Raw genomic sequence first — 144,179 nt, forward strand, 5'->3', positions numbered from 1 at the left:
GTCACTTCAGGGATTCCTGGTGCTGGTGAAGATGCAGGGCTCCACAGCAGGGCTGGCCTCTGAAGGTTTAAGGCAGGCTCTAGGCAGCAAAGCAGTGCTTCCAGGTACAACAGCAGTATGGCAAAATGCACAGCAGGTCACAACAGCAGGCAGTCCTCGGAGAATCCTTCCGCAGGTCCAGAGGTGAACTGAGGAGTAGCTCTGAGAGCCCTATTTTTATACTCTGGTGCCCTGCTCCTAGAAGTTGGGAGACGTTTCTAGAAAGGTTATTTGAAGTTCCAAGAGTTTCCTGCCTCCCCTGGCTCCTATTTGGCTGAACTGCCAATATAGGGTTATTAAGCCTATTGTGTGTTGGCACAGCATAGACTATTCAGATGAAAGTGGGGCTATGCTAATCTTCACCCCCATCAAGTGAGTAAATTGCCTGTTCAGGCTTTGCTGATCCCATTATTGTGTGACTATCTGGAAGAAATTCACAAAGTCCTAGCTGTCAATTACACCCAGTCATGTGACCTAAGACACACTGCAGGTACAGGGGGCTAAGAGCAGGAACATGCCTACTTTCAAAAAGTGGCATTTTCAAACTTGTTTTGATAAATTTGACTTTACTGTTAAAGACGGTTTGTCATTGCAAGTTAATAGATACCAAATATGACTTAGATACCCCCTCTGATTTAGGAAATACTGCTTTTTGAATATAATAAGGAATCCCCAATATTATCCTATAGGAGGGGTTGGCTTCACTGTAGAGAAAAACGAATTTGGGAGTTTTTCAACATTAGGACATAAAAAACTTAAAATCACATGTCCTAACATTTAATTAGCAACACAAAAGGATGTGCCACTGGTTTCAAGCTAGCCTGGCTGATGAAGGGTGATACCCTGAAACCAGTCCTAGGATGTTTGTTTCCGGTCCAGGGAGGACCTGGCCTGGCAGTTAGGCTAGACTGTTCCCATGAGGGTCAAGACTGATTTGCATATGGCAGGGTCCAAACTGGGGTGGCATGGTGAGCAAAAGAACGATGGATTAAACCCAGATATGTGGCTGGGGGTGAGTGTTTGCATTGTTCAGCACTCTGTCCATCATCCTTTTGTGTTGTTAACATTTAATTACACAGCACCCTGCCCTATGGGCTACCTGGGGCCTACCTTAGCGGTGATTTATACATAGAAAAGAGGAGTTTAAGGCTTGGCAAGGGATTTTTAATGCCAAGTCAACATGGCAGTGGGACACAGGATTCAGTGACAACGCATTGCCTCAATGCCCTTCGCTGCTTAGTCTTCGATGCTCCCTCACCATTGCGCAGCTCCTAACCGACGCATTGCCTACATCTCAATTGACAGCAACACATCTCCTCCTCCGTTCTACACATCGAGTCTTTGATATTGACGCTCCCTCCACCCAAGCCACTTTTTCAGCGGGCTCTGTGTGGGTCCCATAGCCGGCCTGCCCTCCATTGCGGTCGGCCTGAACTGTGGATTTACCCCGGTTTGGCGCGGTCTCAAGCAAATCCTGCATGTTTGACTTCTAAACACAACTTTTTGATTTATTCTTCTAAAATTCATTACTCCAGTTTTACTTATTGGGCATTTGTTGTTTTGTCTTGTTTTATTGATAAAAATATAATCTATTTTTCTAACCCTGTGTGGAGTATTTTTGTGGTATTTTCATTGTGTTACCCTGTGAGTGTGTTGCACATAAACTTTACACATTGCCTCTTTGGATGAGCCTGATTGCTCTGTGCCAAGCTACCAGTGTTTAAGAGCAGGTTATCTTTTAGTATTTATCTACCTTACTCAGACTAGAGTGGTGGTTCCTTCTTGGACAAGGTGCATACCTCTGCCAGTCAGAAACCCCAGTTCTAACAATGCCCTTGTGGGCTAATGACCATGTTATTTGTGTGCCCCCTTCTTACTCCTTGTCTCTCCACTGTAATTAAACCAAATACAACTTGCAAATGATGTGGCTAAAACTCTCTAACAGAAAACGAGACTAATCTGAGTCATCCCTCGCCTATTGTTTCTGGAACAATGTCTGACCAATAAGATGTTTTCTGACCCATTGTTAGCTCTTGACGCTAATCATTCAAGTGTACATATAACCTTCTTCCATATTCAGTCCTGATGGGGTCTTGCTGTCAAAGTTAAAAAATTAAATAGACTCAATCCTTCTCAGTTGTTTTTCTTCATTGCCTCTTCAAATACTTCTAGGAATGGGATCAATCACAAGGGACTTCCATTTTTTGTCATTGTTATCATGTTTCTCAGCAAAGTAGCGAGCCCCTGGGTTTGCCCTATGCTTATTTTTTATTGCTCTGACATACTGCAAAACTCTCTTGTGAACCTGTTGAATTGTGCTACCCACATATTGTAGCCCACATAGAAAAACAATCCTTAAACTGCATAATCTGTTCTGCAGTTATAGGCTCCACAAAGTTTTTGCAGTTCTATACTGAATGGTCTATTGTAATGAGTTTTGTTAGCTCCATACTGACATGTTTTGCATTTACTGCGCTTTCGAAATCCTTGGCTTTCCTTCAATGAATTTTCATTAACACTAGTTTCTTGGCTACTTATTAGCAGCTCATCATGCATTGATCTTGCTCTTCTGAATGTGAACCCTAGTTTGTGTGACAACAGCAAACCTATTACACGGTCATTGGTTACCAAATTTTTTTACCATTATTTTTCTGATGGCTCCTTCCTCTGCACTTCATGTGGTAACACATCTAAACTGTAATGACTTTCCTCCCTTTTGTGTTTTCCTTTTCGAAACAACACCACTTCCCTATTGCTCTACTTGCTTTTTCAATTATTTCTTGTATTTCTTGTACCATGTTCCGTTTATATTCCCTTTCTAGAAAACGTGAAGCCATTTTGGCCCTCATTCTGACCCTGGCGGTGTGTCACCGCCAGGGCAGAGGGCAGAAGAAGCACCGCCAACAGGCTGGCGATGCTTCCGGGGCATTCTGACCGCGGCAGTAAAGCCGCGGTCAGAAAAGGGGAACCGGCGGTTTCCCGCCGGTTTTCCCCTGCCCCAGGGAATCCTCCATGGCGGCGCTGATGGGGATTCCGACCCCCTTCCCGCCAGCCTGGTTCTGGCGGTTTTCACCGCCAGAACCAGGCTGGCGGGAACGGGTGTCGTGGGGCCCCTGGGGGCCCCTGCAGTGCCCATGCCACTGGCATGGGCACTGCAGGGGCCCCCTAACAGGGCCCCAACAAGATTTTCAGTGTCTGCATAGCAGACACTGAAAATCGCGACGGGTGCAACTGCACCCGTCGCACCCCAGCAAATCCGCCGGCTCCATTCGGAGCCGGCTTCATCTTTGCTGGGGCTTTCCCGCTGAAGATCGCCCGCCGGCCCAGCGGGAAAGTCAAAATGCTCCCCGCGGTCATTTGATCGCGGGGCGGTGTTTGGGCGGTTTCTGCCCGGCGGGCGGCGCCCGCCGGGGTCGGAATGACCCCCTTTGTGCCTTGTTAAATTCTTTATAGTCACTACAATTTCTTCACCTTCTAGATGCTTTGCCATACATTATATTGGATATCAGACTTCTAGGATGAAAGATACTTGTGTGTAAAATTGTGTTGCCGGCTGTTGGTTTTCTAAACAACTTAGTCTCCATTTTTTGTTATTTACATATACAATTAAATCTAGGAACTCTACTTCTGTATTGTTTATGGAGCTAGTAAAATATAAGTTCAGCTTGTTACAATTAAATTTTATCACAAATTGTCAAGTTCTTTCTTCCAACCACCCCTTCTATATTACAAAGAGGCTATCTATATCTAGCTCACAAGATAACATGTTCATTCCTATCATCCTCAAAATCGACCTGGAGCACCTGCTCAGCCCAACAGCTAATTTGCAAATTTGTATAGCTGGGGACGAAGCAGGCGCTCATAGCCGCGCCTCTCAGTTGTTTGCATACCACATGGTTGAATAAGAAATAGTTGTTTTCAGGGCACCGTTTACACATTTTAATCAGTAATCTGGGTGTGCTTCCACAATGCAAGAGGTCTTGCACTTATAAAACGTTCCATAGCCTGTACCACATCATCATGGTTTATACTTGTGTACAACTAGGTCATGTCCATCAACATTAATAGATTCCCCTTCTCTCTTGGGATATCAAATATCCTCTTTAAAACGTCCCCAGTGTCTTGCACACCGGATGGCAATGTTTTTATATAATTCTTCAAAAAAATCTATAGATTTATAAGTATTCTCAAACAGACTATCAATTGCAGAAACAGTTGGTCATTCTAGGAGGTTTGTTGTGTATTTATGAATTTGGGGAATTTATTTGACAATTGCCATTTTGAGATAGAGATAGTCCTTCCATACAAATATGTGTTCCACTTATGATAACAAACCTTGATTTCTCCATTCTAGAAATTCAATATTATAGTCTTTCTTGACTCCATTTGCTTCATGGTTCGTAGCTTTCATGTAGCGCTTGTCATCATTTGGCTGTTTATATGCTTCTTCCAGATACAAATTGAGTGGCCACAGCGCAATATTGCCTCCTTTATCTGAGTTCCTGACTATGCATTGCTTCTTTAATTTCTTTATCAGGTTGTTGTAAGCTTTCTTTGATCATTATTTTTTTGATGCAGTTTGTTTCTCAAGCTCTGCAGATTTTTGATTAACTGTGTTACCAATTCCACATACACTTCTAACCCTTCCCTCTGCAATATCAGAACTAATGTTGAGTTTGGTTTAACCCCTTGTAAGTGTCGGGCAGCTCCAAGCTGTCTGACGCCATGATGCTCGTGTGTGCAGGATGGGTCCGAGCCATCTTCACACACAAGACAAAAAAAAACCTCTGGTGCGGGCACCAGAGGGATTTCTTGCTCCTATAAACAGCCTCGGGAGCTGGAAAAGAGCTTCCTCAGCACCCAAGGCTATTTTTAGGTTTTTAGTAAAATGATGACCAACGTGCATGGCTCAGGGCTATCACAGCCCCTCGAGCATTGATGCAGACGGGAAAGATATCATTGGAAAAGGGAGAATCTCCCCTTCCCAATGGTACCTTTTCCAACTAGACACCAGTTAGGGGGAAGCCGCCCCTTGGGGAAGGGCTTTTGCTTCCCCTTAGTATTTTTTTGGTGTAATTAAGTCTTTCTTCCCCCAAAATGCCCCCCAGAAAGCCCACTAGGCACCTAGGACTATTTTTTGTTATTAGTATAGGGGTGGAGGCTGCCAAGTATGGGCATGGCAATGCCCCCACCCACCAAAAAAATAGGGACAGTCTTTCTGCCCCCCTTTGGGGGCATATGCTGGCAATAGCCACCCCCCCCCCCAGGTGTGGCAGAAAGCCCACTAGGCACAAGGGACTACTTTTTTAATTATTGTAGGTGTGGGGGCTGCCCAGTAATGCTCCCACCCACCAAAAAACAGGAAGTCTTTCTGTCTCCCCTTCTGGGGCAGATGGAGGCAATAGCCCCGATTTGCTTCCCTAGAGGGGCTGAAAGTCCACTAGGCATCAGGGATTATTTCTTTTAGAAATGTCTAGGGTTGGGAGCTGCCCAGAATAGAGGTGGCAATGCCCCACCCCCCAAAAATGGGCACAGTCTTTCTGCCCCCCATGGAGTGATTACCCCCTATCTGCCCCTGGGGACAGAAAGCCCACTAAAGACCAGGGTATCATTTTTTTTTTTTTAAAGAGTGGTGGGTGCTGCCCACCATGGGCATGCCCCATCCCACCTGAAGGGGGTAACAGTCTTTCTTCCCGCCTTGGGAGATGGGGTAAATACCCCTAGTTCAGCCCCTCGGGGCAGACAACCCACTAAATGCAAAGGAATAGAGGGGTGGGGGTTGCCATCACCATGGGCATGGTTATGCTCCCACAATGCTGAAGGGGGCAACAGTCCTTCTGCTCTCCCTTCAGGCTAAAGTAGCTCATCCCAATGGCAAGCAAGAGGATATTTGACTCTTTTGAGTGCTGATTCTACATAAGGGCCAGCAGAGCTTGGCTAACTCCCAATATCATCCCTCTTGCAATGGTGAACGACTGCACTTTTTGGGACTGGGTAGGCTGCTACCTGGAAAAGCCTACCAGACCCAGTCACTTCTGAAAAGTAGACACCTGGGGGAGGGCAGGGTGGTGTGCTTCACATGCACCCCACTCCATTTTCTTACCCGCAATGCCCTGCAAAGCTCCAACTTTGCCTGAAGCCACACTTTTTCCTTATATTTCTGTGTTTGGAAACTTCTGGAATCTGCAGGAATCCACAAAATTCCTACCACCCACTATTGCCCCACCCGTGCTGATAAAAACTGTGCCCCACTTTTGTGGCTGGGCCTAATGTCAGCAACAGGAACAGAGTCAACCGAGGTCAATAAGAGTCTCCCATAGTCTTTGGTTAAGTCTGTTCCTTTCGCTGCACTAGGCCCAGCCACACAAACGAGGAAGTGTTTTTATTAGCATAGATGGGGCAATGCTGGGTGGTAGGAATTTTATGGATTCCTACAGATTCCAGAAGTTTCCATCACGGACATGTAAGGACAATTTGTGATTTCAGGAAAGGTTTGAGGTTTGCAGGACATTGTGGGTAAAAAAAAAAACTAATAGGATCCATGCAAGTCACATCATCCTGGTTTAAAAAAAATCTACAGGTTGGCTAGGTTTCCCTAGGTGCCTGCTGAGTTAGGGTTCAAAAACTAGAGCTACCCACATCGGGAAAAGAGGGTCATTTTTCAGCTGGAAAATGTGCTGCATACATATGTTGTGTTTTGGGCAGTTTCCTGTCACGGGCACTAGATTTAGGAAGTTTATGGCTCCCCACAGTTTCCAGAACATTCTGCCACAGAAATGTGCGGAAAATCTGTTTTTGTAGTCAAAGTGTGAGGTTTGCATTGGCTTTTGGGTACAAAACACTTGGTTTGAGCCTCTCAAGTCAGCTCACCATGGATACCCCTAGGTTTATAGTTTTCATAAATTTACAGGTTGACTAGGTTTCCCTAGGTGCCAGGTGAGCTAAGGTCCTAAATCTACAGCTACCCCCATCAGAAAAAGAGGGTCAGTTTCCAGTGGAAAAATGTGGTCATCGTGTTATGTTTTGGGCCGTTTCCAGTCATGGGCACTAGGTCTAGCCACACAAATAAGGTACCATTTTTATTGGGAGATTTGAGGGAATGTCAGGTGGAAGGACGTTTGTGGCTCCCAACAGATTCCAGAACCTTCCATCACAGAAATGTGATTTTTAGTCCAAGTGTGAAGTTTGCAAGGGATTCTGGGTAACAAAACGTGGTGAGAACCATGCAAGTCAGCCCACCCTAAAAACTCCTAGGTGTCTAGTTTTCAAATATGTACAGGTTGGCTAGGTTTCTCTAAGTGCCGGCTGAGCTAAGTTCCAAAATCTAGAGCTAGCCACATTAGGAAAAAGGGTCAGTTTTTGGTGGAAAAATGTGAGGCATCCATGTTGTGTTTTGGTCTGTTTCCTGTTGTGGGCTATAGGCCTAACCACACAAGTGAGGTACCATGTTTATTAGGAGACTTGTGGGAGCATAGAATAGTAGAATATTTGTTATTATCAATTGGATTTTGCTGCATTTGGGCCTTTCAAGTGTAAGCCAGTGTTTAAGAAAAATGACATTGTGAAAAATACCTTCCAAATCATACGAAAGTTTGGGTAGTCACAAATTCAGAGATATGGAAATAACAACTACTCCTAAACTCTACATCTTGTGCCAGTTTTAGAAATACATATGTTTCCTATTTTTCACTCCGCTTATTTCGCTATAAGAATATGTCTATACTTGGTACTCAATGAAAAAACATTTTAGCTCAAGTTGTGGGCTCTAGGTACCTTTGGTTCTTGAAGAACCTACAAGCCTGATATATCCCTACAACCAGAAGGGTCTAGAAAACATATTGGTATATTGCTTTTGTCAATTGGTCATTGTGACAAAAGTTACAGATCTAAATATTGTCACAAGCGCTCATTTTTTCCTACTCATTTTTAATATTTCTTTATTTCAACAGTTACTTTCCTTGAGAAAACCTTGAGGGGTCCTCACATATTACCCCCTTCTGAATTCAGAATATTGCCTACCTTTCAGAAATGTAGCTTTTCCGGATCACTCATGGATTTCACATTGGTTTCCACCATAAACTGGAATTAGGTTAAGCGCATAAAAAATAGGGAAAATAGTCTACCTTTTATAAACGTGTTACAACTGTGGTACAAAATATATTTTTTTATTCAGGTCTGCATGTTCCTGAGAACTGGGAAGATGGTACCTTTAGTACAGCAAACCATTTGTGGATGCTACGTTTAGGGGAAAAACAGACACTTTTACCTGGAGCACGTTTTCCCTATTTTTCTCCAAAAACTCAAAATATTGCTATATTTTGCCCATTTTCTCAGTCCCCTCCAGAGGAACCTACAAACCATGGGCACCTTTAGAATACCCATGATGTTGGGAAAGAAGGACACATATTTGGCTTGGATAGCTTATGTGGACAAAACCTTATGGAGGCCTAACCGTGAACTACCCCAAATAGCCACAAAAAAAAAGTTTAGTGCTGGGGGAAAGGCCTAGCAGCGAAAGAATGGTTAATACACTTCTAATTTCATTGTTTTTATCACTTCCTGTTCTGTTGTTTCTTCCTGCATACCTTGTACTTCATTCTCTAATTCCTTCAATTCAATCATTAATTTCATATTAGAAAATCAAAAATCTCCACACCTCGAGAAACAAACAGCATAAAAAATTCAATGATCAACAATCAACAATATGACTTCCTCACCATAGGTATAAACCTCTACCTGTGGAGTTGTTCCACCTAACCATTCTTTAGTAAGCACCAAATGATAAGGTATTTGTGGAATAATGCTTTAATCATACAACAGCCCAAGTGATTAATTTGGATGATCAGCTCTTTGCAGTTGGCTTCAGTACCCAATTTTGTAGAAGCCTTTCTATCACGACAAAGGACTGTGTGCTATTTTGAAAGACAATGACAATATCCAACACTGTAACAAATACACTGAAGGTTCAAGAACCCATTGCAACATTATCAAGATCAATTATTATCTTCTTCGTTTACAAACCAGGCTGTCTACAATTTGAGAACCCTGTTTGGGTGGACTGGTCTGAGCACCTCCTTAGTTTGTTCAGCATTTGCTCACAAACAACATACATCAATTGCCAACCCAAGCACCAAACATTTGAGTGGATCTCAAACACATTCATTTGCCATTGTTTTCCTTAAATGTCACCATCCAACACCCAATAACACAACACAATGTCTTTCATGACTGAAATTGCTTCTCTGACCCTTATCAAACCTAATATATATATATATATATATATATATATATATATATATATATATATATATATATATATATATATATATATTTCTTAAGTAGAAAGGGAAAGCTCTGGTAGAGGAGAAGAGGAGAAGAGAAGAAAGATCAGGTACTCAACAACATGGTTCTCCATAGAATTAAACTCTAAACAGAAAGACCTATTTGCTGTTAAAGACAAACTTCAATCAACTTCTGTCTCCTGAGGAGGGACTAAAAAGCAACAGTAGATTAGCAAAGAATATGTACATGAAAACTCAGAAGGGCTCTTGCTCAAAGACTCGGTGATTTATATAAACTCATAATCTCTGCTTAAATGCTTAAGAATTGCGGTGGACCCATTGCCTTTCTTTTCAAGCCTGTTTTTCAGAGCATTGGACCACTAGAGTTGACATCTTTGATGCCTCATTGCCAAGTAGATTTTACCAAAGGCCTGAAAACTGGCCACATCACTTTCTCCTGCAGAAAGCCACAGTGGAATGAATGAGCCCAGCACCTAGCACCCCTGCATACAAATATCTTTCCTTGATACTGCTTAATGATGGACCTAATTCTTAAACACAGTTGGACCTCTGCACCCACAATTTTCTAAAATCCCATTGGTGCAGATTTCCGATTGTTTAGCATCCTCAAATCGTACTCCTGCCAACCTACACCAGTCAGATCCATTTAGGCATAGCTGTAGGAAAAAGTGCATTTTCCCTGCAAAATTTTTGCTCCCAAGAAGAAACGCTGTGAACAACTACCCTGTCGACTTTGTGGCTTGAAAAGGTATTTGCTCCTGTTCTTGACAGATGTAAATTTCAACTATTTCTATTGTGGAAAGAGTCAGACAATATTTTGTGAACACGCACATAGATGAACATTTTAGATAATCACAAACTTCCAGGGGATTCTTATCTTGAAACACCCGCTTCCAGCCCACAAGAAGAGATTAACTCACTTCCATGTGAGTAAAACGTTTTACAAGTGAGAAACTGACTTCTGTGCAATACATAAGTCATTTTGCACTTCTAAAAAGGGCTATTTGCATGTCTACAGCAGAATTACACACAGACCTAGCTTTCTGAATGTGACTGTTCATGTCTAAAGTATCTTAAATGCTTTCATCTAAAATAGCCATCGTCAAAAATGTGGAAGACGTTATCTACAACCTGGAGAATGAACAAAATGAACCCTTACACTCGTAGGTGTCTCTGTAGTATTCACTGATATATATCCTCCCACTCTCCTGAGCATCCCAAGAGTTTGAATGACCATCAGTACGACCTGGCTCAAATAATACTTCTCCCTCTGAAATACTGACCTCAGAATCAGGTCATGATACAGTTCTCCACATGGATCCTATTTCAATGCCTTATAGTACGCTCAAAGGCTGCATTTTACCTATGGTGCTCCTTGGCTCCTACATTGAACTGCTAGAGGTTCTTATCGGAAACATTCAAATGATACCCAACTACATCTTAAAGTCTCTGAAGAAGTCTATGAAAAACGAGATGTTGCTCACCGCTTCCAATGTATGCCCGATATCCAGGACAGGATGCACCACCACTATTTAAAACTGAACCCCCATAAAACTGAATTTCTTCACCTAAATCCTTCACCACCTCCCTTTCCCATTCAGAACTGACTGGAAGACTCCTTGCAAATGGGAAGTATCCCTTACAATTGCATTCTATGGAAAATCGTTGGGCATCATACTAGACGGCAAACTCCGCCTGAACCCCCATATTGAAAAGAAACTAAAATGTGCAATATGATCTATAGCTGCTGACCAAAAAGTCCAAAATAAATCCTGTGGACAGGGGTGCAGACTATGCTGTTCAAAGTAATTACATACTCCCTATTTGTCTACACAACATATAATTACCAGATTGCCCTTGGGCATGATTTCGCTTCATCTTATCACCCTGGTTCTGATCTCAATTCTCTTACTCTCCATTGAAGTTCATTTCATCTTCAGTATGACCTGTCTGATGTACAAAGTTATCCATTTTAAACCCCGTTGTACTTGGCAACAAGATAGTCATCAAAGGTGATTGCATCTTTAATATGATCCCCCTGACGTTCAGTGGAGTCTACTGTAACACCCCCATTTTATTATGCAACAAGATTTAATTTCGGGCGACTAGTTTAACCTTTGTAGAAAAGGCACATTTGTCAGAAAATCCTGAGCTTCAGGAATGCTCCAACCTTCAACCATTCCTTTTAAGGAGTTGTGCCTAAAATCAAATGCTCTCTCCCATCGTTCCTAGTCTCATTCAGCAAAGACATGAACATTTTCCTGCTTTAAAAATTTCTCGTGTGCAAGCAGAAACCATTCTAGTTTCTGCCTTAGTCCACTGAAGGGCATTTATTAGGATAGGAGCCGTACTCTCTCCAGGTTGTCCTTGTACACGATCCCTCTTATAGGATTCCTTGGCACTGATGACTCCTTTCTCATCTGCATTTCCTGTGGCAGCAGTAGTTGTCGGTTCTGACCTAGGAGTACCTAAGAGGTCCAGACAGCCTGTGTATTTGCATCTGTTCCCTTATAGCAGCTGACTAATATGTTTTCCGATACTTCACAATCGTCAGTATATTTCCCATTCCAGAAACAACAGGCTATCCTCCTCTGTGGCCTGTTTGAGACTTATATGTACCAATTTTAGTATTTTGGGTGGAGTGTGCTATTTCAAGGGAGACTATGAAAATTTGTAAAGATGGGATGGGGAATTAATGCAGTTTCTGATGAAATCTAAAGGAGCTATTATTTGCGCATGTGAGTAAGCCGCTCAAGTTCAGATTTCATGTACTGACGGTGTTGAAAATAGTCTTTGCGAGGATGGCGTATGTTACATACTATTTCGACACTGGGGCAGGGAGGGGGGCGTGTAGGTTGGATTTTCAGATGGGTCGTGCTATATATCTATTGTTACTGTTCATGAATTCCATGCCTCTCCTTCTTCATTGTCTTTTTTCAACAGTGCAGATCTGTCCCAGTATCAAAGAAGGTAGAGTGCAGATGTGAAACAGCTGGATGTGTACGTTAGTGACGTGCAGGTACGGTTGTGGGGAAAAGAGGGGATGCGGTGAGGGCAGCTCTTGCAGAGAAAAGCATCACTGATCCCTATCTGATCATTTTCCTAAAAATGAAACGTTAACAAGTTGGGGCAACCCCATCATCTGTGTAATTCCACCAAAGTCAACAACAGCAACTAGTCTGAAGGCAACATGGATCACTGAGCTAAGCGCTTGCTCCCAACAGCTGTGTTATGCGCATGTCATCATTTCAAACCCCACAAAAACTAGCTCAGCCTTTCAGCTTTTTGAGGGTAATAAAATGAGCACTTTTAAACTGGAAATCATTGACAACCTGTTAATATATCTGAACTGACTGTGTAACGTTTGGAAAACGTCCATGCCATAACGTATTGTTAGACGATATATTATGAGTTTGGATCACAGAAGATAATCTATGAACATTTTATCAAACATTTTGACTTTAGCACAGTCCCACAACATAGGTTCAAAATTGTCAGTAGCACTTTGTGATGTCCAATAAATTATCATTTCTATTTCCAAAAATGTACATTTTCTCAGGAGTTCAGTGCATATACAATAAGAGTTTATGTTGAATTCTCGTTATACTGGGAACTCAGGGTTTTGCAGTGTTTGAGTCCTTTTAGTTCAAGCTTTCTATCTGTAAAGGTTTATATTGCGTGTTGATGAGAGGTCATAATTAAATCTGACTTTTGTATTTTACATATGGTGTTTTGCACGTTTTATGTGTAGGAAACAGTTTGGAATATAATAATGAGGTCTTAATTTTAATTGATGTTTTCGTTTTGATAAAAGTGTAATGTGTTGTGTCTATGGTCATCAAGGTTATGGAGGAATTAGAGTAACCCAAGTAAGGAGTGTCTATAGTGCAAACATTTAAATACATACAGTCCACACAAGAATTTCTACTGCTCTCCCTTTTCTATCTTGTTTCTCTAATTATCAACATATACAACATGCTATCAGTTAAAATGTTTGGACCCTTGTACTACATCATATTTGGGGCACGAACAATCTGATGACAAAAAGTGTTCAATAAAAACAAATACACTTGCCACAGTCAGACATTTTCAATGCAGTTGTTTAGACTGTTCAGTATAGATGCCCCTCTTGCTGCTTGGTGGCCTAGCGCTGTGCTAGATAACTCACTTTGGGCCTGATGTCAATGATGAGTTAGTGGTTCAAGGCTAAAGATTGCAGAGATTATCAAGAATGAAAAGGTTGGCAATACTAATGTATGCCAACAATAGCAGGACTACATTTTGACCAAAAATGAAACTCTCTATGTGGATGGATTACTATTCATTCTGTCCAAAATCACCCTTAAAGAAAAACATCCTATTGAAAGAATAAACAGAACTATTCCATAACAATCAGAGGTTCTCTTCAAATTATTGAACAATTTCCACATATACAGATGTCAGATTTACAATTTCCATCACGGTTTTGCATTTGCAACAGACCTATTGTTTCATCTTACACTGCTGCGGAAAAAAATCAAAGCAAATTTACAAAAAAAAAAAATCAGTTCTCCAAACGTGGCCAGGCTAAACCTGGGTAAGGGTTTTAACCCAGAAGCACAAAGTATCACTCATACACAAGCTAAAGCGTAAACACTCGACGGAAAGGTGCAGTATTAGACAGGGTTTTCTTTCCCATCCATTTTTATGTCACATTTGGGTAATAAGCTGCCGGTCCTTTTCTGTGGTTTGTTTCCATGAACTCATCCCTTTTCGAAGACCATGTTGGGCCATGTCCCTGCCTGTTCACTGATCTAAGCTTTTGGTCACTTTCAGGAAAATAAACCCAGAAGACCATATATGAACCCATCCTTCAAGTGTGAATGTGAAGTGCACTGTTAAAGGGTCTAGTCACAAAGATGTTTGGATTTTGTAATGTAGTATTCTGACAGTACTCTTTTATGTACTCTTACATGCATTTGAGAAATGTCCCCAAAGAATCTAAAATGGGGATTAAATAGTAATATATATACAATTTGTACATACAGAAACAACTGTGCCCTCTTTGTGCTTTTGCTAATAGAAAGCTTGAGGTTTTTGGGATGATTCAGAAAGGTGTATAACAGCATGTAAAAGAGTACTCCTGTAGTAGTACTTCCTGTACTCATAAATGCTCTTCTGAATCAGCCCCTATGACCCCCCTCATGCCTTATGCATGCGTTGCTTCGATTTGGTCTGGGGCAAAGTTGTCAACTTTAGGAGGAGACCTCGGTTCAAATCTTGGCCTTTGCACACGAAAACTTAGGCAACTCAGTTCATTTCCCTTTTTCCTCACTTGCTATATGCCAAAATTTGGGAGCGCTTATAAAGAGTCTCCCCGGTAAAACCCTGTGTGGAAGTATACATATTCACATGTATTTCCATTCCTGGATGCATATTCTTCTCTGTGTGTGTCAACCCTTTCCTACCCCAATTTCAACTGTAAACCAACAAAAATAGATAAGTTAAAAGAAATGGGCCACACTGTGCACTGACATAACGGTTTAAAAGGCGATGTCAAGTGGCAATGTAATTTCTTGTTTATTTATTTATAATAGATAGATATATTTGTGAAAAATTGCATTCCATCGTAAATGCAAAACTAGAAACACATATTTTGCACCAGCTAACACAACCAGACCACAACAGGATAGGGGATATCCTAGCCGCCATCATTTCAAGCTAATTTATTTTGAACTGGAAGAAGGTTCTCTTAGGGAATGTGTTCCCTCAACAAATGGCAAAATCTGGACCGGAAATTGATGAAGACCGCTCATGTTGGACAAGAAGTACATACGCCACTCCATAAAAACTCCATAGGGCAGATAGGCCAAACACCTCGGGTAGGTAGGCTAGTTCGAGGTTGAGATGCAGGCGTGAAATCTACAACTGTGTTGCACACCGCTAACAAGGGCTGAGGGACCGAGTAAAACGTTTATTTTTATTTAAAAAAAAAAACTAATTAACACGCTCATACAGCTCGTATTTTAAGTTTTCTCAAATTATGCAGACAAGCCATAACAACGATACAGGTCACATTCATATATGAAAAAGTACTAGAAAATCAACCTCATTATAACATTACAATTAATAATACAGATAGTTATTATAGTATTACAAATTTTTTAAATAGCGTTAACAGTTATACCAATGTAAAAAGTGATGGAATTATCAGCAGTAGTAATAATAATAGTAGAAGAATCAGTAGTACTACTACTGATAATAATTAAATAATTACAGAAGGAGCCATCACCCTGATCAAAATTCATTCTAACCATGCAAAAATCTTTCATAAAGTACAAAGGCCGGCACACGTTTCCATAAACACACCGCTACGTTTGGCGTTGGGGCAGAAAACGCCTATAGGGGGTGTTCTGCCACCATCACTGTATCTTCTTTTGCCACGTCCCTCCTCCACCACCCATCTGCCAGGCCCTGTGGTTACAGCGACTCTTGGGTGTCCCAGATGGAAGCATGCACGCAAGTTCACCTCGGTGACCCCTCAGGGGCCGCACACCTCAACAGGTGGCTATTGCATTCCCAGTGCACCAGGCGGACGTGCCAGGTGCATTCCTGCACCGCAGTGGGTGTACCCTCTAGCGTACCCTCTGCACCCCACCCTCTAGCTTCCCTCTTACCTGCCTCGCCGCCCTCGCTTCTCGCCGAGCCTCCACCGGCCCCTAGGCTAGCAGGCCCCCCGCCATCCGGGGCTTTGCGTTTCTTCGACATCTGGCCTGTGTGTAGGGGAGAGCCGCAGCAGGGAGCTTTTATTTCCCTGCCCGTGGAAAGAGTGCGCGGGGCCGGATGGGGAGGGCTCTCCGCGCTGAAGAGGAGCGAGAGCGGGGCACTCGGGAGTGACAGCGGAGGCCGGGGCTACAGTGGGGAAAGCCTCACGAGCTCAATTCCATCAGTGGCTCTCGGCGCGTCTGGCGCGTGGTCCTCCCCTTCTGCCTCGCGCCCAGAGTGCGGGACACTGGGATCAGGTGCACGGGGACGGGCGGAGTCCAGCTGAGCGCGAGGTGGCTGCGGTTTGTTGCCGACTTTGGGACTCCCTGTTCGTAAAATGAATGAAAGGGCGGTAAACTCTGGTAGGGAGTGCGGAACTAATTAAGAGAGAACAATGAGAGCGTTGATAGAAGGGAGAGCCCTACGTGAGGGAGGAAAGTAGGAGCAGGGGGAGAGGGAGGTGGAAAGAGGATGGAAAGCAGAGAGAATGAAGGGTGGGTGGAAGGTGAGTGTGTTGGAGGGAAGTGGAGTGTGCGAAAGGGGTGGTAATTGAGGGGGAGGGAGAAGACAGCGAGAGGGTGGGTAGGGGAAAGAAGGAGGAGGGTATAGAAGTGAGAGGGGTACAATGAAGTAGAGAGGGTGGTGCACAGCTGAGAAAGGAAGATGGGTGGGTTAAAGGAGGGTGGGGAAGGAAAGTGGGGAGAATAAGGGAAGAGGTACGGACGTGGCGAAAGAGCAGAGAGCAGAGAGAGAGAAGGGGTGGATGGAGAGAGCATGAGGAAATGAGAGGAGAGTAGGGAACTGGCCAGAGAGGAGGGTGGAAGTGGAGAGAGGGAGAGTATCAACACAGAGGAGTACAAAGAGGGAGGGGAGCGGAGAGAGACTGGTGGGAAAGCGGTGAGAAGAGATAGTGGTTGGGAGGGAGCGCAGCATTGTTTAACTGGAGAGAGACTGATACGGAGAGAAGTGATTTGGAAGTAGAGATGTGTGTGGGGATGTAGAAAAGGAGGTAGGGGGGTGGCGTGAGGATGGGGATAAGGGTACATTTAGAGAAGTGGAAAGAAGGAGTACATAGAGGGGCTATAAAGAGTGGGAGGTGGAGAGAGGGGTGATGGTGGGGTTAGGAAATGCAGTGGAAAGGGATAGGAGAGATATGGTAGAGAGAGAAAGGGCAGTGGGGTAAAGGTAGTAGAGGATAGTGAGTGGAGAGAGAAGAGGAAAGTGAAGCGAGGACAGAAAAGATGAGCGGAGGGAAACAAATTCAGAGCCAGAACGTGAAGTGAGATGTAGAAATGGATGGGAATATAACGAGGTGTCATAGACAGCGCGGGAGAAATTGACGAGTGAGGGAATGGATTGAAAGGAGAGGATAATGAGAACGTAGACTGATCGCTGGGATGGGTTGGTCGGCGGGAGCGGGGGGAGAGAGGGAGGAAGAAAGGGGAAAGTAGAACAGAATTTGATGAGAGAAAGCAGAGAGAATTTTTTTTGCGAAGGCTCTGTACAGATCCATCTCCTGCTTTACTTTGCACGTCCAGTAGGGGGCGCCAGAGGGTGGGATCGCGCACTCTCTCCTGGGTAGCTCCATCCTCGATGGACAGCCTTACAACAGGAAGCTTTCCCTGCTAGGGCATAGCTATCACTAATTGAGCAGGTGCGGTGACAACGGAGCCCAGGCGCCAAATGGTCCGTTGCACCCCAACTGGAGCTATCGTTTACTACCTACTTGGTAGCTAAGGGGTCGAATTTCTTAGGTTGCAATAGGGCATATGCCACCCATTCATACGCTCGCCTTCCTTGAGAACCAGCCTCTCTCGGGACGACATACCCGAACACTGTCCGTGCCAGTGGCGCCCGCGACACCGTGTGTCGCCTGTGACCTGGAGAGTTGAATATTTTAAATCACTCAGAAATGTAAGAGCGATGCCAGAGTGGGAGGCGAGACGTCTGCAGCAGTCTCGGGGTGGCGGCTGATTTCCCGCTCAGAGCCCCCCATACGTCATCGGCACCCTCACATGGGGTTAACGAGGCGACCTCTGTGTCCCTATTCTTCCAACAAGCCCTTCTTCCTTGAGGTGCCAGGTCAATCTGTGCACTTCCACCTCATTATGAACGCTCTGCTTATAAAAGAGAAATTGTGTTTTCTAAAAATCTACAATTTGTTGTGTCGTTCTCAGAAGTTGCACCTTAAAAAGCTGTATGTGAGAAATCACCCCACATACTGCAGCTCCCATCGCCGGTGCGAGGGGCAACGGATGCGAGAAGATGAGCGGATGCTGCTCGGTACTGCTGGAACGGGGCACTAGAAGTACAGGTAGACGGGATGTGGGAGGGGCAGGACCTCGGACCGTACGACCCAACTGCAAAAATACACACGACTAGACAGCCCAGCACTTTGCCTAAAACATGAAAAAATACCAACACTGACTCTCCATCGGGGGAAACACCAGTGGTATTACAACAGAAAGGAGAAACAAAAGCCACACACCCACGCCACCACAGAAGCACAATACTTGTGATGTACTAGTGCTGCCTGCGTGTGAATACTGCTACCCCTTTCCTAGGAGTTGAGGTAGCCCGTCGCTAGACACAGAAGGAAAAGAGAGTTGGAAGTACCTGCCGGGTCGTCTTGTCCTCCCCCGCGGAGCCTCGAACAGAGAGGGTAGTTGCAGCCTCAGCCTCCCCAGCAGCAGGCTTGGTCATCCCGCGAGCACGTGGGTGTGATGGTGCTGTGCATTCACACTTAGTGAGTGTGGTCTGGACGGGAGACTTGCTTGTGAACGTCTGTAAGTTGTGGTGGCTTCGTGCAGCGATGTGTGAGGTATCTCTCTGTATGTCTATGTGGGTATAATTCATGAGGGTGTTTGTCTATATTGTGTGTTGTCTGAACATGTTATCGTAGCTGTTATTTGTGCTGTCTTTATAGGAGGGTATTGTGTATACCTTGTATTATGCTTGTGTTTTTGCATGTTGTAGGTATGTGTTTTCAGTTTGTGTTAATTGTGTAAGTGTGCCTATGTGTCCCTAGGTGTGTACATGCAAGTGTTAGGAGTGGTGCTTCGTGGGTGATATGTGCATGATATATTTATAAAGAACATGGTTTTGTGGGTGTATTGTGCGGTCTGGGTGATCTGTGCAGGTGTGTCTGCTGTGTTTGTACGTGTGGTGTGTATGCTGTTTGCCTATCACGTGTGTCTTGAATGTATCTGTATGTGTTTTATATGTGTGCTGTCTGTCAGTGTGTGTTGAATCATATTGCCTGTGTCGGTGTGTGCTCTTTTGCCTGTGTCAGTGTGTGTAAGTTGTGTCATTTGTGCCGGGTTTGTATGTGGTGTAATTAGTGTGTTAGTGTGAGGAAATGTGTGATTTGTTTGTGTCTTTATGCATGTGTTGTCAGTGTCACGGTGATAGTTTGTGTGCTCTGTTGTGTTGTATGTGTTGTCCGTGTCCTTGTAAGTGTTGTGTTGTCTGACAGTGTGTGTGAGCTGTTATGCTGCTTGTGTCGGCGTGTGCGGTGTCGTGTTGTCTGTCTCAATGAGCTGTGTTATGTTGTCGGTCAGTGTGTGCGTGAAAGCATGTGCGCGCTGTTATCTGTGTTAGTAAGTGCATTAGCGGTGTTGTGTTGACTGTGTCAACGTGTGCGCGCGCAGTGTAGAGTGCTCGGCTGCAGTGAGTGCGTGCTGTGTTATCCCTGTCAGCGTGTGTCTGCTATGTTGTCGGCGTCGGTGTGTGCACGCACAGAGCCCGTCTGCTGGCTGGAAGTTAAGGAGTTTTCCTGCCAGGAGGGGGCTGATTGCCTGGACACCTCTCGCAGCCAGCAGGAGGCTCTGACGTCAATGGCTGCTCTGCTCCGGCAGCGCGCGGATTCATTGCAGTGATAAAGAGGGCGCACAGACTCGGGTTCGCTGCCTGCAGTAGCCCTTTATTAATAGACCTGGAGGCAGAGCACGCTGTGCAAAGACCGAGGGGCAGCGTTTGAAAGCAGACAGGGATCCGATAGTGTGCAAATCAGCTTCTAATGCACAACTACCAGAACCATCGTAGTGACTTTATAATCCCTCCTGGATTCGAGCACCCCCGCTTCTAATCCAACTAGAACAAATAGCTATCTTTGTAGGCCTTGGCGTCCGGAGTTCTCCGCCGAAAGACGTCACATTTGGATTTGGTTCAAACTCAAAAGCTCCTGGCTCGAGACAAAATTACAATGACGTATTTTCCCTATTACATTTGCACATTTTATGACACGCTTTTATGTTGATTTCTTCTACAACAGCAGCAAATAAGACAGTGCTTTCTGTGGGTGAATGCTAGACATTGGCAGAATGCACCATCAGCAGCAAAGTTCATATCCCTAACTAGGCCCGTTGGCCGATCGCCTTCCCGCAGGTATGACATGGCTTTTGGATGCAGAATTAGAGAGGTCTTACTTTGTAAACGTGGCACTTACTAGCTCTGTGCCCCATGTCCTCGTCTCATTAATTTTTTTAAAAAAATACCCGGTCACTCTGTCCGTTGGACCGAAATTGTAATTGTATTTGTATAGCACTTACTACCCCTGATGAGGCATTGAAGCACTTTATGGCATGTAGCAGGCTACTGTGGAACCCAAGGATAGTGGTTAACACAGTGGTTATTAGTCTTGTGGTCTCCGGAAATCATTCAATGCATTTATTTACGTTTCTTTGAGGTAGATTAATTAGATTGTGTGTCGTCATTATACTAACAGAACCCATAAATACACATATGCAGAACACCCAAGTGACTTTAATGAAACAAGACGAAATCCAAAATAGGATGGAACTCGGAAAGCCCATGCCAACAGTCTTCCCATCACCCTCCAGGGCTTCAAGCCTATAATTTTGAATAGACGTTTGAGAAGAGGACCATGGAACAGCCCTGTAAATTTCAGCCAAGGGAACGCTCTTTACCTCTGGCCCAGAATCCCCTAGACTGCTACCCTGAATCCATTCCAGAAGGGGAACCCCAGCCACTGAATAGGCTAAAGCTTCTTTTAACCAAATCCATCAAGTGATAGTCATGAACAAGACTTTTCTTTTCTGGCCTTTTGTGCCAAAAGTAATAAACAAACGGTCTGCCTGACGAAAGGGACAGCACCTGTCTACATAAATCAACCAGACCCTCAACATCTAAAGCATGCAAAAACAGATAAGACTCCCGTGTCCTAGCAAAAGCACATGCAACCTTTGGAAGACAAGAAGGGTCAGGCAGTAGGATCACACCCTCCACTTGTTCATGGGGAGGGAAGCTAATCCCCTATCTGATGAACTGAAGTGATTGTTGCCATAAAAGCTATCTTCATAGCCAGGATGTTGGAGACTAGTTTCGTGTGTGGTGGATACCTATGGTACTTACACCTTATACCAGGTCCAGGTATCCCTTATTAGTGTAGTGTAGTCAGTGTCTTGAAGCCAGGCTCCCTAAAGGTAGCTGTGGATGAGCAGCCAGGGCTTATCTAGGAGACATGCAAAGCTCATGCAATACCACTGTAGTCACACTTAGTACTTACACACATAAAAGAAAACACTCCGTGTTACAAAAATAAAGGTACTTTATTTTGGTGACACAAATACGATAGAGGCTATACTCCCTTAGGAGGTAAGTAATACACAAATTATGTACACTAGTATGTATAAATAAGCATAAAAACAGTTAGAAAACAGTGCAATTTGTGAAAATCACAATAGAAAGAAATAGGCCTGGGGGGGCACAAACCATATACTAAAACAATGGAATTCAAAAGTCGGTCCCCCACCTAGGTAAGTGTAATGTGTAGAGGGGAGCTGGGAGTACTAGGAAAGCTCAAAGGTAAGTACCACAACCCATCCCAGCAACAAGGAAAGCAGGAGTAAATCACTGTAAATTCCCCTGATCATACACATAGAAGAGAAGAAGAATTGTGCAAAACCCAGAAGAGACTGCAATACACCAACAGTGGATTCCTGGACAAGAGGACCGGTGGAAGAAGTGGACCAAGTCCACGAAGCACAGCAGAGTCCAGGGAGGGCAGGAGCCCCTACCCACCAGGATGAAGGTGCAAGAAGTGAACTACCGGTGAAGAAGAAGAGTCCGCACTGCACCCAAGAAGACGAAGTCGGGTTCCTGGAGGATGCAGGTGATGTCCCCCGCCAGAAGGAGGATTGCAGTCAGGTTTGCGTCTTCGGGTTCCACCAACAAGCCTTGGCACATGCAAAACTTGCAGTTAGCGGAAAGTGGAGCTGCCGGTGACCAGGAAAGACCAGGTGGACTGTACCCAGAGGCGGAAGTCAGAGGGGGCCCTCACCGACACAGAGAGCCCACAGAAGCCCAGGCAGCACCCACAGGAGTCCCACAGGATGGGGACAGGATAGTTGCAGAAGAGGCCCATGCAGCACTACGAGAAAGGCTCCTACGCTACCGAAGAACCACTCAAGGAGCTGTGTGTCACAGGAAGGAGTGCCTGGGTCTGAAGCTTCAAGATGCCTGAAGATCTTGTGGAAAGAATGTCAACAAGCTTTGGCAGCTACAATGGACGGAGTGCACGGGTGTAGTATCCTGCATGAGCAGGCAAGGGCTTACCTCCACCCACTTTGGACAGCTGGAAGAAAGGACCGTCAGGACCACTTCAGTCCACCACCCATGATGCAGGATCCACGCAGTTGAGCAGGAGAGGGGATCCACGCAGCCGGTCGTCATCGCAGTTGGTGCCTGTAGAAGCAGAGGAGTGACTCCTCAACCCCAAGGGAGATTTCTTCTTCCTTCAGATGCAGGCTGACGATGGCCTGTCCCCAGAGGATGCATGACCGGGGGAATGTTGCAGTTGCTGGAAGGAACCAGAGATACAATGTTGCAGGCGGCGTCTTGCTTCTTTTTTTGCAGCTTATAGGGTCCTGAAGAGTCCAGATGCAGTTTCTTCGGTCAGAAGTCGAAGTGGAGGTTGCAGAGGATTCCTGCTGGAGTCTTGCAATCCGAATTTTAGGAAAAACCCAAGAGAGAGACCCTAAATACCCCTGAAAGTAGGGATTGGTTACCTAGCTGAGTGACCACCTATCAGGAGGGGGCTCTGACGTCACCTGCTGGCACTGGCCACTCAGATGCTCCCAGAGTTCCCTACCAGCCTTTAATCCAAGATGGCAAAACCCAGAGACCCTCTGGAGGAGCACTGAGCAGGAGTGGTCACTCCTCTTTCCTTTGTCCAGTTTCGTGCCAGAGCAGGGACTGGGGGTCCCTGAATCGGTGTAGTCTGGTTTATGCAAGAAGTGCACCAAATGTGCCCTTCAAGGCATTGTCAGTGGCTCGGGGAGGCTACCCCTCCCAAGCCTGTAACACCCATTTCCAAAGGGAGAGGGTGCAACACCCCTCTCCCAAAGGAAATCCTTTGTTCTGCCTTCTTGGGCTCGAGCTTCTCAAGCAACAGAAGATCAGAAACCTGCCTGGAAGATGACTGCAGCTGTGGCTGCCTGGAAAACCTCAGAAGGCTGTAATGGCAATACTGGGGATCCTCTAAGGAGCCCCAGAGTGCATGGAATCATACAACCAATGCTTGTAAAAGAATTGAGGTATGATTCCAACATGTTTGATACCAAACATGCCTACATTCGGAGTTACCATTATGTAGCTGGACATAGGAGTTGATTACTATCACTATCATCCTGTACTGCATGATTACTTAAATTCAATTCAATTTTATTTATTTATGTTTTGGAACTCGATTGAGGTCCACATAAAAATAAACAATAAAACAATACTTTTGTCTCTACCACTCTTTTCGCCTAAAATCTAGTAGAACTTGTTTAACATTTATTCAATAAAAAGTTCTATGCAAGAGTTCAGCAATACTTTTCTCTGACTTATAGATGCACACTACTTTGCTCCTATGAAGGAATGTAAAAGAATAGAATGGTGCAAATGCACACATCTGTGCAGTACTTTTGTCTCTACCACTCTTTACACCTAAAATCTAGTAGAACATGTCTAAAATGTATACAATAAAAAGTTCTATGAAATTGCTCAGCAATACTTTTCCCGGACTCATAGTTGCACACAACATTGCTCCTGTGAATGAATACAAAAGATAAAATGGTGCAAATGCGCGCATCAGTGCAATTAGAAAATCGTTAGGTGCGAGATTGTTAGACAATTTAAGCTCTTTACCATCCATATTTAACCAAAAAGTGCCGAGTGCAGAAATACAAGTGGAGCAGTTTAAATGGAACAATGGCATATGATATATACATACACAGACAGGCTAGAACATTTCCCATCTGCCCATATTACTGCAAATGTAGACATGTGCACAGATTGAAGTATTCATAGACCAAGCCCAATTCTTTCTTATGTGCAACTTACTAAAGTGCTTCGCTACATAAGCCACGTATGAATCATGGACTTACAAACGAATGAAAACGTCAAATGCCTTGTTCAACCTCACCACAGAACCCCTCATTTTTTTTAAAACACATTTATTATTGTTGCAATTTTTCAAACATCTTCCTATTTCACTTGTTATGCGATACAGAACAGTTTTGTAACATTTTATAACATTTTTATACTGTAAATTGTGTCGTTTTATTGCCTGTTCCAACTTTTAACCGTTTAACATTTCTACTTAACTTTTATCTACTAACTGGTCATCCGTTCTAATTATACATGGGGTTTTTGGTTACCAGGTTACAAATTTTTACTATTGCTCTAGTCTTTACAGCTTTGTAGTTTCTAGTCTTTTGGGGGTTATGCCGTTTCTATTTCCTTTGTGTGTTTTTCTACCCATCTTCTTCCTTACTCATTGTCTCGAATGTTTCCATTAGTGCAACCCAATCTGGGGCTTCCGGGCATTCTCTCATTCCAGTGTTGTCTTCTCGTCTAAGTGCCGCTCCCTCTGCTCTTCCCCATTCCATCACCTCTGCTCTCCATTGAATTATTGCGGGGGCTGTGGTAGCTTTCCAGCGTCTTGTTAAGAGGCGTTTCGCTAATAACAGTGCCAGATTTATCAGTCTAAGTAGTGTTTTCTTTTTCTTTAAGCATGTGAGCATACCAAGCATGCACACCTCTACTGTGTATTGGATGGTATTACCAGTTATTTTGCCTAGTATGGCAGTTACTCCTTTCCAATATGCCGCTATATCAGGGCAGTTCCAAAGCATGTGTAAGAGGTCAGCGTCTCCCTTTCCACATCTGGGACATGCTGAGGATGTCCCCGGGTATAAGATATGTAGTGTATGTGGTGTGAGGTATGCTCTATGCAGTATGGCAAATTGAATAAATTTGAATCTCATATTGCGGGATATTTGTCTTGGGTATTTTAGTATGGTGGACCAATCTTCTTCGGATAGTTCTTTATCTATGTCTGTTTCCCATTGAAGCTTAAGCGCCAATAGAGGGTATAATTAGTGTGTTCTGACTCCTCTATATAGCCATTTTATTAAGTGCCTACCCTGCCCTACAGTGTATATAGTGCATACAAGGTCGTGTGTGGGAGGCTCCTTGTTGTCTATGGTCCAGTGTTTCTTGACGTAGTGTGTAATACTAGCATGGAGAAGAAAGCATGAGGGGGACAGACCATATTCATATATATAGTCTGTGTGGGTAAGCAATCGCTGGTCTTTAAATAGCGTACCAACTGTGTTTATACCCTCCTGTGCCCAGCTTTGTAGTGTGTTGTAGGTTAAGGTACCTGCTGTAATTGGTAGACCCAGCAACGGTATGTTGGGGGAGTAAGGAAGTATGTCAGAAGTGTATTTTAGCGATAACCTCCAATATTGCAAGGCCACCCTCAGCAGAAGCGGAATGTTTTCGGGGGTCTGGCCCCCGGGGCACAGTAGGGCATGTATGCTGCCCTTGTCGAACATTAGCTGGGTATATTCTATTTCCTGGAGATTGCGACAGGCTATCCAATATGCCAACTACTGAAGTTGACTCGCTAAGCAATATGCTTTAAAATCTGGTGCACCAATACCTCCCTGGTCTACGGACATCTGCAGTTTGAGCAAGCTTATCCGACGTCTACCCCTTCCCCATATCAGATCTAGTAACATCGAGTTGAGTGTTTTGAAGTAGGTTTCCGGTACCCTTACTGGTAAATTTGCGAAATAATATAAGAGGCGGGGTAGAATTACCATTTTGGCTAGGGCTAGTCTGCCCGCTATCGATATTGCAGTGTGATCCAAAATTGGACCTGTGGTCTAAGTGCAGACATGGCTCTCTTCAGGTTCCCTTCCATATCTGGTTACCTAAATATCGGAATGTGTTTGTGGCCTTTTGTAATTGTTGCTCACCAAATGGTATTGTATTATCATCATCCGATCCATAGAAGGCGAATGCTATAGATTTGTTAAAATTAATAGCCAGCCCTGACAGTGGTGCGAACCTTTGGAAAATAAATGCTATTGTATCGTGGGGTTGTTGAAGGTTTTTGATATATAATATAATATCATCTGCATATAATGAGACTGCATGTTTTGTATTTTCTATGTCTATTCCCCATGATCCACTATCTTGTCTCAGTAGTTGTGCCAGGGGTTCTATTGCCAGGACAAACAGTGAGGGGGATAAAGGGAACCCCTGCCTAGTGCCTCTTCTTACCTGGTAGGAGTCAGAGATATTCTGTCCTGTGCGTGCTCTTGCCGTTGGTTCGGCATACAAGAGACGGACCCACTTTGTATAGTCCGGGGGAACCCTAAATTTTTCCAACACTGCCAGCATATAGTCCCAGTGCAGAGAGTCAAAGGCCTGACGCAAATCTAGTGAGAGACACCCCGCATGGGGAAATCCCCTCCTTGCCGCGTCCATTACATGGTAAAAGCGGCGTATATTGAGGGAGGTGCTTCAGGATGGGACGAAGCCGCATTGATCTGTGTGGATCAGGCCACTGATATAGCCAAGAAGTCTCTGCGCTAGTATTTTTGCTAATATCTTATACTCCGAATTCAGTAAGGATAGTGGTCTATAGGATGAAATATCAGTTGCATCTTTACCCGGTTTCAGAAGGGAAGTCACTATTGCCTGTTTGGCAGTATCTGGGAGATGTCCTAATGTCAGTGAGGCTTGGTATAGTCGCTCCAGGTGTGGGACAAGCTGCGCACTGTATAAAGAGTAAAACTCGGATGGAAGACCATCCGAGCCCGGTGCCTTATTACGTGCCATGCCCTTGATAGTTTCTCGTATCTCTCCTTGTGTTATTTGGGCGCTTAGTTTCTCTCTAGCCCCCTCATATAGGCAAATGACAGAATCTATTGCCCAATCCCATATGGGATATGGGTATAATAAGGTGCATTATTATATCAATATCACCTAATTATCTTATCTCAAATAGCACCCAATGCCTGTTTACTTATAGATCAATAAACCTGCTTTTCAGCACAAGTACTTTGAATAAATATAAGAAACATTTGGAAAAATTAAAAATTCTAAAACAAAATGGTTCATTAGGTGGATCATACAAGGCTCGAAGGAACTCTGATACAGACAACAAAGAGTAATGAAGGCAAATTGGTTTTAGCCATTTACGCCGGAATGTGGCAAGAGATGGGCAGACAAATAAGACGTGGATTAGATCTTGGGTTTCGGCAAGGCAAAAGTTGCACTCTTTGGCTGTACCATGCCATTTCGCCAGTAGCGTATTCAAAGGAAGCAAACCCTGGTGAAGCAGCAGCCAGAAACACCTAACTCTGTGTGGAATGTTCCATGTAATATAGGGTTGTGTTTTTGTTATTGGTAGGGTATTTTCTAAATTCCTAAAATAACTTTTATTTTTTGCAACTTTCAAGGTCTAGCTGATAACTCAATGCGCACGTTGCCTGCTTCAGGTTAACTTTCAAGTACAATGGAGATAGTTCCAGGACCAGGTTTCAATCCAGTTCCAACATTTCAAGAGCATTAGAAAAGTTCTTACAAAAGGAGTATTTAGCCTTTCTCTTTTCTGGGAAGAGTTATTTCCTTAGTACAGATCTTATAGTGTTATCCTCACTCCTTATAAGTGAAGCGGGCAAACAAATAATGCCTGCTAATCCTTCAACGTATGCACTTCGGAGCCCCATTTCCAGTCTTAAGGCCGCCACTGAAACAGCCGTGTTAACAGAAAGAGTTTTCGAAGGATTTTCACCCTCCGACTGATTCAGGAACCTCCATTCGGAAATATCAATGAATTCCACTCCATACAAAAGGGATGCAGGAATTTTGACTCAATATACTGATAGGAGATGTGAAAAGTGTCTTCTCCCTGTAGCTGTGTATAGGGCCCCTAGACCTCTTGCCTGACAGTCCGCCTTCAATTTATTGGAGGCGTGGTGAGCAGCATCACTAAGGTTCCCGCAAACTATTTTCCCTAAAAAGGGATATGATTTCACACTATTTCCAATTTTTGCGTTCCCAATGACAAGTGGAAATTGGGATAAGTCATCTTTTTTTTCCCCAGGAGGCAGAGAACCTTACTTTTTGAGGTGTTGATCTTCTGGAAGTGGGATTCAGAGTATTTTGATAGAAGCTGAAGACGATTCTGTAGACCTTTAGGGGTTAAATCAAAAATTATAATGTCATCTGCGTATAGCAGACAACATAATGGGTACCCACCTAATTGCGGGGGAAATCCCTTGCTCTAAGTCAGGGAAGAAGGGAGATCTGAGATGTATAAGGAGAAAAGCAAGGGCGCCAGTAGGCAACCTTGCTTTAGCCCATTCAAAGTGGATATCTTATGGGATAGACCTTTATCACCCCGAGAAGAATTCTACACCAAGTATTAGAGTGGAGAGCTATAACTAACTCTAGAAGGAGTAGGTGCATCCCCATGCTGGCCAACTTTTTCCATAATAGATCTCTGTCCACTTTATCGAAGGCAGTGGAAAAATCAATCAAGGTGGCATAAACCACCCCCCCTCTCAGTTTCACATATTTTTCTGAGATAACTTGTAGCACGGCAATGTTGTCCAGGGTACTGTGATTACATCTAAATCTGAATTGTTCCAGTGGAATGATGTTATTCTCCTCTGTCCAAAAAGTGAGTCTGGAAAACAGACATTTGGGCGAAAATTTTACCAATTGCGTCCAAGAGGGCGATCTGCCGATAGTTGGCAGGACAGTTTCGGTCACCCTTTTTACATAAGGGTACAATGATACTACCGACCGATGAGGAAGGAATGCTTCTGGAGAGGCAGCATCTTCTGAAGACCACATATAAGATCTTACTCCAAGAGCTAATGTCTTGTTTTAATACCAAAATGGGGAGTTCATCAGGTCCCATTGGAGTAGAGAAACGCATAGAACGGATGCCAAAATCGATCTCTTTAATTGAGGGAGGACTAAGAGAATGTGACCCCTTACTTTCATGGGTCCGGAATGGTTCAGCCCCACTTGAGGCCTACAGGAGGGTGATAAATTTCAGCTATGGCGACAGGTGATGGACGTACTCTAGGCTTGCAACCATCACCCACCAGTGCCCAAAAACGCCTTGCCTGACCCTTGACTGCTGCTTCCCGGAGATGGATCCAGAGCCTATCCCCAGATTCTTTTACGAGGTGGGCCGTCAGGTGCCTCTTTCTCCTTTTTAACAGAGCAACCCTGGATTTTCTTTCCCCAGAGTAAACTAAATACTGGGACCTGACCAAGTTATTTATTTCCCTGTTTAGATCAAGCAGCGGGGGATTCTTCTCCAGGCAATTTTTAACTCTCCAGGAGAAGATTTAACTAACAGCTGCTTCATAAATTTGGAAACATTTTGGAATTCCATTCCCTCCCAACTTATCAGGTCAGCAACCACAGATACTAACATTGCCGATACGCCTGCAATCCTTTTAGAATTCCACTGTGTCCTCCCTGTCTTATCATCAAAACTCTGAGTAAACCCACTAGACTTCCAGGATTCCATCAGTGGTACGTTTGTTTCTAGAATAATGAAAAGCAAATTATGGTCGCTATAGGGGGTATTTACAATCCTAAAATCTTCTAGTAGATAGTAGGAAGAATAACCAAGCACTAAACAATCTAAGATTGCCCTTCCCCCCAAAGATATATATGTAAAAGAAGCGGGAGAATCAGAAGAAGGTCTACCATTGGCAATAATGCAATCGTTTTTCTTAAGGAGCTGAGGAGAAGTTTTCCTCTTTTGTTAGTTTTTATTGAGGTGGGGGAAACGCTAGCTGGAATTCAAAGTGCAGATTCTCTCTCCGCATCACGCCTTTGGCATAAGGCATGGTTGGATATTTTGCAATTTAGATCTCCCACTAATACTATGAATGGGGGGAACTCACTGTCTAGGGCATCCTCAAGATAGGCAAAAACCTTCTGTAACAAAGAATCATAGGCTGCCTCAGGAGGAACATAAGCATTAATTGTTAGCAATAGAGTAGGGTCTCGCACAGTATTATGCAATTGAAAGTTAATCTAAATAGTTTACTGGGATCTTTATAACAGGTATAATCCCATTTAAGTGTATTGGACAGTAGGCAGGCTACCCCCCTCTAGCGTGCCCCCTTCGAGACGTAGAAGCCTTACAATCAATAACAAAATAATCATCCTATAATAGATCTGTGTCTGACCAAGTTTCCTGAAGGCAGATTAAATTAGGGTTTAACGAGCTAAGGTAGGATATATTTTCCCTGCTAAATGTGACCCCTGCTGCTTTCCAGGAAATAATTTTTAAACCTATGTTAGGAAGAGGGTTGGGGCGGGAACCTGGGCCCCCTCACTTGAGTTAGGGCACCAGGGAGCCAACTCCACTCGTCCACACCATTAGTGACTAATTGCTTGGGTGCAGATCGTAATTCTCGCAGTAGCACCTGCCTATCCTTCCCTATTAGGGAGACTTAAAGAGCCTGTAGATCTATTCTTGATCTAAACAGTGTGTGTTCAGTACATTTAAAATGCTCAGTGGGTATGGGACTATTAAAGGCCTGATTTGTTACCTTATCCCTATGGGAAATAGTGTGAGACAAAAAAGGTACAACATCAATCCCACAACACTGAAAAAAGTCTGCTTGTGAAAGGACTAAGTTGTCCAAATGCATAGAGCGGAAGGTGATCCTAGCCCTAAGTCCTTTATTAGAAACCAATAGGGAAACTAAGTCAATGTTGTGGCTTGAAATGTGTTTCAATGAACTAGACTCTGAAAAACATCTTAACAAAGTAGAACTATTTAGGGTTAGGTCTCCATCAAAGATAGCCAAGAAGTCTACTATGTAGGTATCCACGTTATGACCTACTGAGGGAGCTCCTTCCCCAGCTGAAGAGACGTTGATGTCATTAAGGCCGACCACCAGCCTCGAAGGCAAAAAAGGCATAGCTGATGGATTCAAGGCTGGTGGAATTTCCAAGAGGTGAGTGGGAGATGAATCAGTTTTACACTCCCTTCTAGACTCCCTGCTGGAAACACTAGGCCATAGTGGTGGGAGCGGAAGAAAGTACTTCATGGATTAGCTCCGTATGAATTTGCGGAGAAATTATCACCTCAGGAAAGAGTTCTTTCCTTCTACCTTTCTTATTGATCCGTCAATATGATTATTTCAATCTTTTAGTTCTTTTCCCACCTTTAACATTGTCTCCCTTCTTATTTCCTTCTTCCATGGACGATGCAGAGGGTGATTCCATGGGACCAGTCTTTTGGTTAGAGGTTTTTTCAAAAATTGAGAATACCTTAAGAGTGGATTGATTGGGCTTTGCTAATTGCTTGGGCTTCAACGTTGGAGTATCAAAAATAAATCAGATAAAATCTACAGGGCTGTCCAGCAGTGATTTTGCCTCACTGGGGCATTGAGTTTTACCAGCTTGCGTACTCACAGCCACGCTCGAGCGCACCCTCAGAGGCTCCCTAGGGGTCGCACTAGGGGGCCTCTGATCTTTTAATGGCTGCAGGGGGACAGCACTATTCCGTGGAAGGTCTAGAATCAAGTTCCCCTTTTTATCTTTAGTCAGTTCCATTAAAATGCTGTCACAGAGTCAAGGATGCAACCTGAGCCGCCTACAAGTTTCTCCAGGAGCTTTAAGATTGAAGCGAGAAAGTTTTCCAGGCTAAACAATGAGGCTGAAAGCCTAACCTCTGGTTCAGGAGGTTTAATGGGTTGGATACCACTTACTTCTAGAGCTGGTGTAGCTGACAAATGAGAGTGGGAGTATAACGAATCTTGTAGATAGGGGGTACTATTAAACAGCTACAAGCCAGTTGACGGCGGTATACACTTAGGTGGTCATTTTGACCCTGGCGGTACTAGACCGCCAGGGCTAAAATGACGGAAGCACCGCCAACAGGCTGGCGGTGCTTCCTGGCCTATTTCGACTGTGGCGTGATATTAGGGAGACTTAAGGAGCCTGTAGACCGCGGCGTGATAATCCGCCTGAGCAGCGCTGCTAGCAGTGCTGCCCAGGGGATTACGAGTCCCCGACCGCCAGCCTTTTTCTGGTGGTCTGAATCGCCAGGAAAAGGCTGGCGGTACGGGGAGTCGTGGGGCCCCTGGGGGCCCCTGCACTGCCCATGCCACTGGCAAGGGCAGTGCAGGGGCCCCCTGACAGGGCCCCATGCGGCTTTTCACTGTCTGCTATGCAGACAGTGAAAAGCGCGACTGGTGCAACTGCACCCGTCGCACGGCCGCAACACCGCCGGCTCCATTTGGAGCCGGCTCCCATGTTGCGGCCCACATCCCCGCTGGGCCGGCGGGCGGAAACTTGGTTTCCGCCTGCCGGCCCAGCGGCGATGTCCAAATGGACTCTGCGGGAGTGCGGCCGCATTGGTGGCCGCCTGGAAGTTGTAATGACCCCCTTAGTCCCGGAGTCACCGGGGGGAGGAGGGAAATCATTGGCTTGAAAGCCATATCTCTGACATCTAAATCCAGATCTGGCAGCGTAAAGTCTTGAAGCCCAATGGCTGCGGACGCTGTTGATAGGAGGGAACCCCTTCCTGGGAGCTTTTAAGCACTATGGGCCTGATTACAACTTTGGAGGAGGTGTTAATCCGTCCGTAAAGTGACGGATATACCACCAGCCGTATTACGAGTCCATTATATCCTATGAAACTCGTAATACGGCTGGTGGTATATCCGTCACATTTGGGACGGATTAACACCTCCTCCAAAGTTGTAATCAGGCCCTATGTCTGCTAGTGGGAATGGGCTGACTGACCGGACAGATGTGGAGGATGGGGAGGGACGAAGTTGTGACCCGGACAAACTCAGAGAGATCCGAGGACGTTGGATATTCTCTGCCATCTCCACAGAGGGCACAGAGTCACCCTGTTCCAAATCCTTGACTCCTCTTTTCTGGCTTTCTTCTGCATGATAAAACGTCCTTGAAGACTCCCTTATAGACTCCCTTGGAGGTCTTCTAGGTGGCTCTGTATCAGAAGTTGTATTGGGGGGGCTACTCCGTTTGCATCCTGGAATGGAGTTTTCTCTATTCCCCAGAATGTAAATAATTGCTTATGCGTCTGGCCCTTCAGCCCTGTTTTGGGCCCCTACAAGCCCTGCTGAAACTGTGTGTCTCTGACCCCTGCTCCATCACTGACCTCCAAGGGTCTTTGCAGCACTTTGGTCCCTGCCACTGCTGTTTCTGGACTCCTGATCTTTTTGGATCCCAGCTCCTGGGATGCCGCTCTTTTGCAGCCGCAAATCACCACCCCAGATGTTGGCCGCGCTTCGGCCCCTAACTCCGCTCCCTTGACAGGCCAGTGGAAGAAGCGTTGCGCTGCTGACCGACAAGACTCCCCTAACTCCACAGGCCCCTCACTTACAGTTCAAGGCCGTTGGCGTTGTCGCTGAGGCCACGGCTGTAGCCGCCTCCCTCTACCTCACTCCAGCTTCCTCACGGTACCTCATGGTACCCAGATCCTCGCAGGGTGGGCCTCCACTTCGGCCTTCCCAGCACAACACAACGGGGGGCGCACTGGCCGCACTTCCGCCTCGGCCTCCAGCCTGGCGAATTCAGGGATCCGGGGAGCTCTGCTCTCGGTACCCTGGGCCTCCACTTTGGCCTCCACTTCGGCGCAACACAGCGCAGATGCACGAGCTGCACCTTCGCCTCGGCTCGACAAAGCGAGGATTTCGAGGAGCTAAGCTCTCAGCGTCTCCGTCCGCACCCACTGGTGCTCACAGGAGGCTGTTTCTGGGTTGGAGATCAATTTCCGAATCTTGTCCCATCACCAATGGGCATTACTCATTCGCAGTTCAGTGAATTTACTTTGCCTTGATTCTGTCCGCGGGTTTCTCCGTTCTGATTTCTTCAACAAAAGCTTTGGCTGTAGGCTCACCTGTGATTGTAGCCCCAGTACAAGGCAGATGCAGCGGATGTGTCGGTGCAGGCTTTAGAGCTGAGGATTCTGCACAAGGGGCAGATATTTTACAAGATAAAGGCTTAGATATTATATTTAAAATATATAAACTAGAGGGAAAGTCTGGGCTCTGTCACTTCACTTAAAATCATTACAAGAGTACACAGAATAAATAGAAAAGATAAATATGTATAAAGTGCAGCCCAGAAGGCGATCATCCCCCTAAAGATTCATAAAAGTGTCTTATTACTGAGGGTAAAATGCCTAAATGCATGCCATTGCAGGGGCTAGCTGAATAAAGGGTTAAAATTAAGACCCATGGATACATGTTCAAGCTTGAGGAGAAATTATAATATCACAGTATTGTAGTCAGTTTAAAAAAAACAGTTTATAGCTAAAAGAAAGTCTGAATCTGCATTAAGTGGTGAGTCAATTTTGCTTAGAGCTGCGTAATAAACTTCCCAAATTTGGCCATATCAGCTGGTTCCTTTATAGCAAATATCAATGATCTTGCATCGATTTAGGATCTTATACTGTAGCGGAGAAAAAGAGGTCTTAATAAAGTGCGTTGTGCATTCATCAGTGCCAGGCAGCAGCACAATAGATGGATGAAAGTCTCAGATTTATATTTGCAGAGCCTGCAACCATTTATGTTATTGAGGGAGTTTCATTTTGGATTTAGATCCTTTGCCTTTAGGCCAAGCAGTCTTGCAAAAGCGATTTGAGTCACGCAGGCTTTCCTGATGGTGCAAGTAAGGTATACTGTGGTACCAAATGCTGTGAGGTGTTTGAATAAGAGGCCGCCAGCGCTTCTTTCATGGGAGTATTACTCAATCTTTCCAGGTCACTTGCACGGGAAAGCATCTTTATCTCTCTTCCCAGCACAGATTTGATTGAAATATGTGACTGTGTCAATTTGATCAGTACTGCTTTGTCGATTTGGAGTTTGTTGAAAGCTACTGTTAGATATTGTTACCAGGGGTTAATTTTTGTTTCAAAGATGTGACGAAGAGCTGATTTCAAGGTGTTAGGAGGCGCCATGACTATCCTGTGAAAGTATTTCAGGAAGGCCCCCATCGAAGCCCAGTGCTGTCCCTTCAGTCCAAATTCCAGCCTTATCAGATGGTTACTTATATATTGTGGCAGCTTGAACACTCTTTTGGAGATTTTGACATGGAGCTTTTCTATCAAGCCCGTGGATTGGCAGGGAAAGGCTTCATGACCATAGATCAGTGCTGGAAGGAAAGTGGCTTTAAGATTTTGGAGTATTAATCTTGCTGAAGGACTTTCGATTCAGTTATTTAACTGGCATAATCCAATTGTGATCTGTAGTCAGCCTTTGCCTTCAGGTGATGAAGGTGGGCTTAGGACGTTCCCTTGGCTGACGGACGGACGCTCAGATAGTTGTAAACATCTGTGGTGCTAATGATAAGTGATCCCAGCTTCCAACGTGAGTGCTGATGTTTCGATGGCCCACCAAATATTATAACTTTAGTTTTGGAAGCATTCACTTTCATTTTTTTGCCATATTGTAGCTGTGCAGGGCTGTTTGTGCTTTTTGTAGGCCAATTTTGGAGTAGTCCAGCTGATCTATATCATCCGCGTATCGCAGCAAGGTGACTTTTAGATTTCCAATTTTTCATAGAATCAGGTTTGCTTGTCTTAGCGCCTGTGACATATCTGCTGTGTAGAGATTGAATAGTAGCGGTGCTAGAACGCATCCTTGTTTTAACCTGTTGGTAGTGGGAATCTCCTTTCTGACAGTGGAGTTCAACAGCTTGACCCTAACTCAGTTGGATGTGTACACTAGGGTTATTGCCCTTAAAAGCTTATTTGGGAAGTCCCAGTTTTTTAGCGTACTCCATAGTAGGTTCCTGTCCACTGCATCAAATGCTGCAGAATAGTCCACAAAGCAAGCGAAAAGTGGTAGTGACTTTGGCAACGGCCTCATGAGCCAAAAAAGAAAGGGCTACGATGCTGTCTGTGGTCACGGAATTCACCCTAAAGGTGGTTTTATTTAGTGGCACTATCTCCTTTGCTTCAGCCCAGCTTTGTAGTTCTTCCAAAAGGATTGAGGCAAAACCTTTTGCTTCAATATCCAAGAGTGTGATAAGACAACAATTAGCTGGATTTTGCCTGTCCCCCTTTTTATAAAGTGGGTGCAGTATGGAGCCTCTCCAACTCAAAGGTACTTCCTGGGATTCAAGACAGGAGCGGCACAGTGCTGAGATGATTGGTGCCCAGAGCTTTAGATCTTCCTTGAAAGTATATGCAGGGATTCCGTTGGGGCCGGAGGCCTCAGGTGACCTCATTCTATGCACAGTGGTGGAAATTTCACCTGGAGAGGGGGCAAGACTCGTGATCAGTTCAGGTTCCTATATATACAGATCTGCCCTTAGTTGTTCCGAGGAGTGTGAGTCAACTGCGTATAATTTGTTAATGTGTTTTATCCATGTAGCTTCGTTTATCACATTGGTTAATTGATCGCTCTGGCCCATCTTGTTTTTAACGTATCTCCATAGTTCATCATGGTTATGTTTTCTTATCAGGGAATAGATATGAGCAGACTCCTCTTACGCTTGTTGGCGTTTTAAGGACCAGATCAGCTGCTTATGTTGTTTTGTGTATGTTCGTAATTTTAGTGCTAGCTATTTTTTTGTTGAAGGGTCCTTTGTTTTGGTTTGTGATCTTCACAGTCTGCCAAGATTCAACTTGCTTTCCTTTATGGAATGATGAGGAAGGGCTTTTGTGAGACGCTGTGGGGGGATGTTAGTGGTCCTGCTTGTTGTAAAAGACTGTAGGTAATGTCTGGCCATTTGGTTAGAAGTGTTTCGCTCGTCTGTGACAACAGGATCGGGCTGTTGAAATTTGACCAGGAGTTATATGCTTGAGAGGCCTTTGGTTCCCCTTTTATTCATCTAATTATGTGTGATTCTTCTTCTCCCTGTGAAATTCCTGTTGATTTATGTGTTTCCAAACACCTTAGGTACATCACGAAGCTTGCTATGAGTGGAAGGTGATCACTGGCATTTAGTTGTAAGATTTCAAAAGATGCCAGACAATTAAAGCTTTCTCTGAGGTGAAGATGTAGTCTAGGGTGCTCTTGCCCTGGAAAGTTTTTGGAAACGTTGTGCAGAGGAGCTTGCTTTTTGAAAATGCTGAATAGAGATGAGGCCGTGTTTGCTATGGAAACGTTGGAGTTGTTGGGTAACCAAGCATATCGGGTGTCCCAGTCTGCTTTTGTTCCTAGAAATCTGAGACTGAAGGCTCCACAGATTATGATGTTATAACCTATGTGATCGCAGAATACTCTGTCCAAGGTATCGACTAGTTGTGCCATACTTTTAGCTCTTATTTGGCCGACAAATGTTAAAGTAGAGATTGACTATAAGAGATTTTAACGTGTGGCCTTTTGGTGTAGAGATTTCCAATCTTATTACTTGTAGCATTTGATTGTGTGTGGGAACTATGCTGACTTTGAAGTCTAGGTTAACATTTAAATAAATCGAGAGGCCACCAGAAGGTCTCCTGAAAATATTTCTTTTCGTTGATGGTTGTTGTATTTCATGGAAACCTGGAATAGCCAGTGGGAAGGCTGGCCAGGTTTCTTGTAGGCAAAATATATCAGCGCTTTTTAGAAGCTGTTGAGCTGCATTGTGTTGTAGGAGTCTTTTCAGGCCTGTGACATTCCAGGAGATGATTGTCAAGTGATGATTACTACTCTCAGATTGGCTGTTGTTGTTAGGCATATTGCTGAGTTGTTCTGTTAGAAGAGATGGTGCTCCAGTTTGTGCGGTTTTTGTTCCCATGATCAAAAGACACCTTTCTAATGCTGCCCGTTGAAGTTGGATAAGTACAGGATATGGAGAGTTTGGTGACGTACCCCTTTTAGAATACTACGAGTGCTTGATTTTTTAAGGGGATCGGAATATTTGGGTTGGCCCATCACCTCTGCCTTTATGCCCCATTCCCCAAGGAGCCGTTTGTTTATCAATACCCTTTCCGCAGATGGAGCAGATATGCTAATTCAAGAAATTTCTAATGATTAATGTGTGTTTATTCATGAGAAAAATGTGTAGAGAAATTAATATTGGGAAATAACATGTGTAAGCAAAAATGTGCCCACGGGAAGTGGTCACCATATGAATTGACTAGATGCTAAATAATGAGAAACTCCATGTAAAATATATTAATATATCATAGCTGGATGTATAACCTATGTTTTGTGTTAATTCACATTCTTAACTTAGGCGGATTAAAGGCCTGGTTTCACTGGGCCTTGCCTGCTTACAACGTGAAGACTCGACAAGGCTTGCGAGGACTGGAAACCGGAGTTGAAATGGCTCTGCTAGAACATTCTGCAATGTACCAGCGGACAGGAGATGATGAAGTCAATTTGATACAATTATGTATAGTGTAGGCTAAATGTACTTTCCCAGGACTTGAACAATAGAGGCACTGACTAAAGACTATGGGGGTCATTCTGACCTTGGCGGTCCATGACCGCCATGGCGGAGTGCGGCCGAAGCACCGCCAACAGGCTGGCGGTGCTTCCTGGGCGATTCTGACCGCGGCGGTAAAGCCGCGGTCGGAAAAGGGGAGCCGGCGGTTTCCCGCCGGTTTCCCGCTGGCCCAGGGAATCCGCCATGGCGGCGCTGCTTGCAGCACCGCCATGGGGATTCCGAGCGCCTTCCCGCCAGCCTGTTTCTGGCGGTGTCCACCGCCAGAACCAGGATGGCGGGAACGGGTGCCGTGGGGCCCCTGGGGGCCCCTGCACTGCCCATGCCACTGGCATGGGCAGTGCAGGGGCCCCCTAACAGGGCCCCACAAAGATTTTCACTGTCTGCTGTGCAGACAGTGAAAATCGCGACGGGTGCCACTGCACCCGTCGCACCCCTTCAACTCCGCCGGCTCCATTCCGAGCCGGCTTCATTGTTGAAGGGGCTTTCCCGCTGCGCTGGCCGGCGGTCTTCTGGCGGTCGCCCGCCGGCCCAGCGGGAAAGCCGGAATGGCTGTCGCGGTCTTTCGGCGGGAACCGCTTGGCGGGCGGCGACCGCCGACCGCCGCGGTCAGAATGACCGCCTATGTATGCAACAATTTTGTTACCTGAAGAGCCGGATTATGTTCTCATCACCAGAAGGACCAATAAAATTTATGGAACCTGAAGCCTAAGCAGAAATAGAGATTTGGTAAATAAAAACTATAGGTTAGAGTCATAACTTCTGATGAGGTTGACCAATTAGCAATTAGTGAGACGGACTGGGAGCCCATAATAAAAATTCATGACAAAGGGAGCAAAATCAGAATGGAGAGGAGAAAGTCGATGACGTCAGGAGACGCTGTCCGAAGTGCTGATAATTGGGCTTACACTCTGTGAGCCTGATACTTTGCTGACCACTGATGACCTGGGGACGAAGACTGACTCGTTGCTGATCCATCCTGGATAGGTAGCTATGTAAATGTGACTGACAAAATTTTGTGCCTTTTCTTCTAGGTGCCAACTGCACTGTTTCTGAATAGATTTTTCCAAATTAATATTTTATCTAAATTGTTTTCGCATGAAGACCCACATGCTGATGCTAATCTTGGTTAGGTAGGCTGACAGGAGGAGATGTTGACGGTGACAATTGACTGACGAATTTGCATTGCTGAATTACTCCATTAATGTTGATAAATGCTGACTTATGATTTGCATTGTTACTTATGATTCTTTTGGATAATAATGTTTTCTTGATGATCAATAAAGATTTGATTAATACAGGCAAATAAAGATTGGATCAGAATTGTAATCAATAGGGAATACAAATTATTAACCTTTTCCATTGAGTGATGGTTATTTCTGATTATTAGGGTTTTTCATTATTGGTTTCTTCAGTGTTGATATTGATTTATTGATGTTGATTATTGGTTCAGTAATCACTGCATGACTAAGTTTACACCACTGACAGGAACGCAGTCAGATCTTACACCAGTAATGAATCAGGCAATGGGGGTAACACTCACACAAGGTGCAAGTGCTGGAGCAGCTCCAGATGCAATATCGCTACCGATTACTGTTGGTCCAGCGGTACCCTTATTTGCACAAAAGAAGTCAGAGGCAGGAGAACAGAATGAAATGTCACGGAGTCTTGTAAGGAGGGGGTGAGCGATCCTGTGCAGCTAATGTCATCTGCAGGACAAACTTTCAATGGGTCTAGACCTCTAATTGATCTTAGTCCACTTGCAATGCTTCCAGATGCAGTAAGCGGCCCGAATGCGAGCCAGAGTCTGAGACTTCTGACCCCGCAAGCTTCAGGTTCAGTGGTACAACAGTTATCAGTGCTGAATGCAAATAACATCTCATTACACGGATTGCCAGCTCAGCAATTAAGCAAATGGTTAGACAGCCTAAACACTCCTCAGAATGCATCTAAGGGCGAAGATCAGATAAGTCGAGTGAGGTTAAATATAGAGGCTACCGAATTAGTCGAGGGAACAATGGGTTTGAACAGATTAGAATCGTACACACAAGAAGAGTTGCAGTATTTATTCCCAAAGATCACAAAAGAGGTGAGTAAAATACACCAGAAGCTTGCAGAATTAGCAGAAAAACATGACATTGACATTGAAAAGATGAAGCATTTGAAACGCAGCTACAGATTAGATTTTGAAGGAAAGGATTTCAAACACATGAGATCAGTAGGAATGAAAGCACACCTGAGAGAACTGCTACAGAGTGCACAGATCTGGGGAGCATTAGAGAAGTGGGAAGGTAGATGGACGAAGAAAAAAGATAAACAGAAACAAGATTCTCAAGAAGGGGCGGAAGGTGTTGATTAACGGGAATCAGTAATGAGGTAAATTCCAGGGGGGCAATTTGTTCATGTCCCGTGGCACAGGACTGACATATTATCTTTTACAAATGATTATCCAAAATTGAGAGAGAAGCCAGTCGAATGGTATCAACAGACAGAGAGATTTGTGAAACTTTCCAAATGTTTATGGGAAGACTTGAACACGCTATTGGAGATAGTGGTACCAGCTGACTTGTGGGTTGACTGAAAGAGAGCAGTAGACTGGCCAACGAGTGAACCAGAGAGGAACAAGGTAACAGGTGCACCTTCACCTGAGGTAATGAAAAATTATTATAAGGTGATTGAGTTCCTGAAGACAAGGAGTTTTCCAAAAAACGTGACTGGCAGCAGATTGATAGAACAGTCCAAGAGTCTAAAGAATCCATACATACTTACTATGAGAGATTGTTGAAAGCCTTCAAAGAGTACTGTGGTAAGGAAGCAATCGAGCCGAAAGACATGTTGCATTTTGTGTTCAGGCTTGTCGAAGGTCTAAGACCAGAAGTGGGACAGATGATTAAGAATCATTTGATTTGCTGGCAGGCAAAACCAATTGATGAGGTGTTGCAATATGCAAAATACCTTAGTGACGAGATTGAGTTAAAGCAAAAGAAACTGAAAGAAAAGGCAATGTTGATGCAAATTAAGGCAGCTCAAACAGGAGCGCAGGGAGCTTTAGTACCGCCGATGCCGCCGCAACAGAGAGCTGTCATGTTTCATCCTCAAGTGAGGGGCAGAGGACGTGGGATGGATATGATGCGTGGATCAGATTTAGGAACTGTGGTTGTTCAGAATGACATGCAAGGTATGAAAAGGATGTTACCGTGTCATTTGTGCGGAAACGTGGGACACTGGAAGCGGGAGTGTCCATTGATGGTGCAGGATGGTGTGGTTCAGCAAGGCGACATCAGTACATTTCAAACTGTGAAAGTCCTGAGAATGAAGGGATTTGTTCCTAATGCTCAGAATCAAGGGCAACGTTTCCTACCAGTGCAGCAAATGCAAGTGCCACGTTCACAATTTGCTCCATTACCACCAGCACAGCATCAGGTTCCCATGGTACCTAGACAGCAAATGCAAATACCTCAAGCCCAATGGAACAGCAACAAGTGATGCTTACTCAGCAGGTCACAGGTCAAAGACAAGACAATAGTAATAACACAGTACACTAGTTTCCATTTCACAATGAGGATGAAATAAACGAAGAATGGATGAGTGATAGTTCGGATGAAGGAGCCTGTATGCTTGCCGCTTCCCTAGAAGTAGATCAGAGAGGGCCTTTTGTAAAGGGAAAGGTGATGGGTTACAAGGTCTCATTCTTGGTTGATACGGGAGCTACACGCTCTACAGTAAGAAGCACAGAAGTTCCAAATGTGCCTCTTTCAGGCAGAACAGTGCAAGTTGTGGGAGTGGAAAACAGACAGTTGACAAATCCAATCACGGAACCAGTGCTGGTTGAAATTGGAAACTATTTGGGTATGCATAGACTTGTGGTGTGTGATTCGAGTCCCGTATCCTTATTGCGTAGAGACCTACTTTGCAAGACCAAATGTTCCATTAACTGTTCAGACACAGGGATAGAAGTCCAGATCAATAGTGATGATGAAGAAGAGGAGGCATCTGCAATGATAGTCAACAATGCCTATGAAGAATACCCATTGACTGAATTTTTCCCAATGTTTACTGTGAAGGAATTGCATGCAGATTTGCAGGGAACTGTGAAAGTCTGGGACCTGACAGGAAAAGAAGTAGGTCTGATTAAGGGAGTGGAGCCGATTAAAATCACTTTGAAGCCAAATGCAGTATTCCCGCAGCTTCCACAGTATAGCATGGCGCAGGATGTTTTGATGAAAGTGGCACAAATAATTGGAGACTTTCTAAAACAAGGAGTTTTGAAAGAAGTGCTGAGCAGCCCATGTAATTCACCAATAATGGGTTTGAAAAAGACATGTGGGAAAGTACGATTTGTTTAGGATTTGCGGAAAGTGAATGACATAGTGGTTAAATGCTGTCTGATTGTGCCCAATCCAGCAGTGATACTGTTTCAGATTCCTTGCGATGCGGAGTAGTTCACAGTGGTAGATTTGTCACAAGCTTTCTTTTCTGTGCCACTTCATGAGGATAGTCAGTTTCTTTTTAGTTTCAAATTCCTAGACAGAGTCTACAGCTGGTAAATGCTTCCACAAGGGTGTACAGAGTCACCATCCCTGTTTAATCAGATCCTGAAAAAGAATCTGGAGTCGTTGGAATTGCCATGCCAATCAACTCTTGTGCAGTACATTGATGATATGTTGATTGCATCCAAAACAAGGGACGAGTGTGAGCATGACTCGATTGCCCTGTTGAATAATTTGGGAGAATTTGGACATAAAGTCTCACCTGTGAAATTACAGTATTGTCAAAAGTCAGTAAAATATCTGGGATATCAGATTGAAAAAGGGTTGAGAAGAATTTCCAGAGAAAGGATCACTATGATTCTGCAAAGAAGTACCCCGACTTCACAAAAAGATGTCAGAATGTTTCTGGGAATGGTGGGGTACTGTAGACAGTGGATCCCAAATTTTGCCGAAATTGCCAAACTCTTACAGCAGCTGACACATAAGGAAGTTACGGCCCCTATTACCCTAGATGAAGACCAGATGAAAGCTTTTACCGAATTGAGAGAGAGTTTGTGCAGAGCTCCAGTGTTGGGAATGCCTGATTACACAAAGCTTTTCACATTGTTTTGTCATGAACGTGATGCTTGTTCTTTGACTGTTTTGACACACGAACATGGAGGTGCTTATCGCCCAGTAGCTTATTTTTCAGCTACCTTGGACCCGGTTGCAGCAGCTTTACCAGGTTGTCTGCGCCCAGTAGTCGTGGTTGGTCAAAGTCTTTCCCAATGTGAAGGGGTAGTGATGGGATACCCTTTGACGGTAATGGTGCCACATTCTGTTGAAATTTTACTGACAAGGACGAAAACACAGTATTTGACGGGAGCAAGACTGACAAGGTATGAGACGAGCATACTGGGTACTCCAAATGTAACATTGAAAAGATGTACAGTACTGAATCCGGCAACATTACTTCCAAGTGATACTGTTGAAATTGACGAAGAGGAAGATATTGAGCACGATTGTCTTGAAGTAACTGAACTGTGTATAAAACCAAGGCCTGATATTAGAGACACAAGTTTAGAAGAAAATGACCAAATTGTTTTTGTTGATGGTTCATGTCTCAGAGATGGAACAGACACATTGAGAGCAAGATATGCTGTGTGTACAATTACAGGCACATTAGAAGCTTCATGGCTTCTAGGTGTGTATTCTACACAGGTGGCAGAACTAGTAGCTCATACCAGAGCTTGCTATGTCTCTGCGAGGTTAAGAGTCACAATCTACACTGATAGTCAATATGGATTTGGAACTGTTCATGATTTTAGCCAATTGTGGTCGCAGCGAGGTTTTATGAACTCCAGTGAAAAATGGTGACCGGATAAAAGTGTTGTTGTACGCAATTCAGTTACCTGAAGAAATTGCTGTGGTGAATTGCAGTGCACACCAAAAGACACAGGATTACATTTCTCTAGGAAATTGATATGCAGATCAAGTCGCAAGGTTTTGCTCATTGAACTGTATATCATTTAAGGATAAGTGGGAACTAATGCCTGAGGAAGAAACAAATTGTGCAAATGTTGCTTTAAAAATAATTGACACCTTAGGAGAATTAAAAACGTTGCAGGAAAATGCGGACAAGGAAGAGAAAATGCTTTGGTTAAAGTTCAAGTGTGTCCAAAGACCAGATGAGATTTGGGTTTCTGAGGAGGGTCAGATGGTACTGCCAAACAGTTTATTGATTCATATGGCCAGGTACTACCATGGCCAGGCACACATTGGAAGAGATGCCATGGTTAGATTGTTCAAAGTTGATTGGTTCAATCCAAAATTCAGACAAGCAGCAGAGGCTGTATGCCACAGATGTGTAATATGTCAGCAACTAAATGTGGGGAAAGGGACAGTGGTGAATTTGAGCCACATTGGAAGAGCAGGAGGACCATTCAGCATAATGCAGTTGGATTTCATTGAAATGCCTGCGTGTGGTGGACTGAAGTATGTGTTGGTGATTGTGTGTGTGTTTACTCATTGGATTGAAGCATACCCCACACGTAGGAATGACAGCCTTACAGTTGCAAAGTTGTTGCTTAGAGAGTTAATACCCCGGTTCGGATTTCCGATCTCTTTAGAATCAGATAGGGGAACACACTTCAATACCAAAGTGATCAAGCTCTTATGTGCAGCATTTAATATTGAGCAGAAACTCCTTTGCAATTACCGTTCAGAAGCATCAGGACTTGTAGAGCAAATGAATGATACGTTGAAATCAAGAATTGCCAAAATGTGTGCTGCAACAAACCTGAAATGGCCAGATGCATTACCTTTGGTGTTGATGTCAATGCGAAATATACCTGACAGAAAGACAGGACTGTCACCACATGAGATTCTCATGGACAGAGCAGTGAGACTGCCAGCAGTTCCAGCAAATGCTCTTGTCAATATTACAGATGATATGGTGTTGGACTACTGCAAAGGTCAGGCTGATGTGGTTCGATCGTTCTCTCAGCAGGTGCAGGCCGTTACCCTGCCACCCATCCATGACCCTGGTCACAACCTAAGACCTGGAGATTGGGTCGTCATCAAAAAGCACGTTTGAAAGACTTGCCTAGAGCTGCGTTTGGAATGGGCCATACCAGGTGGTGCTGACAACCACAACAGCTGTGAAGTGTGCTGGACTACCTAACTGGATACATGTGAGCCATACCAAGAGAGTGGTGAGTCCACAAGATCATGAAGAAGTGTTGTTGAGAGCACCAACGGCAGCAAAACAAGTGACTCCTCCTGAGCCAGAGCAAGTCAAGCCTGAAGTTGACCCAGAGCTGGTGGAAGATGGGTCAATTACCCCAGTAAGAGACGAAGGTGCAGGAGTACAAGAGGGGAAGCAAGAGTCTAACCCCACAGAAACAACTGGAGAACCAAGCATAGGAGAGGTTCTCCCAGAAGTTGACAGTGCAGAAGCACAAGCAGATCTAGTGCCAGATCAAGGGGGAAAAAGAGTTGAGACGGATCAAAGCCAAAGTGATCCAACTCCTCCTGAACCCATTGCAGGTCCGTCTAGAGGAAACACCATAGATAGAGGAAAAGAGAAGAGTCCAATCTTAGAGAGATTACTGACAGAAGGCACAAGGAAAGGAGACAATTTGCCTGAATCGCAAATAGGCAGGAAGAAGGAATTGGTCATAAATGAGCCAACAGAGGAAGAAGTAAATACTACAAGAAAAGACTAACTAAGTGAAGGAGAACTAGGTGTAGAACGAAGGTTGAAAAGAAAGAGAATAGCAAGTCGAAGATACGCAGGTCCTGAGTGGGCATATGCAGCAACAAGTGAATTGCAAAACGAGTCCATGTCCTTTTGCTTTGACAGAGAAGTTCCGAATCAGTATTTTGATGCAACCTAAAGGGAATCAATAGACTGAGTTGTTGAGCTAACCTAAAGAAAATCTGAAAGGAAACTGTTGAAATAAACCCAGAGAAAGACATTACTAACCTGATATGACATTTGAAACCTGAATATGACAAGCTGCTAACCGATTTTGACAAAGGAAGAAAGGGGTTCCTGTGTATGAAACTGAATTGTGAGAAAGAAACATATTTTTGATTTTTCAATTATTTTATTTTCTGTTGCACCTTATCTAAGAGTTATTTCTGCTTTCTAATTCTTTACAGGTCATGGCTGAATTAAATGATAGCGTTAGGAATCTTAGGTACTGTAGATATTTGAGTGTTGGAGTGGCAATTATGTGTGGATTCATTTTTATAATAATGATTGTGGGTATGTCTATTCATGAGATGAAGGAAGCTGCTATTACTCCTGTTCCTTAGACTACCACACTAACAGCTTTAGAGAGGTTCAAGCTAGATGAAAAATATTTGCATGATTATACTAATGCAAGAGGAGAGCTTTCTTCTAATGTTTTCTATCGATTGTTGAATGAGTATGTGGAAACAATGGATGCAAGGAATTGTCTTGTGTGTACGCAAATTCCTTCCTCTGTGGAAGAAGGGGTTACGTACCATAGTCTGCCCATAATTTAAGGCATAACATGTAGTTTGCTACTAACCAGATTCTATAACCAAGAATAAATTAAATATTTCTACTCTAATCACAACTTGGTGTTTTCTTTTGTGCCTATTATTAGATAGTTGAGTAAAATAGCTAAGGAGCATGATATAGTGTTGGTTAGAGGATTCTTTGAGCCAACACTAACTTTTGGCACTGCTTATGCTCATCGTAGTAATCTGATCTGCTTATTAACTCCGATGGAAAAGAGCTTTATAGGGCATACTGATGATAGAAGGAAGGCATTAAAGGAGAAATTAGAAAAAGGGCTAGAGAAAAGAACTTAGAAAAATAACTATGCTTACACTGCTATTAAAACACAAGGGAGATTAGCCTTAGATGCATTACACGTGGGAAAGCTTTGTGTATATAGGGCAAAATCAAACACTGACACTTTGTGTGTGAGAACGAGTGAATGTAGGCGTGTGTTTTTGTTTCAGAGTAAATGGACTTTTATGCTGAATAGTGCGGACCCTGTGATTCCTGGGATTTATTATATTTGTGGACTTAATGCTTATTACCGTCTTCCTAGAGGATGGTATGGGACATGCTATTTAGGGATAGTTTTTCCTAATATGTATCAGGTAGATGATTCATAGAAAATACCAAAAGTGACTGAATTACATCATGTGTGACAGAGGAAAGAAACCGCCTCTGCAATTGTAGGAGATATTTTTGGGGCAATAATTCCTTCTGTAGGAGTTATTTTGAATCCAAACAAGATACAAAAATTGTCTACTATTGTGGGTTATATGCTGACAAACTTTACAGGGGCAATACTCCTGTTAAATACTGAATTGGCTGCGGATAGAGCTATGATGCTTCAAAATAGGCTTGCTTTAGACATAATTTTAGAGAAAGACAGCGGAGTCTGTAAAATGATTAATGCTAGGCATTGTTGCTCATTTATACCTGAGAGCGATAAAGAGATAAGAGACTGACTTACTAATTTAACTAATTCAAGCAAGGATTTGAAAGAATTGAAGGAACCAGGAGTTTGGGAGAAGGTTGGAAATGGATTTGTCTCTGTGGGAAATTGGTTTAGTAAAATTTGGACTGGGGTATTATGGAAAATTGTCCAGGGAATATTAATTGTGATTGTTTCTATATTAGGATTATAGGGTACATGTAAATTGTGGCAAAAGGTAAAATTAAAGAGGGGTAAGAATGATCAGAGGAGGGAAGACCCACCCAGGAGATGAATTTATAGGGAAAATTCAAGAAGAAGACAAAATACATCTGAAACCAATTTGTGAAGTGTTGACAAGAAAGGTGTGATGACATATTAGTCATCAGAGGAGGGGCTGATGAAGCAGATATGTTAATTAGAGAAATTTCTAATGATTAATGTGTGTTTATTAATGAGAAAAATGTGTAGAGAAATTAATATTGGGAAATAACGTGTGTAAGCAAAAATGTGCCCACGGGGAGTGGTCACCGTGTATATTAACCAGATGCTAAATAATTAGAAACTCCATGTAAAATGTATTAATATATCATAGCTGGATGTTTAACCTATGTTTTGTGTTAATTCGCATTCTTAACTTAGCCGGATTAAAGGCCTGGTTTCACTGGGCCTTGCCTGCTTACAACGTGAAGACTTGACAAGGTTTGTGAGGACTGGAAACCGTAGTGAAGGACCTTGAGCTGTGCAGAGTTGAAATGGCTCTGATTGAACATTCTGCAATGTACCAGCGGACAGTAGATGATGAAGTCAATTTGATACAATTATGTGTAGTGTAGGCTAAATGTACTTTCCCAGGACTTGAACAATAGAGGCACTAACTAAAGACTATGTATGCAACAATTTTGTTACCTGAAGAGCCGGATGATGTTCTCATCACCGGAAGGACCAATGAAATTTATGGAACCTGAAGCCTAAGCAGAAATAGAGAGTTGGTAAATAAAAACTATAGGTTAGAGTCATAACTTCCGACGAGATTGACCAATTAGTGGGACGGACTGGGAGACCCTAATAAAAAGTCATGACAAAGGGAGCAAAATCAGAACGGAGAGGAGAAAGTTGATGGCGTCAGGAGACGCTGTCAAAAATGCTGATAATTGGGCTTACACTCTGTGAGCCTGATACTTTGCTGACCACTGATGACCTGGGGACGAAGACTGACTCGTTGCTGATCCATCCTGGATAGGTAGCTATGAAAATGCGACTGACAAAATTTTGTGCCTTTTCTTCTTGGTGCCAACTGTGCTGTTTCTGAATAGGTTTTCCTCTCTTAAATAGATTTTTCCAAATTAATGTTTTATCTAAATTTTTTCGCATGATGACCCACATGCTGATGCTAATCTTAGTTAGGTAGGCTGACAGGAGGAGACGTGGACGGTGACAATTGACTGACGAATTTGCATTGCTGAATTACTCCATTAATGTTGATAATTGCTGACTTCTGATTTGCATTGTTGCTTATGATTCTTTTGGAGAATAATGTTTTCTTGATGATCTATAAAGATTTGATTAATAAAGGCAAATAAAGATTGGATTAGAATTGTAATCAATAGGGAATAAAAATTCGTAACCTTTTCCGTTGAGTGATGGTTATTTCTGATTATTACAGATTTTCATTCTTGGTTTCTTGAGTGTTGATATTGATTTATTGATGTTGATTAATGGTTCAGTAATCACTGCATGACTAGGATACTCCATGCGATTCAAAAGGCTCATCGACCTATACGCTTCCCCTTGTAAGTTTACTTACTAAGGACCAGGCGCGTTAGCACCGCCAATGCTGGAGAGCTTAGAGTCATTCTCGTAACTTCACGATGACTGCTGTGTTCAGATAGCACCTTAAATGCTACTCTTTTGATATCATCAGTATTTATATTGATTGACTCTGGTAATGCCTTGAACAGACTTAGCAGGTTTGATCGTTTCAAAATATCGTGATTACCTTCGGAGCAATATTAGGGTGTAAGGACTAGCTCGTCATTGGATAAGCTGTTCCTCAGTTCTTTTGCCCCTTGGGTATCTTCATCAATATCTTTTGTTGCTCTCAGTTTATTCCCGCTTATGGTGTCGAATTGTGGCGCCCCTTGGTGATTGATACATTAGCTCGGGCATTTCCTGGCTCTAATGCAGAAGGATCACCCCTGCAGGGTTAGCCAATTTGATGTCTGATGTAATTTTCGCTGAAGTTGATGTTAGGGGGCCCCAAGACTCATTTGATTTTGTACTTGTAGTGCCGTGAGTGCCATGAGGACAAGCTTGGGCCCGTGGCTGTGTAGGTTGATAGGCTACTAATTGGGAATCTTTGTACTTGTGCTATTGTTGTTATGTGCACCGGCTTGAGCCGGTAGCAGTGCTTGTTGATTGTCCAATGATTGCGGAGCTTTCTGATTTTCTTGGATTTGTATCTATCTTCCTGCAATTGAAAATAGACTTTGTGCTTGGTTCATCGTGAGATGCCACGTATGTTTCATTCTTTGCAATGCCTGTAGTGTATCCTTGTTTGTTTTGTTCTTTGCTTTTTTAGCCTCTTTTTAGCTCTCTTTGGGAGCGTCCGGTTACTGGTCTAATGATGATGAGATTGGTTTCTGTTTTTATAAAAAAGTCCAAAACCAACCTTTGAGCGGTTCCTCTGGCTCACTTCCATGGTTTTGTTGCTGCTTTCATTTTGTCCTTATTGGGCGTGGTTGATCGTGATTGTGTACTGGGCAAGTGGCTGTCCTTCCAATGAGATTTTTGGGTTGTTCCCTCTGATGTGGTCTCAACGTGACAAATGGTCCCTGAGGCGTACAGGGCTGTGAGCTGATGATGTGTGGACGTAAGCTCCCCTGGCTCACCCCGTCATTTTCCTTGATTGTGGTTTGATAATATTCTTCGCCGCTGCGAGCTGGGGGTTCGTCTGTTCCTGGAGTGCCTTGCTACTGCTTTAACTCGTCGACGGAAAGACAGTAAATTTGAGATATTCCAAGTGACCAAATGCAGATTTAATTATTTTAACTGAGTAAGTCGCTGGCTTAAACTCTTTGTAGAGCCCTTAACCTTGCGCAGGTTGGGCATTGTTATATTGTATTGCTGTATCAGGCCTAAGAGTTTGGAGGCCTGTGTCTGAGCCCTACAGACGAAGAAATGACAAGATGAGATGATAACGAAATATAATTAAAGATGAGATTAAGGTGTGCTGGAGGCAAAGGCAGAGAGGCTTGATGAAAGCGATGCATTCTCCACAAGTTTGGCATTGACTGAGGACTCTTTAGCGGGGACTTCGAGCAAGGCCTTCCACCCTCCTGCAAGCTGCACCCAGCACTAGCCGGGCCACTTCCGCGGGACTCCGGGGCACGCAATTAGCAGAGACTGTTTACAGCCTCCGCTCTCTGCCCTTCAAGATCCTCCCTCGGACTCACTCACACCCTCACTTACCTCCGCCTCCAGTCTGTATGGCTCATCTCTTCTCGGCCCTGCACCCTTCTGCTGGCCAGTTGATGCCTATAGGGAGCCTCTGGGGTGCCTGGAGGAGCCTGGCGGATGTCAGAGGGATGCCGGTGTGGGCAGAGGTGTTGGGCTTGGGGTCCGGCGTCCTGAGTGGCTATGTCCACGTATCAGGGCCCGGAGGAGACACTCACAGCTTCATCCTCGTCTTTCGCTGTGGCTCGGGTCTCAGGTCGGAGCGGGTCTGGGTTTGCTGAAACCCCCAGTATCGGCCCGGACCCCTGAGCAGGCTAGGACTAAAGGCGGGCCGGAGATCCAAGACCCTCCACGCATCCTTTGTGTGCTCCAGATGCTGCGTGTGACCATGCCTCTGCGCTCTACGCTAGAATTGACAAGCTGGACATAGGTATCGACCTATGTCCAGTACATGGATAAAGTGGTGTCTCCACACTCATGAAATCTGGGAAAAAGGGCCTGGAGCTTGTGGGGACACCTCTGCTGCTTCTCTAGCCAGATGTCTATTAGCTAATTGTTTACTCCACAAGCAGATTATCTGTTTTGAGAAATATTTGGATTGGTTCTTGCCAAAATTGAAGCAATCCCTTTACTTAAGGTTTAGATGGTGAGTCTTCCCAACAAAAGTCTTTATTTCCCTGTTTGAAGGGAAGCCAAAGAAGAACATTGTCTGTGATTGTGCCATGGGGGAAGAGATTCTAAAATGCACTTTATATTATTCCAAGCCAACTACACCCAGGCATGGAGGTGCTGGCTACTCCCAATAGTGGGTTAAAAGGTTCACATTTAAAGGAAAAGATCCACGGATTAATTACTGAGGAGGAATTTGTTGTAATTTTAATGTCTTGATTCTTATGAGCAGTGTTGGAAATGGCCCTTTTTGCAGGGTTATGTCTAAACTTTTCGCCACCTTCTTCCTATTTTTTCTGATTTGTTTTTGCTGGTTTATTGTCTCTGCGCACTTTACCATTGCTTATCAGTGCTAAAGTGCAAGTGTTCCCTATGTAAATTGTATTGGTGACTGGTTTATCCATGATTGGCATATTTCATTTACTGGTTAGTCCCTAGTAAAGTGCACCGGGGTGCCCAAGGCCTTTAAATCAAATGCTACTAGTTTGGCCTGCAGCACTGATTGTGCCACCCACATGGGTAGCCCTGTGAACATGTCTCAGACCTGCCACTGCAGTGTCGGTGTGTGCAGTTTTAAACTGCCAATTCGACCTGGCAAGCGTACCCATTTGTCAGGCCTAAACCTTCCCTTTTTATACATGTACGGCACCCATAAGGTCGGCCCTCGGTAGCCCCATGGGCAGGGTGCAGTGAATGTTAAAGGTTGGACACGTACTGATGTGGTCTCCATGTCCTAACAGTGAAATACTGCCAAATTTGGTTTTCACTGTGGCAAGTCCTATATCACAGCTTAACATGGGGGCTGCCTTTAAATAATCCTAAAGTGCAGTTTTCCTTTGAGGGCAGATTGAAATGTAGAGTGTGGGGTCCCTGAACTCACAATTTAAAAATACACCTTTTGGTAAAGTTGTTTTTTTTAATTGTCTGTTTGAAAATGCCACATATAGAAAGTGGCCATTTTCTTGCTTAAGCCATTCTGTGCCTCTGCCTTCTTGAGTATTCCATGTCTGGGTCAGAATGACAGCTGGGCTGTTGTGAATTCCCTCTAGACAGTGACACAAAGGGAGCTGGGGTGTAGCCTGCATATCCTGATGGGCCATCTGGGCTACAGTGGAGGGAGGAGTGGTCACTTACACCTAAAAGGGCTATGCCTGCCCTCACACAATGCAGTTTCCAGCCCCCCTGGTGTGTGTCTGGGGCCTGGCCTGGGCAAGGCAGGATCTGGTCAACAACAGATACTTTCCTAAGACGTTTGCCTACTTCAAAGGCCAAAAGGGGTTTAAGTAGTGGACCCAAAATCCCAGACTTTAAAAATCTTTCTGGATCAATAGGAACCTCTGCCAAGGAAAAGAGCTGATGAGCTGGAGGAGGAGTTCTGCCCCTTTGCTGTGTGTGCTGTGCTGGTTTGGCCTGCATTTGCTGCTTCTGCCTTAAAAGAGAGCAAAGGGTGAACTTTGCTCTGTATCCTGCTTGAGAGAGTTCTCCAAGGGCTTGGAGTAGAGCTTGCCTCCTGTTGGAAGTCTCAGGGATACAAAAGACTTCAGTTTCACCAGCCTGCAGCACTGGAAACTGTGTGTTCTGCGCTGTTCAAGAAGAGAAACCACTGCGATGCCGTCAACGACATCGCTGGCCTGCACCGTGACCTGCCGAAGCCACACAGAGCCGCACCGCCCCACTTCACACCACAACCCTGGTCTCACCAACACCGCCAACTGACACCACCACGGAGCCGCTGCTTGCACCGTGACTGGTGGGCCCGCACTCCGTCATTGCCTTGCTCACACCACAGCCTGTGCATCCCGACGCTGCTGCTCCTGCTGGCACTGGTGCCACTGCCTGCACCATGGCCTGTGGACACTGCTCGTGAGGTACACAAAGCACTGTCCAGTCCCGCACCGCAGCCCTGGTCCACCGACACCAGCACCATCTAGTCCAGAGTTGTCACCAGGCGACCGGTGGACACCGCATGGAGCCCGTCCTGCTCCACACCGCAGACTTGGGCCTACCGATGACAGAGCTTCAGCAATGACGCTGTCTGCACTGTGACCTGGTAACACCGCAAGTTGCACCACCCTGCTTCACACCGCAGCCCTGGTCTCACTGACGCCGATGGATGCCGTCACCGAGCCGCTGCCTGCAAGATGACCTGTGGGCACCGCACGTTGCATCGCCCCACTTCACACCGCAGCTCTGACGCCATCCACGCCAGAGCTCCTGACTTCATCAGCCCGGAGTTCGATCTGCAACGTGTGTGACTTCAAGGGCTTGACGACCCCCGCACCAACCTCCGGAACTGACACCGTGACGCCAGCGACGCCGCTCTCCGAACCTCATCCCAACACTGTAGCTGGCCTGCGACGCCGAGGCCGGCCTGAACTGTTGGATTTGTTGTTCATGACGCCGTGATAGCCCCAGACTGAGCTATTGACTTCAAGTAACTGTCTTTTTAAGTAATTGTTGCACAATTCATATCTTATTTATTGTATGTTGGATTTTCATCGTATTTGGTTTTGTTTTTTATAAATATTGTCTATTTTTCTAAAACCGGAGTGGTGCCCTTCTGTAGTGTTTCCACTTATTACTGTGTGTTATGTGCAAATGCTTTACACATTGCTTCTGAGATAAGCATGACTGCCCATGCCAAGGGGTTATCTGAGCCAGTATCTCCCTTTTCCTGACTAGAGTGAGGGTCCCTACTTAGTCAGGATGCAAACCGACTGCCGACTAGAGACCCCATTTCTAACAGGCAGTTTTGCCAAATATTAAACACTGGATTGTTCCTCAAAAAACTTTCAATTCTTTAGAAAGGCAAACTGGATATAGAGCAGTGTTGCTGGTTTTTAAGCTTTTAAAATGTGTGTATTTTTATCCATCTGAGGGTGCCTAATTGGTCATTGCTCAATGTGCATGGTGGTATTTGCTATTCTTTCTGCACTGTGCTATATGTTTTGTATGTGGGGTTGTCTTTGTGTTTAATTGTAACTGTTTTTATTGATTTTATAAATATGTATTTGTTATGTTTTGTAAAGCTTATATGCTGATTACAATAAAGAACGTTCAGCATGCTTTGTGGTCTTTAAGATATTTCACAGTATGGGTGAGGTTTCTGGTCCACATAACCCAGAAATGGGAAAGGGGGGGCTTTTTAAGGAGAACCCACAAGCAGGAGAGACCAGGAAGAAATAGAGGCTGCTCTTTACAGGAATATAAACCCTGAGGTTTGTGCACAGTATGCCAGAGCTGTTTTTGCTGTCCTGCACAGTCAAGAGGCCCTAGCGAAGGATTGCAGGGTTACCTCTACAGCAGGCAAACTCATCCATCAATAGCAAACTGGATTAGGCGGATTACCTCAGAGGCTCTCAGTTCATTAAATGCAGGGAATCCAGATGAAGTCTCGGGATAGATGTCAATTGACCAATGTCTGTTCTTGCAGCCCAGAAATGGGGGCTTGTATAATAGATTTCTGACAAGGAAGTTATACAAGATGCCCCTGTGTGAGTTTTCATCTTTTCCACTTAGCCTCAGATTGCTAGCTCTGATAGAGATGGAGAAGCTGCAGGTGATTGTAGTGATTCCATTTGAGCCACAGAAGATTTGTTTTCCTTTTTTCAGGCCACTTGCAATCCTTCCTCACTTGATATTGCCTCTGGTTATATACCCTCACTGTACCGCTGGGTGTTGAAGTTGAGAGGAGGAGTTTGTTAAACAAACGTCTCTCAAGCCATGAAAATAATTGTGTATGCTTTTCACCCTGAAGCCTCATGCTAGACACTGTGAAGCAATCCCGTGGTGCTGTTCATCATATTCTGTCTCTTCCTCAGATTGTGGCTTCCTAACCATCCTAAAGTTCCTGTAGGACGGGTTTAGGCTCAGGCTTTCCATTTCCAATCTTTGGGTCAATGACCTGCGATTAGAGTACTTTGAGAACCCTGGGATAGTTTTGCAGGGGAAACCTTTGATGGCCATTAATTTAAAGCTTCATCCTTTTTTTAATCATTCGCTTTCTCCTCAGTAGAATTTGCTTTTAGTGTTGTGAGGGGCTGATGAAGCAGATATGTTAATTAGAGAAATTTCTAATGATTAATGTGTGTTTATTAATGAGAAAAATGTGTAGAGAAATTAATATTGGGAAATAACGTGTGTAAGCAAAAATGTGCCCACGGGGAGTGGTCACCGTGTATATTAACCAGATGCTAAATAATTAGAAACTCCATGTAAAATGTATTAATATATCATAGCTGGATGTTTAACCTATGTTTTGTGTTAATTCGCATTCTTAACTTAGCCGGATTAAAGGCCTGGTTTCACTGGGCCTTGCCTGCTTACAACGTGAAGACTTGACAAGGTTTGTGAGGACTGGAAACCGTAGTGAAGGACCTTGAGCTGTGCAGAGTTGAAATGGCTCTGATTGAACATTCTGCAATGTACCAGCGGACAGTAGATGATGAAGTCAATTTGATACAATTATGTGTAGTGTAGGCTAAATGTACTTTCCCAGGACTTGAACAATAGAGGCACTAACTAAAGACTATGGGGGTGATTCTCACCCTGGCGGCCGGTGACCGCCAGGGTCACCGGCCACGGGAGCACCGCCGACAGACCGGCGGTGCTCCGAAGGGCATTCTGACCGCGGCGGTTCAGCCGCGGTCAGAAAGGGTAAACCGGCGGTCACCCGCCGGTTTACCGCTGCCCTTCTGAATCCTCCATGGCGGCGGAGCGCGCTCTGCCGCCATGGGGATTCAGACACCCCCTACCGCCATCCTGTTCATGGCGGGTGATGGCGGTAGGGGGTGCCGCGGGGCCCCTGGGGGCCCCTGCAGTGCCCATGCCAATGGCATGGGCACTGCAGGGGCCCCCGTAAGAGGGCCCCGAAAAGTATTTCAGTGTCTGCTATGCAGACACTGAAATACGCGACGGGTGCCACTGCACCCGTCGCACCTTCCCACTACGCCGGCTCAATTCTGAGCCGGCGTCCTCGTGGGAAGGTTGATTTGCCCTGGGCTGGCGGGCGGCCTTTTGGCGGCCGCCCGCCAGCCCAGGGCAAATCTCAGAATCTCCGCAGCGGTCTTTCGACCGCGGTGCGGTGTTCTGACGGGGTTACTTTGGCGGGCGGCCTCCGCCGCCCGCCAAAGTAAGAATGACCCCCTATGTATGCAACAATTTTGTTACTTGAAGAGCCGGATGATGTTCTCATCACCGGAAGGACCAATGAAATTTATGGAACCTGAAGCCTAAGCAGAAATAGAGAGTTGGTAAATAAAAACTATAGGTTAGAGTCATAACTTCCGACGAGATTGACCAATTAGTGGGACGGACTGGGAGACCCTAATAAAAAGTCATGACAAAGGGAGCAAAATCAGAACGGAGAGGAGAAAGTTGATGATGTCAGGAGACGCTGTCCAAAATGCTGATAATTGGGCTTACACTCTGTGAGCCTGATACTTTGCTGACCACTGATGACCTGGGGACGAAGACTGACTCGTCGCTGATCCATCCTGGATAGGTAGCTATGAAAATGCGACTGACAAAATTTTGTGCCTTTTCTTCTTGGTGCCAACTGTGCTGTTTCTGAATAGGTTTTCCTCTCTTAAATAGATTTTTCCAAATTAATGTTTTATCTAAACTTTTTCGCATGAAGACCCACATGCTGATGCTAATCTTGGTTAGGTAGGCTGACAGGAGGAGACGTGGACGGTGACAATTGACTGACGAATTTGCATTGCTGAATTACTCCATTAATGTTGATAATTGCTGACTTCTGATTTGCATTGTTACTTATGATTCGTTTGGAGAATAATGTTTTCTTGATGATCTATAAAGATTTGATTAATAAAGGCAAATAAAGATTGGATTAGAATTGTAATCAATAGGGAATAAAAATTTGTAACCTTTTCCATTGAGTGATGGTTATTTCTGATTATTACAGATTTTCATTCTTGGTTTCTTGAGTGTTGATATTGATTTATTGATGTTGATTAATGGTTCAGTAATCACTGCATGACTAGGATACTCCATGCGATTCAAAAGGCTCATCGACCTATACGCTTCCCCTTGTAAGTTTACTTACTAAGGACCAGGCGCGTTAGCACCGCCAATGCTGGAGAGCTTAGAGTCATTCTCGTAACTTCACGATGACTGCTGTGTTCAGATAGCACCTTAAATGCTACTCTTTTGATATCATCAGTATTCATATTGATTGACTCTGGTAATGCCTTGAACAGACTTAGCAGGTTTGATCGTTTCAAAATATCGTGATTACCTTCGGAGCAATATTAGGGTGTAAGGACTAGCTCGTCATTGGATAAGCTGTTCCTCAATTCTTTTGCCCCTTGGGTATCTTCGTCAATATCTTTTGTTGCTCTCAGTTTATTCCCGCTTATGGTGTCGAATTGTGGCGCCCCGTGGTGATTGATACATTAGCTCGGGCATTTCCTGGCTGTAATGCAGAAGGATCACCCCTGCAGGGTTAGCCAATTTGATGTCTGATGTAATTTTCGCTGAAGTTGATGTTAGGGGGCCCCAAGACTCATTTGATTTTGTACTTGTAGTGCCGTGAGTGCCATGAGGACAAGCTTGGGCCCGTGGCTGTGTAGGTTGATAGGCTACTAATTGGGAATCTTTGTACTTGTGCTATTGTTGTTATGTGCACCGGCTTGAGCCGGTAGCAGTGCTTGTTGATTGTCCAATGATTGCGGAGCTTTCTGATTTTCTTGGATTTGTATCTATCTTCCTGCAATTGAAAATAGACTTTGTGCTTGGTTCATCGGGAGATGCCACGTATGTTTCATTCTTTGCAATGCCTGTAGTGTATCCTTGTTTGTTTTGTTCTTTGCTTTTTTAGCCTCTTTTTAGCTCTCTTTGGGAGCGTCCGGTTACTGGTCTAATGATGATGAGATTGGTTTCTGTTTTTATAAAAAAGTCCAAAACCAACCTTTGAGCGGTTCCTCTGGCTCACTTCCATGGTTTTGTTGCTGCTTTCATTTTGTCCTTATTGGGCGTGGTTGATCGTGATTGTGTACTGGGCAAGTGGCTGTCCTTCCAATGAGATTTTTGGGTTGTTCCCTCTGATGTGGTCTCAACGTGACAAATGGCCCCTGAGGCGTACAGGGCTGTGAGCTGATGATGTGTGGACGTAAGCTCCCCTGGCTCACCCCGTCATTTTCCTTGATTGTGGTTTGATAATATTCTTCGCCGCTGCGAGCTGGGGGTTCGTCTGTTCCTGGAGTGCCTTGCTACTGCTTTAACTCGTCGACGGAAAGACAATAAATTTGAGATATTCCAAGTGACCAAATGCAGATTTAATTATTTTAACTGAGTAAGTCGCTGGCTTAAACTCTTTGTAGAGCCCTAACCTTGCGCAGGTTGGGCATTGTTATATTGTATTGCTGTATCAGGCCTAAGAGTTTGGAGGCCTGTGTCTGAGCCCTACAGACGAAGAAATGACAAGATGAGATGATAACGAAATATAATTAAAGATGAGATTAAGGTGTGCTGGAGGCAAAGGCAGAGAGGCTTGATGAAAGCGATGCATTCTCCACAAGTTTGGCATTGACTGAGGACTCTTTAGCGGGGACTTCGAGCAAGGCCTTCCACCCTCCTGCAAGCTGCACCCAGCACTAGCCGGGCCACTTCCGCGGGACTCCGGGGCACGCAATTAGCAGAGACTGTTTACAGCCTCCGCTCTCTGCCCTTCAAGATCCTCCCTCGGACTCACTCACACCCTCACTTACCTCCGCCTCCAGTCTGTATGGCTCATCTCTTCTCGGCCCTGCACCCTTCTGCTGGCCAGTTGATGCCTATAGGGAGCCTCTGGGGTGCCTGGAGGAGCCTGGCGGATGTCAGAGGGATGCCGGTGTGGGCAGAGGTGTTGGGCTTGGGGTCCGGCGTCCTGAGTGGCTATGTCCACGTATCAGGGCCCGGAGCAGACACTCACAGCTTCATCCTCGTCTTTCGCTGTGGCTCGGGTCTCGGGTCGGAGCGGGTCTGGGTTTGCTGAAACCCCCAGTATCGGCCCGGACCCCTGAGCAGGCTAGGACTAAAGGCGGGCCGGAGATCCAAGACCCTCCACGCATCCTTTGTGTGCTCCAGATGCTGCGTGTCACCATGCCTCTGTGCTCTACGCTAGAATTGACAAGCTGGACATAGGTATCGACCTATGTCCAGTACATGGATAAAGTGGTGTCTCCACACTCATGAAATCTGGGAAAAAGGACCTGGAGCTTGTGGGGACACCTCTGCTGCTTCTCTAGCCAGATGTCTATTAGCTAATTGTTTACTCCACAAGCAGATTATCTGCGAAATATTTGGATTGGTTCTTGCCAAAATTGAAGCAATCCCTTTACTTAAGGTTTAGATGGTGAGTCTTCCCAACAAAAGTCTTTATTTCCCTGTTTGAAGGGAAGCCAAAGAAGAACATTGTCTGTGATTGTGCCATGGGGGAAGAGATTCTAAAATGCACTTTATATTATTCCAAGCCAAGTACACCCAGGCATGGAGGTGCTGGCTACTCCCAATAGTGGGTTAAAAGGTTCACATTTAAAGGAAAAGATCCACGGATTAATTACTGAGGAGGAATTTGTTGTAATTTTAATGTCTTGATTCTTATGAGCAGTGTTGGAAATGGCCCTTTTTGCAGGGTTATGTCTAAACTTTTCGCCACCTTCTTCCTATTTTTTCTGATTTGTTTTTGCTGGTTTATTGTCTCTGCGCACTTTACCATTGCTTATCAGTGCTAAAGTGCAAGTGTTCCCTATGTAAATTGTATTGGTGACTGGTTTATCCATGATTGGCATATTTCATTTACTGGTTAGTCCCTAGTAAAGTGCACCGGGGTGCCCAAGGCCTGTAAATCAAATGCTACTAGTTTGGCCTGCAGCACTGATTGTGCCACCCACATGGGTAGCCCTGTGAACATGTCTCAGACCTGCCACTGCAGTGTCGGTGTGTGCAGTTTTAAACTGCCAATTCGACCTGGCAAGCGTACCCATTTGTCAGGCCTAAACCTTCCCTTTTTATACATGTACGGCACCCATAAGGTCGGCCCTCGGTAGCCCCATGGGCAGGGTGCAGTGAATGTTAAAGGTTGGACACGTACTGATGTGGTCTCCATGTCCTAACAGTGAAATACTGCCAAATTTGGTTTTCACTGTGGCAAGTCCTATATCACAGCTTAACATGGGGGCTGCCTTTAAATAATCCTAAAGTGCAGTTTTCCTTTGAGGGCAGATTGAAATGTAAAGTGTGGGGTCCCTGAACTCACAATTTAAAAATACACCTTTTGGTAAAGTTTTTTTTTTAAATTGTCTGTTTGAAAATGCCACATATAGAAAGTGGCCATTTTCTTGCTTAAGCCATTCTGTGCCTCTGCCTTCTTGAGTATTCCATGTCTGGGTCAGAATGACAGCTGGGCTGTTGTGAATTCCCTCTAGACAGTGACACAAAGGGAGCTGGGGTGTAGCCTGCATATCCTGATGGGCCATCTGGGCTACAGTGGAGGGAGGAGTGGTCACTTACACCTAAAAGGGCTATGCCTGCCCTCACACAATGCAGTTTCCAGCCCCCCTGGTGTGTGTCTGGGGCCTGGCCTGGGCAAGGCAGGATCTGGTCAACAACAGATACTTTCCTAAGACGTTTGCCTACTTCAAAGGCCAAAAGGGGTTTAAGTAGTGGACCCAAAATCCCAGACTTTAAAAATCTTTCTGGATCAATAGGAACCTCTGCCAAGGAAAAGAGCTGATGAGCTGGAGGAGGAGTTCTGCCCCTTTGCTGTGTGTGCTGTGCTGGTTTGGCCTGCATTTGCTGCTTCTGCCTTAAAAGAGAGCAAAGGGTGAACTTTGCTCTGTATCCTGCTTGAGAGAGTTCTCCAAGGGCTTGGAGTAGAGCTTGCCTCCTGTTGGAAGTCTCAGGGATACAAAAGACTTCAGTTTCACCAGCCTGCAGCACTGGAAACTGTGTGTTCTGCGCTGTTCAAGAAGAGAAACCACTGCGATGCCGTCAACGACATCGCTGGCCTGCACCGTGACCTGCCGACGCCACACAGAGCCGCACCGCCCCACTTCACACCACAACCCTGGTCTCACCAACACCGCCAACTGACACCACCACGGAGCCGCTGCTTGCACCGTGACTGGTGGGCCCGCACTCCGTCATTGCCTTGCTCACACCACAGCCTGTGCATCCCGACGCTGCTGCTCCTGCTGACACTGGTGCCGCTGCCTGCACCATGGCCTGTGGACACTGCTCGTGAGGTACACAAAGCACTGTCTAGTCCCGCACCGCAGCCCCGGTCCACCGACACCAGCACCATCTAGTCCAGAGTTGTCACCAGGCGACCGGTGGACACCGCATGGAGCCCGTCCTGCTCCACACCGCAGACTTGGGCCTACCGATGACAGAGCTTCAGCAATGACGCTGTCTGCACTGTGACCTGGTAACACCGCAAGTTGCACCACCCTGCTTCACACCGCAGCCCTGGTCTCACTGACGCCGATGGATGCCGTCACCGAGCCGCTGCCTGCAAGATGACCTGTGGGCACCGCACGTTGCATCGCCCCACTTCACACCGCAGCTCTGACGCCATCCACGCCAGAGCTCCTGACTTCATCAGCCCGGAGTTCGATCTGCAACGTGTGTGACTTCAAGGGCTTGACGACCCCAACACCAACCTCCGGAACTGACACCGTGACGCCAGCGACGCCGCTCTCCGAACCTCATCCCAACACTGTAGCTGGCCTGCGACGCCGAGGCCGGCCTGAACTGTTGGATTTGTTGTTCATGACGCCGTGATAGCCCCAGACTGAGCTATTGACTTCAAGTAACTGTCTTTTTAAGTAATTGTTGCACAATTCATATCTTATTTATTGTATGTTGGATTTTCATCGTATTTGGTTTTGTTTTTTATAAATATTGTCTATTTTTCTAAAACCGGAGTGGTGCCCTTCTGTAGTGTTTCCACTTATTACTGTGTGTTATGTGCAAATGCTTTACACATTGCTTCTGAGATAAGCATGACTGCCCATGCCAAGGGGTTATCTGAGCCAGTATCTCCCTTTTCCTGACTAGAGTGAGGGTCCCTACTTAGTCAGGATGCAAACCGACTGCCGACTAGAGACCCCATTTCTAACAGGCAGTTTTGCCAAATATTAAACACTGGATTGTTCCTCAAAAAACTTTCAATTCTTTAGAAAGGCAAACTGGATATAGAGCAGTGTTGCTGGTTTTTAAGCTTTTAAAATGTGTGTATTTTTATCCATCTGAGGGTGCCTAATTGGTCATTGCTCAATGTGCATGGTGGTATTTGCTATTCTTTCTGCACTGTGCTATATGTTTTGTATGTGGGGTTGTCTTTGTGTTTAATTGTAACTGTTTTTATTGATTTTATAAATATGTATTTGTTATGTTTTGTAAAGCTTATTTGCTGATTACAATAAAGAACGTTCAGCATGCTTTGTGGTCTTTAAGATATTTCACAGTATGGGTGAGGTTTCTGGTCCACATAACCCAGAAATGGGAAAGGGGGGGCTTTTTAAGGAGAACCCACAAGCAGGAGAGACCAGGAAGAAATAGAGGCTGCTCTTTACAGGAATATAAACCCTGAGGTTTGTGCACAGTATGCCAGAGCTGTTTTTGCTGTCCTGCACAGTCAAGAGGCCCTAGCGAAGGATTGCAGGGTTACCTCTACAGCAGGCAAACTCATCCATCAATAGCAAACTGGATTAGGCGGATTACCTCAGAGGCTCTCAGTTCATTAAATGCAGGGAATCCAGATGAAGTCTCGGGATAGATGTCAATTGACCAATGTCTGTTCTTGCAGCCCAGAAACGGGGGCTTGTATAATAGATTTCTGACAAGGAAGTTATACAAGATGCCCCTGTGTGAGTTTTCATCTTTTCCACTTAGCCTCAGATTGCTAGCTCTGATAGAGATGGAGAAGCTGCAGGTGATTGTAGTGATTCCATTTGAGCCACAGAAGATTTGTTTTCCTTTTTTCGGGCCACTTGCAATCCTTCCTCACTTGATATTGCCTCTGGTTATATACCCTCACTGTACCGCTGGGTGTTGAAGTTGAGAGGAGGAGTTTGTTAAACAAACGTCTCTCAAGCCATGAAAATAATCGTGTATGCTTTTCACCCTGAAGCCTCATGCTAGACACTGTGAAGCAATCCCGTGGTGCTGTTCATCATATTCTGTCTCTTCCTCAGATTGTGGCTTCCTAACCATCCTAAAGTTCCTGTAGGACGGGTTTAGGCTCAGGCTTTCCATTTCCAATCTTTGGGTCAATGACCTGCGATTAGAGTACTTTGAGAACCCTGGGATAGTTTTGCAGGGGAAACCTTTGATGGCCATTAATTTAAAGCTTCATCCTTTTTTTAATCATTCGCTTTCTCCTCAGTAGAATTTGCTTTTAGTGTTGTGAGGGGCTGATGAAGCAGATATGTTAATTAGAGAAATTTCTAATGATTAATGTGTGTTTATTAATGAGAAAAATGTGTAGAGAAATTAATATTGGGAAATAACGTGTGTAAGCAAAAATGTGCCCACGGGGAGTGGTCACCGTGTATATTAACCAGATGCTAAATAATTAGAAACTCCATGTAAAATGTATTAATATATCATAGCTGGATGTTTAACCTATGTTTTGTGTTAATTCGCATTCTTAACTTAGCCGGATTAAAGGCCTGGTTTCACTGGGCCTTGCCTGCTTACAACGTGAAGACTTGACAAGGTTTGTGAGGACTGGAAACCGTAGTGAAGGACCTTGAGCTGTGCAGAGTTGAAATGGCTCTGATTGAACATTCTGCAATGTACCAGCGGACAGTAGATGATGAAGTCAATTTGATACAATTATGTGTAGTGTAGGCTAAATGTACTTTCCCAGGACTTGAACAATAGAGGCACTAACTAAAGACTATGGGGGTGATTCTCACCCTGGCGGCCGGTGACCGCCAGGGTCACCGGCCACGGGAGCACCGCCGACAGACCGGCGGTGCTCCGAAGGGCATTCTGACCGCGGCGGTTCAGCCGCGGTCAGAAAGGGTAAACCGGCGGTCACCCGCCGGTTTACCGCTGCCCTTCTGAATCCTCCATGGCGGCGGAGCGCGCTCCGCCGCCATGGGGATTCAGACACCCCCTACCGCCATCCTGTTCATGGCGGGTGATGGCGGTAGGGGGTGCCGCGGGGCCCCTGGGGGCCCCTGCAGTGCCCATGCCAATGGCATGGGCACTGCAGGGGCCCCCGTAAGAGGGCCCCGAAAAGTATTTCAGTGTCTGCTATGCAGACACTGAAATACGCGACGGGTGCCACTGCACCCGTCGCACCTTCCCACTACGCCGGCTCAATTCTGAGCCGGCGTCCTCGTGGGAAGGTTGATTTGCCCTGGGCTGGCGGGCGGCCTTTTGGCGGCCGCCCACCAGCCCAGGGCAAATCTCAGAATCTCCGCAGCGGTCTTTCGACCGCGGTGCGGTGTTCTGACGGGGTTACTTTGGCGGGCGGCCTCCGCCGCCCGCCAAAGTAAGAATGACCCCCTATGTATGCAACAATTTTGTTACTTGAAGAGCCGGATGATGTTCTCATCACCGGAAGGACCAATGAAATTTATGGAACCTGAAGCCTAAGCAGAAATAGAGAGTTGGTAAATAAAAACTATAGGTTAGAGTCATAACTTCCGACGAGATTGACCAATTAGTGGGACGGACTGGGAGACCCTAATAAAAAGTCATGACAAAGGGAGCAAAATCAGAACGGAGAGGAGAAAGTTGATGACGTCAGGAGACGCTGTCCAAAATGCTGATAATTGGGCTTACACTCTGTGAGCCTGATACTTTGCTGACCACTGATGACCTGGGGACGAAGACTGACTCGTCGCTGATCCATCCTGGATAGGTAGCTATGAAAATGCGACTGACAAAATTTTGTGCCTTTTCTTCTTGGTGCCAACTGTGCTGTTTCTGAATAGGTTTTCCTCTCTTAAATAGATTTTTCCAAATTAATGTTTTATCTAAACTTTTTCGCATGAAGACCCACATGCTGATGCTAATCTTGGTTAGGTAGGCTGACAGGAGGAGACGTGGACGGTGACAATTGACTGACGAATTTGCATTGCTGAATTACTCCATTAATGTTGATAATTGCTGACTTCTGATTTGCATTGTTACTTATGATTCTTTTGGAGAATAATGTTTTCTTGATGATCTATAAAGATTTGATTAATAAAGGCAAATAAAGATTGGATTAGAATTGTAATCAATAGGGAATAAAAATTCGTAACCTTTTCCATTGAGTGATGGTTATTTCTGATTATTACAGATTTTCATTCTTGGTTTCTTGAGTGTTGATATTGATTTATTGATGTTGATTAATGGTTCAGTAATCACTGCATGACTAGGATACTCCATGCGATTCAAAAGGCTCATCGACCTATACGCTTCCCCTTGTAAGTTTACTTACTAAGGACCAGGCGCGTTAGCACCGCCAATGCTGGAGAGCTTAGAGTCATTCTCGTAACTTCACGATGACTGCTGTGTTCAGATAGCACCTTAAATGCTACTCTTTTGATATCATCAGTATTCATATTGATTGACTCTGGTAATGCCTTGAACAGACTTAGCAGGTTTGATCGTTTCAAAATATCGTGATTACCTTCGGAGCAATATTAGGGTGTAAGGACTAGCTCGTCATTGGATAAGCTGTTCCTCAGTTCTTTTGCCCCTTGGGTATCTTCGTCAATATCTTTTGTTGCTCTCAGTTTATTCCCGCTTATGGTGTCGAATTGTGGCGCCCCTTGGTGATTGATACATTAGCTCGGGCATTTCCTGGCTGTAATGCAGAAGGATCACCCCTGCAGGGTTAGCCAATTTGATGTCTGATGTAATTTTCGCTGAAGTTGATGTTAGGGGGCCCCAAGACTCATTTGATTTTGTACTTGTAGTGCCGTGAGTGCCATGAGGACAAGCTTGGGCCCGTGGCTGTGTAGGTTGATAGGCTACTAATTGGGAATCTTTGTACTTGTGCTATTGTTGTTATGTGCACCGGCTTGAGCCGGTAGCAGTGCTTGTTGATTGTCCAATGATTGCGGAGCTTTCTGATTTTCTTGGATTTGTATCTATCTTCCTGCAATTGAAAATAGACTTTGTGCTTGGTTCATCGGGAGATGCCACGTATGTTTCATTCTTTGCAATGCCTGTAGTGTATCCTTGTTTGTTTTGTTCTTTGCTTTTTTAGCCTCTTTTTAGCTCTCTTTGGGAGCGTCCGGTTACTGGTCTAATGATGATGAGATTGGTTTCTGTTTTTATAAAAAAGTCCAAAACCAACCTTTGAGCGGTTCCTCTGGCTCACTTCCATGGTTTTGTTGCTGCTTTCATTTTGTCCTTATTGGGCGTGGTTGATCGTGATTGTGTACTGGGCAAGTGGCTGTCCTTCCAATGAGATTTTTGGGTTGTTCCCTCTGATGTGGTCTCAACGTGACAAATGGCCCCTGAGGCGTACAGGGCTGTGAGCTGATGATGTGTGGACGTAAGCTCCCCTGGCTCACCCCGTCATTTTCCTTGATTGTGGTTTGATAATATTCTTCGCCGCTGCGAGCTGGGGGTTCGTCTGTTCCTGGAGTGCCTTGCTACTGCTTTAACTCGTAGACGGAAAGACAGTAAATTTGAGATATTCCAAGTGACCAAATGCAGATTTAATTATTTTAACTGAGTAAGTCGCTGGCTTAAACTCTTTGTAGAGCCCTAACCTTGCGCAGGTTGGGCATTGTTATATTGTATTGCTGTATCAGGCCTAAGAGTTTGGAGGCCTGTGTCTGAGCCCTACAGACGAAGAAATGACAAGATGAGATGATAACGAAATATAATTAAAGATGAGATTAAGGTGTGCTGGAGGCAAAGGCAGAGAGGCTTGATGAAAGCGATGCATTCTCCACAAGTTTGGCATTGACTGAGGACTCTTTAGCGGGGACTTCGAGCAAGGCCTTCCACCCTCCTGCAAGCTGCAGCCAGCACTAGCCGGGCCACTTCCGTGGGACTCCGGGGCACGCAATTAGCAGAGACTGTTTACAGCCTCTGCTCTCTGCCCTTCAAGATCCTCCCTCGGACTCACTCACACCCTCACTTACCTCCGCCTCCAGTCTGTATGGCTCATCTCTTCTCGGCCCTGCACCCTTCTGCTGGCAAGTTGATGCCTATAGGGAGCCTCTGGGGTGCCTGGAGGAGCCTGGCGGATGTCAGAGGGATGCCGGTGTGGGCAGAGGTGTTGGGCTTGGGGTCCGGCGTCCTGAGTGGCTATGTCCACGTATCAGGGCCCGGAGGAGACACTCACAGCTTCATCCTCGTCTTTCGCTGTGGCTCGGGTCTCGGGTCGGAGCGGGTCTGGGTTTGCTGAAACCCCCAGTATCGGCCCGGACCCCTGAGCAGGCTAGGACTAAAGGCGGGCCGGAGATCCAAGACCCTCCACGCATCCTTTGTGTGCTCCAGATGCTGCGTCTCACCATGCCTCTGTGCTCTACGCTAGAATTGACAAGCTGGACATAGGTATCGACCTATGTCCAGTACATGGATAAAGTGGTGTCTCCACACTCATGAAATCTGGGAAAAAGGACCTGGAGCTTGTGGGGACACCTCTGCTGCTTCTCTAGCCAGATGTCTATTAGCTAATTGTTTACTCCACAAGCAGATTATCTGCGAAATATTTGGATTGGTTCTTGCCAAAATTGAAGCAATCCCTTTACTTAAGGTTTAGATGGTGAGTCTTCCCAACAAAAGTCTTTATTTCCCTGTTTGAAGGGAAGCCAAAGAAGAACATTGTCTGTGATTGTGCCATGGGGGAAGAGATTCTAAAATGCACTTTATATTATTCCAAGCCAAGTACACCCAGGCATGGAGGTGCTGGCTACTCCCAATAGTGGGTTAAAAGGTTCACATTTAAAGGAAAAGATCCACGGATTAATTACTGAGGAGGAATTTGTTGTAATTTTAATGTCTTGATTCTTATGAGCAGTGTTGGAAATGGCCCTTTTTGCAGGGTTATGTCTAAACTTTTCGCCACCTTCTTGCTATTTTTTCTGATTTGTTTTTGCTGGTTTATTGTCTCTGCGCACTTTACCATTGCTTATCAGTGCTAAAGTGCAAGTGTTCCCTATGTAAATTGTATTGGTGACTGGTTTATCCATGATTGGCATATTTCATTTACTGGTTAGTCCCTAGTAAAGTGCACCGGGGTGCCCAAGGCCTGTAAATCAAATGCTACTAGTTTGGCCTGCAGCACTGATTGTGCCACCCACATGGGTAGCCCTGTGAACATGTCTCAGACCTGCCACTGCAGTGTCGGTGTGTGCAGTTTTAAACTGCCAATTCGACCTGGCAAGCGTACCCATTTGTCAGGCCTAAACCTTCCCTTTTTATACATGTACGGCACCCATAAGGTCGGCCCTCGGTAGCCCCATGGGCAGGGTGCAGTGAATGTTAAAGGTTGGACACGTACTGATGTGGTCTCCATGTCCTAACAGTGAAATACTGCCAAATTTGGTTTTCACTGTGGCAAGTCCTATATCACAGCTTAACATGGGGGCTGCCTTTAAATAATCCTAAAGTGCAGTTTTCCTTTGAGGGCAGATTGAAATGTAAAGTGTGGGGTCCCTGAACTCACAATTTAAAAATACACCTTTTGGTAAAGTTTTTTTTTTTAATTGTCTGTTTGAAAATGCCACATATAGAAAGTGGCCATTTTCTTGCTTAAGCCATTCTGTGCCTCTGCCTTCTTGAGTATTCCATGTCTGGGTCAGAATGACAGCTGGGCTGTTGTGAATTCCCTCTAGACAGTGACACAAAGGGAGCTGGGGTGTAGCCTGCATATCCTGATGGGCCATCTGGGCTACAGTGGAGGGAGGAGTGGTCACTTACACCTAAAAGGGCTATGCCTGCCCTCACACAATGCAGTTTCCAGCCCCCCTGGTGTGTGTCTGGGGCCTGGCCTGGGCAAGGCAGGATCTGGTCAACAACAGATACTTTCCTAAGACGTTTGCCTACTTCAAAGGCCAAAAGGGGTTTAAGTAGTGGACCCAAAATCCCAGACTTTAAAAATCTTTCTGGATCAATAGGAACCTCTGCCAAGGAAAAGAGCTGATGAGCTGGAGGAGGAGTTCTGCCCCTTTGCTGTGTGTGCTGTGCTGGTTTGGCCTGCATTTGCTGCTTCTGCCTTAAAAGAGAGCAAAGGGTGAACTTTGCTCTGTATCCTGCTTGAGAGAGTTCTCCAAGGGCTTGGAGTAGAGCTTGCCTCCTGTTGGAAGTCTCAGGGATACAAAAGACTTCAGTTTCACCAGCCTGCAGCACTGGAAACTGTGTGTTCTGCGCTGTTCAAGAAGAGAAACCACTGCGATGCCGTCAACGACATCGCTGGCCTGCACCGTGACCTGCCGACGCCACACAGAGCCGCACCGCCCCACTTCACACCACAACCCTGGTCTCACCAACACCGCCAACTGACACCACCACGGAGCCGCTGCTTGCACCGTGACTGGTGGGCCCGCACTCCGTCATTGCCTTGCTCACACCACAGCCTGTGCATCCCGACGCTGCTGCTCCTGCTGACACTGGTGCCGCTGCCTGCACCATGGCCTGTGGACACTGCTCGTGAGGTACACAAAGCACTGTCCAGTCCCGCACCGCAGCCCCGGTCCACCGACACCAGCACCATCTAGTCCAGAGTTGTCACCAGGCGACCGGTGGACACCGCATGGAGCCCGTCCTGCTCCGCACCGCAGACTTGGGCCTACCGATGACAGAGCTTCAGCAATGACGCTGTCTGCACTGTGACCTGGTAACACCGCAAGTTGCACCACCCTGCTTCACACCGCAGCCGTGGTCTCACTGACGCCGATGGATGCCGTCACCGAGCCGCTGCCTGCAAGATGACCTGTGGGCACCGCACGTTGCATCGCCCCACTTCACACCGCAGCTCTGACGCCATCCACGCCAGAGCTCCTGACTTCATCAGCCCGGAGTTCGATCTGCAACGTGTGTGACTTCAAGGGCTTGACGACCCCCGCACCAACCTCCGGAACTGACACCGTGACGCCAGCGACGCCGCTCTCCGAACCTCATCCCAACACTGTAGCTGGCCTGCGACGCCGAGGCCGGCCTGAACTGTTGGATTTGTTGTTCATGACGCCGTGATAGCCCCAGACTGAGCTATTGACTTCAAGTAACTGTCTTTTTAAGAAATTGTTGCACAATTCATATCTTATTTATTGTATGTTGGATTTTCATCGTATTTGGTTTTGTTTTTTATAAATATTGTCTATTTTTCTAAAACCGGAGTGGTGCCCTTCTGTAGTGTTTCCACTTATTACTGTGTGTTATGTGCAAATGCTTTACACATTGCTTCTGAGATAAGCATGACTGCCCATGCCAAGGGGTTATCTGAGCCAGTATCTCCCTTTTCCTGACTAGAGTGAGGGTCCCTACTTAGTCAGGATGCAAACCGACTGCCGACTAGAGACCCCATTTCTAACAGGCAGTTTTGCCAAATATTAAACACTGGATTGTTCCTCAAAAAACTTTCAATTCTTTAGAAAGGCAAACTGGATATAGAGCAGTGTTGCTGGTTTTTAAGCTTTTAAAATGTGTGTATTTTTATCCATCTGAGGGTGCCTAATTGGTCATTGCTCAATGTGCATGGTGGTATTTGCTATTCTTTCTGCACTGTGCTATATGTTTTGTATGTGGGGTTGTCTTTGTGTTTAATTGTAACTGTTTTTATTGATTTTATAAATATGTATTTGTTATGTTTTGTAAAGCTTATATGCTGATTACAATAAAGAACGTTCAGCATGCTTTGTGGTCTTTAAGATATTTCACAGTATGGGTGAGGTTTCTGGTCCACATAACCCAGAAATGGGAAAGGGGGGGCTTTTTAAGGAGAACCCACAAGCAGGAGAGACCAGGAAGAAATAGAGGCTGCTCTTTACAGGAATATAAACCCTGAGGTTTGTGCACAGTATGCCAGAGCTGTTTTTGCTGTCCTGCACAGTCAAGAGGCCCTAGCGAAGGATTGCAGGGTTACCTCTACAGCAGGCAAACTCATCCATCAATAGCAAACTGGATTAGGCGGATTACCTCAGAGGCTCTCAGTTCATTAAATGCAGGGAATCCAGATGAAGTCTCGGGATAGATGTCAATTGACCAATGTCTGTTCTTGCAGCCCAGAAATGGGGGCTTGTATAATAGATTTCTGACAAGGAAGTTATACAAGATGCCCCTGTGTGAGTTTTCATCTTTTCCACTTAGCCTCAGATTGCTAGCTCTGATAGAGATGGAGAAGCTGCAGGTGATTGTAGTGATTCCATTTGAGCCACAGAAGATTTGTTTTCCTTTTTTCGGGCCACTTGCAATCCTTCCTCACTTGATATTGCCTCTGGTTATATACCCTCACTGTACCGCTGGGTGTTGAAGTTGAGAGGAGGAGTTTGTTAAACAAACGTCTCTCAAGCCATGAAAATAATCGTGTATGCTTTTCACCCTGAAGCCTCATGCTAGACACTGTGAAGCAATCCCGTGGTGCTGTTCATCATATTCTGTCTCTTCTTCAGATTGTGGCTTCCTAACCATCCTAAAGTTCCTGTAGGACGGGTTTGGGCTCAGGCTTTCCATTTCCAATCTTTGGGTCAATGACCTGCGATTAGAGTACTTTGAGAACCCTGGGATAGTTTCGCAGGGGAAACCTTTGATGGCCATTAATTTAAAGCTTCATCCTTTTTTTTATCATTCGCTTTCTCCTGAGTAGAATTTGCCTTTAGTGTTGTGAGGTCTTTGACTCCATCTTTTTGAACATTTATCTTCATTGATTTAATGTTCCTGGCTATGAAGATAGCTTTTATGGCAACAATCACTTCAGCTCATCAGATAGGGGATTAGGTTCCCTCCCCATGAACAAGTGGAGGGTGTGATCCTATTGCTTGACCCTTCACAGACAGCTACTGGATGATTGAAAACACTACGAAGTAGCCTGGTAATAACATAAACAAATTGGCATACGCACTGCTAGACTACCCGACGTATAGGGTAGACTGACTCAAACTGGGAAAGTACCTGCATGTACTATATGCTGGGCGAGCGGAAGCCAATATCCTACCGGGCACTGTAAAGGTGCTAACTACATGGCACAGTCTAAAGAGGAAATGCGGTGGGAAAAGAGATTAACACCAAAGACCCTTCTGGCTGGGTACTCGGCCTGGCCTGGTGGCAAGACTACTGGGATTTAAAAAATTTAATGACAATGGCCTATCCTCTTTGGAAGATGTGTAGTGCTCGAATGGTTTAGTACCTTTTGAACACCTCCGGACAGAATACGACATGTGGATCTCAAAGATATTTAAATACTTACAACTACCACATGCATTACAAGGAAGAATACCACTAGGAGAGTAGACAAAAGAAGATTACCCCATAGAGAGGGGATTATTACATGGACTAATGACAGCAAAAGCTATCTCCCTAACATACAATGATGTGATGACAAACACACATGGCAACCTGGATAAATTAAAAGACACCTAGCAAAAAACGTAGCAGACCTGGATGATGATGATTGGCAAGAGGTGCTACAATCCCTTAGAATGGTGGCCATAAAGGTAAGCTTTCAACTCATTCAACTACAAATCCTACAGAGTATACCAACACAGAGTTCTCCTAGTTATAGTCAGTAAAACAGGATGTTAAACGTTTATGAAACTGCGGCCTGAAGCGCACTCTCATGCACAGACTGTGGGAATGCCCCAAGATTCAAGCGTATTGGATGGCAGTGGTACAGAGGCTCCGGGGTTCCAGCTCTGTACGTATAGAACTGCTAACGCGTCCCTTTATGATAATTTATTTCACATTAGGACTCGTTTTAGGCCAATTAATCTTTTGACCCAGTTGAGAGACACCGTAGGACGAGATAGCTAATCAATATATCAATCAGTACATCAATGACATCATCAATATTTATTACCACAATACATTTCACTTTAGTCAATGTCATTAATCAATCTAACGACGCCACCATGACTTTTCAGCCATGAATAACCACACCGGTTTAGTAGAATTCCGTGAATTTTATTCCCTATTAATTACAGTCTAAGATTAAGGGGGTCATTACGACCCTGGCGGCCGGCGGTAAGCTGGCGGTAACACCGCCAACAGGCTGGCAGTGTTCCGCCAGCTATTATGACCGTGGCGCAATAGTCATGGCCATACCGCCGGCCCCACCAACATACCGCCAGGCTTCCGCCTGGCGGTCATAATCCCCAGGGCAGCGGTGCAAGCACCGCTGCCCTGGGGATTATGAGTCCCCGACCGCCAACCTGTCCGTGGCGGTAAACACCGCCATGGAAAGGCTGGCGGTAAGGGGACTTGGGGTGCCCCTGGGGGCCCCTGCACTGCCCATGCACTTGGCATGGGCAGTGCAGGGGCCCCCAGGCATAGCCCCGTCGCGCATTTCACTGCAGTGAAATGCGCGACGGGTGCTACTGCACCCGCTGCACATCAGCATTGCCGCCGGCTCTATTACGAGCCGGTAGCAATGTTGATGTGACTTTTCCGCTGGCCCAGCGGAAAAGTCATAATAGGGAGCCAGGAATACCGCTGGCAATGGCGGTATTCTGGCTCCCGCAGCCTCGGCGGTCTTTTTGAAAGACCGCCGAGGTTGTAATGAGGCCCTAAGTGCGTTAACCTCAAAGCCAAGAAACACAACAGCATAATCACGATATGGCAACTTTGATAAGATTTCAATAAGGTAAGAATCACAAACATTAGAATATAACACGGCGTGAACATAGATCAAAATTAGCAGAGTATTGATATTGCATCAGTTCAACAAAGCATTGTCTCGGTCATTTGTCTATTTGCGTCAGTTTGATGAACACCTGTCCTAACCACTAATTAGCATTAGCATGTTGGGCTTCATGCAAAACAATTTAGAACACCAATTTGGAAAACATCTAGCTACGGTCTCTGTCAAAGGCAAGCAGTTGGTACCTAGAAAGGAAAAGCAAACAGACAAATTACAAATGCATTGTCAGAATTACCCTCCAAGGATTTAGTCAGCGCACAGGTTCAGTCTTCGTCTTCAGGACATCAGTCAAATCGCCATCAGTCAGGACTCAACTAAAGGGCAAAAGGGGCACTTCCCTCATAAGGAGGATAAGTGAAATGGGCAGTCTATGGATGAAGATGGTTTCCAATAAGCCTCAAGTCACCAAACAGAGTGACAGAGTTTCTGGATAAAATCAATAGCATTCCCTACCTAATTCCCTCGACCTTTCTGTGACATGGGTTTTTATCCCCTTTTCGTAATACATTCCCCTAAAATTCTATTGGACATTTACTATACCCCACTATCTTCAGCCTATCAAATTTTATATTAGGTAATCCCAATTTTCACCCCATATTAATTTACAGGTTTTTGATTGGCTTTCATAATTGACGTCTTCAGAGGTGGCACATCCGGGGTTACTTCATTTCCTTGTAATTCTTTGTACATCTTTTGGTCAGCAGTTCTTCTGTCGTTCTTGGTTAAATGACCTTGTACATTGCACTAATCTACATTTGTTTCAATTCATTTATAACTTTTAATCCATGGCATAGAGAAAGGCGACTGGGAACGGAATTAACATGGTTACATTCATCTTCCAAGTTTGAAGAAAAGAAAATTTGCGGGGTCATGGCCCCTTGTGAGTCAGCACACTGAAAAACAGAAAAATGCATTTAATATGAGAGCCAGGCAGCTAAGCTGCAGCTCACGCTAACTTAAAGCCTATGAGGATTTTCAATACAGATTCATTAATGCAAATGTTAATATAAGCTTAATTGAATATAACATAAACATTTTAATCGTCATTACTAGTCCACGTATACATTGGTGGCCACTCATCGTGGTCATAATTCCAGGAGCATGTTTAAGCAAAATTGCTATTAATATAGTTTCTATGCGGCATCATCACACATTAATTCATAAACAATTCATGTTAATATAGATTATATAAGCTACGCTCTCTCAGAACTACATGCACCTTTAGAACTACTGGGGATCTGCAGGGACTCGGATGTAACATCTAAGAAGTGAATATTGATCAATTTGTGGCTCATGATAGCAAAAAGAGATATTGCATTAAAGTGGGGCAATAAGAGGACACCGCCGATACTAGTTTGGGTGCGGGAAATGAATATGTGTATGGCAAGGGAAAAAAATGATCTATGAGGGAATGATCAGCCCCAAAATATTCGAGAAAATATAGGGAGAATGAGCCATGCCTGGAGACTAAAAAGGTAGATGTAACAGATGGGTGAACACAAAAGAATGGGCTTGGGAGAGGAAGGGACGGGCTGAAGAAGAAAAAAAGGAAGGTATCCGTTAGAATGGCACAGAGTTGTGAGGACCATTATGGATTTGTCAAGGGGTGTGTACCATGTAACTACAGGGTTGTGGGAGGGGGAGGAAAGACATCTGTCCGCTGTGGGCATAGTTGTTCTGATGACCTATTATTAAATAAACCTAATTAAAAACATTGATAAAAAAGGTGTGACCAGTACTGTTGCTTGACAAGCTCCAAAGACCCTAAATCAATACTGAATGGATCTCTCCAGTAGTCGTCTAAACCTAACACTTTCAATAAAGTCCTGACATATCGTAGCCAATTCTTGCCCCCTTACTGTAGTGGGAGGACATTTCTTGAATGGATTATATATAGACGGAGCACCGAACAGCAAGTATATCCTTCTCAACCTGACGTCTGGTGTGACGAATGTGAGCGCATCTGGCCTTATTTGGTGTTTTATAATTTATTTATTTATAAGGGGACGCATTAGAGGTTCGATGGACCTTTTGACTGCGCTTAGAGTGATTCCATCATGTACACAATTTTTTACTTATAATCTGGCCAACAGCAACATAACATGATCAACAAATCAATTATCAGAAGCTTTGAGTCAGTAATCTTTACGCATCATAACCCATGTGGCCATGAATAACCACACCTTTTAGTAAAATTATAAAGTTTATTTCCCTATAATAACAATGCGAATATCATGGTAAATTAGTCTCAAAACCAAATGATAAGCATGTACAAACAACACCGGCTGACCAAAGCGTAGAAAGAACCTCAATGCATTTATGATTAAACATTCAAGGGTCACAGTGCAAACAAATGGAATTAATAGCTGAACAACAGAGATAGCATACATCTAGATTCAACAGGTGAACAAGATCAATTATTTGCTAATAACATTTGTCAACACCAGCTGTTTGGGCTACATGCAAAAACAATTTAGTCAAAAGTTAATTTAGAAAACATCTAACTTGGGCTCTATCAAATTAGCGGTTGGTACCTAAAAACAAAACAAAATCTACAACAGAAACAATAGCATTTCATCATACCTCTCCTCAAAGGGTCAGCAAGCTGCGCTTTCTTCATCAGTTGGACATCCGTCTGGTCAGCATCAGCAACGGGACAGTGAAAGGGATTGGCTCAGCCACAGTTGGGCTCTAAGTTAACTGAACCAACTTGGAAAGTTCATTGCACTAAGGAAACAACATCAACACATTTAACACAATTTCTCTATAAAGATAGTTATGAGGGCAATCAACATCTGGAATTGCGGTGGTCTGCAAACAGGACTACTAAGGGGTAGAAAATGGGATATGACAACCAAACTGACTGACTAAAGACAGGGAATGGGCTCTGACAGGACTAGCATGAAAAAGCGACTGACACCTCTTCTGCAAAGTGTAGTCTGTATACATTAAAATTCATAAAGCATTTTCTCACGCCGTCATTGGTCAGAAAATTATGCGTTCACAATTGGACCATATACTCTAAATTCTAAATCTAACATATAACTAGACAGTCTTTTGCACGCTGATGATTGGCTCCTCTTCTCCTGTTCTCATCGTCAGCTTCGTCAGGTAACTTTTTAGGTGCAAACCTAGCTGTAGTCATTGTGACCATTGTTAGCGCCTGGGAACGTCTTCTTCTCATGCATCAAATCTACAAAGTTTCAACTTCTAGTACAGGACCTTTCAGTAAGCAGTTCTCAGGAGAAAAGTTTAAGACATTTACAAATTGCTTGGTCGGAGCAGTGTGAACAATGAATAATATTAATTCTCTGCATTCACAAGACATTTACAAACATGTATTAGGCCATGGATCCTAACATGAGGTTTTGTCGACTAGGCCCAAATCTTGTAATTAATCAAAGCTCAATATTATTTAAGCAAATACATAACCTTAATATATGAGTATAATCCACTAATACATTTTGTTCTTCATATTCACATTATTTAAACTATAAATGTGAATTCATTATTTATTTATTGCACTCATCATGGTGGTCACTCAAGTGAGCACATTCTCCAAGATGCACCATTTTGTCTATGTTATCCTAATTCATGTAATTTCTTATCTATTAATCAATACACATTTATTAGTACTTAAATCAGCTTTCACACGAACATTACCATACTTTTCGCAGCATTAATAATTAGATCTTTCTTTGTGCAATAATCATAAAATACATCATGTATTTTATGAGAAGCATTTTCTGTAGTTGCTAACAAGACAACATTGTCAGCAAGAAAGGAGGATCAGCACTCTACTCCCAGCTATGATACGGACATCTAAATTCGTTTTTACCAATTGCTCGATCTCCTTCATTCAAAAATATACTAATGAGAACCAGAGTCATCACACAACCTTGTCTAATACTCTCACCCAAGGAGCCATAGCATACCATTTCAGAATTCTGGGAGTGTAGCCCAATTATAGCTCTCAAAGGGAGCTATTTATACCGATCTTACACATGGTTGACCACAGTTTCTCCTGATTGACAAGGTCAACAGCAGACCTCAGATCAACCAAGATGTGATACAGGGAGGCATTCCTAAACACTCTGTACTTCAAAATAATCAAGTGCAAGTGGATTGCTTGGGTCACAGTACTTATCTTTGGCCTGAAGCTGGCCTATGGCTCAGTTGAGATCTCATTGTTAAGTATCCAACTGTGAAGTCTGTTTAATAGTACCTTACCAAGGATTTTCCCCGCACACTCCAAAAGACAAATCAGCAGCAATTTAATGGATGTTTCCTACTCGCTTTCTTATCGATTGGCACCAAAATTACTGACCATATGAAGTCAGTATCCTCCTCAAACTGCAGCACTATCCACCTGTGCAAGGATGTGCTGGCAGACTTTTAGTTTCTCGTGGTAAAGTTCGGGGAATTAGGTCAGGTTTCATACTTGATATGCCCTCTCCTCCTCTGGGGCATGGGTTTTTAGGGCACATCTCCCTTGCTCCCTCTCTTGCTTGAAATGATATATCCATTTATTTGTGCTTAAATGACAATGTATGCTAGCGTCACACACCTTAGATGCGTTGATGACTATTTTCCAAAATCTTTTCCCATCTTTCCTCCCAGACACTTCCATCAGCTCGTGCCACATAGTTTAATTAGTGTTAGAAATTTGGTTGTTGGTTGACAGCAGTGTGATCTCTGGTCAAGCAACAGACACAATCTCTTGCAGGGTGAACCACAAAAAGTCAGTAAATTAACCCGTGCTTAACCCTGGGTAGCTTGGCACAAAAAGCAGTCAGGCTTAACTTGGAGGCAAAGTGGAAAGTATTTATGCAGTACACCAACAGTAATAAAGTGAAAACACTTCCCAAGAAAAATCCAAAACCAATTTAGAAATAAAGAGTACATTGTAATAAATTATTTGACACAGAGATGACAGAAATCCAATCAGTAGAACCGGAGTTATGGTTTTTTAAAGTTTTTATTACAAAATAAGACCTAAAGGTTCAAAGTGCCAACACTGGAAATCTAGTCGCAAGAGAAAGAGTCAAAGTAAAAAATATGGCTGACCACAATGGAGTGTGGTTGAGATAAAAGATGTGGATTGGGCCCAGCCAGCGCTTACTTTCAGACTTAAAATAAATTCTGAGAAAAAGTGTCTGAGAAGGTAAAGTGCAGGAGGGCAAGGCTGCAAGAGGTATCCAAGGAGAGAGAGAAGTCTTTGGATGGCCTTGGGTCGAAGCCACAATGAAGACTTGTACATATGGACTTAGTTACTGAAACAGGAGTAGAAAACCTCCAGCAGGACGAGGCAGAAGGCTATAGCCGAAGACAGTTTCACGAGGTCGGATACTCCTTTGGCAAACGACCAATGAAAAGGATTTACTGCTGTTTAGAACAACATAGAGGGAGAAGTCGCAAAGTCACTCCAAACTGCTGCATACCTAGGGCAGATAGGCAAGGAGGTTGATCCTGGACTCCTGCTGTTTCTCAGAGCAGTTTTTGGCCAAAATCAGTCCTCAGTTTTGGGACTTGGCCTTGTGGGTACTTTTAGAGCCACCACCGCAGGACTGGTGGGACACCTCTTGGAGGTTCAGAACTTAGGCGGTCATTATGAACATGGAGGGAAAGACCACCGATCGCTGTGGCAGCGGTGAACAGAAACCCGCCACCGGAGGGGAATGGAAACCCGCCATATGATGATAGAAAAACCCAACCCCGCCAAAAATTCCCAGACCATCACTCCCACCAGGACCCTGTCGGCGGTAATCCCGGCCCACCCCACCCCGCCACTGCCAAGCACACCCACATCCCGCCTTCCAAATAATGATGCACAAATCACCTCAGCGGACAGTAGAGGCCGGATGACCATTGGCAGCTGTGACCGCCACGGGCGGCAAGTGGGCCCAACAGCAACCAGTGCACACATTGGCTAGGCCTAGCACCCACACACCTGACACACATCCAGAACACCATAAAACACCCCCAGACACACCCCACAATCCCTTGCAATGAAACCCGGACCACAAGACGGAGAGCACCAGAGACAGACAGAGAATGGCAGCAGATAGGACACGCATAGGGACCCACACAGGAGCACCCAAACCCCGTCCCCAGTCCCGATGCCATCCACCACCCTCACCATGCCCACCCCCCAAAAATCCACGCTTCACCGAAAGGGAGCTAAGGACCATGGTGGACGAGATCCTAAAAGTGGAGCCACAAATATTCAGGTCCGAGGTGCAGCACACACCCATTGCGCGGAAAATGGAGCTGTGGCAGACCATTGTCAATAGGGTGAATGCAGTGGGACACCGTCCACGCACCAGGGACGACATCCGCAAAAGATGGAACGACCTGTGGGGGAAGGTCAGGGCCATGGCATCCAGGTCCCACATCACAGTGCAGAAGACTGGGGGAGGACCGCCACCAACACCACCCGAATACACCAACTGGGAGGAGAAGGTACTCGCCATTCTGCACCCAGAGGGACTCACTGGACTCACTGGAGGAATGGACTCGGGTAAGTCATCTACAATTACCCCATATACACCATACCTTTAATGCATGCACCACCCCACCCCACCCACACCCACCTATACTCACACCCCACCCAGCCATTACCCACCACATCCACCACCCTGCAACACCCACAACTCACTACCAGGCCCACATCACCACCACTGTGCACAGCCACCCACCCCTGCATGTACCCACAATGGAATAATAACCCCCACCACAATGTAACCCCACCACTGCCACTAAATGCAATGACCGCATCACAAAGGCACCCTGGAAGGCCACTGAAAGGCACACCAGCACAAAATTGCACAGTTCTGTACACCTCAAACCCTCATGCATATGTAACAGACATGTCTATGTCTCCCAACAGGCACCACCACCCCCCATGCAACCCTAATGGAGGGGACAAGGAGTGCCACAGCACTCCAGGGAGACAGAGGCACATCACAAGACCCTGGTGAAGGATCCCTGGACACTGATGAGCAGGCAGGCCCCTCACACAGCCCTGGATGCTCACCATGCAGCAGCCCCACCCAGGAAAACACTGTCACCCCTAACGCCCAGTCAAGACCAGCAGGCCAGGGGAGACGTACCCACACCAGTGAACCCAGGGCACAGACAGGTGAAACACGGCTACAGAGGTCACAGTCTCCCACTCCCAACATGCAGGAAGGTGAGGGCCCCAATACAAGTGGCATGTCAAGACCTGCGCAGGGGACACAGGCACAGGGGGCCAGGCCAAGGTCAAGTGCCCCAGTGGGTCAGGTGCTAGGGCACCGGATGGATGCAGCAGCCCAGGACGTCATTGCAAAGGTTTTGGAGGCCTACCAACATACCCAAGACAGGTTGGCACAGATTGTATCCACCTTGGAGCAAAGTCAGAGGATGCAGTTGGAACAACACCAACAGGCCATGGAGCAGTGGAAAGAACACAATGCCACAATGGCCACCATTGCTGGAGCACTGCTGCAGTTGGTCAACAAACAGTCAGACACTCACACCGGACAAGAGGCCCCCACAACTGCCCTGGACAACCAGCATCAGATGACCCAAGCAGCAGAAACAGCACAGGAAATACCCTCCCAGGAATCACAAGGGCCAACCATGCCACCCCAAGCAGCTCCACAGCAGGCGCCCAAACGTAGTCCTAGGCCAAGATATGGCACTGGTAACCCAGCTAAGAACAAGCCCCCCTCCAACAATTGACACCCAACCCTTACGACTTCCATCACTGTACATAGCACATTTCACTGTATTCGACAAATAAACAACATTTCACACCTGTAACACTGTCCCCTGTCTTCAATGTTGAACAAAGTGGAGTATGGATGCAACTGGCAGGGAACAACTTTATTGTCAATTTGTGGCTGGGGCTTGTAATGTGAGTTTAAAATTATGCAAGGAGGTAATGCATATATTGTCTGTCAGTACCATGCTGAAGAGGTCCATGTCTCGCCTATCATGACCAATTCCCCCAATCTGCCATGCCACACTTACAGTATTAGTCACTAACCCCAATGACAGGCTTAAGTCCCACACAGTTACTGGAAGTAGAGTTGTATCAGTTGGTTCCTGGAATTGACATCTTCCCCTTCTTCATCCTCTCCTCACCTCTCTGAGGTAACTGATCAGGACCTATAGCACCCTCCACCTCCAAAAGGGGGATTGAATGTCTCACTGCCACGTTGTGCAGCATGAAGCAGGCCACCACAATTCTACACACCTTATCAGGCCCATAGGCCAGGGAACCCCCAGAGATATGTAGACACCAGAATCTGGCCTTCAGGAGACCTATAGTACGCTCTATCACCCTCCTAGTACGTCCATGGGCCTCATTGTATTTCCTCTCTGCATCCATCCTGGGATTCTTCACTGGTGTCAGGAGCCAACGCAAGTTTGGATAGCCAGAATCACCTAGAGAAAGGGTCAATACAGAATCGTCATTGGAATGTCCTTAGTCAGAGAGGCTGGTTTTCTGCAATTTGTCAGTTAGTAACATGCAAACTTACCGATGCTCCACCCTCTGTCCTCTTGTAGTTGTTCCATCTTCTGTGGCACACTACTGTTCCTCAAAACAAATGAATCATGGACAGAACCTGGAAACATGGCATTCACATGGGATATGTACTGGTCTGCAGTACATACCAATTGGATGTTCATGGAGTGAAAGTTCTTCCTGTTTCTGTACACCTGTTCATTCACTCTTGGGGGGATGATAGCTATGTGGGTGCCATCGATGGCACCTATGACATGGGGAATGTTTGCAAAGGCATAGAAATCAGACTTGATGGCAGGGAGGTCAGCACTTTGGGGGAATCGCACATAGGATTGCAGATGTTGTACAAATGCATTCAGAAATCTTGTCAGTACCTGGCTGAACATTGGCTGTGAAAAACCAGCACCCATGCCCACTGTCACTTGAAATGAGCCTGTGGCCAGGAAATGGAGTGCGGAGAGCACCTGCACCTCAGTTGGAATGGCATGCTGATTACGATTTCCGGGAGTCAGTGCAGGATCCAGTAATGCACATAGGTCCTGAATAGTTGCACGTGTGAGTCTGTAGGTGATTATGATCTGACGCTCCACCATGGTCTCCATATCCACAAGTGGTCTGTACACTGATGGTGCCCTTCCTCGCCACAAGGGTCGGTACCTGTGAGGGGTAAGAGAAAGGAGTGATGTGCACACATGCACTGGCAGATTTGCTACATACATGCAGGGCATTCTTCATAGTAGTGTTTGTACAATAACTGCAACCTGACAGATGTACATGTACATCACTAGGAGGGAACAGAGTAAATCATATGTGATCATATACTCAATGGATTGAGGCCTAGGTGCTTCATATGTCTAGTAGGCCCAGCATTGTGAGTAGTAATTAATTCAAGATGTATAGGTGATGGCAAAATGTCTGCCCACTGTAGTTCTGCCCCTTCGTTGTGGAAGTGACCTAATACTGCTAGTGGTTGACGTCACAGCGTATGGCGTTCTTGACCGCTGTTCGCACCCTCATTGGCTAACATGGATGCCAATGGGGAATCCTGGCGTATCATGATTGCCGCCGGTGGTGACAGTGCATACTGCCGCAGAACGTACGCACGTTTGTCATCGTTTGATCACTTGACTCCCTGATCTTGTGCGGACAGGTATTCCACTCTGTGTACTGCTGCGGCCTGCCTCTGGCTATGGATGTTCCACATGGTGCAGGGGAAAGGGCCCTGGCCTTCACCCAGGAGGAACTGGAGAAACGTGTGGAAGGGATCCTGCCCCTGTACGGCAGACTCTATGGCCGGCCAGAGGTACAGGTGAGTCTGGGGGGCACTTTGTGAGTGATGGATGGAGTGGATTGCACAGATGTGTGCTCCTGTGAGCCAGGATGGGCCTTTGTGCCTGGAATGCTGCGTGCCACTGTCCTGCATGTGTGGGAGTACTGTCTGTCCTATGTCTGACAATCTGCCAGCTGTTGCCATTGTGCAGGTGCCTGACCTATGTGTTCCATTTCTGTGTCACCCTACTAGGTCAGCGCCCACCAGAAGAGGGCACATTGGCATGCCATCGCCAAGGAGGTACGGACCCTGGGGGTCTACAACCGGCAGAGCACCCACTGTCGAAAGAGGTGGGAGGACCTGTGGCACTGGGCGCGGAAGATCACTGAGGCCCAGCTGGGGAAGTCCTCCGAACGTGTAAGGGGTGCCCATCGGGCACTGACCCCCCTCATGCGAAGGATCCAGGCGGTGGCGTACCCAGACCTGGATGGGCGCTTGAAGGCTGCACAGTAGTCACAAGGGGGTGAGTACTCACAGACCATACTTCAGCCTGGAAGAATGAGTGTGTGTGCGATAGGGCTCATGGTGCGTAGAGCGGGGATTTTGACTGGTGTCCAGCTACTGTCTGCTCCCCAAAGGGTGTAGGGGTGTCCCTGTCAGGTTTCACCAACCTCAGCTCCAATACAATTTCAGGATATGGGTGTAGGTCAGTATACTGCTCAGTAGTCAGGGCCATGGCCGTGGGCATAGTGCACAGTGCTGCCTGTTGGGTGTGTCTTCTGGGTAGGTGTATGTCTGGCCATTGTGTATCATCATTCAGCTACTTACAAGTGTCTCTCCTGTTTTGTCTCCCCATCCCTGTTCTCTTGCGTTTGTCTGGTACAGCATCAACATCAGGCGAGGGAGCTGAGGCACCGGCAAGTGGGGAGGCAGCGGCCTACGGATCCACCGAGGCAGAGACAACGGACACCCAGGGGACCAGTGGGTGGGAGGGCGAGGGGACTTCTATGGGGGAGTCTACTACCACAGGATGTAGTGACTCTGAGACCTCCTCCGATGGGGGTCCTCCGGCGGTGGCGGACCCTGGTGGAAAAACCACTACTGTGAGATCTTCCGCCACCCCCATACCATCAGCGCCCACCCTTCTGCTCCCCACCGAGTTGCCCGTGCCCGCCCACCCAGAAAGGTGGGCGTCTCCTTCGCCCCAGCCACCTCCTCCCCTGCCCCAGTCAGCCCTGCTTCCCTCACAGAGGAGGCTATTGACCTCCTGAGAACCATCTCTGTAGGGCAGACAACGATCGCCAATGCCATCCAGGGTCTGGCTTCTGAGGTGCAGCAGACCAATGCCTATCTGGATGGCATTCACGGTGCCGTGTCTGCCCTACAGAGATCTTTTCAGGCTCTGGGCTCCTCTTGGACGGCAGCCAGTTTCCCTGGCCATTCCGTCCCCCCTCCAACCTCCTCTACCCCTTCCAGCACCCGACTCCCTTCACCCGTAAAAAGCACACAGTCCGACCTGCTTACAGGCACATCAACACACAAGAAGCACACTTCCAAACACAAGCACCACACCTCCCACCACAAGCATTCACACAGCCAACAGACACTTGCACACACAACAACGTCCACTTCCCCCAGTGTGCCCACCCCTGTCGTAAATCCCCCGTCAACCCCCCAACCCCCTTCCGTGAGGTGCCTGGATCCCCATTTGGTGCCCCGTTCAGTGGAGTACCCAGCACTTGTGGGAGTCAGGTGTGGCCAGTTGTGGCCAAGGACTATTGACTTTATATGGACTGCCCATTGGCCCTGTTGGCACTGTTTTGCTCAGTGAGCTACATTTGAAAGTTTCGGTGTGGCCTCGGTTTGGGCTGCACGCAGTTCCACCCTGGTGTTTTTTTAAATTATTTATGTGTATGGGGCTATTGTATGTACTATGGCCAAGTTGCAGTGGCCTTCGGTCGGGGACGTCCCTCTTGGTGTGGGGTATCCGACTTGTGCTGCTGGGAAGGGTTGGGGGCGTTGCGGAGTGGGTGGAGTGGGTGGGTATGTAACTTTGCCCTTTCCTCCCTTGTGTCGTAGGTTGTGGTACTTACTGTCGTCGTCTTCATCGGCGGTCTTCTTCGTGTAGATATATGGCAAGGAGCAAGGCTGGCATGATCTGCAGCTCTCTGTCCATGGCTGCAGCTGCACGTTTTGTGGAACTCCGGTGAGTGTTTCCTTCTATTTGTTTCATTTCCACCTAGCTTTGTGTGGCGGTGGTTCCTGCCCCGGAACTGGCGGCGAAATGGTGGTTCATAATTTGATGGGCGGATTGGGCCTTTCCGACGGCCTGTGGGCGGACTCTGCCGTCGTCAGCGGGACTGCTTTCCTGGTGGTGGGTGGTGCGCGGGGTGCGTGTGTTTCGTTTGGTTCATTATTTGGCGGTCTGGCATTGCTCCTCTGTTGGCGGTTTCTACCGCCACCGCCGGCGGAGCGGAACAGACCGCCATGTTCATAATGAAGGCCATAGTCAGGCTGTGTCCACTTGCAGGGTCAGGATGATGGGAGCCTTTTATATATGCCTGTGGCTCTGAACTGGAGGCCAGCAAACTAGCCATTGGAGTCACTCTGATAGTTCTGGATGCAAGAAAAGAAGTAGGGCTCAACGGCAGGGATGGCCTCTGAGGTTCTTGGTAGGCTTCTGTCAGGAAAGCATTCCTTCCAGATACAGCAGCAGTCTGGCAGAGTGCACACAACAGGTCACAGCAGCATGCAGTCCACTGAGAGTATTTGTGCAAACCCAATAGTGAACTGAAGAGTGGGTCTGAAGGTCCTATTTTCGCACCCCAGTGTCCTTTTTCTGGAAGGTGGGAGAAGCTTCTGGAAAGATTCTGTGAAGTAAATGGAGTTTCCTGACTCCCCTGCCCTGTGTCCAAGCTGGCTGTAGTGACAATGTAGGGTCTTTAGGTCCTTTGGGGAAGGGAAAGCACAGGCTATTCAATTGCAAATCCAGTCCAGCCAACAGATGGCCCAAGGAAGCACACCTAATCCCTCTATTGTGTGACTATCTGGGAAGAATTCACAAAGTCATGAGACCCAAAAGAGGCTGCATTCACAAAGGGCTAAGGGCAGGAAAATGCTAACTTTCAAATAGTCGAACAAAGATAGCTATCCTATGCCGATAATTATTTTGTCCACACAGTTTTTGAAAGTGATCAAGTTTTTAATTTTGTTGACCTCATAGTTATTTAGTTAAAACTTTAGGCCCATATTTATACTTTTTGACTCAAATCTGCGCTAGCGCAGATTTGCTTCAAAAAGTATAATGCCGGCTACCGCCATTCCAATGCACCAGAGGGGCGTCATATTTATGGAATGATGGTAGCCGGCGCTGCGGCCTGGTTAGCGTCAAAATAAATTACTCTAACCGGGCAGCAGAGGCGTAGGGAAGACTGGGGGTTGTGCGTCAAAGAATGGTGCAAGTCAGGTTAGAGCCCAAAATATAGACTCTAACCTGACTAGCGTAATTTTTTGACGCACAACCCCCATGGAAATGACTCCCGTCTTAGGAAAGACAGGAGTCATGCCCCCCTGCCCAATGGCCATGCCCGGGGGACGTCAGTCTCCTGGGCATGGCCATTGGGCACAGTGGCATGTAGGGGGGCCCAAGTTAGGGACCCTATGCCACTTCTATGTAAAAAAAAATACTTACCTCTACTTACCGTAGATGGGTTCCCCCATCCATGGGTGTCCTCCAGGGGTGGGCGAGGGTGGCAGGGGGTGTTCCTGGGGGCAGGGAAGGGCAACTGTGGACTGCTTCCATGGTTAGAGACCATGGAAATGAGCCCACAGGTCCCTTAACTCCTTCCCTGACCCAGGAGTTAAAAAATGACTCTCAACTGGTTTAGAGTCATTTTATAAGGCCCTCCCATGCGTAATTTTTGCACGGGAGTATAAATAAGGCGCAAATGCCTTTGAGTAATTTTCTGCCTGGGAACGCCTACCTTGCATGTCATTAATGCAAGGTAGGTTTCCACTGTAAAAAAATGACTCTCACTCCATAAATTTGTCTCTAGACGGGTCTAGCGCCAAAGTATAAATATGGAGTTAAGTTTGCGCCAAATTTGCGTAAAATAAAAATGACGCAAATCCAGCGCAGAGTATAACTATGCCCCTTTGTTTTTTTAAACAACACATGTGTACACTTTCTATATTCTTGAGACAAACATCTTACACTTGACAATATTTTAAGCCCACAAACTCAAAAAACAAAGGACATAAATCATATATCATACATCAAACCAATAACAAAACCCAGTACTATAAACACAATTATGTTATGCCAGTCCCATTCTTACCTATTTTTAAGCAAACCCTGTATTTATACACATTTAGAGGGGTTGTACTACCATTTTAAGATTTTCAAAAAGTGGCATTTTCAAACTTGTAATGAAAAATATGTCTTTACCATTAAAGAAGGTTTATCATTACAATTTAATATATACTAAACACTACAAAAAATAACGCTTGACAGATAGATACCAAACACTATATAAATACCTGCTTCCAATTAGGAATTACAGCCTATTAGATGTCATAAGTAATCCCCAATGCTATCCTATGAAAGGGATAAGCCTTGCAGAAGTGAAAAACAAACTTAGAAGTTTTTAATTACCAGGACATGTAAAACTGAAAAATACATGTCCAGCCTCCAAATGCACAGCCCCCTGTTCTATGGGCTTCCTACGGCCTACCTTAGAAGTGACTTATATGTAATGAAAAGAGTGTAAGGCTTGGCAAGGGTGTTTAAATGTCAAGTCAACATACCAGTTTAAAACTGCATGCAGGCTGCAATGACAGGCCTGGGACATGTTTTACAGTGCTACTTAAGTAGGTGGCACAAAAAGTGCTGAAGGCCCACTGATAGCATTTAATTTACAGGCTATGGATGTATGGTCTACCACTCTACAAGAGACTAATTAGTAAATAAAATATGCCAATTAAGTGTATGTCAAACAAAGCATATTTAAGGGAGTGAGCATAAGCACTTTAGCACTGATTAGCAGTGGTGAAGTGCACAGAGTCCTAAGGCCAACAAAACTGAAGCTCAGCAAAAATTGGAGGGGAATAGGCAAAATGTTTGGGGAAGACCGCCCTAAGGCTGACAGGTCTAACATTTAACTTTTATTTATTTCCTTTTTAGCAAGGGTTATAGTCCTTCCCAAGGTGGGAGAATATAATTTCATATGATAGAGAGAGATGGAGTGAGATTAACGCTTTAGAAACCTTTGATTTTACATCCATTCATTCAGAGTCAAAGTCCCCATTACACCTTGTTTATCCTGCTTGTCTCAGCTGATATATTGTTGGACTTAGCCTTCTGCAGGGTCACACCCACATTTTATTTTTAATCGTTTTTTATTGCTATCTTCTTTTAAAACAATAAGGCTGGCATGCCCACTGTACAACCGACTAACCACCAATGGTGGGATTAAACAGTTCCCCCTAACTTCTTGCCCTCCCCCAAGTCCACTGTGTAACTTTTGTGTAAAAAAGGAGGAAGCAGTAAGCCCGTATCCAGCATCCCCATTAGAGTCACGTTTTCATCAAGCTGGATTTACAGTTGGGTAGAAGGACCAGTGCCCTGAGGTGACTAGGGCACTTGAGGTCCCTATTTGCTTGGTTAAGATACTCTAGGATCAGGTCCCACATTGGGGTGAATTTTTTTGATGCATCTTGCATATCATATGCTATCTTCCTATAGGCTAGAAGCGGCCATGTTTTCTGTAGCCACACTAAGGTGTTTGGGATTACATTTTCTTCCAGCACCCAGGAGTGTCTGTTTTGCTGCTAAGAGAAGTGGGAGAGACTTTTAACCTTAGGGGAGTGAAGCGGCAATGTATTTTTCAGGAGGAGCCCCAGTAGTATCGAGATAGGGTCTTTATCTAGGGGTCTCCTGTCAATTTTCATAATATTGTTCAGAACCTCGTCCCAGAACTGGCTCAAGCAAGGGCGGTTACATAGGATGTGATAAATAGCCCCAGTTCCTCCTGACCGCCTCCAGCAGTCACCAGATGTGTTGATGTCCCATATATGTAGTTGTGTTGGTGTGTAATACCACCTGTAGAAGATCTTATCAAGTGATTCCCACCCCTGGGCATGTGTTGCGAAATTGGTCATGCACGTGTGCATGGCATCCTATTGTTTGTCATCCAGTGCAACCTCTTTCCACCTATTCTTGTATGAAGAGTGCGCCTGTGAAGTACTAAGGAGGGTACAGTATATCTTGGTAACCAAGTGTTATGTTTGTTGAGAAGTTCTGTAAGAACCTTTCAAAGTTTGTGAGTATGTGAGAGGCCTCGTGGCCGCTGCTTTTATTTGTGGGTTTAGAACCCAGTGTCTGATCTGCAAATAGTGGAATCGCTCCTGTTCTGGCACGTAATATTTCAGTTTGATGTCTTCAATGGACCCAATAGTGTCTCAAACATAGAGAAAATGTCTCAGAGCCGATAGTACCCATTATCGATCCATGATAAAAACTGTGATCTCTCCAAGCCCAAGTTGAAGTCTCGGTTCCCATGTATTGGGGTGAGAGGAGATAGGTATGCACTGACCCCCTTATATCTAGAGAGGTAGCCCCAAGCATCCAGGGTAACCCTTTTGATTGGTGAAATGTAACACTTGTGACATGGCTGCAATCTGGGTAATCAGAGAACCTCAGGCAATGGTCTAGCTGTCATGTTCTGGTCAATGAAGCATCAGGGCTTATCTGTTTCTCCTTAGAGCCATTCTGCTATGTATCTCACTTGCGCCACTAGATAGTAGAAGTTTATATTGGGAATACCCAATCCTCCTTGTTTCTGGTGACATGTACCAGCTAGATATCTGAGTCTGGAGGGTCTACCTGCCCAGAGGAAGGACTTACAAATATCCATTAACTGCTCAAGTTCCAACTTCTGTAGTGGAGGAGGGTGTGCCTGACACATGTATAAGATCTTAAGTAGGGCAGATATTTTGAGGGGGCATGGTAAGTACTTGAAGTTGACTGTAGCACAGGTGTGCATGTCTGGGGTCAAGGTCACTCCCAGGTATGGCAAATGGTCTAGTGTCCACCAGAAGAGGGTCTCTAAGTGAAGTTTTTGAAGGAGCATCTTCCCCCTAGACACCACCAGACCAACAGATTTCCCTAGGTTGATCTTGAGGCCCGCAAGTGTTCCATATTCCTTTAATGGCGAAAATATGTTCTGCAGGGAGTGCACCAGGTCAGTCAAGAGTGCACAATATCGCCAGCAAAGTCTGATACTTTAAATGTGTGTTGGCAGATGGGGACCCCTCAGGAGCACCCTATGGTCATGAATCCTCTGGAGGAGAGGTTCCAGGTAAAGTGCAAATAATATGGGTAAAAGAGGGCAACCCTGAAGCGTGCCACTTTGAGTATGAATTTCTCTTGATTTGAACCCATTAATATGGACTCTACTCCAGCCCAGGGAGAAGTGTAAAGCTCCTCAATCCATCCCCAGGAGTGGACCCTGAAGCCTACCCATGCAGCATGGATCTCAGCATGGACCAGTCGACCCGGTTAAATGCTTTCTCTGCATCGAGGGAAAGCAAAACCACTTCTGTGTAACCTTTCCACACCAGGTCTATAACGTATAACCCCATTAGGTGCTGTCACTAGTGGAGTAGGTTGTGACAAAGGTCATCTGATTGGCATGTATTAAGTGGAGTAGTTAATTTTCCAGACAAGTCACCAGGAGTTTGGCCATGATTTTGAGGTCTAAATTCAAAAGGGAGATGGGGCAGTGGGGCTGGCATTGTGTTAGGTCTTTGTCTGGTTTAGCTATGAGGGATATTGTTGCTTCAGCCATCACTGAGAAGAGCCCACAGGATTGGGACATTTCATTGTAGATCTCAGCCAATAGGTGGGCTATCAGATGTGCAGAATATTTGTGAAAAGGGACTGTCAAGGCATCAGGTCACAGGGCTTTCCCTCATTTGAGGTGATTTATGGCTTTCAAGTCCTCTCTCTTTGTGATGGGTTCATCCAGGGTGTCCCCATCCACCCGGGAGAGGCATGGGAGGAGCAGTGTGTGCATGTATGTGTGCTGGGCCTCTGTCTCTGGGGGGTTGGCTTTTGATAAAGCATTATAAAATGTATGGAACATCTCAGACTTCTAATCCTCCAAGGTACATATGCTCCTGGGTGCACTCCTGACCCGAATGTATCCCTTCGTATGCTGGGCCTGTAGTTGTTTAGCAAGGAGGGAACCAGTTTTGTTGCCACACTTCTAGAATTGGGCTCCTGAGCAAGCCTATATATAATTGGCTTTATTATGTTCTAGGTACGGACTTGGCCGCAGTGAACTATTAGGCTCCACCAGAGTTTCTTAAAGAGGTGGGCATTATGGTCATACACGTGCAGAGAAGATCCTCCTTTAGTTGAAGCAATTCTAGCTCCCTCATCTGCTTAAGGTGGCTTGCCTCTTTAATAAATACACCTTGAATAACTGCTTTCATGGCATACCACACTATCTGCGGGTTTACCTCATCAGTGTTGTTGAGCCGCAGGTATTTCAGCACAGTGATTGTCACTTAATGCTACACCGGTGGGTCTTGTAAAAGTGGGAATAGTATGCCATTAGCGAGTGGTGATAACACCATCCAACTGTCAAGCCCAGGTCACTAACGAGTGTTTGACCTGCTGCCAACAGAGTCGGTGTGCCTCATACTTTTTTTTAAACTTTTCGAATGTGATATGCATAAAGCTATTGAGGTCAGCTCCAGTCAGGAGGGGGCAATATGTGGAGTTAGTGAACTTTTGGCCCACAGGAATCAAGAATGCCTCTTTCCCAATATGAACACCATTCCATGAGCTGCATTGGATCATTATCTCCATATTCAGCCACCCACTGCATTTAATCAAAAAAAGAGGACCCCCATATTAACTTTGCTATAGTGCCTCTTAGCCATTTTGACTCACTTGATACCGATCTACACCTGAAGCACCTCTACCTACATTTCACAACACCATCTTATCCCAAAAAAGAGCAAAGAGCCCCCTTGAGATGCCAGTTGGGCATTGCAGCCCCCACCCAACAAGAAGCTGCCCGATCATGAAGCACGACAACCATCTGGGTGTGTGAGGGTTCTTGCTTATAAGCAATCAGATCCCGATCTGTTTTCACAGCCTGTCACTGACCTGCTTTTCTTTTTATTCTTCTCTTTGATTCTAGAGGAACTACATTCCTTATTGGACCATATATATTTTAAAGGAGCTTGTATGCTGGACCTAGAAGTGCTCTCAGTCCCTCCTAGGTGTTCGTAATCTTGGGATGCCACATCATTACTCCACCCCTATCTCGACCCTCCTGTATGGCATTCTGATACAATCCAATATGGCAACTTTAAGTTGTCTGCCGAAAGAGCTCTACCAAGAGCCTCAACTCCACCCCAGGCTAACACATCTGCCTGATCCCTTCCTACCAAAACTTCAAAAGCAAGACTCTCATGTGTTGGCTTCAGAGGTCTGGTCCTCTGTTGTTCCAGTGGACCTGGGCTATCCTGAGCTGAGCCAGGGAAATATGACAATCGTTAAAGTTCCATAATAAGTGAATAAGTGTAGGAGTGACATTGGGGACTGTAAATTCATACTTGGGAGCATGTGTATCCCTAGGCTGGTACCTTGCTGGATCCTGTAGGCTTAAGTGGTGTGACATTGTATTTTAGGGCAGATTTTGACTATAATTTATACATGAGGTAAGCACCACAAACCTTCAGTAAGTACTGCAGACCTACACTATGAATGCCAACTCACATTATAAGGCCTAAGACAGGACAGTGCCAATCCTTGAAGAGGCCCTTCTGCAACAAGTTATCTGGGCGAAGATACCAGATTACACAGGATGTAGTCACATGTGCACAGCTTGCACAAGTGCACACACGCGTTTGCTCATATGATCATGTATAATTAGCCCAGTGCATCTTACATTAGCTGCACACCAACAGGCTTATCCGAAAAGGCAGTCACAGGTGGTTAGCATGCTCAGTCTAATTACTGTGGATGTTATGACAGGAACGGAGGATTCATATTATGTTTCACTTCACTGCTTTATAATTCACAGTAGCCAGTAAAAAAAAGTGATATGTTATTAAACAAACAAGTAAACACATGAAAGAAATACCATTCCCATGATGCTATGGGAAGAAAGCTACAAGATGGCACAATAAAGGTTCTCAAATGGTATATAAAGAAGGCATGTGAGTAATAAAGCTGGGAAGTGAAACATAATATTCGCCTCCATGTCCTTAATAAAATTAGGACTTTCCATCATGAGTACTTGGAAAATCCAGATTTACTGCAAGTGAGACTCAAGCAGGGAAACTCACTCATAATAAAAGTAAAAAAAAGTCAAAAGCAAAAAATCCTGGGGGACTAAAAAGAACCTGTGTGTGAGATATTATTGGCTATATCTTTCTGCAAACCAACGGCTTTATTAACATTCCCCAATTTTACTTACATGGCAAGAAGAAATAAATCCCACCTTTTCTCACAAGGTCCTATCATCCTTGTCTTTAACCTCACTTCTACACTTTGTACCTCACTTTTCTTGCAGTCTGTGTTGATGAATAACCAAACAGTCAGGGGACACCAGGTGGGAAAAGGTCAGCCAACAGTTTGGTGTTAACACTATTTATTTCATAAACAATTTATCACTTGTAGAAGGCCAACCTTATGAATTGGCTGTTGGTAGGACAGCAGCACTTTACTTAGGCAGTATGTGCCTGTGGTGTGTAAAACTGTATAGGTGAGAAAGAGGAGTTGTAATTCTAACTGCTGTTTAATCAATGGTCAGCCTGGCATACACAGTACAAATATGATGATAAATCCATTCCAGCTCTTTAGAAGTGGACCACTAGCTTGTTAGCTGTGGATTATTGCTTTGGCAGAAAAGCTGCAGTGAAAGCTATGTTTGTAATCAGTGGAGTTATGACTATGTTAGTGAGAAGGGGTCTCGTCAATGGTGCCTGAAACATGTATAGGTGATGCAGTTGATAGAAAGCATTTTTCACAGTTTTTCCCACCTGTGGTACAATTTACTGTTGTTGAATGTGAGTGACATGTTCTGCAGCTTTGGAGAATGTATGTGTGTAGGAAAGTACCATCTTTTTGCCATAGTTACCCCCATTTTCTGCCCGATGTCAGTGTGCTTGACTGTGTTCACTGGATCCTTCTAACCAGGACCCCAGTGATTATGCTCTCTCCCCTCTAACTTTTGTTGTTGCATACTGGTAACCCAGTATTTCACCCACAATTGGCATACTGGTGGCCCCCTTATAAGTCCCTAGTATATGGTACTTAGTTACCCAGGGCATTGGGGTTCCGGGGGATCCCGATGGACTGCAGCATATCTTTTGCCACCCATAGGGAGCCCATGAAAAGGCTTATGCAGGACTGCCATTGCAGCCTGTGTGAAAAGGTGCATGCACCCTTTCACTGCCATTTACACTGCACCAGTTCACTTATAAGTCACCCATATATCAGGCCCTCAAGCCCTGAGGGCAGGGTGCAGAGTACCTGTGGGTGAGGGCACCCCTGCACTAGCAGAGGCGCCTCCAGGACCATTTTCCCGGACTTCGTGAGTGCGGGACACCATTGTACGCGTGTACTGGACATAGGTAACTGCCCATGTCCATCTACATCATTGTAACTCCGAACATAGGCATGTTTGGTATCAAACATGTTGGAATCATACCCCAATGCTTTTGTAAGCCTTGGTTGTATGATTCCATGCACTTTGGGGGCTCCTTAGAGGAACCCCAGTATTGCCATTCCAGCCTTCTGAGGTTTTCCAGGCAGCCCCAGCTGCTGCCACCTCTTAGACAGGTTCTGCCCTCCTGTTGCTTGAGCAGCTCAAGCCTAGGAAGGCAGAACAAAGGATTTCCTTTAGGAGAGGGGTGTTACATCCTCTCCCTTTGCAAATAGGTGGTACAGGCTTGGGAGGGGTAGCCTCCCCAAGCCACTGGAAATGCTTTGAAGGGCACATTTGGTGCCCTCCTTGCATAACCCAGTCTACATCAGTTCAGGGACCCCCAGTCCCTGCTCTGCCATGAAACTGGACAAAGGAAAGGGGAGTGGCCACTCCCTTGTCCATCACCACCCCAGGAGTGGTGCTCAGTTCTCCTCCAGAGGGTCCCTGGGTGTTGCCAACCTGGATTCCAAGTTGGCAGGGAACTCTGGGAGCATCTGAGTGGCCAGTGCCTGCAGGTGACGTCAGAGCCCTCCCCTGATAGGTGCTTACCTGTTTAGCTGACCAATCTCCCTTTCAGGGCTATTTAGGGTCTTTCCTTTGGATGGTTCTTGAGATTTGGATTACAAGACTCCAGCAGAAATCCTCTGGATCCTTTACTTAACCTGCTCACCGAAGAAACTACATCTGGACCCTCCAGGAACTCTACAAACTGCAGCAAAGTAGCAAAGTCGACTTCTGCAACATTATATCTTCAGCTCCTACCAGCAACTGCAACTGTTTCCCAGTCGTGCATCCTCAGAGGATAGCCTGTCTTCAGCCTGCACCAGAAGAACAAAGGAATCTCCCTTGGAGTGAAGGAGTCTCTCCCCTGCTTCAGCAGGCACCTCTCTGCACTGATGACCGGCTACGTGGATCCCCTCTTCTGAAAAGCTGCATAGATCCTTCATTACGGGTGGTATACTGAAGTGGTCCCCGCGGTCCTGATGTTCTACTGTCCAACTTTGGTGGAGGTAAGAGCTTGCCTCCCCACGCGAGACAGTACCCCATGCACCGCATGTTTTACAGTTGCCAAGGCTTGTTGGCATCCTTCCACGAACCTCTTCATGCACATTGCAGCTCCGGCCCCCAGCACTCTATTATGCAACGCACATCTTCCTGAGTGGCTTCCCGGCGCAGTGGGAGCCTTTGTCGTAGTGTTGCTTGGGCCTCCTTCTACACCTCCTTTGTCTCCATGCTGTGGGACTCCTGTGCAAGCTCTCTGGTCTTCTGTGGGCTCTCTGAGTTGCTGGGAGCCTAACCTGACTCCCTTCCTAGGTAGAGTCTACCAGGTCCCTCCTGGGGCCAGGCAGCGCCATTTTCCAGCAAACCCCGAGCTTTGCGTGTGCCAAGGTTTGTTGACGGACTCCAATGACGCAAACCAGACTTCAATCGTCCATCAGGTGTGGGACATCATCTGCACCTACCAGGAACCTGAATCCATCTTCTTGAGTGCAGTACTGACTGTTCTTCACCGTTGGTTCTTTTTTTGCACCTTAATCCGGGTTAGCAGGAGACCCTGTTCTCCCTGGACTCTTCTGTGCTTCTTGGATTTGGTCCCCTTCTTCCACAGGTCTTCAGGTCCAGGAATCCACTGTTGGTATCTTACAGTCTCTTCGGGTTCTTGCATAATCTTCTTTCTCGTGTTTCTGTGTGTTCTAGGAAAGTTACTGTGTTTTACTCCTGGTTTTCTGGGCTCTGGGGTGGATTCTATTACTTACCTTTGGTGTTTAATAATACTCCCAGCGCCCGTCTACACACTGCACTTGCCTAGGTGGGAAATCGACATTCGCATTCCACTTTCTTAGTATATGATTTGTGTCCCCCTAGGCCCATTTCTAACTATTGTGATTTTCACTAAGTGCACTGTTTTCTAACTGGTTTTATGCCTATTTCTGCATACTAGTGTTTATAATTTGTTTATTATTTACCTCCGAAGGGAGTATAGTCTCTATGGTATTTTGGGCATTTGTGTCATCAAAATAAAGTACCTTTATTTTTGTATCAATGAGTATTTTCTTTCATGTGTGTAAGTACTGTGTGACCACAGTGGTATTGCATGAGCTTTGCATGTCTCCTAGAAAATCCTTGGCTGATCAGCTACAGCTACCCCTAGAGAGCCTGGCTTCTAGACACTGCCTACATTTCACTAATAAGGGATAACTGGACCTGGTATAAGGTGTAAGTTACCTTAGGTACCCACTACAAACCAGGCCAGCCTCCTACAACATGTGGCAAAAAGCCCCTTCAAAAGTGGGGAAAATTTGGGATCTCTGGGCCAAGGTATTACGATCTCAGTCTTTAACTCAATGATGTGAAGTCAGTATAGTCTCAACCACTTTTGAACATTGGCCGAAGCCAATTCATAGCTTGATGACTTCTAGGCTCTTATATATTCTCCTAAGAAACTTAATGGCATCTGTGTGCATGCAGCAGCTGATCTGATGGGTCTCATGGACTCATGGCCATGGTGCCCTGTAGACACTGAAAAGGGTCAGTGCCAAAGAAGATTCATGGGAGGTGCCACAGTATACATATTTTGTAACACAGGAGAAGAGGGCCTACGAGTCAAGGTACATCTTAAATCTCAATAGTAAGGCCCCTGTGGGTTTAAATATGTAGGAAGTATTGAATGTGCATCTTTAATGCTCTGATTGAGAAAGCCTCCACTGTTATCTGACAAACCAGTGACCAGACAGCACATTTTGTTTGTGCGTGCTTTTTTAAAATTTGATGGTTGGGAAGTTTAGGCACTTGATCATAGAGAAGAGTCATGTGACCTATGATTTGGCATGTACCACTTGTGCTTGAATGATGGGGCTTGGCAGGTTAAGTGATCATGTCTCACAGAGTGCCTGAATGGGGGGATGAAGGAATTGCATACAACCACCCACTCTGGTATGTTATTTTCTATACACCACATTATTAGCATGCTTTACCATTTGCCCACCCTTTATGATGTATTTCATCAGATAGGATTAATATTTCACGTTTTAGCCCTGACTAGATTGCAATGAATGTTGATTTTGTACAGGCTGCATGGAAATGTTTTTTGAAGATGATGAACCTATGTTGCACTTAGACAGACACTTGTCATGCTCTTTTCTTCTTTTTTGTTTCTTTTCACCCTTTTTGTTGTTAGGTACTTGTGGCGCAAAAATAATCATGATTTTTATTAATCCCACGAGGAGAATACATTTATTTGTGTAATTCAATTGATAATAAAATATATCTTGTGTTGTTTGGACTACGCATATGGGTATGATTGTTCTCCTGTATGTGTATATATATTTTTTCATCTCTTAATTAGAGATCATTGTTTCTTTAATAATTATATGTGAATCCCTGTTGCCTTGTTATCCATGGGTTTCCCTTGTTGTTTATAACAATAGATATCATTAAGTAATTCAGAAGTGCTCCTGATTGAAATGAAATTGCAAAGACTCTTCTGTGAATATTGTGTTACAAACTCACGTGATGTTTACATTTACTTTAAATTGTGTGTAATAAATGGCATCTGTGTGTTTGAGGAAGGCCAAGTTTGTGGCTGAAACACGTTTTACTTCTCGGGCTATGCGTAAATACAGAACTTTCAAGAATGGAACCCCTTGTTGTCGGAGCCTGTTTCTTAGTTTGATATGTAGGCGTTTGGTCTTTGAATGTATTTGAGTTTTCTGGTAGCGATACACCAACACGCCCCTCGTTCAGAAGCACTGCGGCACGCCAGCAGTGGAAGACAAGACTGTATGCAGTTACACACCACAGAGCCCCCCAAACCATAACACTAGTCCGCGTAGAAAGGAACATGCAATCAGAAGGCGGTGTGCCGGAGGGTGCTCAATTTTGCAGGCAAGTGGGCCTGCAACTAGCGGTGATATTAACGGTATTTGGGAGAGGCAGCTGCAGTTTTTAGTACAACAGGGACTGAATTTCCTATATTTCCTGACAACGCAATGGCCAGTGACTGGCTAAAAGAGAGAGAGGAGGTGGCACAAGTGATGTTCAGTGAAACAAGTGATACCCTTGAGGGAGTTGGTGCAGGGACGACACCGGGAGGTTGGGAGACAATGTGGATGTGCGTACAAAACTGAAGAGGCCTGAGAGACTTCACAGAAATGAAGTGTCCAAATAGTGGGAAAGCAGATCATTGCAGAAGTAGGTTGCATATGGTGGGGCTTTCATGTAATGATCACGCCGATGTTTTAGAATCACAAGCATGACATGTTAAAGGAATGGGCTGAGAACAATGCTGAATCTTCTAACAGAATGAAGGCCATTTTTATTAAATATGCTGACATTGACCAAAATAAAAATTTTCAGGAAGTAGAGGTACTCAGGCAAGAGCTAAAAAAACTATCCTTACAAGGAATTGATCAACAATGCAGAGAAAGAAATGAAAGAGCATCTAGGGAAATATGAACAATCCATCAAGGACAGGCAAACCATTAAATTCAAACGTGATAAATTGGACTACCAACAGGGGCAAATCTATTTAATTTCTAGACATTTTGAGACTATACAAAGACTGAAGTTGTCAGATACTGCTCAGATTAAGGCACAATTTGAGTACAAGGAAATCAGCTCTGAGTTTAGTTCATTTGTTGAAACTGATCAGGCAGGAAGTAGTTCGGGGAGTATTGGTTCAACTAAGGACATTCCTTCTGTGGTGGAAGAATTGCATTTTTGCACTTACATTGAACATTCGTTCTCAGGCCATGACCACATCGAGGGACCACGTTAAAAGGCAGAGGAAGAGGAAAAATAGATGAAGGGGATCCAAAGCAAAAACAAAAACCGGCACAAAAACACAAACAGAGCAGACAGAGAAGGAAGTGAAGATGATTGATGCATTAACTATACTGAATTTAGCTGAAATTAAATTAACCCTGGAAGAGGAAAAGATTTTATGAGTCGGACTCTCATACTGCACTCCCACGCAGCTTAACTATGGTCAGACTAGGATAGACTTGTATACGTTTATAAGAAAATTGAAACTGCGAAAGTAATATTGCAATAGGACAGCAACAGGGAATGACAAAGACAGCAGTGTGTTTATGGAAACTAGTACTCTCAAAGTGTCTGATATCAAGCTGTTGGCAGAACTTGATCAATTAGAGAGATAAATTGGAGGGATTGAAGGTACAATCACAGAACAAGAAGTGATTTCTATTCAGGGCTTGGATATATATGGCAGTACCATTACACCATTCAGACCAAAATCATCTTTTTTCCTGTGATGCCCAGGGATTCCATAGAATAATTTTCAGAATTGGTGATTCAAGATTGAAAAGATCTACAAAACAAGGTCCAATCCACCAAGAGTAGAGGCTCCTGATAGGTGCCAAGTGGCATATCGTGAAGTGATGGGCAAACTTAAATCGAGACCAGATGTGGTAATCTAACAGGCAGACAAAGGGGGCAACTTAGTCCTCTGGACATTGTCTTTGTACAGAGAGAAGACATTGTGACAATTAAGTGATGTTAATTGCTCCTGCAGGTCCACCAAAGCTGATATGCAAAATGTACAATCAGCATATTATGCTAAGCTCAGTGAATGGCATTGGTTGGGGGAATCAAAGAAGAATATCTGTACTTGAAGGTTGACTTCTCTGTTCCTCCAATATTTTACCTCATACCTGAGGTGCATTAAAACATCAATGTTCCCCCGGGCAGGCAGATAATATCGCAAGTAGGAAGCATGTTTGAAAACACATCTAGATACATTGATTTCTTCCTATAGGAACATGTACAAAATATACCTTCATATATTTAAGATACAGGTGATGATATGATGTGGCATGTGAAGACAATTTTGTTCTACTTACCATGGATGTAACATCGCTGTATATGAGAATTTCTCATCATGATGGCTGACATGCAGTAGACCACTTCTTAGGCACCAGACCCATTACACAACACTACACAGGCACACCCAAATGCTTTTGACTATGATTCATTGGTGTCTGTATAATTGTTTTTTCTTATTTGATAAGGTAATCTACAGACAGGTCAGAGGGACAGCAATGGGCTCCTGCTTCGCTCCCAGCTACGAAAATTTGCATATGGGCTGGTGGGAGGCGCAAGTGCTCGCTTCCAGGTTTGCTACAGAGAGGTCTTAAAATGTGGTTCTTTGAATCCGCTTCATTGATGACTTGCTTATCATCTGGAGAGGTATAGAGGCTTCTGCAAAAGCATTTACTGAAAAATTGAATGACAACAACTTAAATCTGCATTTACCACCACCATTATCGGCCAGGAGGTCCATTTTTTGGACCTGACAGTATTTGCCATGGACTACAGGATTCACACAAAAAAGTATAGAGAGCCAATTATAGGTAACTCGATCCTCAATGCACAAAGTTTCCACCTCATCAAGCTGGAGCTCAGCAACCCTATGCAGAAAATCTTAGGATGAAACCCAATTCCAGTGATGAGGATCAACTGAAGGTGGCACAGGAGAAGCAGAGTCAGCGATTTCTGGAGCGAGGGCGACACATAAAGTCAGTATGGTGAAGAGGAAGGCTCTCCTATTCACTAGATGAGATGAGCAGAACATGTCTGACCAAGAGCATAGAATGATCACGGGATACTGTACAGAACATCAAAGTGTTAGAAATATCCTCGTGAAACACAAAGAGAGAGTTATGGGAGTGATACTATCCCACACAAACTCCCAAGAGAAATCTATATATCCATCAACCACTGAAGGTGTGGGGTAGTTGAAGTTGAGGGTGGAATTCGACCAGTGTTCCCTCAATTATTAGTACCGGCTAGGTAGGGATTCGTGATAGGGGGAGAGGAATATGTGAAGAGTGTCTCTAAACGGGTGGCTGTGTTAAACAAGGGGGGGGAGTTCCTTTACGGACGAGGGCCTGATTCTAACTTTGGAGGACGGTGTTAAACCGTCCCAAAAGTGGCGGATATACCACCTACCGTATTACGAGTCCATTATATCCTATGGAACTCGTAATACGGTAGGTGGTATATCCGCCACTTTTGGGACGGTTTAACACCGTCCTCCAAAGTTAGAATCAGGCCCTAGGTGTTCTAACACACATAATAGTGTCCTGCTTCATCATTTGACCACCTAGCCCCACCCAGGTAAGATAATACTACCTGGGCGGACTCAACCTCTTTGTTAAAAGAACAAGAGGGAGTGCTGAAATTAATCTTACTGGATAGATATCAGGGATCCAGATAGGGTTAGAATAAAATTACCATACATGTCACCTATTTCAACTGATTAAATTTAATAGAGGTGCATGTCGGTAAAGTTAAAACAGGGGGGGGAAGACTCAATAGAGATTAATGTCTCTTAGAGTCTAAAAAAGTCATGATCAACATGTTTCTGCCCTCTCAATGTGCTGGAAGGTCAGGGGCATTCGTCAGGGTCTAGGATCCCAGAGCACTACTGCTAAAGGGTGTGCTCGCTAAGTGAAATAAAGGAGGTCTAAAGGCCTACCTGAACAGTTGGTTCATTTTAGGATAGGTCTGTAAGGTAGGATAGATAAACTACAGGTTACAATTAAGTAAAAACAGGGTGACACACCACTGCAGACAACACAGCAAACATGGTGGTAACACACACGGTTAAAAATAAATAAAGACACTCAAAACACATGCAGTGATGACTTACCCAAGAAATAGGGGCGATTGGCCTCTGGTCTGGGTAATGCCGGGGGTGGGGTTTTCCCTTGTAGTCACACTCTTGAGGGGAAAAGGAGGGGACAAGGAGAGGGGGGAAAAAGAGAAAGCGAGGATACTCAGATAAAGATAAGAGAGGAAAGAGGAGGAAAAAAGAGGGGGAAAAAAGGAAAAAAAGGAAAAAAGAGAAAAAGAAAAGAAAAAGAGGGAAGAGAAAAGAATAGGGGGGCTGGGACAAGCCCAGCAGTATTGGAATAATGCTGGTGTTCAGTGGGGTTGCCACAGAACCAAGGTGAAAGGGAGGTCTACCTCCTGCCAGAGGACAGGTGAAATCCAAAATGCAGGCAGTGCCTGAATAAAGACTTACCACTCCAAAGGGAATACCCGATGAGAGTACCTACATGCCGGTGGCCGACCGCTCTGATGTCGAGCTGAAAGTGGGCCCGGTATTTGAGGTAGCTGTAGGAGTGGAAAACAGAATGCATGCTGGGCCAGCGGTGTCCGGCGTACAACAAACGTTTGCGGCGCTCCCAGAAGTTCGTAGGGACCGGGTCTGTCATTGTGTCCATGGAAAGGGAGAGCCACGCTCAAAGGATGCGACGTGTTAGAAGGCACGCCTGGGGTGCGGCCCTGAGACGCCGGTAAAATTGAGGTGTGGTCGCTTCAGCCGCATCCCAAGGCTGGGACGCGGCGATGCGCATCTGAATTACGAGCCGCGGGTTGCGCGGCACGTCACGAGGCTCCCCGGGACTCTGGGAGTTGGAGTCCCGTGGGTCGCCTCAGCCATGTCCTGAGACTGGGACATGGCAAGGCGCATTAAGATGACGCGCCGCGAGGTGCGCGGCGCGTCATGTGGCTCCCCGGGACGGTGGGAGTTGGAGTCCCGTGGGGGCAAGGTTCAGCTCGGGAGGAGCTGGTATTGATGACGCGCTGTGGGGTTGCGTCGCGTCAAGGGGCTCGGGGTTGTAGTCCCTATAGAGCCCGAAAAAAGGGGAGAAAGAGACCAGAAGGCGAGAAAAAAAAGGAGAGAAGCAAAAAGAAATCAGAAGGAGAGAAAAAACGGCGGGGGGAAGGTTGGAAAAGAAGGGGGGGAGAAAGGAAGGGAAGGAGAAAGGAGAAGAGGGGGAAGGGGGGAAAAGGAAGAGGAGAAAGGGGAGAAAAAAACAGGACAAGAAGTTAGAGGGAAGTGAAAGGGAGGGGAAAAGGGAATAGAAAGAGGGGGGAAAAAGGAAAGGAGGAGGTAGGAAAGAGCAGCATTGGGAAAAAGAAGGAAGACAATAGAAGGGTGGCTGCTGGGACTTAAATAAAGTCACACAGAGGATGTCTGCTCAAAAAGGGGCATACACAAAGGGGGACTAGTTGTGGAAGAGATGATATTCACACTAAAATTTATATGAAAAAATATATATATTGAGAAAGTTTCGAGTGGTAGAACAGTGATATGATATGGCCATTAGCCCAAGGCGGACCACTGGATACTATCATTAAGTCCAGATGTGTCGGTATGCAGTCTCCATACCCATCTTTGTTCGTAAAGTAGTAACTTTTGTTTTAAATTTATTACTGTGGGTTTGAGTTGATCTAGTACCACCCATTCCATATGTGGTTGTTGGTGCCGTAGTGCTCTGTCAGTCTCATGGCATCTCTTTTGCAGCGAATGATGCTTCTGTGTTCGCAGATGCGTGTGCCTACTCTTCTGGTTGTCATCCCGATGTATTTCAAACCGCATGGGGATGTTATCATATAGACAACATTCTATCCCACACAAACTCCCAAGAGAAATCTATATATCCATCAACCACTGAAGGTGTGGGGTAGTTGAAGTTGAGGGTGGAATTCGACCAGTGTTCCCTCAATTATTAGTACCGGCTAGGTAGGGATTCGTGATAGGGGGAGAGGAATGTGTGAAGAGTGTCTCTAAATGGGTGGCTGTGTTAAACAAGGGGGGGAGTTCCTTTATGGTCTAGGTGGTCTCACACACATAATAGTGTCCTGCTTCAAGAGGTGGAGACAGGGAATAGAGGATGAGAACATTATTAGCACAATATATTTGGATTTCAAACAGCAAGTTCCCTGGCGGTCTGAACTCTGATGAGGAATTTCACATCCATACTGGGCAGTAGTTGGCTGTGAAAAGTTTAAAACATCGTATGTATCCTTTTTTCTGTTTATGATCTTTTAAATTAGGTATTTCTTTTCCTTTTTCTTTTCTTTTGTTTTCTTTGCTACGAATGGGAGGTCATACGGTTCTGGTGTAAATAGTAATGAAATAGTAATGATCTGATGAATTTGAAAAATTTGTAAATTTGATTAGGCTGTCGTATCCCATTATGTATATTTGGATATTTTTATCTTGAACATGGACAACTTAGGGCTGCACTTTTTGTGTTGATGTATTATTTATTTGCATATTTTGTTAGGTGGGCTCGGAAAGTGAAAAGTCGGCTACTAGGCGCTATATTGAGTAGTTGATTTATCACCAAATTGTATGATATTCTTAATGTAGTGACTGTGCCAACCATGGTTTCACTGAGGATGGAAATACACACATTTAGCCACTGGGTGGTGTTTAAAGACTAATTTTTATAATGGTGGCTATGAAAAATTCAAAAATTCTAGTTTTCAATATTTTTTAAATCATATTTATTTAAAGAATTTGAATAAAAAGAAATGAGCAAAATATATAACCTATAGTGAAAAGTTGGCCGACTAGTGCATGCAGTTTTGATGCTCTGGACTTGATGATATTGAGCAGTTGATTTAGTCACCAATTTGTCTGTTATTTTTAATGTAGGAAACTTTGTCAACCTTAGCTTAACTGGAGACGGAGATACAGCCACTGGATGATGTTTAAAGATCTTTTTTCTAAGTATAAAAGCTGTAAATTCATTTTTATCTTTTATGTTGCGCATTGGTGGCTATGAAAACTCATTTTTTCAATATTCATGAAATTATATTTATTTTCAGAATTTGAATTCAAAGAAACAAGGAAAAGATACACTTTATTGTAAATCACGGCAAGTCTCTCTACCATGTTGGGGGGCGTGGCCTGGCCGTCCTGCAAGATGGCCACCACACTGTGAGGCTCTGCCCGGCAGGGGACTCCTTCAGCGCTTTTCCTCCTGCAGATCTGCCGTCTGCCTACTAATCCTTTCCGGGTGCCATGGGGGGGAAGGTTCAGGGAGGCTGCAGGCCATGGTGGGGTGCCGGTTTTGGCCCGGGGACCACGCTGGCCTGTTCGGCCCTGGGGGCGAGCCTTGATTTGGCGCACGATGCACGCAGGCCTCGGCAGCACCTGCTTCTTTGCCCGCCAGAGGCTGGGCTGGTGAGTGGCGTGGGGAGCAGCCCCTTTCTCCCCTTTTTCTTTTGTCTCGCCCCCGTGATCGGGGGCGAGGGACCTGACTGCTGCCTCTTCGGCCTATCTGGTCGATGCCCTGATGTTCTGCTCCCGTGGGCTCGGCGGCTAGGTCGGGCCGAGGACTCCCGCAGGGGTGCTAACCTGTGGCTGGTGTGGGAGCTGGTGCCTCCTGTCACCCCTCCCGTGTTTTTGTGGGCTCGGAGGACTGGAGGTTCGCTGTGCCTGTGGGGGACACCTTTCAGGGCATCTGGGGTGTGGGCCTCCGCCCTCCCCCTTTTTTCCTCCTGGGGGTGGCCTGCCGGTGATCCTGGGCCTGGCCTCTCTGGTAGGCGGGCCCTACAATTGGTGACCTGCAGGGCCTGATCGGCGGCAGGGTCTGAGCCACGTGGCACCGTGGGCGGGAGTGCTGCTGCTGTGGGTCGCTGTGACAGACTTCTGTGGCTGCTGCCGGCTGCGCGGTGGTGAACGCTGGACTGGTTCTGGTGCCTGACGTCCCCCACCTCCCTCCTTCTTTGCCGTGACATGTGCGACAGGTGGGAGTGAGTGCCTGTGAGAACCTTCTGTTCTTTGGTGGCCCTACCCAGCTGGTGACTACTACTGTGTGGAGTGGTGGGCGCCTCTTTGGCTGCTGGCCTGGTTGGCTGCGTAGAGGTTGGGGAAGGCGGACCAGAGACAGCCTAAGCTCACTTTTGATGGTGGGAAAAAGAAAAGCGTCCCAGCCGGCTGGTCGGCGGATGATCTGCCGCTTGAGGAGGAGGCCTCTGCGTCCTCCGTGAAGGCTATGTTCTTAGACCTCAAGCATAGCCTGGCTCGCATTGATGCCAAGCTCGACCACTTAACTGAGCAAATGGACCTTTTAAAGGAACGGGTAGATGGTCACGATGCCTGCTTTGAGCTGCTGGAATCACGCACATCGGATTTGGAGGACTATCGTCACGGAGATGAGTAACAGTTGCTGCGCATGGAGCGCATGCTGGAGGTGATCCGGAATAAAAATGAGGACCCTGGGGCCCGCTCCCGCCGTATTAACATCCGCATTTTGGGCCTCCCGGAGTCGACAGCCATGGGGCGCATGGAGGACTATGTCGAGACCATGCTCTCTGCGTTATTCCCCGGCGAGCTCTCCTGGGTGTTGGTGGTGGAGAGGGCCCACAGATCTCTGGAGCCGTGGCCTCCGCCGGAGGCTCCGACGCGTCCTATTATTGTATGCGTACTGAACTACAGAGATAGAGGTACTATACTTAGACCGGCCAGAGAGCGTCAACCTGTGATCTATAATAATACTGAACTGAGTTTCTTCCCAGACTACACTCCTGGGGTGCAGGCTGCCCATAAGGCCTTCTTGCCGGCCAAACGCACTCTGAGCCAGACCGATACCAAATACTCCCTCATTTATCCAGCTAAACTGCGGATGCATCATAAGGGCAAGGTGCACTTTTTCACTGACCCGAAACTGGCTGCTTAATCTGCTAAATCTGTTCCCAAAAAGGTGCCGTCAGAGTGCCCGCGGGCTGACAGCGGAGAGGGTGATGCTCTTAGTGACAATGACTGAATTCATTCTACCGTTTGGGGTCCCCGTGGCCTTGTCTGGTGCCTTGTGGCCTGCGAATTTGTTGTTGATTTAAATGTTGGTGCGGCCTGTTCTGCTATACACATTACATTGGGAGTCCCCTTGCCCACCCATCCCATTTGGGATGGTTCTCGGATGGCCTCGCTGACGCCCCATTGGATGAGTCCATTCAAGCTGTTTATTATCATGTTGTGGGATATGTATTCGGGTCTAGGCATGATTGTAGTACTGACCCAATTGGGGGGTCGGCGTAGGTTGGGGTTTGAAATGTTTTGTTCTTGGTTTCTTTTTCTTGCTTTCTTTCCTTCTCTCCTGTTCCTTCCCCTGCATGCAGCCGATGCCTTTATTGTGATGGTCTAGGGAGTTGTGTGTTTTGATAGATTGCTGGTATGGTGCAAAAAAGCATTACGCCTGTACGCTGCCTCACTTGGAATGTTCGTGGTCTGAATGATGGGCATGGGATGAGGTTGCTGTCCGCCTACATGCAGCGGCATGCGATAGACATTTGTATGCTGCAGGAGACTCACCTGGTGGAAGCCACGAAACACCGGGTGAAAGCTGGTTGGATTGGTGAGTGTCATACTGCAATGTATTCAAGATATGCATGGGGCGTGTCGATCTTCATCTGGAAGGGGGCTGCAATGGCATACTGAAAAGGTGCTTGTGGATCTGAATGGTCGTTATGTCATGTTGAGAGGAACACTGCTAGATAGACCGTGTAGGTTGGTGTCGATCTACGGCCCAAATACTGATGACCCTGAATTTTTTGGGGGAAGTGTGGAGGTTGATTGGCTCACTGGGTCCCAGGTTCCTGTATGGGGGGGGGACTTCAGTCTGGTACTGGACTTTGTGACGGACCGTGAAAGCCAGGCTAGACCACAGCATGTGGCAGATGCTAAGGCCTTGTCTCTTGTGATGGCTGAAGGTGCTTTGGTTGACCTATGGATGGCAAAACCTGGAAGTGACAGGGAGGGTACCTGTGTCAATTATGTGCATTGCAGTGGGTCCCATATTGATAGAAGGCTCGGCACCAAGGACGTAGAGCTTCGGACACAGTCAAATGAGCATAAGGCCCGTACCTTATCGGATAATTCGCCGGTCCTGCTGGAGTTGCTTGTCCCTGGAGGCCCCGGTCGTGTCTTTGTGTGGAGGCTGCCTCATAGTGTGCTCAGGGATCAGGTTTTTATGGACGAGATCCGTGACGCCATTGTGCACTACTTTGCTGAGAATCAAGGATCTGTGTCCTCTGTGGGCACCGTGTGTGAGCCTTTCAAGGTAGTAATTCGTGGGCTCTGTCTCTCTAAACAGCACGGAGTGCTGAAAGCGCTAAGGCAGGACTTGGCCAATCTGGAGGTTCAGCTTGCTAATCTTGAAAAACGAATGGTCTCTGACTGGTCTGGTGACCTTCTGGCGGAACTGAGAGGAAAGATGACACAGTTTGAGAAGGCCTCCCTTTGTGAGGTTTGCTTTCTAGGGAAGGATGCTACGGCAAGGCTATATGATGAGGGTGAGAGGGCCGGCCGAACGTTGGCAGCAATTCTTCGTAAGCTGTGGGCAAGTAATTATATTGTAGAGCTGACTGATTCGACTGGCGTGCGACATACTGGTACTGAGGAGATCAGGCTAGTCCTCACTGACTTCTATTCTGACCTGTTTGCTAAGCACCTGGGGCAGGGTTCTGTGGCTGCCTCTGACTACTTTGAGGATATTAGCCTGCTGTGGTTTGAGAATTCACATAGGCATTATCTGGACGCTCCCTTTTCGGTGGACGATGTTATCCAGGAGATACGTAGTCTGCCGGGTGATAAGGCCCCTGGGCTGGATGGCCTGATGCCGTCCTTCTATAAGGAATATGCATATATATTAGCGTCGCACCTCCTGGAGGTATATGCGGAGGCTCTTGAGAACGGTGTTCTCCCGGCCTCGTTACGGGAGGCTCTCATCGTGACCATTTTGAAGCCCGGGAAAGACCTGTGCTGTTGTGATTCATATCGAACCCTTTCATTATTATTCAATATAGATAATAAGATTCTGGCAAAATGTATTGCGGCCCGACTGCAGCCTCTGCTCCCTTCCTTGGTGCTGCCAGATCAGTCCGGCTTTGTGCCGGGGTGCTCTACTTTGTATAACCTCGGCACCTACTTTGCAATATCTAGCATGATTGAGCCTGATGACCGTGCGGCAGTGGTGTTCCTTGATACTAGTAAGGCCTTTGACTCTCTTGCGTGGCCGTATATGTTTGCTTTGTTAGCTCAGGTGGGGTTGAATCCTAGGTTTATTGAACTGATTCACCTGCTGTACTCACAGCCATCCGCCCGGCTGTAAGTCAATGGGACTATTTCTGACCCCTTTTTGATTAGGGCACTCGTCAGGGATGGCCACTCTCTCCGCTGCTTTTCGCAGTGGCGATGGAACTGCTTGCGGCACATCGGAGACAGCACCATAACCACAGGTGATTGGCATTCCCACAGTGTCCAATATTGATCTCTATGTATGCGGATGATGTCGCCCTACATGTTTGTAATCTGCAGCTGCACCTTGACGCTCTGTTAGATGAGACAGCTTGCTTTGCGCAGATTTCTGGGATCACCATCAACTGGTCCACGTCGGTGGTGCTGCCCTTGTCCGAGGCTACGGTGCAGTCCCCCTCTAGATATCCCCTCAGCTGGGCTGATGGACCGGTGCAGCATTTAGGTTTCTGGTTGAGTAAGGACATTAATACACTTTGGTCAACAAATAATGGCAAAGCTATTGCATGGTTGGAAGATAAGGTGGAGGTGTGGCGTTCATTGCCACTCTCGTTGACGGGTCACATAGCGATAGCGAAGATGGTTATTCTGCCCAAATTTCTGTATTTATTTATCAACCTGCCTCTCGTCCTTACTGTGAGCTTTCTGAAGCGGCTTAAGTCTGAGCTTGTGGCTCTGCCCTGGGCTGGTCGGCAGCCCAGAAGATCCTGGGAAAAACTGACACTCCTGTTTCAACTTGGTGGTTTGATGGCCCCGGATCTAGAACTTTATTATTGTTCACCCGCAGGCTCATAGGCTGCTGCAGGTGCTCAGTGACCGCGAGGGGTCGATACTGTGGCCTGTACGGCGAGGGCTTGGACTGCGCTGTTGCGGCGAGCTGTTGTGCGAGAGCCCTTTGCACCTTCAATGCCATTGCGAGATGTTGCAGACGTGCCGTTATCGTAGGATGTCCGATTCTGTGAGTTTCTTAGAGAGTCCAACTTAACTACTTTGGGATCATGGTTTTCAGATGTTTATCTCCTTGGAGGCTGCACTTGGTGATGTGCATGACACTGCACTGCACAGATTATTCTTTCTCAGAATTCATGCCATGCTCCGTGCGTGCTCCCCCTGCTTTCCTGCAGTTCCCCTGGAGTGCAGAGCGTTGGAACTTCTAAATCAAACGTGATCCCTGCGCAAGCTTATCACAAGTTTATATGTTTGTATGCAGAACGCGGTGTCTGATACTTAGATTAAAGCCAAAGGCCACTGGGAGGCGGACATTGGCAAACCCATTTCTGATGAAGTGTGGTGACGATGCTGCGCTCATATGAGAGAGCTGTCCCCTAATTATAGACTGCGCCTTATTCACTTCAGTTTTTTGCATTGCTTGTATTATACGCCCCGTAGACTGAAGAGTATGGGCATTTGAGCTGATGCGTGCTGCGAGAGGTGTCTGGCTCCTGAGGTGGACTTCTTGCATCTCTAATGGAGTTGTACAGCGCTGCCAGAATACTGGACGGAGGTGTTGTGGGTGACTGAGAGGATGACTGGACTCCTGTTGCCGCACTCCCCTAAGCTTGCTCTTTTGGGATATGTCGAGGGGATTCCCTCCGTGCACTGGAGCCTGGTGAAACTGCTGCTGCTGCTAGCTAAGCGTAGGGTTGCGATGTGCTGGGTGATGGCAGGCTCCCCGTTGTTGTGACTGGTTGCAGGATACTGCATTCTGTCAGGAGCAAATAATAATCTGCAGGGAGCTTATGCCTGAGGGTTCGCGGCCGAGAGATATATGGGACCCCCTACGATCTTATTTGGAGTCCCGAGCATTCAACAAAATACGGTTGCCCAACGCTTCCCACTGATTATGCAATAGTTATGCTCCCCTTACATGCCATTCAATTACTGCTTGCACTCCTGTTGGCGATTTGAAGGCTGCTGTGTTCCTCTATTCCGCCCCTTTTTTCTGTTTTCTCTTTTACTTCTGCATTCTCTTGCTCTTTGCTTTTCCTCCTTTCTATTTCTCCCCCTTTCTTTCATTGTTTGCATCTGGATGTTTCAATGATGCGGTTTTGTTTACAACACCACCACGCGGGGATATGCCGCCTTCTCCTTGATTTATACTTATGATGGTTCATATGTCTCCAGTTGTGACTTGTACTCTACGCTGACTATCATCTGTTCTTGTTGACCTCAGAGCTTTGTTTTGTCTGGGTTTTGTTACCAATAAATGCAAAAAAAAATAAAAAAAATAAAAAAAGTCTCTCTACCATGTTCACTGTTTGTGAACTGTTTTTAAGGGTGGTTGTGCACTGGTTTCTTTCTATGGCCATGAAATAGACCTTGTGGTTGAAATGCTTGCCAAATAAAAAATTTCATTAAGATCCACTCAGGAGTGTGAGTCTCTTTTTGGTGGGAGGGAACTGCTACCATTTTTTCATGTATTTAGACGGTGTTCCGCTGCTGTTTCTCACACCAGCCTTAAAAGGTGGCAGTAATCAGCCACACTTGCTTTTATTGCCCCCTGGGTGGGCCAGGTCCTGGGGAGAATTAATTTACATATTAGAGGGAGGGAGGAGCACATGTTCCCCCCTCCCCAGGCCGATTATAGCCCTAGGACCCTATCCCTGGCGGCCCAGCTGCGTATCAAAATGGGGAGGAGGGCTGCAAGGTCCCCCTCCCAGGCCAATTTCAGCCCTGGGGACCGTATCCCCCTGGGCCTGGCTGAATTTGAAAATACGGAATGGGGCCATGCGGCCCCCTCCTGAGTAGATTTCAGCCCTGGGGTTCCCTTCACTGCACACAGCCTTTGGCCATGCATGGCGGAGGATTGGCAACACAGCCTGGGCTGAGGCCAGCCCTGGGGCCAACCCACCTAGAGCCAGCAATGTCGCATACTGCTGACGTGGAAGGGGAGAACCAAACTGTCAGAGTTTGTAGGTGATTTGGGGCCTTTGCTTACTCATCAGCAATTAAAATTCCCTCTATAACTTAAAGACAGGGGGCTAAGTTCCTGAGTCCAGTTAATGGCTGCCAGCACAATTTTTCTCATGCTGCTGCCAGCCAATCAGAAAACTCGCCCCCGCAAGAGTCTGACTCCCTCAGGAGCAAGATGGCCCAAGGGGAAAAAGCTCCCTGGGTCAAACAGAGCACTCTATGTTTTAAAAGTGGGTATTGGGAACTCCTGTGAGTGTCCCTCTGTCCCAACCGTCCAGATATGAATATTTGTTAACATTAATTTCACAAAAACTACTGAACCAATTTACACTAAATCACACAAAGCACAATATGCGGACCAAGGTCTAGCTTCCTGTCAAATTTGGTGTAATTCCGATCAACAGTTTTTGCTGTGGTCCTGCCTAAAAAGTCAATGAAAAGTGCATGGGGATTTGTGCTTTGGGACCCCTCTTTTAATCGACCCCTGGTTGACGAATCACCCCAAAAAATTAAATGCACAAAGTAGTTAAAAAGTAGCACCACTTTTGAAAGTTTTGTGGAGCATCTTCAAATGGGGCCAAAGCTGTTAGCAGCAAAAAAAATGCACACTATATATATATATATATATATATATATATATATATATATATATTGCAAAACAATTGGTCTGAAAAGCGGCATGCTCTGACTACCGGTGCCAGCATAGGGTTGAGACCAGGACCCTTGAAAAATAAGCCAACAAGAATTGCTGCGCTCTCAGCGGTAAAGATTAGCAGATTCTATTTATTCACAGAGCAACACTTCAAATACCACTACGCGTTTCAACATTTCGTCTTCCACAGGTGGTTTTAGTTTGTAGGCACACATGGTTCTCATTTACCTGCCTTATATAGACACAGGGCCATTCTGGGAGTTATAGTTCAAAAGTGTCACTTTCAGAGTCCTTCTTTAAATGTTACTAATCAATATTTGCATTCTGCTTATTTCACAAGTAAACTATGAGAGGTCATAACAGTCTGTGTAATTTATGCTCAGTGCTTATATACTTGTACTCCTATTGATAAATACAACATTCACATAGAGTTAATTAATTAGCAGAACCTGTGTTTGAACATTTCAGTAGAGCGTTCTCTGCAGGCATACTGTTCAAAATAAGTCTTTCCAGAATAATTCTCCCACCATAATTATATATTTTTCTGTTTGACGTGTGGGCCCACAGGAGCTTCATGTGACCTGCTAACATTTGATTTGAAAAAAAATGCAGGACACTGCATTTTGTTTTTTAGTACCCTTACAGTGGGCAAAGGCCCAGAGATCAGCACAATTATAATTTGATAACATTATGGTGTAGAGATAAATTATGTGGAGGAGCATGACTCTCCAAGCAACCATTCAGCCCCAGGAACACCATCATCTGGGGTCCGGTGCAATGCTGTCCTACGGACCTCATCCTCCAGAACTGAGTGAGTTATCTGAGCCATGCCCATCCTTCTTGCAGGCAGGGAAACAGTGCTTTGCTTCTGCCAGCGGGACACAAGAAAAATATTGGGGCCACAAAGAAAATGTTGCTGGTCCCCTTGCAGCCCAAGAGGACAGGGGCTGCATGTGGGGAACTGGTGCTGTGAATTGCTTATGACCTCACATATTACTTAGGACATTTTTCATTACATCATTGATGACAATATTGATAACATCTCAAATGACACCATTGGTGACATCACTGATGACATCATCACAAGTGTGACTGTTCGCTGTACACTTGTGACACAGCAATGTATTTTGTGAGCTACATCTAGAGCAAATTTGTCAAAGCTTCTGTATTGTAAATAAGTGTATAGCTTGCAAAATGCTTGGCCTCCTAATGGGGTTTGCATGTGTGGACAGTGTGAGCTCTCCATGAAATGTTGTCCACAGAATAAAGTCTGTGCATATCAGGAGCATCCTCATCAAGCAGGGTGCACTGGCAAACAGCTTTGTGTACTAAGGGCTTGGTGACCTAGTGAGGCTTGTATGGCAGGAGTGGGCTCTCTGTGAAGAGCTGTGCACAGGTTGAAGTCTGCTCATACTAGAGGCTTGGCCAACTAATATGGCTTGGGTGTCTGGAGGGAGTGGGCTCTCTGTGAAAGGTTGAATAGGGAGAAAGATAGGCATAGTAGGAGCTTTGGCACCTAAAGAGGCTAGAATGTCTAGAGGTAGGGGACTCTCTGTGAAAACCTGTACAAATGGCTTGACCACCCGAGGTGTCTTGTGTGTCTAGAGTCAGTAAGCTACAGTGTGATATGTTTATGCTATTTATGCATTACATGATTCAGCACAACTTTTTTCTATACAAATATAAATATATTTACTTAGGGTATTGACTGTAGTTTTCCATGGCACTGCTTAGACTTGTAAGAGATTTAGGATCTGATTTAGATGTTAGGGGTAATGGTTCCACTGTCAACTTTTTGACTGGAAGCCCGTCCACAGCTGTGATAGTCCACCTGCCGTATTTAGATGTTGGCGGTCCCATAGACCAAAACCCACATTCAAAGCGCATTTTCCCCGAAGAAACACAGTGTGCGTCTATGGTGGGAGAGGGAACAGTGGATGCCGGTGGGACCGCATCCACCCTTCCTGCCGTGCAGATTTGATGTGCCTTACCGCCAAGAAAAATGAGGCGGTCTGATCTCCACTTCTGAGTTGGTGGATTGGGGGGGAAGGGCTGAAAACTCACCTTTTATCCCCATTCCACCCCCTTCTTCGATAGGACATGACTGGACCACACCTGCCATCACTGCTGCCACTGACCCACAGAGAAAACACGACTCTCCATTGCTAAACTTAAAGGTAGAGAACCCACATTCCTGGGGTACATTGGGTGGGCCACTGCAGTGGACTTCAGGACCATTGTGGACATATACATGATGCAGAAATTATTTTAAGTTACTGTGACATGCATTGGTCAGACACGGTTGGGGACACACTGGTACACAGCACATATCGCACACATACACAACTGTTATTATGGTGCCAGTATTCATTGGCAAACGAATACTGGCACCACAATGATGGTACATTCACACCAGTCAACTGTGTCTATGTGTACACAGTGCCAGGGAATCTGTATCTGTCATGATGTGCTGCAAGCTGTGTGTGTCTCAGTACTTGTTTGTGTATATGAGATACGATTCGCTAGGTGAAGGGGTGGGAGCTGAGGTGGGTGCTGTGGTTGTGTCAGAATGTGTGACACCTGCATAAGGCTTTGATGTTGTTGTGTATGTTGTGTTGTGTGTTGTGTTGTTGCATGCAATATTCAGGTGAGTGGTGTTGTGTGGTTGTCGTTGTCCTGATGTGTGCAGTTGTGCTTGTGTGTTCGTGTGTTTGTGTAGCTGAGTGTGTAGTTGTGTTGGTTGTTGTGGTTGTGTCACGTGGGTGCAATGCCAATGGTGAATGTACGTTTGTATTGTGGATGTCCACCAATGCTTGTTTGTGGCATGTATGTGTTGTGTGGAATAGCAATAGATGTGGGTGTGGTGTGTTGTGTAGTGTGTTGTACAGGGGACACATATGACTAAGGTACAATGTGTGTGTGTGACTTACCGCTATTCCATAACCCCTGCCATTGTGCGATGTCCATTGGGTCCTGCAATGTCCTCTCTGTCAGCAAACTGCTGCCAGTCCTCCACTTGCAGAGCAGTAACATTAAAATACGGTGGGTGGAACACTGACAGTCTTCTCGGGTCAGCCGCCAATGTGACTTGGCAATGCGACTGCCAAGATCTAAATCACACCCTTAGTTCCCACCTTTTACCTAACATAGTACTCAAGGACACAACTGCAAGTTTCCTGCTACACTTAATGACCTATTAATCTAGGAGTAAAAAAGGTTTCAAGTAGTCACAATCTGAGTACACCACACAAAACTGACATTGTGTAGTGCAGAAAGAGTTGAGTCAATCGAACTGCTTGCAATGGGCACAATTTCCTTCTTTTTCCCAAATAGAGGCATAAAAGTTTCTGTTGCTGTATATATTCTCCTACAGTACAAATGCAAATAACAGTGTGACTCATGAAAGGTGCAGACGATCCAGTGCTCAAGTGTGTGCCCAAACAATAAAATATATACAAAAAGAGACACCATCAATCATCCTTGGTTCTTAGGCCAAGTTGTTCATATAAACATGTGCGTACAATATAACGCAATGTTGTTTGCACTGCACTGCGTCGTCTGCATCTTGTATGAGTCACACTGTTGTTTGCATTTGTACTATAGGAGAATATATAACAGCAACAGAAACGTTTCCACTCTAATTGCCTGTTTTTTTTAAACTCAAATGAAAATTTACCACTAGGCAATGTAAAGGATATATTAATTGTTGGTTACTTCAGATTCACACAAAGGATCTGCAGCTGTGTTTAGATAGAGTCGCACAGTGGACGCTATTTTTGCAAGGTAGTCCAACTAGCATCATTTAATTTACAGGTCCTGCGTGCATGTTGTGCCATATACTAGGGTCTTATGCATCTGTTAATTGTGCCAATCGGGTTTAGGCCAATTGTGCCATGTGTTAGGTAGAGAGCACAAGCACTTTATCACTGGTAAGCAGTGGTAAAGTGCACAGAGTACTAATGCCAACAAAAGCAAATCTCAGAAAACAGGAAAGGTGGTGGCAAATGTTTGAGGATGACTCTTCAGACAGCGCCAAGTCCAACAGTGGTCTCTTAAAATAAAGGTCAACAGGCATAAGCACCAACAACACCTGAAGTCAACAAAGTACCTCTTCAATGTATGGATTTGAAGATTGGTTTAAAACAAATAATTTGCAAGTGTAATTATGTTGATTGTACTGATGAGAATAAGTGTGTTACAACTGTGATTATCCACAGTAGAGACCAGAATGAGAAACAAAGATGGACATTGACAAGCCACACCCATTTCTTCATCCACATTGTGAAGAACCTCACTTCCAAAGCTGTATTGCAAATACTCCTTGAAGGAAGTTTTCAGCATCTGAAGGAGAACATTTATCCTATAAAACTTGGGTTTTCATATTTTTCTCCTGAAAAGCCCACTTCAGTCTGATTTTTTGCCCATTAGTTTTTCTTCACCAACCCCACAAAATTGGTAGAGTTTTTATGAAAACTGTAAAACATTGGCAAAAGCAAACTCTGAAAATATCCACCTTTTATATGTCATCCCAAGTAGACCCAAACTGTCATTTCCCCACTCTTCAAGAATGTAAACATTAACCTGGAGATTCCTGAAAATTTCAGAGCAATCCCTTGGCTCTCCTGTACATTGACAGTCGTTAAAAGTGCCATCAGCTTACAACTTTGTACTCACATCTAATGCAAAAGCTGTTACTAGATGATGGGAAGAATGCTTGATTGACACTGACTGTGCAATGTCTATTGGTGGACCTGCGTCAAGTGCTCAGGATTAGAAGGCCTGCAATTATGCTATTAGATATAGTTCCAGTAGAATGTTGCTGCTTGAAGTGTAGTACCAATATTTGCTTCTGTACCTCTGGAATGCTGAACTCTCTTTCTGAATGTGGACATGCTAAAGAATCATCAGGCCTAGATACTCTTCTAAATGTTTTGCTTCTCCATGTTTCCAGTCGAGCACCTATTACAGCGCAACTGACCCCTACCTTTTCCATCCATCTGTAATATAGTCCTAGCGTGTGGGGTATCCTTCTCGTGCCCTTTTGGGAAAAAGTCTATCAGTTTTGCATGAATTTGCAAGGTTCTCTGAAAACAGCAACTGTTTTGGGCATGACTTCATATTTAGGCCACATTCATCCCTGTAGCAGCAGCTTCTAAAAGGCACTCCTGCAGGATTCACATCAGCATTTCCAAAGACCTTGAGAACATCCTGCACCTCCTCATCGAAATCAGTTACGGTACCTGTTGAAAGATCACAGAAACATAGACTAATACTAATCCAACACATACATGCCAAAAGCAGCACAATAAAAATCTACATAACTGCTACTCCTTGTTAATACAATGGTTTCTTGGCATACCCTGCTGTTACGACTGCCAACTAACTGAATAGCCAATCTAATGATCTAAAACCGAACTGTGAGCTTGTGCATCCAACAAAACAACAGCAAAAAAGTATGACTTTTGAATCTTTCCTATGACATGCATTCCCAAATCAGGATTGCCATCTAACTGAACAACCAATTCAATAATGTAAAACTGAACTGTGAATTTGTGCAATTAAACAACAGCAAAAAAGTGTGACATGTGAATTTTTCTAATGAAGTGCACTTCCCAATGAAGCACATAACCAACTAAACAACTTCAAGGATTACAAGCATTGTCAAATTCAATAGGTCTTACCAATGCAAGCGGTATTAGCTTTGACAATATATTTTAGCAATGTTGTACAACCTGGCTAAAAGATTGAATAAAAATTGCAATGATGCAGCCAGAAACAAGCAATACAGACAACAGGAGAGTGGGTGGGAATAAGCAACATCAAAAAAGCAACACAGAAAATGGGAGGCACCATGCAACAGGTTCTAGTGGCGGTGGAAGGGAACAAGCAACACCAGACAATGGGAGGGTGAAAAAAGCAATATGACATCATAGTGCATTTTTCTTCCATTGCCGGTTGGACAGGCAACAGGGATAAGGGGTTAAGAACTAAACTGGACAAAGGGAGAGTTGGAGGCAAGAAGCAACCTGGACAACTGGATGGTGGAAAGGAAGAAGAAACAGATAACATGATGGTGAGAGGAAAGAAGCAGCAGGGACAACAGAAAGTTTGGAGAGAAGAAGCTATACAGACATCTTGAGGGTGGAAGAAGGAAGCTACATGGACAAAGGGAGAGTGGAATGGTAGAAGCTAAATGGACAATGACGACAGGGGAAGAAGAAAGAAAAAATAGCACCTCAATCACAGCGGAAGGACACATCAAAATTAATCAATCAGTACTTGATCCATCCTCCAAACGAAAGAAGAGGAAATGAAACTGGAACATACTGGCCAATCAGGAGACAGCAAAAAAGAGTGACAATGAAGATAATCAATGGTGAACAATGGGTGGCCACCAAGCCCTTTGATGTAAACAAGATATGCCATTATGAATTTTTATTATCATTTTCATGTTATGGTATTAAGCTTGCAAAAACTGATTTTTCAAAGAGGACATTGTTGAAAATAACAAGTGAGATACTGAACCTTACCTCGTTGTTCCTTTCTTTGCTGTGCCGACAACCAATCTTTAATTATATTGTTAGGAATGTAAAATTTTAGAAAAAGACACTTGGCGCTATGATAAAAAAAAAAGCATTCTGTATGTTGAAGGTAAAGGTAGTTTAAGTATGTCATCTTTACGGTGCAGCTAACAAGGGCCACTGATTTGAATTAGAATGTTTAGCTTTTGTTGAATGAACAGATTTTTGAATGGCGAGAGTCAGTGGAATTGTGCTATTCTGTGTCTGCAGCATTTACAGCATAATAATGGATTAACCACATTTGCACATTGTTTTTGAAGCTTAAACGATTCAAGTATTACTACAAAATGTGCAGCACAATGCTGTATAATTTGCCATTCCATGCTGTATAGGTCAGATACATTTGTAACCGTATTTGGTCATTACTTGCTGCATAATCCTAGAAGCTCTTACAATGGTATATATGATGGCATGGATGGCAGTTTACCAATCCAAAGCTGTAATACTGTGTGTAGAGTGGTAAAAAGGCTTTTTGTCATTTTTCAGCTCGGCATGGATGGCAAAAGCTAATCCTATGCTTAAAGACTGTACTTTAAAAACGGCAAAACATTTTGTTACTTTCTAGCTCGGTGTAAATGCCACTGCGCTAATCCTATGTTTAAAACCTTTGCTAGGAAAACAGACATTTGAGGTGAGCAGATTCACAGTGTCAGATGTGTTCTAGGGTGTTCAATATGGGAACTGCTCTTCATCAAAACCTGGGAACTAACCAGAGTTCCCTGGTTCCTTTTTTGCATTATTTTATGTGGCAGTCTAAGCCTGAAAGGGTATTGTTTTGACTTATACTGGGTGCTCCCTTGGGTCTCGACAAATCTATACCTCTATGATACACTCTAATAAGAGTGAAACATGCATCAGGGATGGCTTTAATTCATTCCAGATTAGCATGTATGGTACTTTACGAATTCAAAGCTCTAAAACTGTGCCTCGAATAGTTAAAGATTTTTGCAATTTTTCAACTTGGCATGGATGCCAGTAGCTAATCCTGTGCTTAAAGATTTTGCTGTAAAAACTGCAAAAGTTTTTGTCACTTCCTAGCTGGGCATGGATGGCACTGCGTTAATCATATGCTTAAAATCTTTGCTAGAAAAGCAGTCATTCAAGGTGAGCTGATGCAGAGTGTTGGTGGTGTTGTAGGGTGCTCTGTAAAGAAGCTGCTCTCCATCGAAACTTGGGAACTACCCAGAGATTCCTGCTTCTTCTTTTGTGTAATTTAGTAATTTAGGTGCCACCCTAAGCCTAAAAGGGTATTGCGTTTGTAGATACATATATTTTAAAACAACCTGTCATAAATTAGGCACGGTGCACACAAACTGCCGGTGCTAGTGGTAGGAGGTAGACCAATCCTCTTCAAATTATAATTTCAGGGAAATAAACCACTGCACTCTGTTTCTCCTGAACAATCACAGTGTTTAATCCTCACCAACAAACACCAACGCATTTTAACTCTGTGGAGTCTTGTTGGTGACTGGTGAGTCCTTTGTCAATATTCATTAAATACTACTATCACAGTGAGCCCATGGCATGGGCAGTGCAGGGGCCCCCTGACAGGGCCCCATGCAGCTTTTCACTGTCTGCTATGCAGACAGTGAAAAGCGCGACGGGTGCAACTGCACTCCTCGCACGGCCGCAACACCGCCGGCTCCATTTGGAGCCGGCTCCTATGTTGCGGCCGAGATCCCCGCTGGGCCGGCGGGGGGCCCAGCGGGGATCTCATAATGACCGCTGCGGGGTGCGGCCGCATTGGCGGCCGCCCGGCGTCAGATCTTGCCGTGCGGCTATAGCCGCCCGCCAAGGTCATAATGAGGGCCTTAGTGTCATCTTTCCTTATTCATTCCATTGATCCCATTGCCCATTTATTATCATTGTATATGTAAATAGACTTATATAGGTACTCCCACATCGGACACATTTTGTGTTTTATCCCTGGCCCGGAGAACAGATTACAAACCAACCAGGGGTAGGGGAATGGGAAACACAAGAGGAAACAACGAAGGGGCGCCCAAGGCAATAGGTGATGTAGAGGGATCCTCCTCAAGACAAACATGGAGGAACAAATAAAGTCAGATATGATAAATAAACTTAACAGATTTGACATTGACAGAAGCCGAAGTACAATTATTGGCTTTGGGATTATCATTTTGCCAGGAATCTAACTTTGATTATACCCAATCAAGAATAGATGTATATCTATTTATTTGAAAATGGAGACTCACTAAGTTATATGAGGAAGAAGAGAAATTGGGTATCACCAAAATATCAAACATTAGAAGTGAGGCTGTCCAGAAGAGTGATTTTAGAGTGGCAGATGTGCTGGAATTGGAAGAATTGGTAGAGCTTGAGAGAGAATGTAATGAAGGAGGTAATATGGAGGAATTAACATCACTTGAAGACCAATTGAAGTTAGATTTGACAGAAGGGAGAAATTCTCAATTTGAACCTAAATCTTCCTTTATCCCACTGACAGTACGGGATAATGTTACACTCTTTCATGAGCTAGTAGTAAATGATCTAAAGCAGCTACAAGACACATGTAAATGCCAAGGGACCCCAAGTAAAAGGGAAAGAGAAACCAACAATTTGATATTCAAATTGAGTAATAAAGGTGATTGTGTCATAAGAAATGCAGACAAAGGGGGAAATATAGTTATGGCCAAGAAAGATGTATTTGGAGGAGCGATCTTAATGATCCAGTGTGTCATAGGAACATAAACAAACTAGAGTACTTGGAAACAATCAAAGAATACCATTAGAAACTGACAGGTTGACAGATGTGTGGATTGTTGAATGATGATGAATTTAATTTTTTGATCAATAATCACCCAAAACTACCTATCATTTATCTGACCCCCAAAATACACAAAGACCCCAGTAAACCACCAGGTAAACTGATTATATCGGCCCAGGATAGTTTACTTGAACATACTTCCAAATATATTGACAGTTACCTAAGACACTTTGTTGTTAATCTTTCATCATATATACGCAATTCAACAGATTTTCTTAAAAGAATATTTGATATAAAATGGTAAACAAATATGTTATTGATAACTCTAGATGTTAGTTCATTGTATACCAGTAATGTGCATCCGGATGGACTTAAAGCATCACAACATTTTCTTAGAGCTCGGCAAGCTAAGTACTCTGAACACAACAAAATGCTATATGAAATGATGACATTTTGCCTTTCTAGAAATATTTTTTTCTTTGATGGCCAGATGCAACAGCAAGAGGGGACAGTGATGGGTACCTGCTTCACCCACAGCTATGCAATTCTTCACATAGGCTGGTGGGAGGAGCAGGTAGTCTTCAAGGAACTTAAACATTGGTCTACATATATAGGAGACCTTTGGGCAAGATTCATTGATTACTTGTTTGTGATCTGGCAAGGGAGGAAAGTTTAGCTCATGTGTCCATAAGCGACCTAAACCACATGATCTAAACCTCAATTTTACCAGTAACATAAGTGGGGTGAGATGTGTGTTTCTGGATATAGAAATACAGATAATAAATGGACAAATCGCTACTAAGGTTCACAGTCAAGAAACTGCAGGAAATAGCATTTTGCCACCCTAAGAGTTTGAAAAAAAAGTATTCCCTATGGAGCATATTTGAGAGCAAGGTGGATTTGCAATACAGAGGAAATTTTCAGTTCAGTAGCAAATGAGATGAGTCAGAGGTTTAGACAACGGGGATATAGTAAGGATTTCTAAGAAGTAGCAAGACAGAGGGTAAAAAGTAGGATACATGAACAGGTGCTATTTAGAAAATCCAAGAAACCCCAGCTGAAACAAGAGCTGAATAAACTTAGATACATACAAATGTTTAATACAGATCACTTTTCTGTGAAGAACATTTTGGCCAGACATCGGCATCTTCTGAAAAGTGACTCCCTTTTGACCACGAAAGTCCCTAAGACACCTCTCATTGCCTACAGAAAGACAAACTCCCTGAGAGGCAGACTGGTATACAATAATATCAGGCATAGAGATTCCAATTGGTTGAAAACAGTCGCATACTTCTATAAATGTAGCAAGCGCAAAGCATGCAAATATGGCAAAAATATCAACTCCATAAGCACATTATCTGGGCAAACGATAAAGATAACCAAACATTTGGCATGTAAGTCTGACTTTGTTGTTTATATGTTGAAGTGCAACTGTGATAAAATGTATATAGGGAGTACAATCCTACAGGTGGATAAAAGAATCTTGCTGCACTTTAGAGCCATCGAAGACTAGAGGCTACATATATTTTAAAGATGGATGGCCTTGAACCGAAAGGATTGATTGTGGATGCGGAATGACATGAGTTCATTTAGCTTTTTCTTTAGCTTTTTCTCTACTCACACAGGAAAGTGGGTTGAAAAAATGTTTTAAAAAAATGTTTTTGAGTGTCTTTAAGTTAAATAGGTTTTTTGTGTGTTTTATTTTGCAGGACGTGTTAGCTAAACGGGCAATCAAAAAGCCAGAATGAGGAAGATAGAGCCGGGTTGGAGAAGTACAATTATGTGTGTCTGAATATTGTTACTGACAATAACTTGAATAGCTATTATGGATGAATTATTGAGGAAGTAACTCAAATTGGATATAATGTCTCTAGAGGCTTTCTAATAGTAATTGGTGAATATGGATTCATGTATGATTCAAAAACTCTTTGAATTATGGATTTAGTTAATTGCTGGGTATCACCTTGTGATTTATCCTCATACACCAATATGCTGCCGTATTGCAGAATGAATTGTAGTCCTTTGTTTATGTTAACATTAAATATGAGGATAATCAGAGGTTGTCAAGTAGCACAATATAGATGTGAAATTATTTAGTATGTGTTATAAACAAGGACAGTTGTATAAGTTTGTATTTGATGTGTGTTTCTGAATATTGTTATTTACCATAACGTGAAGAGGTGTCATGGATAAATTATTGGGGAGATAATTTTAGTAGATATAAAGTCTTTAGAAACCTGCTAATAGTAATTTGTGAATATGGATTAATGTATGATTTAAAAAAAATCGAATTATAGATTTATTTGATTGTTGTGTATCACCTTGTGGTTTATCCTGCATGCACCAATATGTCTGCAGTATAGCCAAATGAATTGTATATTTGCGGAAGAACAGCACACGGCTCTGTTAGCATGCACCAAAATGTCTGCCAGTTTAGGAGAATGAACTTGGGTCCTTCATTTATGTTGTTTGCTAATATGTCGATCATGAAATGGTTAAAAGAATAGGCAATATGGAGTCCACTATCGTGAACAAGGTCCTTGAGAGACCGAAATAACTTGATGGGAAATGCCTGAATAAAAATGATTGTTGCAGACCCCTGGTGTACAGTGAGTGCCGCTTCATTTGCTTTAACGGGGAAGTGCTTGAGGGAGATATATATATTGAAAAAATATATGTATATTTTATCTAGGGGCAGTCGTTACTAGGTCGTTATATTGTATAATATGGGGGGTGCCAGTGGCCCCCCGTGCCCCTGGGACCACCACCCCCCAGGCTATTGCTGAAAGTATATGCGAGGGCCCATGGCCCCCCACACCTCAGGGACCACACCCCTCAGGGCAAAGTGTAAAAAAAGAAAGGTGGTCTGCCCCCCCAGGCTATGTCCTGTCAGAGGCTGATGGCCCTGGGGACCGCCACACCCCAGGCCAGGTCCTCCTATTTCCCGGGGTGCCCACCCCCAGGACATAGCCCTTTGCTGTGGCTTGGCTGCCACGCTGCAGCCAAGCCAGAGAAAACACTTCGGGTTTTGAGAGCAGGACCTTTAAAGCACATCCCGCTGTCAAAATCTAACGTTTCATCTCTGTCCTCTGCATACATGCAGGGGACAGAGATGAAATGCCTCAGCAAGCACGGAGCTGCTGTCAAAGCAACTCTGTGCTTGCTGAAGCAATGGCACTGCAGGGGAGGCATTGAGGCTTACCCTGCAGTGCCAGGTAGCCCATTAGGGCTTTTCAATAAAAAATAATAATAAAGAAGAAGTAGGGACCGCATGGGGAGCCCATGAGGGCTCCCTCGTGGTCCCACATAGCCCACAAAGCGCTAAAAAAAAAAAAAATAAGACCTTCACACTGAGCTATTTGGGTTTGAGCCCAGCTGCATTCCTTTTCTTTTTTCAATAAAAAAAAAATACTTTAAAAAAAACAAAATATATGTTTTTTGTTAAATCCAACAAAAATATCTCATTCTAAGTATATGAGATATTAAAGCATACAAAAACTGTCTCTTTCTCTCTCACTTTCTTTCTCTCATTCTCTCTCTTTCAGTCAATTTCTCCCACTCACACACCCACTTGGACACTTACACCCCCACTCAGAGACCCACTCAGATACACATGCACCTACTCACAGACCCACTCAGACATTCACACACCCACTCACAGATCTAATGACACCCTCATGCAGCAACTCACAGACCTGTGCACACACTGAGTCACCCACTAAAACACTGTTGTATGCACTCTCACAACCAGACAGGCCGACAGCCACTCTCACCCCCAGATACACCTCACACCTATTCTCACACAAAGAGAAGCTGTGGCTAACTTCCACCGTGCACGGCGTGGGTTTGGGTGGTTAGGGGGTGATGGCCGCAGGGTCTGGCTACAGGCCAGGTCTTGTGGGCAGCCTCCCCTGCGCATGGGTCAAGAACGTGCATAGCTGGGTGCTTATAGAGGGTTGGCCAACTGCTGCCGTGCATGGCCAAAAGCCGTGCAAGTTAGTGGTTGCATTAACATTTAGTCATTAAAATTACTATATGTTAAAAAAACATAGAAGTTCACTAAAAAAAACAAAGGTTACAGGAACGTTATAGTTAGTAAATAGAATTTTTTTTAAACATAAAAATTCACTTTAAAAACCAAGAGTTACAGGGTGGTTATAGTTAGGCTCCCATTTTAAACATACAAAAACATAGAAATTCACCAGTTATAGTTAGAGTTACGTCAAGTAAGTATAACTCACGCCCTAAGGTAACTATAACTCACGCCCTCGCCATGCACTGCTAATTACCCCACAAATTATGGCACTCATGACATATTTGATAACATCATTGATAATATCAATGCAATATTTGCAGTAAAATCTTTGCCGAAAAAACTGTGCATGGCGGAGGTGTGAGTTATAGTTACCTTAGGGCATGAGTTATGGTTTATTGAGGTAACTCTAACTATAACTGGTGAATTTCTATGGTTTTGTATGTTGAAAATGTGAGCCTAACTATAGCGTCCCTGTAACCTTTGTTTTTTAAAGTGAATATATATATATATATATATACACACACACACACATTATTATATATATATATATATATATATATATATATATATATATCAATACCCGTTCAGGCTCAGAGTGCCACCTAAATTACTAAATTATGCAAAAAAGGAAGCAGGAAACTCTCTGGGTAGTTCCCGCCAAGTTTCAATGGAGAGCAGCTCCTTTACAGAGCACCCTGCAACACCACCACCAACACCCTGAATTGGCTCACCTCAAATGTCTGTTTTTCTAGCAAAGATTTTAAGCACATGATTAATGTAGTGCCATCTATGCTGAGATAGAAAGTGACAAAAACCTTTGCCATTTATACAGCAATGTCTTATAGCATTGGATTAGCTACTGGCATCTATGCTGAGCTGAAAAATTGTAAAAGTCTTTAACCACTCGAGGCACAGTATTAGAGCTTTGAATTGGTAACATACCATACATGCCAATCTGGATAGGATTAAAGCCACCCCTGACACATGGTTTATTCTTATTAGAGTGCTTAAGAGAGGTGTAGATTTGTCCATACAGAAAGGAGCACCCAGTATAAGTCAAAACAATACCATTTCAGGCTTAGAATGCCACATAAATCATGCAAAAAAGAAGCAGGAAACTCTGGGCAGTTCCCAGATTTTGGTGGAGAGCAGTTCCTATATTGAACACCCTAGAACACCACTGACACTGTGAATTAGTTCACTTAAAATGGCTGTTTTTCTAGCAAGTTTTTCAACCATAGGATTAGCACAGTGCCATCCCCCATTGTTAGAGCTGCTAAGATTATGGAACAAGTGATGACCAGATTATGGCTAAAAGGTATCTGAAATATGCAGCATGAAATGGCAAATTGTACAGCATTATGCTGCACATTTGGTAGTCACATTTGAATCCATTTGCGCTTCAAAAACAATGTGAGAAATGTGTTAATCTATTATTATGCTGTATATGCTGCAGACACAGAATAGCATAATTCCTCTGACTCTGACCGTTCAACAATCTGTTCATTCAACAAAACCTAAACATTCTAACTCAGATCAGTGGCCATTATTAGCTGCACCGTAAAGACAAAATTTCCCTTCAACATACAGAATGTTTTTTTGAATCATAGCGCAGGGTGTTGTTTTCCTAAAATTCTACATTCCTAACTATATAATTAAAGATTGGCTGTCAGCAGAACAAAGAAGAGAACTAACAGGTAACGTTCAGAATTTCACTTAGTATTTTCAACAATTTCCTTTTTTTTAAAAAAATTTGTAAGCGTACTACCACATAATGAAAGTGATAACGTAATATGATCCAATATTGTAATCTTTGGGGTTCTGGTGACAACTTACAAACCACTCAGTCTTCAGCTGTGTGCTTTATTATGTGCTACAGTGAGAGATAGAGAGAGAGAGAGAGTGAGCGAGAGAGATAGACTACATAATGGGCAACTTCTTATTTGGTCAAATATTGCCATCAGGGGATTTCTGTGACATAATAAAGCAAAAGAGTAATGGCTGACTGGTTTCTAAATGTTGCCAGAATCTGTAGATGGCGATATTGGGCCGTTTTATATGTTACCCTTTATGTGTTTTTTATATTACAAGCTGTCAGTATGATGTTGTGAACTATATTTCACAGGGAGATGTAAAATATTTTCCATTTGCATATGTCTTGAATGGTCTGTGTGTGTCTCTGTGTAAGTGTGTGTATAAGGGCTGGGGTGAGCATGAGTGCTTGCAAGTATGTGTAAGGGTGATTGTATGATGTACCTACCCCAGTGTAATTTTAGTCCTGGCATAATATTCTTGATATATTATGTGCAGACATGGCATAAAATGATAATCAGTGGACGGGCGTGGCCAAGGGAGCAGAGCTCTGTTCACCCATTCACATTCTCATAAAATCCTGCCTGACAGTGAAATCTAGGCCCCTCTGTCGGACCTCCCACTATGGAAACGTGCTGGGGATTTGCAATAACCCCCCACCTGTGGAAAGGTGACAGCGAGGGTCCAGCGTGCTTGCCTCGGAGCTGAACGATAACCAGAATGGCAGCTATGATGTTCCCTGTCAGCGGTTGCTGAAGCGATGACTGGGGAAGTCATCTGAGCTCTCTGGGCTCATCTGCAAGAGTTTGCTTGCCTGTGTGGAGAAGGTAAAGAGGGAATGCTCTCCCTAAGAGAGACAGGCAGCAAGAAGACCTGGCACGGCAAAATGGAACTCCACTGCGGCCCAACACAGGGAGGTGAGTGTGGGGGGGGAATGTCAACAAGATCAGTCCCCCTCGCCCATGAACTGTGGCATGGGACCGAACTATTTTGGGTGAAGAAGTACTGGATGTGGCCCCCGCCCACGGCGGAGATCCTTGTGACCCCTGGCTCCATGCACACATGGCGGCCCAGTGCTGTAGCTAGGCTGTCCCCTGACTGCAGGAGTGGCCATCCGGCCCCTCTTGGAAGACACGTATGCACAACATCCGCTACACATCGAACTGAGAGGCCCAGTTGAACTCCCAGGGGCCTCGCACAATGTGGCCTTATGTAATCAGGTGAGTGGGATGCCCTGGGAGCTGACCAGGGGTCTTATGTGAAGTTTGCCAATATCCATAGCTGCAAGGAAGACATAAACTGGTGCTGAGGCGACTTGCTAGGCCCAGCTGGGAGAAACCAATTAACATGTGAGACTCTTGTACACACCATGTGTGCTGCATAATCTGGGCCTCCTTCTACCTAAATCACACTAAATGCCCTGTCAGACTTGTATACTCTGGGAGGCACTCATCCAGCATACAGGTGCAGTGAATCTTAGAAAGTTTGGTAATTGGTGGGGCCCACTTGGAGGCCTGAGAGACTTTGTTTGGGAAGACACCTTGCCATAAATAGCCACTGCTCCCTGTGGCTGCAGGTGAGGAGCTACCAGTGACCTGGCACAATCACTGTTCACTGATAGATCACCAGTCCATTTAACTGTGTCTATTTGGTGGTGTTGGAGCGGGATCTGCCCTCCCCCTGAAGCTACCACATGCTACTGCACCCACTCACCAACTGCTCGTTCTGCCCTAGGGCAAGTGGGTCAGCAGGGGGGGCTTCTGCGGTCACATCCTCACTTGGATTGACCTCTATAACCCACATGAGAGATAATAAAGGCCCCAACGACTCATCCTCTGCATTTCCTGGAGCAGGCTGCTTGTGTTGCCCCGTGGCGTGTGGGCCAACTCCTTGACGTCCTTTCACTCCACTTCCTGTGCCACTTTTCTTTTCCCACTGATGGGGTGTAACAAGCCCTCACAGTTGAAAGCTACCCAAACAAAGCTGGACCAATATGCCACATCCATGGTGGATAATAGAGACTCAATGAGGGAGACACCATTGAACTTACCAGCTCGACCCCCCGCGGACCTGACGGACATCCTCAAGGCAATCCAAGATTCCAGAGAAACAATAGAATCCAGGGTGGATGGCGTCTATGTTGACCTCTCCCTTCTGCGACAAGATCTCCGCAAGGTGGCAGAAAGGGTCATGAAGGCTGAGGCATGGATATCGACAGTGGAAGACGATGTGACTTCCTTTAAGTGATACGTTTTCCTATTTTTGTCCAAAGTGGCAGTTCTGGATGATTGGGTGGAAGATGCTGAAAACCATTCACGCAGGAACAATCTTTGCCTCATTGGTTTGCTGGAGGGATTTGAGGGATTGACGATCTCCTAGAAGACTGGTTTCGATCATGGGTTCTGGCCACCAAGTTATCTTGCTGCTTCACCATGAAACAGACACACTGAGTCCTGACCAAGAAGCCTTCCCCGATGGTACAAATCTCGTCATGTTGTGGCGCACATCCACAACCATCAAGATCACAAAGCCATTCTCTGTGACGCCCGGACCCAGCCTGATCTGACACACTCTGATGCCAAAATGTTGATCTTCTAAGAATATACCAGGCCAGCTCAGCAATGCTGCCGCTCCTTTGAAGAGGTAAAACAAAAACTCAAAGAGCCCAATATCTGCTATATGCTCCTCTTTCCCGGCCTGGTTAAAGTAATTTTTGCCTCCACCACTTACTTCTTCAAAACTCCTGAACAGTCCTGGGAATAGGTGATGGAGCAACAACAACTTGGCCTATTGGGCTCTGCGGACGCAAGGAAACTGTAACAAGGAATCACCTTTGTTTGCGTCCAGCTCTGGAACCCCATAGGTGTTGCAATAGATCCCGGAAGAATTAGTCACCTCTGAGTGGGAAAGGAGCTTTGACAAGTTGTCTCCAGTTGGCAAAGTACCATGTCCTGCAGATCAAGAAGCCTCCCTTTCTGATACCCCTGTGATCTTCAAATCCATAGAGAGCTTGCCAGACTCCCTGCCTTGACTGCCATGAAATTATATTACTAGAAGTACTATACAGGTTGGACTCTGGGATAATTCAATGCATAAGGCCTGGCCAGCGTTGGAGGTGTATCATTAGTAACAGGGTGACTAAGTTGCATTGGGGGTCAAAAGATGTCCTCTCTTGAGAAGTTTTCTTTCCACTTATTGTATGTAGGGGGCTCTTCTCTCATTTGTTGAACACTGCTTTCAGGCAAATTATCCTTGCAAAGGTGAATGGAGTTCTAGGCCATGTGCGTTTTGATTTCCCCCTAAGTTTGCTTAAAAATATTATTTATAGGGGGTGACAGGTGCTTCAAGAGAGGAAGTATGGAGGTAGAGGGGTTTGGGAGTATGTTGCTTTCAACAAATATGTTGTTTTTTACTTGTTTTTCTTGCAGGCAATCACCACGCACACTTCACAGCAGGAAGATAGATCGCATTGCAAAATCTTGCACCACTATCCACCACTTTCATCCTGATTGTGAGGCTTATTGAGCTCCTTTGCACCCCATAACTCTTATCTCACATTATTAGAATCATCTCCTGGAACTTAAATGGCCTCTCAGACCACATTCAAACATCTGTGGTTCTGAGGTATATCAAGAGGTATAAACCAGAAGTAGTCCTCCTCCAGAAGACACACCTCTTTAGTGCTTAATGTCTTTTCCTGGGTCAATTTGGGTAAGACCGTGTTTATCATGCAGGCCACTATACAGACTCAAGAGAGGTTGCAATTCTTCTTCATAAAACCCTTTCAATGGTAGTATCCACAATACAGGTAGATCCCCAGGGGCGATACATTGGTGTTGAGGGCCGTCTGGAAGCTACCCAGTTCAACTTTGTTTCCTGCTATGTTTCCCCATACCTCCTGGGATCTAGACTGTGCGCAATCCGGTCCTTAGTGACAGCCCTGCCACAGGGAATGACCATAATTGGAGAGGAGTTCAATGTGGTCCCTGACCCCATGAGAGACACCTCAAACACTCCACGACCAAACAGGATGGCTCGATCCACGTGCCTTAGTGCTTGGCAGATTCTATAGGCCTATGTGATGCCTGGCATTCCTGGAACCCCGTGCAGTAGTTCTACACTCACATGTCCGCAGCCCTAAAACCAACTCTAGGATTGAAATTCTCTGGCTGCCAGCCTGTGACCCGCTATGACTGCACTGCATCTGGATTTTACCAAGGGGCACCTCGGATCATGCTGCCCTTCTTCTTGAGTAGGGGACTCCAAGTAGTGTCCTTTGCCCGATGTGGAGATTGAATGCGTGGCACTTACCTGACCAGAACTGCGTAGACTTTGTGGAGCAGGAGCTCTGCACCTTCTTCCAATGCAATGAGGGCTCAGTGTCCTCTACTGGGACCTTGTGGGTGGCTATTAAACCTATCTTGAGGGGGTAGTATTAACGGTTTTGTGTGACACGAGGAGTGACGGCGAGCAGGTCACAGAGTTAGAAACATCGATCCTTGCGTTAGAGAGACACACTGGTGGCGTTGGGTCGAGAATAGGTGATGCGCCATCTGGAAATTGCTTGATCTAAGCTCAGTCGGGTCTCCTTGGAAGAGGCCCAGTAATGCTGGAGGGTATCTGCCCAGTGGGTATACGCCTCAGGAGACAAGTCAGGCAAATTACTATACTGGTTAGCAACAAGAGGGGTTGCTAGCAGAGTGGTCCCATTAAGGACTCCTTAGGCGCCTTTCATGAGGAGCTTCCCGTCATCGCTCAAACATTTGCAGCCTTTTATCAGGACTCACATGCTGCACGTCCGACCACACCTGGTGAACTGACGTGCCCCCTTCAAAAGGATGTGCCTATGCTATCTAACCCCTATTTCTTGACCTGAGGACTAGATCTCCCTCTGTCAGTGGAGGAAGGTGGACAGGCCACAACAGATCTTTACCCTGGCAAGACCCTGGGACCCAATGGGTCCCCATTGGAATTTTTTAAGCTCTACCAGAACATAGTAACACATCATCTACTGGCCCTCTCTACTGATGCAAAAAGAACAGATGATGGACATAATGCTGAACAATGCAAACATTCACCCCCAGTCACAAAGATCTGGGTTTAATCCATTGTTTTTTTGCTCACCATGCCACCCCAGTTTGGACCCAGCCATATGCAAATCAGACTTGACCCTGTTCCCATACCTTTGCAGAGGTTCAGGATGATAAGGGCAACTTTTTCCAGACCCTGGGTGCATAGATGGAAAAGCCCTGCTGCTTTGTTTTCCTTTTTTACACTTCTTAGTTTCCAGTCTAGTCACGTCCGAGCTGCTAGTGGATGAGAAACACCAGAGGTGGTGAACTGGTCTGCAAGATTAGTGGGGGTGTTGATCATGATGACGTTGTAAAAGATGCAGCTATTTTTCAAGATGATGCAGGCTGGTAAATGGAACTGATGGAGTTCCCTGGTATTGGAGATTATGGCCCTCATTATGACATTGGCGGTAAATGCTGCTTACCGCCGTGCTGATGGCCGCCAACTTACCGCCGCGCTGGCGAATATCCATTCACCATATTATGACACAAACACACACCAATCCAACAGAATACAGCCACATACACAAATCCGCCAGATCCAAGGTCAGTGGAAAAGTGGCGGTCCCAAAACCCACACCGTTACGCCAACATTACAACGCTCATCACATTATGACCCACGAATCACCACGGCGGACATTCAATGGTGGTTAACCATTGGCGGTACATACCGAAGCGCTCACAATGGACACCCACATACAAAACAACACCACATTGCCCAATTCAAACAACACACACCTGACACCCATACACACACCACACTGACACCACTATAAAACACCCCCCCACATTACCCACAACCCTGTACGAATATAATTAATTGCCACACGACTGACACCAAGACCACTGCGACAACTAGACACACACACCACTCACACCCATACACCCCTCACGCACTCCACATCACACACCCCAACACATTACCTAACACACCCTCACCAACACACATCACATAACACCTATGGCACCACAAATGCACCCCCATTTCACTGAGGACGAGTTAAGTGTCATGGTGGAGGAAATCGTGAGGGTAGAGCCACAGCTATTTGGAGCACAGGTGCAGCAGATATCAATAGCATGGACACTCATCACCAAAGCATGCACAGCATAGGGAAACTAATATACCCACTATACACCAACATGCACAAGCAAAAGCTGGCAGGGGAACAACAACCATAGAGGGGAAGCTACAGAAGTACAAATGTCAGACACCTGAAGCATAATACATCATTTATTTCCCCACAGATACCCCAGCCAATGTCACTGGAGAGGAGGTGCCACCACTATCCAGTCTCCCAACAGAAGAGGCCCACAGTGATGACAGTAAAGCTGGACTTCAGGATCTGGACGATCTACCTGACCCATCAGGGACCACTGGACAGTCGGTCACCCAAGCCCAGTCACAGACCACCACAGAGCCTCCCCCATCAGGAACCAACACCACAGCACCCACCCAGCATCCCCAAACCCCTGTCACCAGGACACGTCCATCAGCAGTGTGCCCACCTGTACAGGAACCCCAGGACATACCTCGCACACAAGACAATCAGGGACCTGGGGTCAGTGGTAGTGGCCACATGGTTCAGGGGACAGAGGCACAGGCCAGCAGGGACACAGGGAAGACTGCCGTGCGCCAGGGTGAGGACAGGACCAGGGAACCGACTCTCTAGGAGGCACTCTCTGAGATCCTGGGAGCCTACCAACATTCCCAGGACATGATGGGCCAGATCCTAGACTGTGTGCAGGAGAACAGGCGGCTGCAGGAGGGACAGTATCACGGGATCAGGGAGGACTTGCAGGCCATTAACACCACCCTGGTCTCCATAGCAGGGGTGTTGGCAGACATGGCCAAAATCATGAGGGGGCAGTGTCACACCAGCGGGCCCCTACCACCAGCCAGTCATCTGAGCAGCCCTCCACTTCCGCTGCCGCTAGAGGCCAGGAGGCCCCGCCACAGGACCAACAGGCCACCAGCACCCCTCCCCTACAGAAAGTGAACCACTCCGCAAACGTTCCCTGTGAACCAGACAGAAGCCAGAGACACTTGCCAAGACCACCGCCAGGAAATGAAACTCTCCTGATTGTCCCCATTGTGTCCCTCTCAGTCACCTTGTCCACCTTGAACTGCCATTTCTCCCCTTCCTATGTCCCCATGGACAATGGACCTGTGCAACAAACAGACAGGAACAATACCCTGGACTTTCCTCCATCATCACACCATTCCATTGCACTTTCCCCTTTATATTTTAGCACTACAATAAACACGCTTGGACAAAACTCGACTACTAGTATTTCATGTATTGAAAATTTTTATTGATTGAAACAGCTACAACCATTGCAAATGAACTGTACATAGAATGAGCATTGAATTAATGACCTGTAGCTGGCTGTCGATCACACCAGGAGAATGTGTCATATCACCAACATCTGCAAAATGAATATCCAGAGGTAACAGTAAGTAGTGCAAAGGAGTGGGTAATGCCAGCATGACAAAGCCACACAGAATACAGCAATAGTCATAGAAATGAATAGTTGCACTTTCTCACCTGTGTGTCATTGGAAGTACTGACGTATCACAGATGTTCTGTTGTCCACATCCTCATCCTTTGCCTCCTCATCCTCACTGTCCTCAGGGTCCACTGCTACCACAGGGCCATCTCCAGTCCCCTCCTCCTGCAGAAAAGGTACATGCCGTCTGAGGGCCAGGTTGTGCAACATGCAGCATGCCACTACTATCTGGCAGACCTTCTTGGTTGAGTAACACAGGGATCCACATGTTAGATGGAGGCACTGGAACCTGGCCTTCAGGAGGCCAAAGGTCCTTTCAATGATCCTTCTGGTTCACCCATTTGCCTCATTATAACGTTCTTTTGCCCTTGTCCTGGCATTCCTCACAGGGGTCAGCAGCCATGATAGGTTTGGGTAACCAGAGTCACCTGCAAATATTGAGGAACAACATTTAGCCACACACTATCCTATATGGCCAACACCATAGGCATACACCAACATATACGGGGTGGGAACCAGGGCTCACCTATTAGCCACACCCTATGCCTCTAGAGTTGGGACATCACATTTGGGATGCTGCTATTCCTCAGGACAAAGGCATAATGCACTGACCCAGGATACTTAGCATTGATGTGGGAGATGTACTGGTCCGCCAAGCACAGGGGTACAGTGGCCAATGGTGATCTACGCTGGCGGTGAGGGTATGCACCGCTGCTGACGTGACCGCCATTTTCTATCTGATTCCTCACTTGTTTCTTGACCTTCCATAGGGGAGGAGCTACACTGCATGTGCTGCTGTGACCTGTGTCTGGAACCTACCATGGCCAGTGTGAACCGGATAAGGGCCCCAGCCTTCACTTCTGAGGAGTTGGAGCGACTGGTGGATGGGGTCCTACCCCAGTACAGACTGCTGTATGGGCCTCCAGACCAACAGGTGAGTACACCTTGGGCACGATGCATGTGGCATGAATGCATGGAGTTGTGTGTGAAGGCCTCGTGTAAGGGGGGTGGGTGGATGTCCTCTTGGTGGTGTACATGTTGTGGGCTGGGCTATGTGTGTACCAATGGTGATACAAATGGGTATGGTGGGCCAATTGTGTGACAGGCTGGATGGTTTGTCTAATGGTATTCTCCTGTCTGTATTGCCTCTGCAGGTTACTGCCCATCAAAAGAAGGGAATGTGGCATGCCATTGCCAAGGACGTGCGGATCCTGGGGGTGTATGGCAGGCGGAGCACCTACTGTTGCAAACGGTGGGATGAACTGAGACGCTGGGCACGAAAGACTGCGGAGGCCCAGCTGGGGATGGCCTCCCAATGAGGAAGGGGTGCCCGTCGGACCCTGACCCCCCTGATGGCCTGCATACTGGTGGTGGCCTACTCTGAGCTGGATGGGCGCTTGAGGGCATCACAGCAGCCACAAGGGGGTGAGTACAGTGGCTATCATTACAACTTACAGCTGGTGGGGTGGTATCTGGGTGGTGGTAGTGAGTCCTTGGGTGCCCCTAGGCCAGGCCAGACATAGCAGCGTAGGTCCGCTGGTGGCTATGGGAAATACTGCTTACTTAGCTTGTTAGTATTCACTTCTGGGCAGGGCTGCATGGATCCCAGGTGTGCTGCATTTGGGGGTGCGTGCCCCTCCTCATTCCTTGGTGACTAGCCATTTCACTGGTAGTGCCATGCATAGTGCGTAGACCTGTTCCCTGTGTGTGAGGGTGCTGTGTACGCCAACGGTGGTGTTGGTGCAGTCATTGACCCTGTGTATCCTTTGTCTCTCTCCCTCCTTTCTTGTTTTGTCATCCTGTCCTTATGTGCATTAGTATCATCTGGCGGAGGAGCAGAGGCACCGGTGACAGAAGGAGCTGCATCCCACAGGACTCTGGAAGCAGAGTCCACCGACGCTGAGGGCACCAGTGGGACAGAGGGAGATGGGAGCACCACGATGGAGACTGGAGGGGACAATACAGACTCTGATACCTCCTCCGATGGGAGCTCCATGGTGGTGGCGGACACCTCTGTGACCACCCCAGCTACAGGTACTGCCGCCAGCCCTGTACCAGCACCGCCCTCCCAGTAGCCCTTCAGCGAGTTGCCCGTGCCCACTCACCCATGGGGGGTGGGCATCTCCTTTGCCCCAGGCACCTCAGGCCCTGCCCCAGTGAGCCCTACTGCCCTGATTGAGGAGGCTATTGACCTCTTGAGATCCATCTCTGTAGGGAAAACAACCATTATGAATGCCATCCTGGGGCTGGCAGCCCAGATGCAGCAATCAAATACATTCCTGGAGGGCATTCACGGTGGATTGGCAGCCCAACAGAGATCGATTCAGGCTCTGGCCTCCTCTCTGATGGCAGCCATTGTCCCTATTTCAACCGCCCCCCCTCCAACTTCCACTTCCCAGTCCCATTCTCCTCAACCCCATCCCATCCCAAGCACACAGGCAGACGAGCATGCACACAAGACAACACCCAAGAGTGTCACAGGCAAACACAAGCACCACAGTTCATCCCACAGGCACTCACACAAACACCATTCAGTTGCAGACACAACAACATCCGCTATCTCCACTGTCTCCCCCTCCTCCACCTCTCATTCAGTTGCGTCTACACTAACACCTGCATGCACTGCATCAATATACACTACCAGCATCATTACCACACCAAGTGGAACACACACCTCACTGCCAGACACCTCCACAACATCCATGCATGTGTCCCCTCTGTCCTCTCCCACTGTGTCTGTCCCCCCACCTAAAGTACACAAACGGAAGCACTCAGACACCCAACAGCCATCCACCTCACAACAGCCTACAGCACATGCACCTGCACCCTAATCCAGCCAACACCTCTAACAACCACTCCCTCATCCTCCACTCCCATTACTCCTCCCTCCTCCCGCCCCAACATCCCTAAACAACTTTTCCTTGCCCAACTTGACCTCTTCCCTACTCCCCCAGTCCTGCACGTATGGGCAGGGAAGCAAGGGCCCAGCCGAGCACCTCAGCCAAACAGTCCACGGACCCGGTGATAGCACCACCTATCATGGTGGTAAGGATTCCCGGCCAACAATACTGAAGGGGAAGGAGCCTGCACCAGCTACTAAGAAGGGGAAGGAGTCTGCACCAGCTGCTAAGAAGGGGAAGGAGCCTGCACCAGCTGCAAAGAAGGGGAAGGAGCCTGCACCAGCAGGCAGAGGGGGGAGGAGCCCATCCACCAGTGCCAGGAAGGGTAAGGGATCCCCATACCATGAGCAGGAGGAGAGGAGGCAATCTACACCAGAGTAAGCTGCCAGTCAAACATCAACACCACCACCAGTTGTCACAGGCCCCCCACCACCAGCCGTGGTTGTGCAGCCATCAGAGAGTGCAGGGGCTGAGCAGGAGCCTCCCCCAACCGCTACCACAGTGCAGCCATCAGAGGGTGCAGGGGCTGAGCAGGAGCCTCCCACAACCACCACCACAGTCCAGCCCTCAGAGGGTGCAGGGGATGAGCAGGAGCCTCCCACAACCACCACCCCAGTGCAGCCATCATTGCCGGTGGACGCCATATAGTCCAGCCTCCAAGGGCTGCTGTGCGGCCTGCCCCCACCAGAACCAGTGGGCAAGACACCCACTTGAGAGACTGTGACCTCGCACTCCCCAGGACAAAGAGCAATGGGCATGTTACCCCCCTGCAGAACCAGTGGGAAAGACACCCACTTGAGAGACTGTGGCCTTGCACTCCCCAGGACAAAGCACAGGGCAAGTTGCCCCCTCCAGAACCAGTGGGCAAGACACCCACTTGAGGGACTGTGGCCTTGCACTACCCAGGACAAAGAGCAATGGGCATGTTGCCCCTTCCAGAACCAGTGGGCAAGACACCCACTTGAGAGACTGTGGCCTTTCACTCCCCAGGACAAAGCGCAATGGGCATGTAGCCCCCTCCAGAACCAGTAGGCAAGACACCCACTCGAGAGACCGTAGCCTTGCACTCCCCAGGACAAAGAACAATGTGCATGTTGTCCCCTCCAGAACCAGTGGGCAAGACACTCACTTGAGAGACTGTGGCCTTGCACTCCCCAGGAAAAAGCACAGGGCATGTTGCCCCCTCGAGAACCAGTGGGCAAGACACCTGCTTGAGAGACTGTGGCCTTGCACTCCCCAGGACAAAGCACAGGGCATGTTGCCCCCTCCAGAACCAGTGGGCTTGTTCCTGCATCCGGCTGATGTCCCCCCCTCCTCCAGGGATGCCTGCCTATTTGACAACTGATGCCCCTGCAGTTTTCTATCTGGATTGGTGCAGGATTCGAGTGGGGCCTTGGAGTGTGCCCTGTGTTCATATGGGCCCTTTGAACTATGAACTGGGCAGTGTCCCTTTTCTTATACAAGTGTACATATTTGTTTCATGGGCAAATCGGATTGTTGATTTTATTGTTGGACTGATTACAATCATTTTCATAAATTCCTGTTGCCTTTGCATTATCCTGCAGATTTTCAGGGTCAAATTTGTTTTCTAATGCATATGGTTGTGTGTGTGGTGCGTGTGTGTGGCAGTCTCATTTTCCTCCCACCCTCCCTTGTGTGCTAGGCATCTGTACTCACCGTCGTCATCTTCGCCGGTGTTTGTGTTCCAAGTGGAGCATAACGTAGAAGATCATCGGGAAGACTTGCAGTTCGGGTTCCGTGGCGGCGTGGTTCTTTCCTGTGTCTCCAACAATGAGTCCTTTCACTTCTGTGATGTGTTTCTGCCAGGCTTTTGATGGCATTGGTACCGCCCTGGAAAGGGTGGCAGAATCGTGTGTCTTAATATGGCGGGCGGTACTTTGTCTTCCACCTGGCTGTAGGCGGCTACTGCTGTACTGCCGTGGTGACTGTTGTTTCCACCCTGGCGGTCGGTGTGGTACATTGGCTGTCTATCGGAGATATCATCGCCAGGTCATAATTTGGCGGTACTTACCGCCAGCCTGTTGGCGGTCTTACCGCCACTTTATCACCCACTGCCAGGGTCGTGATGAGGGCCTATGTGATCATATTTCTTTAGGCCCTGGATGAGATGTGCTGCCGCATACATCCCCCTGGTGCTCCTGATATATAATAATCTGCTTGTTTTCAAATCTCATCAACATTAAGAACTTTTATCATATTCTGTAGATAGAAACTTTTAATTCCCACAGACCCACCTCTTGTCAATATGTGGGATCAGGCCCCCCAAAACTCATACTTCTGATTATGCGCCTGTTGAGGCCTCTGAATACCCACCTACACCTCCTCCAACACACCCAGCCTCAGAAGGTCAAGTGCCTTCGTGGCAGCTTCAGATTGGTCACTCGCCATATTTATAACACAATTATATATATGACTTACAAGTAAAGCAGAAACTACTACCTAACCTGGAATTGCCCTGTAACCCACACGCAAAATGGAGTCGGCAATAAGGCTAGACCTCCCCTCTAGTGACACCTATAAATACCTTAATTTAACCCCGCCCCTAAGTCATGTTCTCACCTATCCCTGTCCCCGTGCCTTGTGGCCTGACTGAACTGTCCGAAGTCGCCCAGGGGGAGAAAAGCTGTAGCCTCTACCCCCCTCCCCAAGCCCCCACCGATGTGACCCAAATTAGCCACTGTTGGATTTTAATTCCGAGTCCTGGTACCTTCACCTGCCACATGGATGTGCACATGTCATGTTGAGCAGCTATATTGTCCCTCCACTCCCTCCTCGCTCACCCCTTAAGAAGTGACAATTAGAATCGTGTGTCCACAGCTGTTCAAAAAAACCGCCAGTACGTCCCCCTTATGTCTCCCCAGTTTCCGCCTCCTAAAATCTCGACATATAGTTACCCATATAATATAAGCAATTTTCTCTCTTCGTGAACTCCCTGCTCAATCTGAGCCTCATTTAACACACTCGTTGTTTGCTCTCAGTGCCTGCACAGTATGTTCAAGCTGTAGAGCAGGGCTTCTACATTCCTGGTTCTCCCAGGTATGTTGCATGTGTCAGCTTGTAGGAGACGGATGGGGCAAGGGGCTGCAATGATTTCTGCGGGGAAACAGCGAGAGACTGCAGTCTAGCGTGGCTAAGAACAGACGCTGCGCCAGCATCTGCCTGCCTGCCCCTCCTCCCTCCCCGCTCTTCCTGCGTCAGACCTGCCTGCGTCAATGCTGCTCTTGTGACACACATGAATTTTCCCCCCTCTCGTTCTATAAGAGAGCCTAATGGGATTTTCATTATGATACTTATAAATCAAATCGTTTTTTGCGCCCCGCTGCTGGCACATAACACCATTAATTACTTCTTCCCTCCTTCGTGCGAACGTTTTAGGGCTTTCTCTGCATTGTACTACAGTATATCCCACGTTTGCT

The sequence above is a fragment of the Pleurodeles waltl genome, chromosome 5 (genome assembly GCF_031143425.1).
Source record: "Pleurodeles waltl isolate 20211129_DDA chromosome 5, aPleWal1.hap1.20221129, whole genome shotgun sequence".
Lineage (NCBI taxonomy): Eukaryota > Metazoa > Chordata > Amphibia > Caudata > Salamandridae > Pleurodeles > Pleurodeles waltl.